This window comes from Chenopodium album, chromosome 25 (genome assembly GCF_948465745.1).
Source record: "Chenopodium album chromosome 25, dcCheAlbu1.1, whole genome shotgun sequence".
Classification (NCBI taxonomy): domain Eukaryota; kingdom Viridiplantae; phylum Streptophyta; class Magnoliopsida; order Caryophyllales; family Amaranthaceae; genus Chenopodium; species Chenopodium album.
The window spans coordinates 223,133-331,155 of NC_137858.1; the positions used below are offsets into that span (position 1 = coordinate 223,133).

Consider the following 108,023-nt stretch of genomic DNA (forward strand, 5'->3'; position numbering starts at 1 on the left):
TGATGCAAACGGACGCCGTTAAGGCCGAGCCATTTCCTGAAGTGATCATAAGTGAGGCTGACCGTGGAGAGGTCAGGGCTTTGCACAATGATCCCATGGTCTTTGTCATGAAGATAGCAAATTTGAAGGTGGGACGAATATTGATTGATACGGGCAGTTCGGCCGATATCATCAGCCTGTCTGCCCTAAGGAATTTAAGCTTCCCAGAAGATGCTCTCCAGGATATCACTCACCCCTTGGTAGGATTTGGGGGGAATGTCATTCATCTGGTCGGACGGATTGATCTTCCAATCCGTTTCGGGCAGAAGGGAGAGGGGAAAGACATGGTCGTCCGCTTCCTTGTTGTTAAAGAGTTGACCGGCTACAACGTCATCCTTGGCCGCCCCACTCTGAATGCAGCCAAGGCGGTTATAGTGCCTCACTTAATGTTGTTGAAGTTTGAAAGGTCGGACGGAAAAATTGGAACAATTCAAGGAAGTCAGAGAATGGCTAAGGAATGTAATCAGCTGGCCGTGAAGCCAACAGCGCGCGGCCCAAAACTGTCCGAGCCAAAGGAAGAAGGAACCTCACTCCCAGCATACCAGGTCGGCCAGAAGCGTAAGGCGGCCAGGACAGAAGAAGCCTAGCAATTAATGACTGTCGGCCGGCCAGATGAGTTGAGGCCCCAGCCGGCCGGCAGCCACCAGGCTATAGTGCTTGACTCCAACCACCCAGAGCGGACAGTTAGTGTTGGCACTATAGCTTTGGGATTGCTTGGGGATGAGTTAGTTCAGCTGTTAAGAGAATTCAAAGATGTGTTTGCGTTTGAAGTTGGTGAAATGCCAGGGATAAGTCCTGACCTGGCCGTGCACAAGTTGGCCGTGAATCCTTTGATAAAACCTATCCGCCAGAAGAAGAGGAATCACGGAGAAGAGAGGAATCAGGCGGCCGCAGCAGAGGTGAAAAAGCTGCTGGACGCCGGTTTTATTCGGCAATGCTTCTACCCAGATTGGGTGGCCAATGTAGTTCTTGTGAAAAAGCCGAATGGGACTTGGAGAATGTGCGTGGACTACACGGACTTGAACAAGGCGTGTCCTAAGGATAGCTTCCCTTTGCCTAAGATTGACCGTTTGGTTGACTCTACGGCCGGACACGCCCTAATGAGTTTTATGGACGCATACTCCGAATTCCACCAAATTCCTTTGTGGGAAGAAGATCAAGAAAAGACAGCGTTTGTGACCGAGCAGGGGTTGTACTGTTACAAAGTCATGCCATTCGGCCTCAAGAACGCCCCTGCTACCTTTCAGAGGCTTGTTAACACAGTCTTTAGAGACCAGATCGGCCGGAACGTGGAGGCGTACATTGATGACATGATTGTCAAGTCAAAAGAGCCGGCCGACCATCTCAAGGATCTACGAGAAACGTTCGCCGAACTCAGGCGGCATAAGATGATGTTGAATCCAAAGAAGTGTGTATTTGGTGTTGAGTCCGGCAAATTTCTCGGATTTTTGGTTGATCAACGTGGAATTGAGGCCAACCCTGAAAAAATTCAAGCCGTCCTTGACATGAAGTCCCCAAGAACAATTAAGGAGGTGCAAAGATTGACCGGCTGTTTAGCAGCCCTTGGAAGATTTTTGTCAAGGTCAGGGGATAAGTGCCGTTACTTTTTTCAAACCATTAAGAAGAAAGCCATGTTCGAGTGGACAGAGGAGGCCGAGGAAGCATTCGTACAGTTGAAAAGTCACTTGCATACATTGCCTCGCCTCATCAGTCCGCTCAAGAATGAGAAGCTATATATCTATCTTGCCATCTCTGAACATTCTCTAAGTGCCGTCCTTCTTGCTGAGAGGGACGGCCATCAGGTCCCGGTGTATTTTATCAGCCATGTACTTCACAATGCTGAGCTTAAGTACCCCCCAATTGAAAAATTTGGCCTGGCCTTGTACATGGCATCAAAGAAGCTGCGGCCGTACTTTTTGGCACATTCAATTGTGGTCTATACAGACCAACCCTTGAAGAAGCCGTTCTCAACGTTAGAAGCAAGTGGCTGCATGCTCAAGTGGGCCTTGGAACTCAGGGGCTTTGACCTTGTGTTTGAGCTAAGGAAGGCAATCAAGGGGCAAGCTTTTGCGGACTTTTTGGCTGAAATGACACGGCCTGATCTTCAGCCGGCCGGAGACCAAGTCTGGAAGGTGTTTGTGGATGGTAGTGCAACAACGACCGGGTGTGGTGCTGGTGTTATATGTGAATCTCCTGAAGGAGACAAGTATGAGTACGCATTGAGATTTCAGTTCCAAGCGTCAAACAATGAAGCTGAGTATGAAGCATTGTTGGCCGGCCTAAGGATGTGTAAAGCGGCCGGGGCAACCAAAGTTGAAGTATGCTCGGACTCCCGGCTAATAGTTCACCAAGTCAATGGTGGCTTCGAAGCCAGGGAGCCGGCCATGATGAAGTACATGCAGCTAGTAAAGGATGAGGCCGAGGGCCTAGAAAATTTATCTCTCAAACAAGTTCCTCGTTCAGAAAATCATCAAGCGGACGCGCTCTCCAAATTGGCTTCCTCGGCATCATGTGATACTCCAAGATCAGTGTTTTGGGAAGTAAAGGAGAAAAGGAGTATTGATGCCGAGCCCGTTCAGATGATAGATAGAAGTTCAACTTGGATGGACGGAATTATTTCCTACCTAAGGGATGGGATACTTCCGAACGATCCAAAAGAGAGTTGGCTAATGAAGAGGAGGGCGGCCTGGTTCGAGATGAAGGATGGGGAGCTATTCAAAAAAGCCTTTGTGAAGCCTTACCTTAAGTGTATAACCCCTGAAAGAGGGCATGATGTGTTGGACGACCTTCATCAGGGACATTGTGGCTCACATATTGGAGGACGAGCCTTAGCTGAAAAAGCGACACATTTGGGTTATTACTGGCCGAGCTTGAATGCGGACGCCATGCAAATGGTGAAAAAATGTGACAAGTGCCAGAGGTTTTCAACCCTTATTCGTCGTCCAGCAAATAGTCTATCAGCCATCAGTAGTCCGCTTCCTTTTGCTAAATGGGGCATGGACATTTTGGGGCCGTATACTCCTGCATCCGGCCAGAGACGATATGTACTAGTGGCAGTAGACTACTTTACTAAATGGGTTGAAGCTGAGGCCGTCCCAGGCATCAAATGGACGGATGTGTCAGCCTTCATTTGGAAGAGCATAATCACTCGGTATGGGGTACCTCAGTCAATGGTGTTCGACAATGGACCTCAGTTTGAGACGCGCCAACTCAAGGAATGGTTGGGGGACCAGGGCATAACTCATTGTTTTGCCTCAGTCGGCCGACCACAAGCCAATGGCCAAGTTGAGGCCTATAACAAGCTGATTTCAAATGGGATCAAGCGCAAGCTTGAAAAGGCGGGCGACCTATGGGCAGATGAGTTGGTTAATGTGCTATGGTCCATACGGACAACAGCAAAGAGTTCTACAGGGGAGACTCCATTCTTTTTGGTCTATGGAGCTGAGGTTGTACTCCCAATTGAAATGTACGAGCCCACTTTGCGGGTAATGCTCTATGATGAATCGGCCAATTGGGAGGCCATGAAGACCGCTCTAGACTTTCTTCCAGAAGCTAGGGGCAATGCGGCGCTTAGACAAGAAATTTATCGCTTAAGGATGACAAGGGCATATAACCGCCGAGTGTCTATGCGGCCGCTCAAAATGGGGGATCTAGTGTTGAGAAAAATGGAAGCTGTTGGCCGTGCCAATGAGGACGGCAAGTTGACCCCTAACTGGGAGGGGCCGTACCGAATCAGGGAAGAAGTCCGAGACGGCACATATCGCCTTGAGGCAATTGATGGCCGTCAGATCCCACGGACATGGAACACTGACAATCTGAAGAAATATCATGTTTAAGTTTTTATTTCTCTAAGTACTTAGCCAAAAAGCTGTGTATACAGCTAGGTCTACTGACCGAGCCTTGCAATTAAAGCCATACGGCCACAACAATGTACTTTTGACAAAATTAATGAAAAGTCAGGCATTGTTGAACTATTTGCTGTTTTACTTATATTTATTTACATATTATGATTTGTGATTAAAGGCCGAATGAAATGATTTACTAAGTTGCTTCTGATATAGCAACACGACTTATCAGTCTTACTGAGTGGCCGAAGTAAAAAGGGAGCAAGATTGCTCCCAATATAGCAATTCGGCCACACAAAAAAAAAAAAAAAAAAAAACTGATTCAATTAAGAGAACAATGCTTCCGCACCAATTCAAGGCGGACGGTTGAGGCAAGGTATTCTGAACTTGTTTAAAAAGCAAGTGTCCTTTACAAATAGGGCAAGGGTATACCTAGGCGTTTAGCCCGGCCGAGTCAGGAATCTCTAAGTTGAGATAATACTTGGGATTTCTAGGGTACGTCCGAGCGATAGATTCAACAGACTACTCGTACAAAGATAGTTGAACGGCCAATTAAATTGATTCGGTGCTTCACCTAGTCCAAGGGCAATCATTACTATGATTTGATTAACTTGCTAGTCGTCATACCCTTTAAGGCATAAAAACTACCAAGTTAATCAAACATCTTAGAGTATGGACTAGGCGAACACCGAATAAAGGGGCATACCTCTAGGAGCGTACGAAAAAGCATAATATTGAGACATACGAAGAACACTCAAAAAGCACAACATTGCAAAAAATTGCTAAGTATGAAACAGAATTAAAAGAACCGCTCAACGGGCGGATAAAATTTCCATCGTCTGTCGCGAGGCGACAGGGTCTGTCGCGCGGCGACAGGGTCTGTCGCGCGGCGACAGACTTGTCGTTTGGCGACAACCTGTATTAGCGCGTTTTTCTTCACGCGGAATCCGATCTTTAATCAACTTGATCTACGGAATCCGTACAGAAGATAAAATATATATTTAAGATAACAAAACGATATTTAATTCCAAATAAAAATCTATTAAAAGATAATTAATTATTAAATCTAACAATATTAGAATTAAAAGGAACCTTCTAGAAACTTCTAGAAAACTATAATTAATCCTAATAGTTTTAGGAATAATAATTAACATTGGGCCCTCCTCTAGATCATTGGGCCGCATTTAAAATAATTAACCAGGCCCAGTTTAGTATTTTGGCCATAACTTCCTCAATATTCATCGGAATCGATCTTATAATATATCGTTGGAAAGATCTTTTCAAGCCCCATCCAACTACACTATTATTGGACCTTTATCATGGACCAAACGTAAACTGGTTCGGCTATTTTCAAATAAAATCATTTTCAAAAACAGAGAGAAAAGAATTTTATTAAAACTAAACCGCAACACTCGACTTTCAAACCACTTTCACCTAATTCGATAATAACACAACGTGAAAGGCATTCATCACTGGGTTTGGTTTTGGGGAGACACAAATGGGTGTCTACAGAAGCCCCCACTTTGACTGAGTTTGGAGAAACTTAAGTTTCGAAAACGAAAGTCAAAGTATCGATAGGGACGGAGAATGATTCAAAACGTTCTGCGATTCCAAATCATTCTTATAACGCCGATACCTGTAAAACAATCATTAGTTAAACAGATAAAAGAGTTAAGAAACGCGTATCTTGCACCGTCGAGCACACGTCTCTGAGCGTAACCATTTTGCTGTTGCTTCATTTGTTATTTGTGACAACCTCCACAGTGCCTCGTGAACGCCATCATTGAAAATAACCATATGTCGTCGTCTTCAATATTCTTGGTGACAATCCTCCACAGTATTTCGAGAACATCGTCGAAAATAACTGTATGTCGTCATCTCCAGGGTTGTGGCCGTACGTCGCCACGGCAGTGCATCGCCGCTATAGACAATCTCTTCTTTATCTTGAGGGACCGTCGAAGGTGACCTTATCTCGCCATCTTCAAAATTTGTGACAACTCTCCACATCCTAGGGAACGTTGTCTATCATTGCTGCTACATCTCGAGCTTTTCCTTGAATCATGGTGACAACTTTCACAATCTTAGCGAATGTTGTCGAAGACCGCCTCATCACGAACCGCTCTTCTCAAATCTAGGTGACAACTTCCACAATCTTAGTGAATGTCGTCGAAGATCGCCCATCTCGTGCTATCTTCTCAAATCTTGGTGACAACTTCCACAATCTTAGCGAAGGTCGTCGAAGATCGCCCATCTCGTGCGATCTTCTCAAATCTTGATGACAACTTCCACAATCTTAGCGAAGGTCGTCGAAGATCGCCCATCTCGTGCTATCTTCTCAAATCTTGATGACAACTTCCACAATCTTAGCGAAGGTCGTCGAAGATCGCCCATCTCGTGCTATCTTCTCTAAATCAAGTGATAAATTCCTCAATCTTAGCGAAAGCTATCAAAGACCGCTTCATCTCGAATCGTTCTTCTCAAATCTAATAATAACCTCCCCAATCATAGGGAAAGCTATTGAAGGTCGCTTCATCTCAAACCGCCCTTCTCAAATCCAAGTAATAGACTCTTTTAATCTTAAAGCCCCCTGTTGAAGGCTTCGTCATCTCGAATCTTCAAATCTTCTTCCATCCTAGGAAATCGTTGTGAACCGTTACTTTGGTGCTTGCGATGAGCCAATACTTAGGCGCTTTAAGCTAAGTGAGACGATCTTTTGTCAGGTCGATCACTTATTGTTGTTGTAATCGAGCCGATTACTAAATCATGTCAAATTGCTTATAGGGGCTAACTGGCGTACCAAGGAACCCGAAATTTCTGTAAAAGGTCCATATAACCACATCATGAAGCCACGTGACCTGTCGCTGCACCAGCGCAAGCCAAAAGTGCCTGTCGCCGCGATATCGCTTCGAACTTTCAATTTGGTCGTTTCCTTACAACCAAATCTGCTCAAATCTTTTGCAAATTAAGGCTCTTCATCTCCATATAATTTTGCTCAAACTTCTCTCATCTTGGAAAAGTTTCATACATCTATACTCGCGGTTTTTCGAAAAAATCCGGAAACATTCTTGCTCGCTGGAATGTACCTGCATCTATATTTCAGACTATAGGACTTTGCTCATCTTTACTTTATTATCTTAGGGTTGACCTAAGGCTTAGTGTTGCTTGACTCATTGATTTGACATGACTCGACTCAAAGCGTTTGACACATGTGGCTTGACATGACTCAAGGTGTGAAATTTGATTTAATGATGACTCAACTGCGTGTGACTCATGTGTGCACTTGACTCGATGTGTACATGACTCAAAAACAAAAAATTTTCCGTCATTTTTGTAGAGGGTACCGACTTTCTCCCGAAAAAAGAAAGACGCGAAAAAGAATCGAAGTGTTAAATGGTGCATGTTGAATGAGCTTAATCTAGTATATGCGTTCAATGTTGTCTCTCAAGGTGCAAGGAGTAATTCCTCCTAAACTATCTTAGTTGACTCGATTATGAAAGTATTTAGGTAACTTAGGCATGGAGGCTAAGCATTTCATACTTTGATACAATGATGATTATAAGTGATGAGTGATGTGTGATATGACAAAGCATGCTTCAACATTATGCTAAGACTTCATGACAAAAGGTTCCTAAGGGAAGTATCTTTGGCCATGTATCTGTGATGTGTGTGAAAGTGACACTAAAGTTAGGCTGCAAAGGCTAAGTGTATGGAAAAGTATTATTTGATAAGAGTCAAATAATGATGACTCTTAGGCTAGGTAGGCTAATGATGTAAGGATCAAGCCCCCAAGTCTAGCTCTAAGTAAATAGGGATGAGCATTGGAAATCCCTTGATATGATCATGGTGTAAGTGTGTGAATGTGAAAATGAATGCATTTTTATTATGGCCGCACCTCAATATGAGGTTGCCTACGTATCCGTTAGGAATCAGGCCAAACGTAGCTCTAGCCGAACCTCGCACAAGTGTATGTATACCTCAAAAAGGTCTTTTTTAAGGGTTGTAACGTGGTTAGGCTAAAGGTTAAAGAAGAAGGGGATAAAGGCTCAAGACCCTGAATAAGCCCCCCCAAGGTGTGCAACCTTGCTTTTGAATCTTTGTATTTTTTACGCTTGAGTTTTCTCATTTTTGAGCTCTCTTTTATTTTTATTTTTTTTATTTGCTCTTCTTTTTTTGCTTTTGCATTTTTATTTTTATAAGTGTGGGCAATCCCGATCATGCGGTCTATCACTCACTTGGCATTCATGTTTCTCAGGCACGGTACCGAGCACTCGATAAGAAACGCAATCTGAGACATGTTCTTATCAAAGATATTTTTATATCCAAGACATTGGAACACTTGCCCTTTTGTACACTTTTATTATTTTTATATTTTTTTTATTTTATTCTATTGAGGTCACTCAAGCTTTCATATTTAGAACTTGCATAAGTTACACACCATCCCATCCCAAGGTTAGTAGATGTGGGTTGAAAAATGAAAGGTCTATCGTTAGACGAGGCTCAAAGTGGTTTGTCAAGAAAGGGATTATATATTAAAGGGTGAAAGGTAATATGATATGGTTACAAGGGTGCCTCAAATCATTGGTATACCTTGTGCTTAATTCGACCTTGATTTATTTATTTATTTTTTATTTATTTATTTTTTTTTTTATTTATTTATTTTTTTTTTGAAAATGCAATGCAATGATCATATGCAAGAAATTAAAATGCTCATTATATTAAAGGGGAACAAAATAAAAAACCTATGTAATAAATCTAAGGTAGACAAAGGGTGCCTATGCTAGACTTATGGGGGAAAGGTTTGAAAAAAGAAGAAGAAGAAAGCATGAAATGTTAGTGAGAAGCTTGCCTTGTATTTTGTCTCATCATTACTTTTTTTTCTTGTCAATCACATGACTCAAATTCGATTCAACAAGCATAGATGGAGAAAGACCATGGAAAAATGAGGGGAATAATATGTGTGGAGAAAGTATGTGGCGAGTGGGAAGATGATGGAGATGGAGAAATATGGAAGAATTAGGAATAGAATGGACCCTAAACTCAAATGACCGAAAAACGACTCATGCATGAACCTAAGACATGGCCATGGTGACATATACAAAGTGTGTGCTAAGACTAATGAGTGTAGGTGACATGTTAAGACTTGTGTCATGACCATGTGGCTAGACTATGTGACTAGACTTAAGCAAAGACTAAATTAAGACTTCACTTATGTGCATTAAACTGGACAGGTTGTGGTATTTTAGTCATAACTTTTAATCTGTGACTCTGATTGGGACGAAACCAACGCCAAATTAAAGATAAAACTCGGGGCTACAGATCCATAGGTTATAAGACTCGTGGTTCTTCCTAGAACTCCGGCTATGACCAAAACAAGTTGACGCATGTGCAGTATACGGGAATAAAAATCCGGGTTGACTTAAAGGAACTATGACTCGATTTTAGGCTTATTTACTAGTTCAAATTAATTAATTAATTAATTAAACAAAGTCCTTTAGTCATTGGTTAGTTTATTTAGATTTAACCACAAGTCAAACAAACGGTTAACACATATATAATATGTACAAGCAAGGATGCACAAGTAGTTCACATAGTCACAATATGATGCAATGAGTTTGCAACCTAACCATGGCTCTAGTTCTCTAAAGTTCAAGGATATGGGTTAAGTCAAAAAAGGTCCATGGTTATGAATCCATATGCATTGCACACAAGCCTACCGGGAGGGTTGGAGCGAATGGACAGGATTCCGCGAGTTCGTGATGAAATCGAACTCGACTCCATGGTTTGGTGGATTCACAAACTTTGCACGTACCCAAATTTGAACTTTGCACATGATAGTGGGATATTCCATTGGGCAGGTGAAGCAGGAACTCCCAGAGGGTTATTTCCATATGTAGAACACATATGGGTTCAGAAAAGTGAGAAAATGACTCAATCAATAAGCAAAATCAAGCCAACAACACTAGAAATGGTCAAAGCAAGAAGGCAGACCCCTGGCTCGGTATTGGAAGAACTTGGCGCCAGACTACAGGGACTGTCGCCGCAAAAAAGCTCCTGTCGCCAGGCGACAGAAACTTTTTACGGGCGACAAGCCCTGTTTTCAAGACGCTAGTTCCTACATGCCTTGGCAAGTTTCTGTGTTCTTCGAATTTTCCAGATTTCGCATCATCTTTTCGATTCTAGTCATGAAAGATATTTCTCAAATTTCCTACGTGTAAAATTCCTATGGATTGACTCATGGGGTGCTCCCATGAGGACCTTTTAATGCATATGACAATAATGTTAATCAAATCACGCACATGAAATACTTAGAATTTTTCGAGTCTCATCCGCTCATTCTAAATAATTGCCAAAATTAAATAAATTTCAGGAATATAAATAGAAATCCTCCCCAGTGGAGTCGCCAAAAATTGTAGGGAATATTTCAAGCATTATGATCCCAAACTTGAACCCCACTGTGATCATACACTAAAGTACGGTGGCGTTCCAAAGGGAAAGAAAAAGAGCAAAAAGAGTCGCCAACAAGTTTTAGGAACTTGTAAACCCAAAAGACAATCCAAAAGGACCATCAACTACTCCATAAGGTCTTGAACCAAATAGGGTCCGGGGATGAGGGTACGAATCCAATCTACAAAAGAAAGGACCCGCCCTATAAAATAGGCCTCTACTTTGTTCTACTCGTATTCATGTGCGCTTTTCGAATAACATACAAACATTATATTGAACCTACCCTGTTTATCTATGTTGGTTGAATATTAATGCACAAACAAAACTATTATTGGCGATCACTTGAATTAAAATCACATTAGCCTAAACCAAATTAATAATTATCTTATTAAGCGTGATTTCAAGTACAAATTCCCTTTAACAATCATAAAAGGTGCGATCAAGCAATAACAATAAAATAAAACAAGCAACATAATAAATAAATCAATAACGATGATAATAGCATGATAAGGCATAATAAAGCTCAATAATAATAGCAAGATCCTAGGCATGATACTAACAAGATTAATAACAAATCCTAGCATGTCACTAAGCAATAAAGATCAAAGCTTTAAACCTAACATGGTACTAACATGATATTAGAAAGGATTAAAGGCACCCTAAACATGATACTAGAAAGCATTAAATAACATCCTAACATGATACTAGGAATATTAAACATCCTAACATGATACTAGGAATTATAAGACAATAATAAACAAATCTAAACATGCTTTCTACATTGAAAGAGAGTAATAAGATTACATACTTTGAAGCCTCGTACCTCTTTCTAATAACAAAATACACAAGTTAGTAAACTTCAATGAAAATAATAAAGAATAATTAAAGAATTAAAGAATTAAATTAAAATCAAATTAAATAAAGTTTTGACTAGTTTTGGACCAAACCCTCAGAAATTATCAACCTTTCACGTCTAGGGCGAAGGCAACTTCGAACTTGGCTAAGAGACTCTAAGTCTTGTGAATGCGGAATATTGTATTTTGTGAAAAGGTTGGTTTAGAAATAGGGAGAGAAAGAAAGCATATATTGCTTAGAGAGAGAATAGAGAGAATTAAGTAATTCTTAATGAGAGTTGATAGAGAGAATTGATGATGAGAGTTGATGAAAGTTGATGAATGATTTCTGAAAACAGGAATTCGGACGCTATTTATAATGAAAATAATCCGGAAAAACATAGAATTTGATAAGGAATAAAACTCCACGCTGTCGCCAGGAATTAACTCTGTCGCGACGCGACAAGGTCTGTCGCGAGACGACAGGGTCTGTCGCATGGCGACAGACTTGTCGTTTGGCGACAGCCTGTATTAGCGCGTTTTTCTTCACGCGGAATCCGATCTTTAATCAACTTGATCTACGGAATCCGTACAGAAGATAAAATATATATTTAAGATGAAAAAACGATATTTTATTCCAAATAAAAATCTATTAAAAGATAATTAATTATTAAATCTAACAATATTAGAATTAAAAGGAACCTTCTAGAAACTTCTAGAAAACTATAATTAATCCTAATAGTTTTAGGAATAATAATTAACATTGGGCCCTCCTCTAGATCATTGGGCCGCATTTAAAATAATTAACCAGGCCCAGTTTAGTATTTTGGCCATAACTTCCTCAATATTCATCGGAATCGATCTTATAATATATCGTTGGAAAGATCTTTTCAAGCCCCATCCAACTACACTATTATTGGACCTTTATCATGGACCAAACGTAAACTGGTTCGGCTATTTTCAAATAAAATCATTTTTAAAAACAGAGAGAAAAGAATTTTATTAAAACTAAACCGCAACACTCGACTTTCAAACCACTTTCACCTAATTCGATAATAACACAACGTGAAAGGCATTCATCACTGGGTTTGGTTTTGGGGAGACACAAATGGGTGTCTACAGGGCTGTTCTCCTTGAGACTGCGTTGTAGCAGTCTGCGACTTTGCCTTGGCTGCGGTTGTAGGCGTCCTGGTTGCAACCGTCTTCCTCCTTTTAGATGCGTTCGCATCAGGAGTGGACGAAGCCGGCTGCTTCCTCCTTTCCCTCGGAGTAGAAGAAGACTGTAAAAACACAAGCAAAGTTAGAAAAATTACACAAGGCAGAAAGCATGTCAGTGTCCGTGTGAATTGGGGAAGGAGCTCCCTTCCAACATGTATGAACGGACGAAATGTGTCCGTGCAAAATCGGGAAGCAGGCTCCTCCCAATATAGCAGAACGGACAATGAGGAAAGAAAAACTCAAAAAATAAACTAAGTGTTTACCTCCTTGAGTTGCTCGTACATCTTGAAACGAGCCTTGTATCGAGCAAGGTCCACCTCGGACATCTCCACCTCTCCCTTCTGAGCCGGGTCAAGCATAGCGTACGCCTCCGCTGTAAAGAGAAAAAAGCAAAGTGTTAGAATATTTTTCTAAAAACTCTATGTGCGTTCAAAAAGTTTATATATCTAAGTGTCCACCTTGGGGCATGTTCTGGTACAGGCCGTACGCAGACATGAAGGTAGTGTCCCTAAGCCAATTGGCAAGAGGAACCCAATGGCGAGGGACACGTTCGGTTTTGTTACCCCGCTTGACTCGGTTGACCATGAAATATTCAAGTTGGTGATCATGGCTTGGATGGATGGGCGGCTTGTCAGGTTTATGGTCCCCGCGTCCGAGCTGAATGGGATCCGGACGGCATTTGTTCATGCGGAGGTTGAACTCCGCATCTTGGGTTTTGATGCGGTAGAATCGGTGCTTCCAGTCCCTCCATTTGCTGACACGGTCGACCACAACCATGTAATCCCTGGTCGCGCTCAAGACGAGCCAACCATCCGTATCCTTCTCCAGCCGAGTAAGTGAGTGCATCTCACAGAAGACCGCAAAGTCTGGCGTGAAACCCTTGCAGATGCACGTCACCAAATACCCAAAAATATTTAACCAACTGTTTGGCGTCAGTTGGAAAAGGCCAATGTCATATTTGTCCAGAACTGTCCGGACGAATGGATGAAGAGGGAAGCGAAGGCCTACATCCAAAGCGGCCCTGTAAACGCAAAACGTCCGTTTGCGCGGCTTCTCATCATCCCAGGTAGCCACAGCAATGGCTTTCCTAGGGACTTGTATTTCGAATCCCTCCCCCAAATGGAGGGACTCCTTGTACTCCTCAAAGTCCTTTTTCAAGAACTTCAGGGCCGTCTCTCCAACCGTACAGGCGTACGGGTCCTTGAATTTGTCAATATTGGCGACGTTTTCTTCGGTCGCCGCCTCACCTTCGGCCGTCTCACCCACGGCCTCTTTCTCAACCTCTTCTTCTTCCACTTGGTGAGAAGGGGCACTCCCAAACTCTGAAGACAGCACCCTGTCCAAGTCTGCTGCCTCGGCCGAGCTTCGGCCTCTTGAGCTATGTACGCCCATGGAAGAAGGAACGCCCTCCTCAACTAATGGACGCTTGCCTTTGTCTTTGGCAGCGTCCGCCTGATTTCCCGAAGGAGGGGCGTTGCGAATAGGCAGGTCGGACGGTTCCATAATTGAGATTCCCGTCATGGGTCTGTCCGCCCCGCCCAGTTGAAGAAGAGGTTGAGAGGAAGAGGGGACGGACGAACCAGCAGCGTCCGCCCCAAGATCGGTAGGATGGTCTTTGCAGGCTACCAGTTCGGCCCCATCCATGACTGAACTGGCAAATTGAGGGAACCTAAGTCCCGGAGCAAGAGTGGACGAGGCGCCTTGAGCTTGTTGGCGTTCCTCGAAAGAAAAAGTGACCTCCACGGCCAAGTAATGAGAGCCAGTGGAGGCGATCGTTGTTTGGGTGGTGGAGGTAGTCTCCACCTCCATGGTACTTGGGTTGTTAGGGTCATAAGGGACCCTAGGGTGAACCAGACTACCGTCTGGATTCCTGGCCGCATGAAGATCGCGCGTAAGAATTGTTCTTGCCATTGCCTGAGGGGACAGAGAAGAATAAGTGGGGGTGAGTATGTACGCACCAGACATAGACTCACTCCAAGGAGGAGACAACTCTTCTCCGTCCACTCTAGACTCCTCAGTCCCAGGCGAACGGCCGGCCTCATGAGGAGAGTCGGACGAAGCCGAGTATGGATCCAGAATTGAAATAAAAGAAAAAATACAAGAAAAGAAAGAAGTGTAGACTGCCTACCTTTGTACGTTCTGAAAACTTCGAAAGTGTTCTTGGTGTTGTTGGAGATTGACCGGAAAACTCAAAAAATGCCCGGACAACTCAAACTCACGGCGGCGCTCTTGAAGATTAGAAGGAAAATCACTTTCTCTCACTAGACTGCTCTGACTTCTCTCTAGAATTCACAATTGGGTAAAGTGTGAAAATGAGGATTCACTTCCCATATTTATAGAATGAACTCATGGGGGCAAAATGGTAAAACCACCTTTCCCGCCTAAACATTCAAACGGTAATTTTTTGAAGAAATTACTCGAAGAAAGAGACAGAATGACGTTAGGTTCTGTTAACTTGTGAAAAAATCAGACGGACAATTGACGACACGTCAAAGTGAGTTGAAGTGAGTTAAGTCACAAATTCAAGAGATTTACACCTTCAACACTTAGTCTTCAGAACTTAAAAATATCTAAGAGGAAAATGCGTCCGCCCAGTTCCCAGACGTTAAGTCCAAAGGGGAAAGTTTAGACGTACGCAGCATGATGAAAGAACCATAGAGTACGCCTGAAATCAAGTAAGCCCAATCCATTTCAAAAATATGTGGACGCTCTGGGTAGTTAGGAGATAAGCTCCTCCCAGAGTATCAGAACGTCCAGACCAAAATAGGAGGACGTCTAGTCCCACTGCTGAGGCCGCTCTGGTGGCTAGGAGATAAGATCCTCCCAGAGTACGAGAGCGTCCAGGCTAAAAAGCAAGGATGTTCATTTTAAATGCTGTGGACGCCCTGGGTAGTTAGGAGAAAAGCTCCTCCCAGAGTATGAGGACGTCCAGTCCAAAAAATGCGGACGTCCCGATGAGCTAGGAGATAAGCTCCTCCCAGAGTATGAGGACGTCCAGTCCAAAGTATGTGGACGTCCAAATGAACCAGGGGTTAAGCCTCTCTCAGAGTACGAGAACGTCCATTACAAAGTATGGACGTCCAAATGAGCAAGAAGACAAGCTCACTCCAGACTACGAGGACGTCCAGAACAAAATATACGGACGTCCAGGTAGCAAAGAGAGCTTTGAGTCCAAAGTATATGGACGTCCAGGGCAGATGGGAGGTAAACCCAACCCAGAGTACCAGGATGTCCAGAATGTAAGATCAGAGGAGGCGGCCAGTAAGCGTACGAGCCACCCCCTCTGAGGGGCAAATGTTTAGGGTAAAAATACCCCAGGTACGTGGCCCAATCTCATAGTGACACGTGGCCCAATAAGAAGGCGACACGTGGCCCTATGAGAGTGTGACACGTGTCCACCTGACAGGGTGACACATGTCAGCTATCTTTAAATACACAATACAACATCAGAAAGAGAAAAAGGCCCTGATTACATAAGGCCCAAATCCCGAGAAACCCTTGAAAGCCGTAAAACGGCGCCTCCCATGACACGTGGCGACCCCTGATTGCGCAGCCAATCACGTCACGACATTCTAGGGTACAAACCCTAGAGGGGCACATGTTCCCACCCCTATAAATACCCCAATCATTTATGATGGGAGGGGTGGATTACGACATAACATAAATATAGAGCATTAAAAAGCTCCAACTTCTCTCTACTTTCTCTCTCTAGCTTTTCCGATTTCCGATCACTAACTTGATCGTCGGAGGCGAATATTCCGATCACCGGAATATTCGTTGTTTTGCAGGTGTCCGAGTCTCATTGTCAGTAGAGCGTGACCAGTATCCGAGGAGATCACAAAAAACCCTGAAACAGAAGCCATATTGATTAATAAATAAATTGGAGATTTGAAGGTTGACAAGGTCGACGACAATGGCGAAAAACCCCAAAATATTCGAACAATATTGCTTATAATATCTTTAATTAGTAACACAGGAAACTATATTAATTTGGTAAGCACATATCTGAAAAGGACACAACAATTCATAGTGTAATTTTTAGTAACACAGGAAACTACATTTGGTAAGCACATATTGTTTCCAAGTTACATAATTCCTTAAAAACGCATAGTTTTTCCCTTTGGGATTTTTTTACTATTACCTTTTATAGCGATCTTGTGTAATTATTTTTTTTTTGGTAATTATAACTTCCAAAGGTTACAAAAAAGGAATTTATAATATTAGAGTGGCGTTGACCTTATATAATTGTATTTGTTTAAAATAAATTCATGTTTTGAGGAAAAAAAAGGTCCACCTATCAAGTATTTTGAGAATTTGATAATGTGACACCATTAATGAAAAGTAATAAGAAATCATGGTGAAAAAGTAAAGGTAATCAAGTAAATAATTATTTTTCTTAATTTGTTCAATATGTTAGTACATTAATTAGTAACCGTATATATATTAGAGGAAAAATGTAGAATACTAGTATATAACTTGTTTTAAACTATAGGGGATGCTAATTCATGAAATTAGTTGTAAACAAATATGGATTATTTAGCAATGATAAGATTTTGTCAATTGAAATAATTATTTAATGTAAGATGTCATACATGAGCAAAATAATGAAATAAACACTATAAATTTTGTTGGACGATCACCTTCAACACTTAAAAACTGTTTACTTGTCAAAGGAACTTTCTATATTACAGATTTACAGAGTATAAAATTATAATAAATGTAATATTTCTTTTCAAATCCTTACGAGCATCACAATATGATAAGTTCAATTGAAAAGATAATCGGTGGCTTGTATTTCATTCTATATAAAAAATTTAACTGAAAAGTCTTCATATATATATATAGTCCTTCTTGATATATATACGACTTATCTTATACTTCCTATGTTTCTATTTACTTGACTAACATTTCTAAAATGGAAATGTCACATTACTTGACTTATACTATATTTGGTATGCTTTTGGTAGATAAATTATCTAAATTACCCTTACAAGTGCAATTAACGGTAAATATGTAAATAAACATGTTAGAGGATATACTCTCTTCTATTCATAAGAGTTTAATCATTAAATCACACAAGGGAAAAGTTTAGATGCAATTAACATCATACCAAGAGGAGCTTAATTATATGTAAACTAACATTTTTAGAATATAAATGTTCTCACACTATTCATAAGTGTTTTATCATACTTAAAGGGTAGGATAAGATATGAAGTTGAATAATACGAGTAAGTGAATTGAATCAAGTAAGGGACATATATTCCCACATTATTAAATAAATTTTTCCCTTTTATTTAGATCTTAATTTGTAGTCGTGTATGTGTTATAGGTTTTAAAAAAGATATAAACCATTTTTTTTAGTGACAACACTATGAAAAATCAAATAAGTTAAAACATAAAATAATCCTTAAATGTCGCTTAATTAAATACTATAATTTGTACAATATGATATGTTTGTATGTTTTTTAATAAATATAATAAATAGCATGAATAATGGGTTCTTCCCTTATTGATTATACTAACCAATATGATTAAATTAAACATGTGGTTTGTTACTAAAAAAATGTCGTTGTTACTAAAAAATACTACTATAAAACTTTGCAAATAAAAAAGATAAGTTATAAACACATGGGAGTATTTAGCAATAAACGATAAAAATTTGTGTGTAACCTTAGCTTTTGTGATTTCATGTTAACAATTATTTGATTAAAAACCTTCAAGAAATGAATAAAACCCTCCAATGTATGAATTAATCCATACAACACGTACTTGATAATTGTATAATTGTAGCTAACACGTATTTAATTTTATATAGTTTCATATACATAATAAAAATATAATATGTATTTTTTTTGTATGTTTGAAATTTTTGTAGTAACAATAATGACAAATTACTAACACTTCTTTTAAAAAGTTAACAACCATAGTAAGGTTAAAATTGTCCAACTTCGTAAATTTTTTTGAAAATATATCGATATGGATGTTTATAAAAAGATCTTTAAAATATAATTCCATTGGTTTTTTTATAATAATTTTTTGATTTGTAGTTTGTAAAATATCGTTAAATGAAGTATTATTCAATTCTTATAATAAACATCTCTCTTCATTAATGACGTTGACTAGGATGCTATTTTCTCGGTAACAAAATTGTATATTTTAGTAACCTAAAATATTTTTTTAGTAACAAGAAATATTATTTGGCGCCAATGAAATTTGTCCCGCCTTCTTATGGTAAATGGCGCCAAAACCAAAAAAATTTCCCTCTCAATTTTCCCTCTCATTTTTTTTAGCTAATGATGAGTTGTCAATTTTTAATTGGTAATGTTTGTTGGTACCACATACATTCAATGTATGTGTATCATTGTCCTGCTTTGACTTGTCATATACTGTAGTACAAAATTAGTAAATAATTAGGGCAGTTATGTCATTCATTATATGGCCCATTTTGTATAAATATCTGCCCGCATTCAAGAGCTTCATGGTTAATCCAAATTTTATTTAGTTAAAATCATTTGTAACTTACTCCCTTTATCACTTAATATAAAGCTTCATTTCCTTTTTGGATAAACCAAAATACAATACCTCTTTCTATTTAAAGGTTGTATTTTTTGTCATTATTACTCTTTTTTTTATGAGTTTATTTGTCGTATTTTTTTCTTTACTTTTTTTGTACTTTTAACATGGAAATTGATTTTGGCACACCCTTTATTGATTTTGGCACACCCCTATGTGAGAAGAGCATAAAAAATTGTGCTCTCACATAGGGGTGTGCCAAAATCAATTAAGGGTGTACCAAAATCATTTCGCTTTAAACATCAATTTTGTTAGAGGACCAACTCAACCAAAAGCTTAAGCTAATGGTTGAGGCCCAGGAATATGTTTTATACTCTATCACGCCCCCTCACACAAGAGCCCGTTGGGCTAGAAGTGTGGATGCAGCATGGGCCCTCCTCATACCCTGCGCTTAATATTCCACTTGAAAGTGGGGGGTGGATGAGATTCGAACCTGTGACCTTTGTGTCACGTTGGCTCCGATACCATGTTATAGGACCAATTCAACCAAAAGCTTAAACTGATGGTTGAGGCTCAGGAATATGTTTTATACTCTATCACTTCCCCTCACATGAAAGGTCCTTTGGGCCTGAAATGTGGATGCAATACAGGCCTTCCCATACCTGGTGCGAATTAATTCCACTTTGAAGGAGGGGTGGATGAGATTCGAACCCGTGACCTCTATGTCACGCTGGCTCGGATACCATGTTAGTGGACCAACTCAACCAAAAGCTTAAGCTGATGGTTGAGGCTCAGGATTATGTTTTATACTCTATCATGATATAGTATAAAACATATTCCTGGGCCTCAACCATTAGCTTAAGATTTTGGTTGAGTTGGTCCTCTAACATGGTATCAGAGCTAAGAATTGCATTTCCCGGATGACCTAAACGGGAATGCCACACACTAGGAGAAATAACTGTAAAAGCTGATGGAGAAGAATTTGATAAGACTTGACGATCGGTGAAGAAAGGGTAAAGATCGCCATTGCTATTACATCTCACTAGCTTGCTCCCTGTCTGCAAGTCCTTCACAGAAAACCCAAAAGGATCAAACTCAATGGAAACATTATTGTCAATAGTGAATTTCCTAACAGATATAAGATTTTTGACCAATTTTGGGACATGGAGAACATTTTTGAGTTGGAGGGGAGTGGAATGTAAGGATTTGTGACCATAATCATGTATTGGAATTTTGCTACCATCACCAACAATAATTGCATTATTATGACATTTACTCAAAGGAAAATATGATGTCAAATTACCTTGAGAATTTGTCATGTGTGAAGTAGCTCCGGTATCCATATAATAATTCGGATCGGCCAAGGTCATTGTGTGCATTGCTTGTTCAATGTTGGTTGGCATGTACCCCGATGATGACTGACCCGGAGCATAGTAAGCCTGAGGTGGGCGTGACCCAAGAAGACCCTGGTTGCTTGGTTGAGGCGGCCTAGCTGTTGGCCATGAAGAAACTGGGCCTTGGGAAGGATATGGGCAGGGGGGAAGATCCCAAGGGCTGTGCTGCCAGTAAGCCCAGGGCGGATACATCCACCCCCCTTGATGGGGCTGTGCCTGCTGTTGCGACGGAGCACGCTGCTGGGACTGTTGTGGTTATGGTGAAGAGCCACCGCGCTGCTGAGCGCCACCCTTGCCTTTGTCGGAGCCACCTTTCCCCTTGGTGTTTTTCCGACCACCACGCAAATTTGACCCACGAGAGGAATTGTGAGTATTGTCAGCGTGATTTTGTGATGCCAAATGGGTTTGCGTGATATGAGCTTCCTCATGAGACTCAACAGAAATATCAGCCGCATTACCTTGTTCCTCCAACTCGAGCATGGAACGTAAGGCGTCAAAAGTGGGCAAGGGATTGAGATGTCGGACAGACGTCCGAAAAGGCTTATAATCCTCTGTAAGACCTTTCAATAACTGAAGCGCCATCCTATTGTCCGAGACCTTGTCTCCTACATTCCTCAAACTGTCAGCTAGGGTTTTGAGACGAGTGCAATAGGCTTTCACACCGTCGAATTGTTCGAGCTTGGTGTTTGTAAATTGCGCATCAAGTTGTAGAGCACGAGCAGACTTGTTATTAAGAAATAACTCCTTCAAGCGATTCCAAGCATCAAAAGCCGTGTCATCGGGATCGATAATGGAATTGAGAAGATCAGTCGAAATGGTGTTGTAAATCCATTGGCGTACAAGGTTATCAAGTCGTTGCCAGAGTGCTTTATCAGAAGTTTCAGGAGCTTTTTCCTTTTCATCAACAACAGGGGGAATGATATGGTCAATAACCAAATTCGTGCGGCAATGAAGTTGGAACAAGGTAGACCAAACATTGTATTGTGTTCCCGCATAATCAAGGGTCACAGGAATACAAGTTTTGATGTTGTTAACAAGTGTGGCAGGATGAAGCTTTGGTTCGGCCATGGAGGAAAACCGAAAAGAAGAGAAGAAAAGATAAGAAAGAGAAGAAGAGCGGAAGAGAATTTAGGGTTTCGGATCGGAAAACCTAGACTCGTGATACTCTATCAAATTTCCAACACTTTTTCTCTCTATACCTCTTTAATTATTTCTAACTACTTTTTCTTTCTCTCTATCTCTCTTTAACCCCACATGCAAATATCTACTTTTAATCATTAGTTTTAAGGAATTTACAACTTTCTTAATTCCCGCGTAAAAACCAAAAGAGGCTTTGTATTAATGGACGAAGAATGTATTGAAAAAAATTATATATTTAAACCAAAATTAATCTTATAGTTCATTTAAATATATATATATATATATATATATATATATATATATATATATATATATATATATATATATATATATATATATATATATATATATATATATATATATATATATATATATATATATATATATATATATATATATATATATATATATATATATATATATATATAATTTTACAGTAATAAATAAACCTTTAGGTCAAGGCTTGAGAGTAGAGGGCCGGGCGAGGTAAAGGAACCCTCTTACTCCCAAATAAATGTAGTTGGTAGAACTTGTAATCTCAAAGTTATTGGTGAGTTTTCACCAAATCTCAAGTAATTACTGGCTAATCAATACGTAGTATTACACTTGGCATACTTTAACACTTGGCATACTTTAAGTAGTTTGGCTATTTCAGATCGAAATTGTAGTGGAGGCCTTCCAAAGGGAGGTTAGTGAGGTATGAGTAAATAGTTAAATACATAACAAGGGACATAGGGGTCATTATTTCATGTAAATGCATATTCTGAATTTAGAGTAGTATCATTGGGTGATTAATAGTATCACTGGATAATCAAATAGTATGACAATTTTGCAATGGTTACAATAATTTTGTAACCATTTTAACTTCATAATCACGACCATTCATTTTTAATACTAAATCTACACCATTCATTAAGTTGACCAAAAAAATTAAGTTGACCCTTAGATATTTTGAATATTGTACCTTAAGTAGATCCATTTTAGCTCTTTCATTCCCTCTATTTTCATGAATCTCGATATCCTCTCATTTCTAATCCAGGGGTTTAAGCTATTTACATGGCTAATTAGCGGAATGTCATTCTCATCTTTATTTTATTTGTCGGTGTAATGGGAATTTTTAATTAATTAGTGTAAAAAGTCCTTTAATTAACATGATATCTTAATTTGCAAATTTGCAATAGGCATTCTTCATCACTGAATATGTAATATTTCAAGCTTTTTGCAATGGTGAAAGTAAAATCCATTTTCAGATTTTTTTTTTTTTTTTTCTTTATCAACCAGAAATGAAAACTATAGAAAAAATTTAAAACCTTGAATTTTTTTTACATGATATATGATATTGATTTACTTTATCCCACATCTTGGTGAATTAGTAAAATAAAGCAACTTGACACCATGAAAATGATATGAATATTTGACAATACAGACTTCTATCATTTTGCAGTTTTTGCCATTTCTATGAAGAAAACTCTTACGGAGTATTTTTTTTTTTTAAGAAAAAATTAGGTTTCTTTTTTCAAGGTCAAAATATAAGAAAATGGATGAATAAGATTAAGCAGATTAAATGAAGGGTCGAGATTTACCCTCATTATAGTGGCTCACTACATTTTTATTGTGGCTATTGATCTGAAAAACCTTCCTCAAATAGTACCATTGAACAATTCAGCGGTACTATGTATGTGTGTAGTGGTACAATATTTTCATTCAGTGAATCCAACTACGTGTAAAAATAGTATCACTACATAGTCAAATAATACAGTATTATATAAGCTTCTAGTAGTGCATTTAAAAATTGTCCCACTAATCCATTTCTCTCCTCTTTTCTCTCACCCCCATGTGCTTTTTAATATTTTAATATTTATTATGCATTTTAAATGCATAACAAACCTACTTTAGTACTTCCTCGGTTGTAGTACGCAAGGCATGTAACATAAAGTCTACCGAATAAGTTCTTGAACAAGTTTACTATACAACATCCTCTAATCCAACTACATTAAAGCAATATAGGGAGTACACACTTAGTTATAATTTGTACTTCTTATTATTTTACACTCGTACTTAGTTTAATTACTAGATGAAGCCCGTGCGATGCACGATTTGTTTAATTTAATTTTTTTTTTTATTTTTTTTTTGTATCTATGAGCTAAAATTTGTTATATATTTAGATAAAATTCCTAATATTAAAAGATAATATTTAATATTAAATTATTTTAAACTTAAAAATCTCATTCGCCAATTTTGCTTACGTAGCATTTGAATTATTTAATTCTAAAAGAAATTAATAATCTCTTATTTAATTAGCTATTACTAAGATTTATAATCCTACATGGCGCGCTAAGAAAATTAGATCTTACGTGGCTCTCTAAAAACTCGGGAAAAAACTCCCTTATATATATATATATATTAGATTATACTCGTAGTTTGTTTTATTATTGTCATTTGATAGCATATATTGCAAATTAAAAATAATGTTGATTAGAAATAAATAAATTGTTATTGTTTTAGGTTTTTAATGGCTTTATTTTTTTCCCCCTTTTTTTTGATATCATATGCATGAAAATTAAATTCTTTAAACAAGCCAAAATAATTTTGGATTTTCTTTTTTAATTTTTTTTTTTGTGGATTTTATCAAAAATAAAATAGTTTTGGATAATCAGATATTCAGATGTCCCTAAACCAAACCTTCTATTGTCCGTTTTGCGGCCAATTTTGGATGGGCCTTGAATTTGATCCAGAAGCCGCCTTTCACAATATAATGGGCTATACTTGGAATATATTGTTTCAAATTTCGTATGGCAAAGAGTGTGCCACTTGGTCTAAAATAAAAACCATTTGGCCCAGGACTTGTGCCAAATGCTATTCAATTTTTAATTAATTAAAATTTTAAAAAATTATAAATATTTTAAAAATTATTAGTACATTTCAATAACAAAGAAAAAGAAAAAGGGCACTTGTATAGCTTATACTGTATTATTTTGATGGAAAGCAAAGTCACACAACAATAGTAAGAACTTGATTGTCAAATAATAATAATAATAATAATAATAATAAAAATAATAATAATAATAATAATAATATTATTATTATTATTATTATTATTATTATTATTATTATTATTATTATTACCAAGATCATTGCGCATATGGATGGGGTTGCTATGCTAGATGATCCTCAGTGCGAGGCCTGCGAGCTATTGTCACTTAGGGCATGTACTGGAGTTTCTAAACTCTACTTTGCATTGCGTACTTGTCCTTCTAGTACTTTTGAGGCTGCTCAGCTTAGCTTACATTCGACGAGGCACTTTGATATTCTTTGGAGCGTATTATTGCTGCTTCGGGGTCTGGGTTTGGCGATTGGCAATGGCGGCTTGCTACCTCACCATTTGTGTTTGGAGGACTTGGTGTTTATTCGGCAGGTGATGTTTGCCATTATGCTTTTCTTGCCTCTCGGTTACAGTCTGCTGGGTTGCAGACAAAGCTCCTTCGGCATGCTGGCGTTGTTAGCCTTGGTCGAGCCTTCGAGGTTGCATTGAGTCTGTATAATGGAAGGGTTGAGTCTGACATTTTGTGTAATCCTAGTGAGTTCATTGCCCCAAACTTATGAAGAAATTGGAAGATATATACTTCACAAAGGTTACGGCTTTTGCATATATAATTCACCTTTTCTTTATCTCCTTCACAATCAGCATTATGGAAATCGCAACGGGGAGATCACACCTACGCTTTGCTTCGTGTGGTTCCTATTTCAGGGTTGGGTCAGCCAATGAACGCAAAGACTTACCGATGTGTGTTGTGCTACAGATTGGGTGTTCCACTGTTTTTTATCTCAACGTCGTGCTCTGCTTGTTCAAGGGTCATCAGTGGGGATATTTTCGTTTATCATGTGGTGTCGTGTGCTGGTATACATGGTGGGTATTAAACATCGGCATAATGTTGTTCGGGATACCCTTGTTGATATTTGTTATTGATCTGGGATTTCAGCTAGAAATGAGGTTGACATTTGGTTGTCTAGAGGGAACGACGAGACCCTCAAACCTGTAGATGTGTTACTTTATTCTTGGGATCGTGGTCACGATGTATGTGTTGACTTGACTGGGTCTTCTCCTTTGACACAGTCTGGGTTATCTGACTTTGTTCCTGGACAAGTTGTGGCTGATGCGGCTAATCGGAAGCGGTTCAAGTACAAATCCAGTTGTCATGCAATTGGATATGACTTCCTTCCTTTCTCTCTCTCTCTCTCTCTCTTCACTTGGGGAATTAGAGAAGGAAGCGGTACCATTGCTGAAGCGTCCAAAAGTTCTCGACGACTCAAGACATTGGGGCACGTGTTGCTGCTCATATCTTCACTAGGGTAGGTTTTGCAATAGCTAGAGGAGTGAGGGCCCATATTGTATCTCGGCTTTCCACTAACTTTTTATAAGTTGTATAACTTTATCTGTTTTTGAGATATAATAATAATAATAATAATAATAATAATAATAATAATAATAATAATAATCATATCAATAATAATAATAATAATAAAATTCTCTAGGGGCGATTAGGGTTGGGTAGTTTTAGGCTTCATCACCGGCTTCCACGTCAATTTTCCGGCTTCTACTCCGGTGAAGTGTTAGGTCTCAGGCAAAGGGCTTTTTCTGGGTTCTTAGCAGGCAGCAACTTCTCTATTTTCCGTCGAAATTCAGGCAGTTTCGGGGCTAGTTTCTGAGAGGTTGAGCGACCATTTTCAGCGGTTTTCCGGCAGCAACTTCAAGCGTGGTCTACTCTGTTTTTAGTCGTGATTTTGGGTGGGTTTTTTGGTCGATTTTGGTGCAATGTTCAGGCGGCTTTTGGGTCTGTTTTGAGGGCTGTTTACGGGCTAGTTTCAGGCGTCATTCTGGTCGATTTTGAGGCATTGTTTCTGCTCTATTTTCAGTCGTGTTTTTGGGTGCGTTTTTGGAACATTTTAGTGCATATTTCAGGCGGCTTTTGGGTCAGTTTTGAGGGCTGTTTGCGGGCTGTTTTCAGACTGGTTTTCTGGCAAAATTCTGTTCGTTTTTGTGGCATAATTCAGGTTAGTACTGCTCGAGTTTTAGGTTGTGTTTTGTGGCAGTTTCGGGTGCAGTTTCGACTGCTTTTGGGTGCAGTTTTTGGTCTGTTTCTGGTGCATTTTCCGGCGTGTTTCAGGTCAGTTTACAGGCGTTTTGGCTCTGGTTTAAGTCTAGTTGTGGACTGGTTTTTCTGGTCAATTTTTGGCCGATTGTTTTGGTGCGTTTTGGTGGTGTTTTTGGTGTGTTTTGGGTGCAGTTTTCAGGCAGCTTTATAGGGGTTTTATTGGCAGTTTCCAAGTGTCTCTTGGGAGGTTATTTGCAGCCTATGTCGGGAGTCGTTGTGAAGTTTCATTGTCCGTTTGTGGGTCTTAGTGGTTGTCAAGATGGGAGTGGAAATGGCCTTACTCGACGTTCTCTAATTAGGCATCTTAGTGATCGTCATTGTTGTATCGGTGCGCGAGATATCACCCGACATTCTCTAACTTCTAATTTAGCTGTTTATAATGAGGCAGAAGTTACTTTTAGGCGTATGGGGATTTGGTTATGTGGAGTTTGCTATAAAACGCACACGTTTCGTTCTAAGTGTCGTCATGATAGGGATGAGGATGTTTCGCCCCCTGATGAAGGAGATGGTATTGTTCGTTTTGTGCTTCATAATTTCACCAAGCCGCAAGCTCCTTCTTCTCCTGCTCGAGATGGTATTGGTCATGTGGATGGTGAGGTGCGAGATCATAACGGTGGTTTTGATGTGGCTCTCCTTGATTGTTTTTTCTCTAAGGGGTTTCGCACTGTTAAGTCTATCCCTCCCAAGTGTCGTTTGGGGTTTTCTCGGGTTCTGAAAGGTGCTCTTGATAAGGTGATCTCTAAGCCTGATGACATTTCTAATTGGGTCTCTTTGTTGGTGTTACCTCTTTGTATCCTTAAAATCTTTCGCCCTCGGAGTAGTCGTGAGTCTCGGTCTGCGGTAAGACGTCGGCATCAGGAAGAGAGTATTTCCCGTGCTATTTGTTCTTGGAATGTAGCGGGTGGTAATTTGCAGCTTGTGAGGGAAATTTTGGCGGAGGAATCTCCTACTTTGTCGGTGGTTGATGATGAGGACATTGATTTGGAGGAGCGTAATATAAAGCAGTGTCGTAGGAAGATTTGCGATGGCCATTACACTGCTGCAGTTCGGGTTCTTTCTTCTTCAGGCGTTGCTCCTTATAATGACGCCACTCTTGCGGATTTACAGTCCAAGCACCCTTCATCTCCAGCTCCATCCTTGCCTGATATACCTATTGATCACCTTCATCTCGTAACGACTTCTGCTGTTGTTTTGGATCGGATTAAGAGCTTCCCCCGTGGCACATCATGTGGTAGGGATGGTTTGCGTGCTCAACATCTTATGGATTGCTTAAGTGGTGCAGCTGTGGCAGTCTCAGATGAGTTGGTTGACTCTATTACCGGGGTGGTTAATCTCTTTCTAGCTGGAAGATGTCCTATGGAATTAGGAGAGTACATTGCTAGTGCTCCTCTTACGCCACTTGTCAAGCCCGGTGGTGGTATCCGTCCTATTGCTGTGGGTACGGTTTGGCGGCGTCTCGTTTCGAAGGTGGGTGCTGTTATGGTTGGTCAGTATTTAGGGAGTTACTTTGATGGCCTTCAATTTGGTGTTGGGGTTTCTTCAGGTGGTGAGGCAATTCTTCATGCGGTGAATCGGTTAATTGAGGATCGTGGTTCTGATGTGGGTCTATCTATGTTGTTGGTGGATTTTCAAAATGCCTTCAATCTGGTTGATCGTTCGGTCATGTTAAGTGAGGTACGTCGCTGTTGTCCAGGCATTTCGCGATGGGTTGAATTCTGCTATTCTAATCCAGCCAGGTTGTACTATGGGGACCAAACCTTATGGTCATCTCAAGGGGTGCAGCAGGGTGATCCCCTTGGTCCTTTGCTTTTTTCTTTGGTTTTACAACCTCTGGTGTGTAAAATTAGAGAGACTTTTGATGTATGTCTTCAGGCTTGGTATTTAGATGACGGCACGATTATTGGAGACACTTTGGTGGTGGGGCAAGTTCTGCAGTTGATTATGGAGGAAGGACCTCGTTCTGGGTTATGTCTTAACGTGGAAAAAACTGAAGTTTTCTGGCCTACGGAAGACCCTCGAAGCAGGCTGGTGGGTGTCTTTCCGCCTAATATTGCTCGACCTTTGCGTGGTGTTAGGTTGCTTGGAGGTCCCGCTAGTTCCGATTCTGGTTTCTGTGGTGAGCTTGTGATGCAGAGGGTGACCAAGACCATTGCCCTTATGGATAAGGTCGCTATGCTAGATGATCCTCAGTGTGAACTGTTGTTACTTAGGGCATGTACTGGAGTTTCAAAACTCTACTTTGCATTACGTACTTGTCCTCCTAGTACTTTTGAGGTAGCTCAGCGCACTTTTGATGGAGCTCTTCGATCTTCCTTGGAGCGTATTGTTACCGCTTCGGGGCCTGGGTTTGGTGATTGGCAGTGGCGGCTTGCCACCTTACCATTTGCGTTTGGAGGGCTTGGTGTTTATTCTGCAGGTGATGTTCGTCACTTTGCTTTTCTTGCTTCTCGGTTGCAGTCTGCTGGGTTGCAGACACAACTTCTTCGGCATACTGGCATTGTTGGTCTTGGACGTGCCTTTGAGGATGCGTTGTGTCTGTTTAATGGAACAGTGGAGTCTGACATTTTGAGTAATCCGAGTGAGGTCGCTGCCCCTAAACTCATGAAGAAATTGGTAGATATGTATTTCACAAAGATTACCGCTTCTGCAGAATCTGCTTATTCTTTAACTCCTCGACAATCAGCATTGTGGAAATCACAACAGGGTGATCACACCTCTGCTTGGCTCCGGGCGGTTCCTATTTCGGGGTTGGGTCAGACGATGAACGCCAAGACTTATCGCTGTGTGTTGTCCTATCGGTTGGGTGTTCCATTGTTCTCTATCTCGACGTCGTGCTCTGCTTGTTCGAGGGTTTTTGCTGGAGATATTTTCGGTGATCACGCGGTGTCTTGTGCTGGTATTGTGGGTATTAAACATCGGCATAATGTTGTTCGGGATACCCTTGTTGATGTTTGCTATCGTTCTGGGATTTCAGCGAGAAAAGAGGTTGACATTGGGTTGGCTGGAGGGAACGACGAGGCCCTCAGACCTGCGGATGTGTTACTTTATTCAAGGGATCGTGGTCGCGATGTCTGTGTTGATTTGACAGGGTCTTCTCCTTTGACACAGTCAGGGCTATCTGACTTTATTCCTGGGCGGGTTGTGGCTGATGCTGCTCATCGGAAGCGGGTTAAGTATGAAGCTCGATGTCAGGCGATTGGATATGGTTTCATTCCCTTCTCCTTTTCTTCGCTTGGGGAATTAGAGAAGGAGGCTATTGCGTTACTGAAGCGGATTCAGAGGTTCTCGACGACGCAAGACATTGGGGCTCGTGCTGCAGCTCATATCTTCACTAGGGTAGGATTTGCTATAGCTAGAGGAGTGGGGGGCCAGATTGTATCTCGGCTTCCCACTAATTTATTGTAGGTTGTATGACTTTTGTTTTTGAGATATAATAATAATCATAATAATAATAATAATAATAATAATAATAATAATAATAATAATAATAATAATAATAATAATAATAATAATAATAATAATATGGGTTGGGTGCGATCATACCAGCACTAATGCACCGGAATCCAATCAGAACTCCGCAGTTAAGCGTGCTTTGGCGAGAGTAGTACTAGGATGGGTGACCTCCTGGGAAGTCCTCGTGTTGCACCCCTTTTTTACTTCATTCCTGGGCGGGTTGTGTCTGATGCAGCTCATCGGAAGCAGGTTAAGTATGAAGCTCGATGTCAGGCGATTGGATATGGTTTCATTCCCTTCTCCTTTTCTTCGCTTGGGGAATTAGAGCAAGAGGCTGTTGCGTTACTGAAGCGGATTCAGAGGTTCTCGACGACGCAAGTGATGAATCACATTTATATAGAGTTTATCGGCACATTTATGCTAGTTTTATAATTACTTTTTGAGTCTTTTGTCTCTTTTTAGGTCGCAATTGCATAAGTTGTTTGTTTTGTGCTCTATTACGCTCCGTTTGTGTTTTTCTTAATGTTTCAAGTGATTTCATAGTCATTTGAACGCTTTCGAAGTAGTTTTGGAAGAATCGGACCATAAAAGGATGAAAAGTTGATGAATCGATGTCGCTCAATGAAGGATATGCGTTTGTGGAAGCTTAGTATGAGATTAATATGTATGAGGAATGAAAATAGCATCCACAAGGATCTTTATGCACTTTACAGAAATGAATTTGAGTTAGAAACGAAGAAAAACGATAGTTTACAAAGTGTCAAATCTGACCTTTGTCCACTCTTTTGATCATAACTCGAGTTCTAAAGATCGGATTGAGGTGATTCAAGTTGCGTTGGAAACTAGACTTGAAGAGATTTCCAACGATAGGTCACACGCCCTTATACGCTTCTTAGAACTCAAGATATAGCCCCTGAAAGACGACCCTGCAAACCAGCGACAACCAGCGCCCGAAGCTCGGCACTCTCAGCCACGAGCAGCTTCTGCTTGGCCCGCTGGATACCCAGCGGCCGCAGCGCCCAGCAGGCAGCCTCGGCTTTTGGTCGTCGCAATAACCTTCTTTGGCTATGACTCCTTTAAATCGACGACCAATCATTAGACGACTTATGTAAATGCTATTATTCTGATTTTATTTTATTTTATCTTTAGATTAGTTTTAGGATAATATAAATACTCAAGGGATATTTTTTTTCCCTTATGCCTTTTATATCTTTTATTATTTTACGTTCGTTTTAGTTTTCTCTCGAACCCTAGTTTCTCATGGCATCTCCATGGATTCTTCCATGGATGATTCTTGGGTTTATTATTTTAATTCATTGAGGTATTTTTATTCCTATTTCTTGCTTTCAATTATGCTTTCTTTATTAGATCTAGTTTTTATTATTTATTTCATGTTTGAGTAATTTATTTCTAGGGTTTGGGAATCCATGGTTATACTATGAATCTTGATTGATATTATTAATATTTTGATTATTGATTTCTCTAATTGATAGTGTTTTATTGTTAATCTTGCAACCTGATCAATTGTATGATTAATTCATGTTAATAAGAGTTTGAATCGAAAGATCTTACTTTTAGAGGCTTACCTACAATTAGCAATTCTGATTATGTTAGCGACCGAACTACATATGTTGAATTGAGAGCGTTAAGACCCGACCGTAGGCTTAGCAATTGCTTTAGATGATTGATTGATTGAATTGTTATTGATTTTTGATAGATTTAGAACTATAAACATGGTGAACCATAACCCTAGGTCCTTTTATTAATTGTTTTATTTCTTTTCTTAATTTAGACTATCTTTTTATCCCGATTTCGTGACATAGTTTAGTTTCTCCAATTTCTTAGAGGTTAGATTAAATACCATCTCCCTGTGGGTTCGACCCTACTTACCCTACTACATTGTTAGTTGGTTTTGTTAGGAATTTATTTTTGACAGGTGTACGACAACCTATCAGCGCTCATATCTTCACTGGGTAGGATTTGCAATAGCTAGAGGAGTGGGGGCCCAGATTGTATCTCGGCTTCCCACTAATTTATTGTAGGTTGTATGACTTTTGTTTTTGAGATATAATAATAATAATAATAATAATAATAATAATAATAATAATAATAATAATAATAATAATAATAATAATAATAATAATAATAATTAGAGCTGAATTTATGACTGGGACAAATTACAAATTTTCAAACAAGACTGTTTTACCATCATTAAATCACCTTGTAGGTGTATTAGTCGAATTCGGGATATGATTATATGTTTGCAGTTACTTACAAAAGTGATCTTAAGATTATAAGGCGGTATTGCACAAGTGTTTCTCAAGTCAAATATGTTAGTGAATTGAAAACTAAGGGATTACTAGACTGTAATTCAAGCCCCAAGCTTTAAGAAAAAAATGGGCTGGATGTACAACTAAGCCCACTTGTTAAATACTATAAATTGTTGATGTTCTAAAATCATAAATCAAAACCAAATATGGTTTTTTTAGGTAGAATGGAGAAAGTTTGTACTAATTATTTTAAGAAAATTAGAAGAAGTATATTTAATTATATATATACACGTTTCAAGTAAAGCTTGGACTAGTTGGTAAGGTTTACTTGGTCTAGTTGATAAGTTTTGTTATTTCACAATCAAGAGATTGTGTGATCAAACCTAACTAGAGATACTTTGGGGTGGGTATTTCCTTACCCTTTTTGGTTTCTCCCACTCTAAAGAACCTAATCCGTTAACTTGAGTTAGATTGGCCTATTAGACATTCAAACCCGATAGAGCTCTTTTCTTTACCAAAAAAAAAAAAAAAAAAAAAAAAAAAAAAAAAAAATATTCACGCACACGCTTATATAGTACGGAGTATATGAGTACTAGACACAAAATTACTAAGGTGGTAGAGATATTTAATACCGACACCGACACGAAGCTCGCACTTAGAACATTCGGGTGTGCAAAATTAGAAGATACTTTTTCAAGCAACAAAATCAAAATATAAATGCTATGGAGGTCATTGGGGACACTACTTCTCAACCAACAAATCTGTTTTCCAAAGTTTTTAATTTCTGAAAATTATATCAAAACGAACAAAGAATGGACCAATAATACCTTCGATTATAAAAGTTCGACTAATATACATTATATTGAAGATAAAATGGGTTGATCGCATCATTTGAAATCTTATCGGATTTGATTCAATGTAATGTTTGATTTAGCAATTTAACCTTTGTAATTTTCACAAATTTATGTTAATATTTCATTTTGATATGGATGAGTTGATGATCTTATACCTTGTACATTAGTACATTACATTATTTTAAGTACATTCGCAAATTGTTGGTTGAGTAATGAGTATGGTGGGGGTACTGGGGTTGATATAATTAAATCAGTACTGTAATTTATTACAGTTGTACTGAAGCATTACTGTACGGATGAACTATGTAAGTGAGTCTCTCTCCAGTCTCCACTACATACACATACACATACACTTCTGAATTAAGTATATGCACCTGTACGTGTTATGTACTCTGGTTACTCCCTATGCAATGCATGATGTTCTTCATTTAATTTGATGGCCCATTTTATAATTATCGACTTTTGGATTTGTATATCTTTTTATAATTGTAATTTGTACCTTATATATGACCTTTCACATGCATTAAGGGTTATAATCATGCAATTCCTCAGTTAAAATCGATTAGATTATGATTAAATGATATAGTATTATAGTAAGATCATATCATTAGGCGATGTTATGGCTTTTATTGAACTGTGTACAAACCAACAAACAGTAATACCAATGATAAACGTAAACGCAAGAACTAGGCAAAGTCATCCAAGTTCAAATTACTAAAATTAAGGAATAAGTTCTGATAAGTTCAAATATTTAAAAGTTAAATAAGTTGAGATAAAAAGATATACTGTAATAAGTTTAGATGTGAAATTAGGTGAAAAAACACACCTTAACAAGTACGTAGTAATACAATTTGGGTCATCAAATGCATCGATCTAAGCTTGAACCTTATAACTAACAAGAAGGTGGGGGATTGACAATGTCAAGTATAGTTTTCAAGCACTAATACACTACCTCAATCTTGCTTCCGTGCATGAGTTCACTCATACAGTATCAAAGTCTTTTAATATACGAGTATTACAATTTACCATAAGCTAGAGAATACAAATATGACCATCATCTCTTGCCAACCCTCCATCGTCCGTACATAAATACAACATATGGGGCTATGGGCTCCCATGCAAAGGAAAGAAACAGCTAATAATGGGGTTACTGGTAAAAATGTGCCCTTGCTACAAATAAAGTCAGAGAATTGTAACCAAGTTTTGCAACTATTCTTTGCATTCCATTATTCTGAATTAATTTCTGACTAATTTGTTGGGTTCATCTATACTTATATATATATATATATATATATATATATATATATATATATATATATATATATATATATATATATATATATATATATATATATATATATATATATATATATATATATATATATATATATATATATATATATATATATATATATATATATATATTTTATGTCACACCTTATCTTTTTTTGTCATTAATTCATACGTAGTATATTGTATGTTCATCTTGATAATTCTTTTTATATCACAGCTGGCTGAATTTTTCTTAATTTTGCAACTTGGATGCTAGAATTTTGGTTTTTTTTTTTGCTTTGGGTTTTGCAATATTTGCATGTTCTCTTATTAGTGTTATTACATACGAAGTACTACCATAATGAAGATACCTAATATAATTATTGTACGAACTATTTGTGACACTATTATTATAATAATTATGATGTTATTATATCAAATAAAATCTTTTGCATATGGTTCGATTTCTGTGAATAATCATCAAAGATATAATGTTACTATGTATTAGATATAATCATCAAAGATATAAAATTTTTTGATGTTAATTAATACTAGTATATTATTTCTCAAATCAACATGAAACTGATCTGATTCAGGCATGATTTTCATATGACTTTTCACATTGATTATTGAGTTTCATTTTTTTTTTTTTTTTGAAAGCAAATTATTGAGTTTCATAATTATTGATGAATTATATATAATATTTATAGATTTTAACACAAATTGATCCGATTTGTATTGCTCTGTAGTTTGTGCTTAGTTCATGCTTTTTTATAACCAAATATCTAATTATGCAAATTTTGCATCTATTTAAGCCAGGGTGCTCATATGATTGAATCTTGGCATTGTGATTTGGAGCTAGAGTTATTGTAATAATGTCATAAATCAGGCAAAATCGCCCAATTAAATCACAAGATACAATATGATTTTTTTCTTGTGATTTTAAACATTACAACATATCTTTAATATAAATTCAATTATCACATAAAATGTAATGAACAAATAGATATAATATATCAAAGATTAACTCCGCGCCCCATTTATTCCTTATATTCTTATCACTTATTATGAGACAATGTTTATTTGTATACATAAATTAGATATGCATTTGTGCTGTCAAAAAATTAATTTAAGTATTGGGTGGGTCATATCTCATATGAAGACGATGTATATATAACCTTCACACACTCACATGATCTGAGATCGATGAGTATCATTTTAATTAAGCACTCTTGTCTTCGGAATAGTTAGCACAAACATACGTTAAAACATCTCATATAGCTACATAGTTAAGCATCAATTTATGTATTAAAAATTCCCAATTGGCACACATATAGGTCAAAACAGTTGTTTGAAATAGATGATATACTAGGAAACTCATCACACTTAGAATTCATGTAATTGTAATTAAGAGTGACTGTCATGTTAATTAATGAAATGAATGAATCCTCATAGGAAGGTCATGAATTCAATACTTTTTAATGAAAATTTTCAGATCTTTGCTCCCCTTCAATACTAATTGCACGTGTAGCTAGTTGTACTCTAAGATGCACGTGTAACTCCTCACTCACTAGTCACCTTCACTCACTCCTTCATCCATCAATTTTTTTTAGTAAGTGTGTATCCATTTATGTGCACTCTTATAGAGTGTTTAATACAACTAGCTTATATTACGAGTACGTGCACTTTCATTTAATTAATTATTGTTCCAAAATATTAACTAAATTATAAAATCTTGACAAAGAAAAGTAACTATAAATAAATCACAAAGATGATACTTATTAGATGAAAAAGAGTACTTACACTTTTTTCGATCTCCCAAAATTAGGTGAAAGTCGTTCTTTTTATAATACGGAGTATAAGTTTTAGGAACAAATACAAATATGTCACCTGATAAACATTGTATATCAAATGGTCATGTAAATATAATTAACATTTTTTTTAATTAAATATATATAGGCGCATAATTGTTGATATAATTACGAAAGTGTCATGCTAACTTAACATTTTTGTTGATTTATTTACGATTTTGCCACTTAATCAATGAATTTTGTTCATCAACGCTATTAATTGGGGCTCCTTCTAAGCTTTAGTCAGATCAGGCAAAGATCTCTCCTCTTACCTTGGTTGATTCATGGTAAAAAAAAGTTAAAAACAACTAGAAGTTGAACCCCTTTTTAAGTCAAAAGAGGATGAACGATTTGAATTTGGGAATTATTATATACAGATTTTTAATCTTAACCGTTAGACCAAAACCTCATTTAGTTAACAAAAAAGGTAAACGGTAAGTGATGAATTATAGATTTTATACTCCGTAGTAAAAATTACGGCAGAAATTATTGTTACTAATGATAAAAAAAAAAAAAAATGTGAGACAGAAATCTCTAGGCAGAATCCTTCTTTAAATGCAGTCAACTAGTTTTGGACCCATTCACCTTCAGAAATCAGAAGTATTGGCCTAACACATATACGGCCTTAAGCACACTGTCGGCGAGTCCATTTTCACCCCTCATTAAAACTTTATATTATACGATTTTATTGGCCCCTCCTTAAGATTTTATATGGATTTTCATGCTTAGGACTTGTATTTTTCAATAAAAAACAATACTCTTGTCTGTACTATGCCTTTTGTATAGGGTGGCATTTTATCATTCTTTTAACAAAATTTCTAACTTTTTTTTTTTTTTTCCTAGTTTCTCATATCATTTGGACCTTATTGTATAAAATATAGTGTTAAAATTATTAATTCGTACATTACCAAATAATGGTCCTTTCCCACTATATATATACCTTCACCTCTCCCTTTCAATTTCATTCCAAGCATAACAAACCTCTCTAAAAATAATTTAAATTTTTTTTAAATATTCGCCGTCGGTCCAATTTTTGTAACAAAAAATAAAGTCGTCCAACCAATACAACAATGTTGAACATATCTCCAAGGAAATTAAGGTCAGATCTTTATTCACACCACGATGAACCCGAAATGCCCTTAGTGGTATCAGTCTTGGCGGCCTTGATAGAGCGACACATGACAAGGAATGAGAGGGTATCTCGTAATTCTAGACGGGTACTAGCGTCAAAAGACGCTAGAACCCGTGTGTTCGATGCCCTTGAAGCACCGGACATGACAATTCAATCGTTCTTGGAACGGATATTCCGTTACACTAAGGCCGGACCCTCTGTTTACGTGGTTGCATATGTGTACATTGATAGATTATGTCAAAATTACCCCGGTTTCAAAATTAGTCCTAGCAATGTACATAGACTTCTCATTACAACCATCATGGTATCATCCAAATACGTCGAGGACATGTAAGTAATTTCACCAATTCAAATTCCTCTGTTTTCCCTAATCAAATTTATTTAAATGGGTAGGAATAAAATTCAATTTTTTTTGACATGGGTTGTTGTTAAATTTTTGTTACAGGAATTACAGAAATTCATATTTTGCAAGAGTAGGAGGATTGACAACCAAAGAAATGAACAAATTAGAGGTTGATTTTCTATTTTTAATGGGGTTTAAATTACATGTAAATGTGAGTGTTTTTGAGAGTTATTGCTGTCATTTGGAAAGAGAAGTTAGCATTGGAGGAGGATATCACATTGAAAGAGCATTGCGATGTGCTGAAGAAATCAAATGTGTTGATAAAAGATACGGTCAAATTGCTCGTATTACTTTATAACCCAAGATCATAAATATTATGAAAATGTATAGTTTTTGTATATCCTTTGTAAGTTGTCTGAATATAGTAGAGTATTTTCTACATTTGCTTGAAGAATTGGATGCTAAGTACAATGGAACAGGGCTCAATGATCGATTTACCTATTTTAAATTGATGCTAAGATGCGATTGGATTCTTCACGGGTCAACTCAATCCGAATTTAATGGTGAAAGCTTTCAAGGATAATTTGGAATTTTTCATACAAGGGTTGTATTGATTGGAAAATTTGGAATTTTTTATGAGGCACATAGTAGTAAGGTTTGAAAATCATGAGTCAATTCAACTCAATTTTTACTTATACGTTAGACCTTTTGAGAAAGGGGGTAGGTCGAGGAAAAGTTTATCCCGTTAACCTTTTCATACAAGGATTGTATTGAATGTCTTGTAAACATTTTTTAAAAGACATAAACTAGTGAGGTTTATAATTATAATATACGTAGTATACTCTTGCCTTTAATTTGTTGCTTTTGTCGTTTTATATGTTAAAATTTTGTTGGTTAAATTTTGGCACAAAAATCCAATATTATATTTTCATCATAAACTACATTTGAATGCAATTTAAACCAGCAATACATCATGTCACTTTATGTAAAGGAAATTAGTGGCTAAAGTTAGTGATAATATGAAGTGAAAGAAAGTGATTGTTATAAGAATGGATGGAGGTGGCGTGGTAGGATAGGACAATTTACAAGTCAATTGTAATTGTATAAGAAACAATTATATCATGTCATTCAGTTTTTGGCGTGTGGGCACACTTGTAGGTCATAACATTAGTAACAAATTTAGTTGCAAGTAAGCTGTAACTCTGCAAGCATATGATGTGATAAATAATTCTCGTAAAAATAGTGAGGAAAATTTGCCAATTACTACCGCGTATTAATGCGTATTTGAAAATTACTACCGCGAAATAAAAAATTTGTGACTTACTACCGTAAAAACTTCAAAAAATTTGCGATTACTACCAATCTCCATTTTAAGTCGTTTATGACGTCACTAACCCACGTTAAACCCATGGTTAACCTATTTAACCACCTAAAAATAAAAGAAAAATAAAAAAAGGTCTAACTCATGGTTAACCCCCCCAACTAACATAACTAAACCTCACTCTTTTCCCCCAATTTAGAAAACTGAGCAACTTAGAAATTTCTCCAAATTGCTGCTCTTTCTCAAAATTGAAGACTAATACCTCGAAGGTGTCCTCAAATCGATTCAGGTAAATTCTCAATTTGTTTAATTTCGCTCCCAAACGTGTTGTTTAATTGTGTTAGAATTCTAGGGTTTAACGACATTTCTGGAATTCGCAATTTAGGGTTTTGGAGTGCAATTTTGATTGACAAATTTAGGGGTATTGTATACTTCTTTGAATTAAACTAAGATTTAAAGATAATAAGTGATAAAAGTTTATGTTTTTGTTGTTGACTCAACAAGGAGATGTTTAGGGGGGCAAGGTGGAAGGGTTGGAAATGCAAATGTGGGTTGAACACTTCAATTATGAAGTCCTGGACCAAAGAAAACCCTGGTAGGAGGTTTGTAGCTTGTCTAGACTTTGATGCGGACAACAATACAAGAGGCTGCAAATATTTTGTGTGGTATGAGAGAGAAAGAGGAGGGAAATTGAATTGGGTAGTTGGGGGGGGGGGGTTAACCATGGGTTAGGCCTTTTTTTAGTTTTCTTTTATTTTTAGGTGGTTAAATAGGTTAACCATGGGTTTAACATGGGTTAGTGACGTCATAAACGATTTAAAATGGAGATTGGTAGTAATCGCAAATTTTTTGAAGTTTTTACGGTAGTAAGTCACAAGTTTTTTATTTCGCGGTAGTAATTTTCAAATACGCATTAATACGCGGTAGTAATTGACAAATTTTCCAAATAGTGAGTTTACAAGTAGTACTTATGTGAAAAAAAAAAAAACAAAAATACAAGTCGTACTTGATAGGTAGGAAAAGATTATTATATAATTTTAGAAGAGTGGATTTAATGGGTTACCTTTATTTGGAAGTTGGAAGCACTTAAGGTAGATACACTTAAAGGCTAAAAGTTTTTTTTTTTTTTTTTTCCTCATTTATTTGCTCATCCGGCGGTGATATATTATTGAAGAATGCTTAAGATTTTACCAAAAATGAAAATATTAAACGAAATGAAAACATTTCTTTGATTGCAACCTTTACTTTTTTCAAAATATCTCTGGGTGCACTTGACTATAAGCACATTTGGGTGCGTGTATTTGTACTCTGTAGTATTTAGTCTCAAATGTCATCAGATCAGATTCAACAAACGTGCAACATCAATAAGGACAATTAACTATGGACCTAGTACATCAGCAAGTTTATTTATAGCAATAATGTTGATTGAGTGTTTTTGGAAACATCCCCAAGTTAAAAATCGCCTTATTTGGGGATTTTAGTCTTCTACTCATATACAATTAAGTATACACAGTTACACACTAGGGAGTTGATGCTTGATGGCTTTTGCAAATAGTATATATGGACTGCTCTAACAATGATCTACTTCGTATTAACACTAGCTTTGTAATCAAGTATGGTTATATGGTTCAATCTAATTTAGATTTCTCCTATGTGAAGTCAAGTAATTATGTATCTAAATAATATTATTAGAAATGAGTAAACTTAAAAACTTATGGGTCAAGTAAGGTCAATCAACTTTCCCAAAATGTAACTTATATCATCCTAGCTAGCTAGCTTAGGTTATAGGCAATATGAGGCAAACAAATATCATTATAGTTTTAAGTATGTCACTAAAACCTAATGTTTAATTAGCTAGCACGTTTAAAATGTTATGTCCTTTATTGCTGAATTTATCTAAACTCAATTTTCCTAAAATAAGTAGAAGGTGAATAAAACATAACATATATAAATTATGTATATTCAAAATTAGTAAACATATCATTTAATTCAAACCACTATTACTAATCAAATCGTTTCCACCGATGATGATATGTACATACTTTTTCCTTCTTTTAATGGAAAAATTCAATCACTCACTCTTGTGGTTGTGGCCATATTAATTATTGTAGAACATCTATCTTAATAATTCAATCTTGTGGTACCTTCTTTCATATTCTTAAGATTAAACATTATAAAATGAAATTGTACATACATATTGTTGATGCTATTAACACTAATTAAATGCATCTAACATATCAATGACATGTAACACTAAAAAAGATAATGAAAAATAATGCAAAAGATGGTGGGAGGAAAAGAGCAAAGTACGGCGTTGATGCCACTTGCTAAAATGGGACCATAATATAAGATTATGTACCTACCATAAATAACCTATGCTAAAGCCACTCGTGTTGTTGGAACGACTCACAGCTAGCTAAGCTATGTACGTAACAACTTACAACTCTCTAAAATAGTCAACCAAGTGTTATGCTAGATGCTATTGAATGATATTTGCTAGATGTAAAGAATCTCAGCTCGTGAGTTGTGATATCTTCAAGCCATATGTTTGAGGGTTGGGAGTATGGTCTTAACACTTTTCCTTTCAATTATGAAATTAGCTAGCTGTGGATCAGACGGTTTCGCTCCCAACCTGTGGATCAGACGGAGGTTAAATTAGTATAATATCGAGTCTTTAATTGCAAGTACGTGCACTATCGAATTGAAACAAAACCGTGCGGTAAGAAAATTTAAATTCAAGTAATACTACGATTGGGATATATATCAAAGTAGGAGTGTTTAGACACTATGCGAAAAAGCTCTAAGCTGTCTAGCATTAGAGAGGGTGAGTGAAATTAACTTATAAGCTTAAGACTCATACTATTACGTACAATCAATTAGTTTTGAAATGGAGTAATGTTGTCATGTTCTCAAAGTGAACAAGTCTCCACAATTTTAATGGGTGCATCTCTATTCCATTTACAAAGGCTATATATATGTATAGATTGAGAAATATATTTCACAGTATAGAGAATATAAAATTTAGGAAAAAATATTGCCAATTATACAATAAAATAGAAATAGACAAAACTACTAATTGAACATCTCATAACGAAAGTGAGTATAACCGAAAACGATGCTGCACGGCTACTTCCAAATCCTAATTAATGTTAATTATCTGAATTAACACAATAATGACAAAATGCATAGTTATTTGTCTTGTAGTGCGTGTGCAAGAAAATTGACTCTTATCCTTTCATTCTTACAACAATGTTGTTGAACTATGTAGAGATAATTGGACTTCCCAAACTCTCTCATTTTTTTATTCCTTTTACAACTCACTCTGCCTCCTTACCACCCATCTTCATTAGCCATCCATAAGCAAACAATTACTTCTAACTTAGTATGATCCTGGCCTACCTTTATAAAATACGGCGAGTTAATATTTATATTAACATATACAGAAATTGAGTTAAACATTTTAGTGTAGAGAATGCCACAAAGAATAAGGACCTATCCTGATTTACCGAACTAAACTAAACTGATTGGAGCTGAAATGAAATGAATTGTTTATAAGAGAAGAAAATTAGGAACTAAACTGAACTAAAATTAAGCTAAAAAGAACAGGCCCTAACTGATACATGCATAATTTGATTTCACGTTTTAAGTACGTACCACCTCAAAAAATTTAACCTATTAAGCTAACTTGCTACGGTTAACATTGATATCGGGTAAGGACGTTCAGCTATTTGTATATCACATCCTCTCAACTAGAAAGTTCTTCGAATTTTGTCATTCACTTTTGGGTTTAACACTAAACAATACGAAGCCAACAGCCACCAAATTGTCATTATATTGTTTATACAATTATACCTCTAGGTTATGGACGCAACATTATAATTGTATGAAATCGCATTTCTTTGGAGTTGTATATGAAAAATAAAATGAAAATTATACATTAAACAACTAACGTAACACCTTAAAAGGACAAAACTAGTCATAACATGATTAGTCTTATGTTAAACAATGATTAAATCAAAAATCAGATTCATATGAATCGTATTAGTATACATAAACAAGTATCTCCTCAATGATTGTTGCCACAACATTATGTCTACCACGCTTTTGATAAAACAAAACTAGTTTATACACATTTCTCAGACAATCACCTAACTTAGATATTATTGATGTGTAATTGTTTAATTGATTAGGCAATATATAGTAGTAATAATTAATTAATTTTATGAACCCCTAAGCATATTTAAAGGATTTAGAACTAATATAATTAAAGATACATGATTAGGAGACCATAAAACATTATTATATTGACTAATTAAGACGGTCTAAAATGTTGCAATATACGTTGTATAGTAATGATCAAAAGTTGATTGATATCCAAAAAAACAAAAGTGTATATTTCTTCAATATAAACGTTAATTTGAAGGCAAAGAGAATGAATCTAGCAGATTATATAAGAACTAGTAGGAAGGTAGCTCGTTCTTCCCTAACAACTTCTTGTGTACTTTGTTTCTATATTTATACCTTAAAAATATTGTAATCGTTTCAAGCAATAATCGTTAACGACTTTAAGTATGTTTCTATAATTAGCAAAGGTTTTTTTGTTCAAAGTACCAAGAATATTTGACAATAATTCCCACCAAGTACTCTTTGTTCCTAACACACGGATTATGTAGCGGCATACTTAATTACGTAGGTGGTGCATCATGCACTTCACCTGCTACGAGTTTTACAAGCGTAGAGTAAAATACATTCTAAGATTTGGTTAGACAATTTGCGTCTTAGAACCTTATACCATTGGTATATAACTACATTCCCACACTTACAATTTTATACCCACATCATCCCTTACAATTTTAAATCCATTTCATCCAAGATACAAAACCTAATTAAGTACAAACTCACTTTAGTTTCATATCAAACAAATTTAGCAAGGTATGAGCTTTTCAATCCATATCATCCACATATTGCCCGTATATGTTCTCAATCCATTTAAGTCCAATCTAAACGATCCCTTAATTGAATACAATTATAAAGACTTGAAAAAATAAATGCGAAATAATTTAGTTGGTTAAAATTTGGTAGAATAGTGTACAAAACTCGGAATCGAATACCATTAATGTCATTGTCCTCGTGATATCCCAACACCAAAAAAAAAAAAAAAAAAAAAAAAAAAAAAAAAAAAAAAAAAGAGAAACACACACACACTATATCTTTAAGACCAAACCTACAATCGTTGCCTAATTGTCCATAAGATGGACACTTGCTATAATAAGATAAACTATTGGCAGCTGCACCCATAAGATTAAAAACAAAAGGCCATGTTATAAGTCTAACAACGCACAAACTAATTAAGCTGCCACGAGGCCATGCAGATCATGGGCTAACTTGGACCAAATCTTGCCATCATGCCTGGCGGCCCACAAAGCCCAACTTAAAGATCTGATTTATTATTTGTTTTCATTACGCGGTCCAATTTTTAAAAAGCCGGACTTGTTAGTTCTTACTTGTAGTTGTTATTCTTGTTAAGCTTACTCCTCCACTCCCCAAGTCCATACTACGGACTAGGCATGTGGCAAAGTTTTCTACAAGTATAAATTACTCTTTTTTTTTTTTTTTTTTTTTTTTTTTTTTTTTTTTTGTCCTTTTTCCTCCAAATGTCTGAAAGGGCAATACAAATTAAAAATAAGGGTAGGGGACTGAACGTGTGACCTATCATACACAGGCCTAATGACTTAATGAATACAGTGGCACTAAGCTACAAGTCTACAATGTAAAACGGAGTATGCAGTATTGTCTTAAGCTCTCAGTCCCAGTTTAATTGCCACAAATTTTTTTTTTTATTGTCCTATATCAATTATTACATTATTACATATAATATTTTCTCTTTAACTATTTTCCCACAGTGGATCAACACTCTTTTTTTTTTTTTTTTTTTTTTTTTGTTCTCATCATTACATTTAATTTTTCTTGATTATTTTTTGCCAAAATGGTTTGTATCAATTTAAATGGAACAAAGGGAATAGCTTTTTTGTTTGTTATTATAAAGCATTGAAATCAAATCACTCAGCTCCATGTTGACTTAGGTCAAACCCTGTAGAGAGCCTTAATTTTTATTTTTACTACAAAAGTATTTGCAAATTGAAATATGTTGGACTTAATGATTTTGATGATGACACAACCTTACTTACTTACATACTAATAAAGGCTTGATTGTTTGAGTGTGTGATCAGTGCAAAGACTAGGAGAATTAAGTGTCTAACAAAGATACCATGAGGAACAGGAAAGCCAGAAACAAAGTTATCCAAAAAGAAGAGTTCCCTCACAGGAACTGGCGCTTCAGAAATGAAGACTTGAGAAGAGAAGGTTCCCTCAGGGAATAGAAGCTTCAGAGAAGAAGCATCACCACAGAAGAGAAGTTCCTTCCAAGGAACAGAAGCCTTGGAGTAGAAGCTTCATCAGAGAAACATGAAGACTAAATATTTTACATATTTTAGGATTTATGTAAGTATAAGAAAGTTAGTTACATTCGAATTTACTGTGTGGAATTGGTCTAAAAAGATAATATTGTGCTAGCTAATTTTTAGGAAAGTTGTTATTCTCTAACGATTATCTTTTCAAACAAAAAGATTTTATCCTTTTCTGATTTTCGGAAAATATGATTTTATTTTCTTTTTCTGATTTTCGGAAAATATTTTTAACAAGATAAAATCTTCCATGTTTTCCAAAACTTGCGGCCTACTCTCCCACGTTCTTCTTCAAGTCGTGGTTCTGCAAAATTGAGGAGTTCATGGTTCCTTAAATTAAGGGACATGATCTTCTTAGTGGGCATGAATAGTGGCGTAATGGGTTTGCTGCACAATGAAGTTTTCCAAAGCGTTTATTGCTCTATAAATAGCTCTTGATTTCTGTTGGAAAAACTCGTCCTTGCTCACATAAGTTTTCAAGCTTTTAATTGAGTCAAGCATCCAATTCCACATAAGTTGATTAGAGTGTTCTTAATGTTCTTATACTAGAGTTTGTTTTTCTTTCGAGTTGTAATTGGGGAATGGGGAAGTTCGAGTGAACATTTGTGTATGAGAAAGAGAAGAGAGAGAGAGAAGAGAAAGAGAAGAGAGAACAGAGAAGTGAGAAGAGAGAAAGAGAAGAGAAGAGTAACAAGTTGGGTGACTTGTTCCTCAGGGTCTCAAGTTCGTAGAGGAACTTGAGTTTGAGTCTTTAGCTTGTAATAGGATCATTTGCCCTATTATAGTGAAGATTTTTTTCCCAAAATCCCAAGTGGTCGTGGTTTTTCTCCTTGTTAGGGCCAAGGAGCTTTCCACGTAAAATCTCTCTTGCATTCTTTAGTTCCTTCAGTTAATCTCTCAGTTCCTTTAGCTAACTTAATTTTAATTCCGCAAAAAGTTTGGCTAAACTCTCATACTACAATTCAACCCCCCCTTCTTGTAGTATTCATTGAAACAACAATTGGTATCAGAGCCTAACTTCTAAGAGAATCAGGAAACCCTGAAGAAGAAAGGTCTTGGAGAAAATGAATACTCACGAAAAGCTCGAGGAAGGATACTCAACTCAGAGACCTCCTATGTTCAACGGGACGTTCTATACCTACTGGAAGAACCGTATGGAGATCTTTATCAAGGCGGAGAACTACCAAGTATGGAGGGTCATTGAAGTTGGTGATTTCGAAGTCACCAAGACAAACGCTCAGAATGAGGTAATCCCTAAGCCCATGTCTGAATATGAGAAAGAGGATTTTGACAAGATGGAAATCAATGTTATGGCTGTGAAATTGCTCCATTGCGGGCTTGGACCTCATGGGCACAATCGTGTTATGGGGTGCAAGAACGCTAAGGAAATCCGGGATTTGCTGCAGATTACTCATGAAGGAACTAATGAGGTTAAACGCTCAAAAATCGATCTACTTATGTCTAAGTATGAAAGATTTGAGATGCAACCTAAGGAAACCATCCAGGAGATGCTAACTCGTTTTACTAACATCATAAATGAGCTGGTTTCCCTTGGTAGACAGATTCCTACAGATGAGCAGGTTAGGAAGGTTCTCAGAAGTCTTCCACAGGATGAGAGATGGAGAGCTAAGGTGACAGCCCTACAGGAAACTAAGGACTTCACCAAGTTCAACATAGAGTAACTTGCTGGCTCTCTCATGACCCATGAGCTACACCTTGGAGTCAACACTGAAACCATGAGGAACAAGGGGTTGGCTCTGAAAGCAGAAGAGGAGGAAGACTCTGAAGTGGATGAGGATGAAGCTGCCATGATCGTTCGAAGGTTCAAAAGGATATTCAAGAAAGGCCGCACCTCAAGGAACTTCGGGAAAAAGAACTCCAATGACAAACCTGACTACAGCTGCCACAAGTGTGGATCCCCAGATCACTTTATCAGGGATTGTCCCCTTTGGGAAAATGATAAAGGAAAAGGAAAGGGCAAGGAGCAAGGAAAGGAAAAATTCAGCAAAGCAAACTTTCAAAAGTCGGACATGAGAAAAGCCATGATAGCAGCTTGGGGTGATTCTGACAGTGAAGAAGATGAGGATGACCAACCAGAAGAGGAGACAGCCAATTTGTGTCTGATGGCCAAATTAGATGATGAAAAGGCCTACCTTGAGGAACTCCACAAAGAGGTATTTCTTGATCCTAAACAGCTTAAAACTCTCTCTAAAGATGTCTTAATAGATTTGTGTCTAGAAGAAGAAGAATTCTTTAGAGAAACCTGTGTGAAACTGAATAAGTGTGAGAAGGCTCTTAAGGTTTGCAAGGAACATGGCACTTGGTTGGAAACAACTTATGCCAAGTCCCAAAGCAAATTGCAAGAGCTGAACATTAAGTATAAACACATAAAAGAGATAGCTGATAGAATCAAGAATGAAAGTATTCTTCTGAATGTTGAATTAACTCAGTATAAGCTCATGAATTCTGATATCAGTTCTAGCAGTTCCTCGAGTGATCAGTTGCTTAAATTCAATGTTGATTTTGAAAATCTGAAAAATGAACTTTCGACTTTAAGAAGTCAAAAGGATCAACTTGAAAATGAACTGAATGCTAGAAAGGATAGGAGTATTGACCCAAAAGTTATACCCAAATGGATTGCTGAAGCTCAAGGAAAAAGAACAGAAGGACTTGGTTATATGACCAAGAGAAAAGGTAAACAAAAGAAATATGTTGAGCTTCCTAGCATGAAGATGTGTACCTTTTGTGGTAAGACTGGACATCTCTATGGTCAATGTTGGAATAGAGAAGAAGCTAATAAAAAGAATGTAAAACAAGTGTGGGTCAAGAAAACTGATATTGCATCCACGTCAAAGGAACCCAAGGAAACCTGGGTTCCTGATTCTAATGCTTAGTTTTCTTGCAGGTTCTAGTGAGGGGGAACAACTCGTGGTATCTCTACAGTGGGTGTTCAAAGCATATGACAGGTGATAAATCAAAATTCCTCTCACTAGAAGACTACCCTGGAGGAACAGTAACCTTTGGGGATAACAAGAAGGGCGAGATCATTGGAAAAGGAAAAATTGGAAGATCAAAATCTCATTCCATTGATAATGTGTTCCTGGTCGAGGGCTTAATGCACAATCTGCTCAGTATATCACAATTTTGTGATAAGGGAAACTCTGTAAGTTTTACTTCTGATTCTTGCAACATCATCAACAACAAATCAGGAAAGGTTGTTCTAGAAGGAACAAGAAGAGGGAATACATATACTGTAGACCTCAACTTAATCCCAAGGAACAACCTTACATGTCTGAGTGTTGTTAAAGATGATCCCCTACTATGGCATAAACGTTTTGGACATGCTAGCTTTTCATTACTGGACAAACTAAGGTCAAGGAACTTGGTTGTGGGACTTCCTATTATCAAGTTCCTACAGAATAAAGTTTGTGATGCATGTGTGAAAGGCAAGCATGTTCGTTCATCTTTTAAATTGAAGAAAATGGTGAGAACTACAAAGCCTTTGGAACTAATCCATATGGACTTGTGTGGTCCCATGAGAATTCAAAGCATGAGTGGCAAGAAATATGTTTTGGTTATTGTTGATGATTATTCCAGATTCACTTGGGTTATTTTTCTTGCAAGTAAAGATGAAACTTTTGACGAGTTTGTTGCTTTTGCTAAGAAAATACAGAAAATCAGTGGTCACTCACTAGTCCATCTCAGATTAGATCACGGAACTGAATTTGAGAACTCAAGATTCGATGAGTTTTGCAGGGAAAATGGCATGAACCATAACTTCTCAGCTCCAAGAACTCCCCAACAGAATGGGGTTGTGGAAAGGAAGAATCGAACCCTTGAGGAAATGGCTAGAACCATGCTGATTGCAAGTGGATTGCCAAGGAACTTCTGGGCTGAAGCCGTGAATACAGCATGTTACATTCTTAACAGAGTAACAATCAGAAGCATCATCAACAAGACTCCCTATGAACTTTTCAGGGGAAGGAAACCAAACATATCTCATCTTAGGGCCTTTGGTTGTAAGTGCTTTGTACATAATAATGGTAAGAAAAATCTAGGCAAATTTGATGAAAGAAGTGAAGAGGCTATATTTCTTGGATATGCCTCTGATAGCAAAGCTTATAGAGTTTACAATAAGAACTCAATGTGTGTTGAGGAAAGCATTCACATAATATTTGATGAAGTTAACCAGTTTGTGAGTGTACAGGAACAGGAAGAAGATAATGATTTTGAAATAGGATTGATCAGAGACAAAGATGAAGAAGAAGATCAAAAGCAAGCCAAAGAAAATCATCCTGCAGCAGAAGAAGAACCTCAAGAGAATGAAGACATTCCTCACCAAGATGAACATGTGAATGAGGAACAAGCTGAAGAGGAACAAGCAGAGGGAACAGAACAAGAAGCTCCTCAAATTGGAGTTCCAGCAAGGGAATTTCATCCCAAGTCGTTCAGGTATCAAGGTTCCCATCCTACTGATCTCATAATCAGTGACATTGGGAAAGGAACTCAAACCAGATCGCAAATGAGGAACTTCTGTGCGTTCCAAGCATTTCTGTCCATCCTAGAGCCTCGAAATCATCAAGAAGCCTTGGGAGATGCTTACTGGATAGTAGCCATGCAAGAGGAACTAAATGAGTTCGAAAGGAACAAAGTCTGGCACCTTGAGCCAAAGCCTAAGGAAAAGAAGATCATTGGGCTCAAGTGGGTGTTCAGGAACAAGCTGGATGAGCATGGTACTATTGTAAGAAACAAGGCAAGGTTGGTTGTGAAAGGCTATAACCAACAGGAAGGTATTGATTTCGATGAAACCTTTGCTCCAGTAGCTAGATTAGAAGCTATTAGAATTCTAGTAGCTTTTGCTTCTTTTATGGGTTTCAAACTCTATCAAATGGATGTGAAATGCGCTTTTCTAAATGGTTTCTTAAATGAGGAGGTGTTTGTAGAACAACCTCCAGGTTTCGAAAATCCTAAATTTCCAAATCATGTCTTCAAGCTTGATAAAGCTCTTTATGGGCTTAAGCAAGCACCAAGAGCCTGGTATGAAAGGCTCTCAAAGTTCCTCCTGAAAAATGATTTTAAAAGGGGAAAGGTTGATAAAACTCTTTTTCTTAAATCTAGAGGAACTGATTTGTTGGTATTACAGATTTATGTTGATGATATTATATTTGGTGCTACTAACAATGGTTTATGCAAGTACTTTGCTTAGCTAATGGGTGGTGAATTTGAGATGAGCATGATGGGTGAATTAAATTTCTTCCTCGGACTCCAAATAAAGCAAACAGCAGAAGGAATAATGATTCACCAGCAGAAGTACATCAAGGAACTTCTGAAGAAGTACAACATGGAGAATGCCAAGACAAATCACACACCTATGGGAACAGCAACGAGACTTGATGATGATCCACAAGGAACAAGTGTGGATCAAACAACTTATAGAGGTATGATTGGGTCATTGCTATATCTAACAGTCAGTAGGCCTGACATCTCTTTTAGTGTTGGATTGTGTGCTAGATTTCAGTCTAACCCTAAGGAATCTCATCTAACGGCTGTTAAGAGAATTTTGAGATACCTCAAAGGAACAGATAACCTGTGTCTGTTCTATCCTAGAAGTGATGACTTTATGCTTAGAGGATTTACTGATGCTGACTATGCTGGTGACTTAGTCAACAGGAAAAGCACCTCAGGTATGGTTCAGTTCCTTGGCTCTTGTCTAGTTTCTTGGGGTTCCAAGAAACAAAATACTGTTGCATTGTCTACTGCAGAGGCTGAGTATGTAGCAGCAGCTGCTTGTTGCTCTCAAGTCCTTTGGATCAAACAACAGTTGCGTGACTCTGGTATTAAATTTAATTGCATTACTATCTATTGTGATAACACTAGTGCAATTTGCATATCTAAAGATCCAGTCCATCATTCAAAAGTCAAGCATATTCATATAAGGCATCATTTCCTTAAGGATAATGTTGAAAAGGGTTTAATTAAGTTAGATTTCTGCCAAACTGACAATCAAATTGCAGATATATTAACTAAGCCCTTGAATAGAGAAAGGCATGAGAAGATGAGAATGGAACTTGGGATGATTAAGTTATACTAAGAGAAATGCATCAAGTTCCCTCAGCTATGAAACTCAAACTGACGTGCTTAAACTATTGTATACTGTGCACAAGTGTTATATGTTTAATGACATAGTTAAGGCAAGTTGTGAGCAGGAGTAACATTTACTAATGGGCATGTAAATTTGAAAGCCATAGATATTAGAAGTCCAAAATTGATTGCATGAGCCTTGTTGAATTGTTCCGTGTATCAAGTTGTATTTGCAAGTGATTTCATTATTTGAATTCAAAAGATAAAATTGTTGTGTTTATCTGGTCTTCAAAATTCCAATTTTTTTTATTAAACACTAAATTCGGATGAATATATCAAAATTCATCATCATCTTTTGTTCAAAAGTTGCCCACATCCATTACTCTCTTGAAACACGGTTTACGTTTCCCTAAGCATTAAATAGGAGTGTCAAATCAACTAAATTCACCTCACCTCCCAAACGACACCTCACTTATTCACTCCCTCAAGTTACCTCCACCATAAAAACATGTCAGCCTCACCAAAATTTACACCACTCAAAAATTACCTTCTCTCTCATCACTCCGATCAAAATTTCTCACCAATGTCTGTCTCACCAAAAACCCAAACTGAAGCCGAAGAAACCACAAACCCTATTCCAGAAATCACCATGGAAATCATCCCCGAAACTCGAAATCCTGAGCCTCAAAAGAAGGAATCTCCTACTGAGTCCAATTCTTCCCGAAAAAGAAAAATCGAGGACATGCAAGAAGAGGAAGAAAGCGTTTCGGAGATGGGTGTCAACTATAGAGACAAGCCTGCTTCTATGAAGAAACAGGAGAAAATCAGCGATCACTTTGTGACAGGTTTGGCACTTAATTTACCTTGGTGTAAATCTGTTAAGCTTTATGAATTGTTGGATTTGCTTGAAGCTCAAAATTGGGTGAATCTATTGGGTGAGTGTTTTAATCGAAGTTTGTATGTTGATGCTATGAAAGATTTTTGCAAAAGCTTTAAGTACTCTAAGGGTACTATTCACTGCTGTGTGTATGGGAAGGCTATTGAGTTTGATGCTATGTATCTGGCTGAATTGTTTGATGTGGGTATGATATTTATTTCAAAAATAATGTGATAAGGAACACGATTCCTGATGCTAATATTGATGAAATAGTGGAGTATTTAGGAGGTGACCCGGAGGAAACCTACATAAACCACAATGTCCTAACCCCTCTTGACAAAATCCTGCTAAAATTTGTGTTCAATGACATAATCCCTCGCTCTCAAAAGAGAGACAGTGCCAACAAGCTTGATTCTGTCCTAATCTACTGCCTAGCCAAAAAGATTCAAATTAAATTTCCCTCTATCATGATCCAACACCTATCTCATTGTGTTCCTAAAGGCTGGAAGGTTGGATATGGTAACCTACTTACTTACGTGTTTGAAAGCTTTGGCATTTCCTTTGCTGACAAAGAACCCCTGCCCCTCAAAAACACTGAATACATACAACCCATTTTCCTTGAAAATCATAAGATGAAAGTTGTAGATGGGTGTTTTGAAGTTGTGCAGGAAGAAAGGAGGCCAAAAGAAGTAGGTGGTTCAGTTGAGGGGGAAGTGGGAGAAGATCAGGCAGGAGAGGCCATAGGGAATGTTGTTCAGGAGTTGCAGGAACAAGAGGAGGAAGAGGAAAGGCAGGTGGAAGAGGTTATTGAGACAGGGGGAAGGAAGAAAAGAAAGAGTTTGAGGTTGATGAAGAAAAAGGAGGCCCCAGCACCTATCTGCATAGATATAACTGGGGTACAGGAGGAACTGCAGAAAGTTACCACCTCTCCTACTTCGGGCAAGTATGCATCTACTTCAGGTTTTGCAGCATTTAGTTCCCCACCTAAGGTTCCCAGCGAGGATGTGAAGGAGTTGAAGGAGATGCTCCAGAGGGTGCTGAAGGAACAAGAGCAGTCAACGGTGAAGATGGAGGAACTGAAGAAGAGTGTGCTCACTCTTGATGCTGATCTGAAGAAACTGGTCAAGAGCTCAGAACAGGGGAGACAGTCCACGGTGAAGGACATCGTGTCTCAAATCAGCAAGAAGCTTGAGGATCTTGCTGTTGATAATGACCAGAGCACTGCTTCCTAACCTCTCTTTCCTTGCAGCCTTTTTATGTTGATGAAACTTCTGTTTATTTGTTTTTGGGAAACAATTTTTATTTGGTCTGTAATATTTTGGGCACTTTTATTTCTTTTGTTGAACTTGCAAATTTGGTACATTGGCCGATGTTTTTAAATCGGTTTTGGATGATGAATGTCTATACTGCTTTTGACTATATGCTTTGTGAATGTTTTCTCTATATATGCATGCTTCTTGTCTTAACACTAGACCACTTGATGGTGTTGTGTTATGGTATACTATTGCTTGTATGTTGGTTTTTGATAATGCCAAAAGGGGGAAAAGATGCAAACTATCTCAAGGAAACTTAATCATTCTATGGTCTCTGTTCGAAGTCTTCCCAGCAAGCCTACATCTCTACAGGCAGGTATATGTAAATACAAGTTTTTCCATTTTTGCATTTTTTCTTCTTTTTGTTTTCTGTCTTTATTTTTATTAAGTAGTTCCCTTTTTGCATTGCATTGTATTTTTGCATTTTCCTTCTTTAGCTTAGGATGGATTATCTTTGTTTCCTTGTAAGTAAGTTTGGATTGTTTGTCATCATCAAAAAGGGGGAATATTGTTGGACTTAATGATTTTGATGATGACACAACCTTACTTACTTACATACTAATAAAGGCTTGATTGTTTGAGTGTGTGATCAGTGCAAAGACTAGGAGAATTAAGTGTCTAACAAAGATACCATGAGGAACAGGAAAGCCAGAAACAAAGTTATCCAAAAAGAAGAGTTCCCTCACAGGAACTGGCGCTTCAGAAATGAAGACTTGAGAAGAGAAGGTTCCCTCAGGGAATAGAAGCTTCAGAGAAGAAGCATCACCACAGAAGAGAAGTTCCTTCCAAGGAACAGAAGCCTCGGAGTAGAAGCTTCATCAGAGAAACATGAAGACTAAATATTTTACATATTTTAGGATTTATGTAAGTATAAGAAAGTTAGTTACATTCGAATTTACTGTGTGGAATTGGTCTAAAAAGATAATATTGTGCTAGCTAATTTTTAGGAAAGTTGTTATTCTCTAACGATTATCTTTTCAAACAAAAAGATTTTATCCTTTTCTGATTTTCGGAAAATATGATTTTATTTTCTTTTTCTGATTTTCGGAAAATATTTTTAACAAGATAAAATCTTCCATGTTTTCCAAAACTTGCGGCCTACTCTCCCACGTTCTTCTTCAAGTCGTGGTTCTGCAAAATTGAGGAGTTCATGGTTCCTTAAATTAAGGGACATGATCTTCTTAGTGGGCATGAGTAGTGGCGTAATGGGTTTGCTGCACAATGAAGTTTTCCAAAGCGTTTATTGCTCTATAAATAGCTCTTGATTTCTGTTGGAAAAACTCGTCCTTGCTCACATAAGTTTTCAAGCTTTTAATTGAGTCAAGCGTCCAATTCCACATAAGTTGATTAGAGTGTTCTTAATGTTCTTATACTAGAGTTTGTTTTTCTTTCGAGTTGTAATTGGGGAATGGGGAAGTTCGAGTGAACATTTGTGTATGAGAAAGAGAAGAGAGAGAGAGAAGAGAAAGAGAAGAGAGAACAGAGAAGTGAGAAGAGAGAAAGAGAAGAGAAGAGTAACAAGTTGGGTGACTTGTTCCTCAGGGTCTCAAGTTCGTAGAGGAACTTGAGTTTGAGTCTTTAGCTTGTAATAGGATCATTTGCCCTATTATAGTGAAGATTTTTTTCCCAAAATCCCAAGTGGTCGTGGTTTTTCTCCTTGTTAGGGCCAAGGAGCTTTCCACGTAAAATCTCTCTTGCATTCTTTAGTTCCTTCAGTTAATCTCTCAGTTCCTTTAGCTAACTTAATTTTAATTCCGCAAAAAGTTTGGCTAAACTCTCATACTACAATTCAACCCCCCTTCTTGTAGTATTCATTGAAACAACAAAATACTACTTGTATAAATAATCGATGTATAACTTAACTGGCGGCAAAAACTTTTAGAAATGCATACACCAACTTATCAAGTATGTCATATACAAAATACAATAAATGTAGTCACCTTGTATATCATCACTAAAATCAACATCACAAATATTTGGATTGACTAACCTTTCTAATACAATACAAATCCGAATACAATTCTCAATTATGTATGAAAACCTGCTAATTTGTAATTTAGGCATAAAACAATCTTGGTCCTACTAGAAGTCATGGCTAATTAAGTCATTAATATTATCAATGAATATGGAAGACTATGACTATTTGTATCTTAGTGTTGAAATGAGTCACATTATTCAGTAGACCAACTACCACAATATATGAAAACATCAAGTTGGAAAATACTTAAAATAAATGTCACTTTTATCAACCGTCAATAACCTCCATTAACGGCAATTTCACCGGAGATTATTTTCTCTCCTATCACATTATTTAAATTAAAAGGCCTTTTCGAAAAAAATAAAAAATTAAAAATTAAAAGTAGTACGTACCACGTACTCGACTCAAGTCACCCATTTAAGGGGTCAATTATAATAATAGGACAATTAGTCGTGTGATAATCAAAGGCCCACAAACATCATCTCGTAATTTAAGTAAGGAAATTTTGCATTAAGAAGTTAATTTGATGCATAAGTAATTTATTACCACAGTAAAGCATATGATGTTACAGTAAATGTTTCACTTTTTCAACCGTTCAAGAATGTGTTTTTCATTTACCAATTACAGAAACAAAAAATAATTGGCTATGTTATTCAAGCAATCAAGTTCACTGTTGCAAGTCGTAGTAACTTAATTATGAACACCGACTTTTAATATTCATAGTATTTATAGTACGACTGTACGAGTAGTTGTACGAGGCCGGGCCTCTAATATTCATACTTCATAATACGAGTAGTTGTTTATTCTTTATGTACTATGTAGTCATATAGTCGTGTAGTTTTCATTTAAGATTATTTCAACTTATTTGTGACATTCGAAATATCTTTATTTTTGTCTATTCCTAGCTTTTTATTTTTGTAAATTTGGGGTAAACCAATATAGAGGAACAAATATAAGTGAGTGTGGACTGTGGAGGATAGACTTATTTACTAATCATAGTATTTTTAATTAGTCGGTGCAACACATACACGTCCAAGCTAGCTTATCTATAGATATGAATAATTGAATACTATAAGATTGCGATATTTGAATAGGTTTAGCATGTAGTCAATCATTCTCTGACTTTATATACTACATCCGTTACACATTATTTGCAACGATTTGACATAAAGTAGAGAAGAAAAATGTCTAATCGTTGCAAATATGTAACTGAGGTAGTATATATATATGTGTATTTTTCAATCCCATCCACTATAACCTAAGTTGAAAATTTTCAAGCAAAATACTAAATAGTATTGCATCATTATTTGATTACGTAGACTCAACCACACTCAAAACGGTTGAAACAAGAGACAAAGTTCCACAAATTTTGGCTAGCTACGTACATGAACCATATCCCTATCGTTGGAATCGCACTAATAACCTTCAAATCTTGCGTCAATTATACTATTACTTGTTTGGTTCATATGCACAATTTGATAGGTAAACGTAAACTATTACAAGTGTGAAAGGTTCAATTCTAAATCACATCATCATGTCACACATTTAATTTCTGATGGTACAAAAATCAATTTGAGTGAAATCAAAAGATTGCGAAAATTATGCAAATTTCATGGAATCGTAAATTGATTTAAGAAAATGGTGCGCTAAAGTCAAGTCATTAAGATTTACTTTCCATCTTTGCTGCTACATTTATAGTTTTTTTTTTTTTTTATCTTATTATATATGTCATGTTATGCATGTTTGGGGTTTACTTTCTAACATTATATTTTATGCGCACATGCTAGAAAATGAAGCCTTTAAATGGTACTGTACAATAAAAAAAAATAAAAATAAAAAATAATACTCGTATCATGCATTATTTTTTAAATTAATGTTTTGATGGTGACTTATACTGATTTCCACAATTAATGGCTAAATTAAGATGATGATGACGAAGATTACAATTCTCCCTCAGTTTCACTATAAATAAGAGTGAGTTTTTAGCAGTTTTTATCACAAAGGGTTAAGTACTAAGGTTTAGTATTACTATAAAATATAGTACAAGTATATACTAAATTGTTCATCTTATACGTATTAATTAGCTAAGTTATTAAGTAATTAAACTCATAATAATGGCTCTTCTTTGTCATTACCTCTTTTCTTTAGTGTTTGTAATGAATTTTGCTCTTCTTTTTAATAGTTGTCTTTGTTTCAACCCTAAACTTTTGAATGTGTCCAAACATTATCAAGACTCTTATTCTAATTGGTCTCCTGCTGGTGCTACATGGTATGGAAGTCCTGATGGCGCTGGAAGCGATGGTAATTTATTATACTTGCGTATTTTTTTCTTATGTACTCGTATATGATTAGATGACGAACTGGTTGAAACCTTTAATATATATGGGTTGTCTAACACGTGACAGACCTTCATAAGACGAATAACAAGATGTGTGATTTATATGTTAGTTACAAGCTTGTTTCGAGGGAAATGCCTCATTGATCAAAATTAATCTTAGACGGAAAACAGAATGATTGTTTTACTAATAACAATATGACGTATATATATGTAGGTGGAGCGTGTGGATATACAAATACGGTGGATAAACCTCAGTATTCTGGCATGGTTACAGCAGCTGGATCCTCATTGTATAATTTTGGTGACGGGTGTGGAGTTTGCTACGAGGTTAGTGTTTTTAATTTTATTTTTTTATAAATTTATATCATTGTTAATTAAACATGATGATTTTATGTAAACGAAGTTGTTGAATTTGATTGCAATACAATCAAGATTCCATGTTCAGTCAATATAAATATATAATTTGGGTTGGTGTAGGTAAAATGTACGGAAAATGAAGCATGTTCGGGAAAAGCAGTGACAGTGACGATAACAGATGAATGTCCAGGTTGCCCATCGGACGAACCTCATTTCGATTTGAGTGGAACAGCTTTTGGAGCCATGGCTAAGCCTGGTCAAGCTCAAAAACTACGAGATGCTGGTGTTCTTCACATCCAATACCAAAAGTAACAAACTACCACTAAAACCAATTTAAAAGACTAATAATAATTTGAAAGAATAATTTTATTGAATATAACAAGTATAGTATAGTATAATTAATTTAATATTATAAATGGTGGTGCAGGGTGTTTCTGTCTGAATCTGATTCCCCCAAGAACTTGGACCTGAGATCCTGATACTCCTATCGGCAAGCTGAGAACCTACACAATGAGAAGAAGTTAGCTAACCCCGGGGTGGTCCGGGGATAACCACTCCGATGACAAAGTCAGAAAGTGTTTAAGAGAAGAAGATAAGTAAGAGAGAGAAAGTAGAGAGAGAGAGAGTAATTTTTTGGCCTCATTAATGAGGTCCTACCTACTATTTAAAATAATCCACCTTGACAGGTGGCTCTCATCCATGCAAAGCCTCCTGCGCCAAGTGTCGAGCTTTTGTTGCCACGTGCCGAATTCCGACAAGCCGATATGTTTGCTTTCTGGCGCATATCGGCGCCTTCTCACAATTGTTCAGAGTTTGGTCACGTGCTTTTACAAGATATCGGTCATACCCAGATATCATCCCATACAATTAGCCCCCCAAGTGAGGACGCATGATCATACATCATCGCTCTCAGTTAATGTAGCCAACAAACTTAACCTAACTAGACAAACTTTGGGTTCCACTTCTCATTCTTCAAATTTTACCTTATGTTGGAAGTTTCATGTGATAACGTTTCTGATACTCTGTCAAGCACTGTGCATTAACAAAACTTTATTGCCGACCTTGCCGTTGCTGCAGTTCGTTATACCCGCTTGGCTTATACTCAAACACTGCATCGGATGAAGCTTGAGGATACCTTAGAGACTCACATCTTTTGCTGAGAAGATTTGCCTCTATTTTTAAGCTCTATATTCTTTTACTGAGAAGATTTATTTTAATTTATTATTATTAATTTTTTGTTGTAACTTTCAGGACAACTTTTGTATAGTATTATAATCCCATATTGTATTCATACTTTTTATATCTCCTCGACGCATTACTCTGTTATGTTCTAGTGACTCCTTTTGTTCCCCCCCAAGTGACCTTGTGTGCTGATAGCAGACAAGGTGTACTTGTTACAGCGAAAAACTCCGTTTTCCCCCCCAAGTGACCTTGTGTGCCGATAGCAGACAAGGTCCACTTGTTACAAAATATATGGGAGCGAAAAACTCCGTTTTCCCCCCCTAGTGACCTTGTGTGCCGATAGCAGACAAGGTCCACTTGTTACAAAATACATGGGAGCTAAAAACTCCGTTTTCTCCCCCAAGTGACCTTGTGTGCCGATAGCAGACAAGGTCCACTTGTTACAAAATACATGGGAGCTAAAAACTCCGTTTTCTCCCCCAAGTGACCTTGTGTGCCGATAGCAGACAAGGTCTACTTTTTACAAAATATATGGAAGCGTAACCGTTTTTTTTTTTTTTTTTTTTTTGAAGCGGGAAAATTAGTACACGTGTCATAAATCCTACCGCTACTTTTTGAAATTGGTTGTCGATTCAGGGCCGTTGGATTTCTGAACCGCCTTTCTCCTCAACTGACTTTTCAGTTTCTTCTTTTAGATCAAAATTCCGCCATTTTTCGTTTCATTTCTCATTTTCCAAAGCTTTTTCTCAGTCTCAATTGTTCTTCAACCAAAGGTTTACTTTTCTGACTTTTCTCGATTTCGGTCTGCACTTCTCAGTATATTCGGCGTGCTTTTCTTCTTCGTCACTTCTCACCTTTAAGTACATCGTATCAGCGACTTTCGTCGAAGGTATTGCCGCTCCCTAACCCCTGATTTTGCATGTTTGTTTTATTTTCTCGTTTTTGAATTAAATTTCTGAAGATAGTGTCGAAGAGAATTTCCCTAACCTTAGTACTGCTAGGCGTCGTTTAATTAGGCAATCCCTAGGCAAAGAAATCGGTAGTAATCAGGGTAATTCATCTTCCCTTTCTGATAATATTGATTATCCATTTGAGACGTTATCTTCTGAAGAAGAGAAACGTGCTTTTATGCTACATAGGACTATTGCCCACCGCGAACGTGCCTATTATCCCACTAACCCTGATATTCCTGCCGATATTGAAATTCTTGACGTTGAGCCTGTTAGTGTTCGTTATCACTTACGCAGCTTTGCTGGGAAACGCTATTTTAATCAATACGGCACTAACGTTGGCAATATAGGTATAAAAACCATGCCAAGGGTAAAGAGTACCAGTTATCAGCCTCGAGCTGCTGCCCGTGAGGCTGCTGAGGCCGCCAAAGCAGCTAAGGCAGCCGAGGCCGCTAAGGCAGCTGAATCCAGCAAAAGACCTGGGCAAGGTCAGGTTGTGAGTTCTTCCGAAGAAGAACCAGTGGCTGATATCCCTGCAAACCCCCAGGAAGGTCCGTCATCCCCCGTTCATGATTCAGCCGTCAACTCGGTTTTAGGAGATGACGAGACTCAAGAAGGTAGTATCAATAATGAGAGCAGGGAAGACATTGTTGACATGACGGCAGAGGTTATCCAGGAAGAGAATCTGGACGAGGGATATAACTCTGAAACTGACGGAGCTAAATTCCGACAACCCATTATCCTTGCCAGAGATGGAAAAGTGGCCAAGGCAAAAATAAATGACGATTTTAGGAAAACGGCAATTGAAAAAGATTATTGCCGTCGCGCTAAGAAATTTTTCAACTTATCTGACGGGTATGAGCTGTCAATTCCCCCTTCTGGAACCTCGGTATTAGATTGCCCAGCAGGTTCCGTGGCCGTTTATATGAAGCATTTAGACTTAGGCCTCCGCTTTCCTTTACATCCCTTTGTGGCAAAAATCCTGAGGGCTTGGAACGTCTGTTTAGTTCAGGTTACTCCTCCCACTATTCGGGCCGTTATTGCCACCATCTGGGTCATGCTATATCAAAACTATCCCCTAACCCTTAACGTTTTTAGACGACTGATACTCTGAAGAGAGACGGTCAGTCGGATGGATGGTGGTCTTTGTATACCCAACCTCACAAATATACCGTCCACCCCAAACTGACAAGTTGCAAGGGCTGGCAAGTGAGGTTCTTTTTCATGTCGGTTCCTGAGGACTTTCCTCTAAGAAGAACCTTTTACCAGCCTCATCCTCGCTTTGACTCAATTCCCGAGAGGGATCTCGGTAAACATGAAGAGAGAGCCGTCAATCATTTTGACGTCTCAGAATTTGATGAAGGTGACGGCAAGGTCCGCATAGTTCCTAAGGTGTGGGTGCCGAATGTGAGTTACATTCTGGGCAACGCGCCGTTGTCTCGTGTCGGTCTCTGTTGGACTGACCATTATGGTACTGTTTATTTTATTGAATTTCTCTTTCTTTTTTTTTTTTTTTTTAAATTATCTGTACCTAGCTGATTGAACTTACATTCTTTGCTCTCAGGTATTGACAAGTTGGACAACAGGCAACTCGGCTTATCTTCCGACGGGAGAAGAGTTCTCAGACGTTGCCCTAAAGCTTCAAGCCCCTACGATACTCTTGCTACCGTTTGCGGCCGCGCTCCAGCTATCAGTGCCAAAAGAAGAGCTGAGATCATGGCCGATGACAATGCCAAGAAGAGAAAGACGACATCTCTGGCCAATCGGCGAGGTGGAATTGTGATCTCCAGCCCCAGACAATCTGAAGGGCGTGGTGGGAAGAAGAAGGACCAATCGGAGTCCGAGAAGACTCCACCCATCACCAAAACTAAGAGCCCTGAGGCCATTGTGAAGAAGGTTATTCAGGGGATTGAGATCGAAGATCTCACTTCCGCCGAGTCCCCTCGTCAGCTTCAGCCAACCGTCACAGTTGCCCCTACTACGGTTGGCTCTGATTCAAGTATTCCGGCCCTGACGTATCGGTCCAATCAATGGATTGAACGAGTCTCTGGAAGGTTTCCAAACGAAGTTCTGAAGGGTTTCGCCGTCCCTGCTGGTCATTCCAGAGACCGTTGGCAACCCAACATGGATGTCGGCCGGAATGAGTCTATGATTACCGATGACCCAATGCAAGGTGGGAATCTCGGTTATCGGCTTTTGAGCAATCTCACTCTGCCGATGGACAGGCCTGCTGGTCCAATCGGCCCCCTTGCTGCTACTCACATGCATAACATGATGAAGGTACCCTAACTCTTCCTTTATATATTTTTACATTTGGTGTACGGCTTCGATATAGACTTATTCTGTTTATCTTATTCTTAACTGTTCATATATTTTTTTTAGGCTGTCATGTCTGGTACAGAGCTCGTTGAGATGTACCGTTATTATCAGGAGAAACATCATTAGGCCTCTTCCAGCCAAAGTGCCATGCAGGAAATAATCAATAATGCTGAAAGAGCCTTAGATGACTTGAAGAAAATAAAAGAGAGAGATGACAAGGAGATGTCGGAGCTGAAGGTTAAGGCGGAGAAGGTCGCCAGTCTTGAGCTAGAGGTGCAGAGTCTGAAGACTCAGATCACCGAGAAGAATAAGGCCATTGAGCGCCTTCCCTCGGTTGAAAAAGATCTCCGCGATGCCAGAGTTAAAATTAAGAGCCTTGAAGAAAAGGTTCAAAAAATGGAAGCTGACAAACCTGGTATTCGTCAGAGAGTGGTTGGCCGTTATATAGCTTCCAATGAGTTCTGCTCCAAGCTCCAAGATCGTTTCGATGGAGGTTGGACGGCTGCTCAGAGATGTGTCGCCCACGCTTCCAGTTGGAAGAAGGAAGATTGGGCTAAGGTTGAAAAGGCTTTCAACGAGGAAGCCTACAAGATCCCTTCCGGCTTCGAGGCACAGCAATTCTCTGAAGAGGACTTGTACAATCTGGTGCCAAGTGCTGATGACGGCCCCAAAGATCCCAGCATTTTGGATTCCCCAGTGCCTGAGTATGCACAAGCTTGAAGGGGCGGGCAGTCATCACCGACATCTTCTTGTGGGTCTTGTATTATTGGACCTTATCAGCTATAACTCTCCTTTTATCGTCTTTTGTATGTTTCAACATTTATTTCGACAATGCTGTTTTATCGGCATATACCCCTTTTTTGTGGTGATTCCTGTCGATTGTCAACTTTGTTATTATGTAAACTTAGCTCATTTTCATTACATTCTGTCATTTATCAGTTGTTTACAAATTTAAACATCTCTTATCATACTAATTAGGGATAAAATACATAAAACAATTCACATAAGATAGGAATTTACTTGACACCCAACAGAGAGTTGTCTGATATCTGACAACTTCCAGCAATTATCAAACTTGACAATATCATAATCATACTACAACGGCCTTAACAACTATCACGTAAAAATTACCAAAGCATGATATCTATCTCATTCATAATCATACTACAACGGCCTTAACAACTATCACGTAAAAATTACCAAAGCATGATATCTATCTCATTCCTTACTCCCCCCAGTGTACATAGTTTGTATTAGAACTATGTATACTAAGTAGTAATCATTTGTTGCTGGTCCAGATTATAACATTGGTCACCTACTGCTTTGTTGTTTCAGCCAGTTAGGTACCCTCTCGGCGATCACTTTCTGAGCTACGCCTCATATCGGCGTATACTCGAATTGATTTTGCCGGTATTATATTTTGAACCAGCAACCTCGTGAGTTAACGTATACAACTGATCAGGTTGTATATCTATTAACTTCACGGAAGCGGTTTTGAGCTGTCCGTCCCATTTAACGTTGTTCTGTTAAATGGAGGATGCCTATTTCCAACACATATTGTCTGAATACTTCTTCATTCATCACTGATACCCTTTTTGATATCAGCTTCACATGAAAATTGTACATTACACATAGTATTTCTTCAATACAGCCGAGTTCCATACATTCTTCAGGGGTGCCCCATCCAAAGTTTCTAGATAAAACGATCCTTGGATGACGACATCTCTAATTGGATAAGGTCCTTCCCAACTTGCAGTCAGCTTTCCATCTTCCTTGCCCTTACCGGTTGCCGCTGTTCTTCGCAGTACCAGATCTCCCACACTTAACGGCCGATGAGATACTCTTCTGTTGTAGGCCCTTGACATTCTTTCCTTAAATGCAGCTGACTTAACTGCTGCCTTTTCTCTGAGCTCTGGCAAGAAGTCTAACTGTTGTCGTAGGAGTAAATCATTTTGGTCTTCACAGTAATGCTGAATCCTAAATGTCGGCAACCCAACTTCTGCTGGTATGACTGCTTCTGTTCCAAAAACTAAAGTATAAGGTGATTCACCTGTGGCCTCTCTAATTGTTGTCATGTTTGCCCACAATATCTCTGGTATCAAATCTGCCCACAAACCCTTTGCATCTTCGATCTTCTTTTTAATTGCCGTTATTATTTGCTTATTTGCTGCTTCTGCCTGGCCGTTAGATTGTGGATGGCATACTGCTGCATAAGCAAATTTCACCTTGTACATCGTTAAGAGATCTTTGACTGGCTTACAGTCAAATTGGGTTCCATGATAAAAAACCATCGCCATCGGCAACCCAAATCTTGTGAAGATGCTTTTCCATATAAACTTCTTCACTTCTGATGCCGTTATCTTCGCTACTGGTTCTGCCTCAATCCACTTTGTGAAGTAGTCAATCCCCACTATCAGAAATTTTCTTCCACCCGTGGCCGATGGGAACGGGCCTACTATATCCATTCCCCATTGGCAAAAAGGGATTGGATTTAATATCGGAGTCAGGTCATTAGGGGGCAGGCTGATAACTGGGGCAAACTTTTGACACTTCTCGCATTTTTTGACATAAGCTATTGCATCTGCATTCATTGTCGGCCAGTAGTATCCCCTTCTCATTGCTTCTCTGGACAAGGCTCTTGCTCCGAGATGGTTACCACAGCTACCTTCATGCAATTCTTCTAACAATCTTGCTGACTCAAAGTCCGTTATACACCTTTGCAATGGCAGTGAAAACCCCCTTTTGTATAACTGGCCTTGGTGCATGACAAACCACACACTATCTTTCCTCAATCTTTTCAACTCCCCCTTGTCCATCGGCCCTGCACCATGAATGAGGTATGCTAGTATTTTATCATACCACTGGTCCCCAACATCAAAACTTCTGCCGACACCTCATCTATGCTTCTCTGCTTTAAAACCTCCACCATGACCGTCCTTTCCAAGTCGTTAAAACTTGAAATTGCCAATCTTGCCAGCGCGTCTGCTTGAGCATTTTTCAATATCGGAACTAATTTTATCTCAAAGTATTGCAACTGCGCCGCTAACTGTTTCATCTTCTCCAAATACTTCACCATTGCCGGCTCTCGAGTTTCATACTCCCCACTGAATTGACTTGATACCAGCTGAGAGTCAGTTATTAAAACCAGCCGTTTTGCCTCTGCCGCTATTGACAACTGCATTCCAGCTACTGCAGCCTCGTACTCGGCTTCATTATTTGTTGCCTTGAACTTAAATTTCATGGCATATTCAAACATTTTCCCGTCTGGAGCCGTTATCACAATTCTAGCCCCTTCCCCCGTTGCTGTAACTGAACCATCAACTGATACCTGCCATGTTCCCAATTCTCCCTCTTCATCGGTGTATGTGGTTTCAACAATGAAATCCGACAGTGCTTGAGCCTTAATTGATGTTCTAGGCTTGTAGCTTATTTCGTACTCCGACAACTCAACTGCCCATGCCAATAATCTACCAGATGTATCCATTTTATGCAATGATTTCTCCAAAGGGTGATTGGTTAACACCTCTATTGGATGTGCATCAAAGTAAGGCCTCAACTTCCTAGCTGCCACTACTACTGCTAACGCCATTTTCTCTATCACTGGATATCTGCGTTCTGCCGCATTCAATACATGACTGACAAAGTATATCGGCTGTTGTTGCTTCTTCCTTTCCACTGACAAAACGGCTGCCACCGTTTTTGGCGATGCCGAGATATATAACTGCAACACTTCTCCCTTCTCGGGCCTGGCAATTGTGGGAAGAGATCTAAGATGATTCCTTACTACTTCCAGGGCGTCTCTTTGTTCCATTCCCCACTCGAATGCTTTATTCTTTTAGTACCATGAAAAACGGAAGTGCCTTATCAGCCGACTTGCTGATAAATCTGGTCAATCCTGCCATCCTGCCAGTCAATCTCTGTATATCACGAATGGTTTTTGGTTGTTTCATTTGAAGTACCGCATTCACCTTATCTGGATTTGCATCTATTCCCCGTTCGCTGATCATAAAGCCCAAAAACTTCCCTGATCTGACCCCAAACACACACTTCTCCGGATTCAGCTTCATCTGGTATTTCCTTAACGTCTCAAATGTTTCCCTCAGATCCGCTATATGGTCCCCTTTTTCTTTACTTTTCACTATCGTATCATCCACATACACCTCAACATTCCGGCCTTTCTGCTTCTCAAATATCTTGTCCACCAACTTCTGATAGGTTGCCCCTGCATTTTTCAATCCAAACGGCATTGCCTTATAACAATACACACCGACATCTGTTATAAAAGCCGTTTTATTCCTGTCAGCCTTATGCATGATGACCTGATGGTATCCTGAAAACGCATCCAGAAAACTAAGCATTGCATGACCAGAGGTTGAGTCTACCAGCCTGTCTATCCGGGGTAATGGGTAGCAATCCTTAGGGCAAGCTTTATTTAAATCTGTAAAATCCACACACATTCGCCACTTCCCTGTCGGCTTTCTCACCATTCCTACATTAGCCAACCACTCGGGATATGTACAAGGCTCAATGAACCCGGCCGCTAAGAGCTTGTTCACCTCAGCCTGGATTGCTTCTATTTTTTCAGTTGAGAAATTGCGTTTCTTTTGCCTTATTGGTCTAAATTTTCTATCAACATTCAGCTTATGCTCCATCACCTCTGGATGTATTCCTAGCATCTCACTTGCCGAAAACGCAAAGACATCTGCATTCTCTCGCAGCAGGCTTATCAAATTACATCTTGTATCTACGTCCATATCGGCCCCAACCTTCACTGTTCTACTTGGATTGCCCGGTTGCAACTCAACCTGGACAGTTTCTTCCCCTGGTAACGGCCTTGGGGTTTCCTCAGGCCTTGCATCAAAGTTTTTCATTGTCAAATCTTGAACCGTTGGTTGATCTTCCTTTATCGGATTACACGGTGTCGGAGCACTGCCAACCGGATTCTTCAAAGCTGTTACATAGCAGGCCTTTGACATCACCTGACCCCCATACACCTTCTCTAAAACTCCTAAATTCGACACATAAGCTATTGCCAGATGATAAGTTGACACAACGGCCTGCATATCATGTATTATTGGTCTGCCGATAATTGCGTTGTAGGCTGACTTAACATCCACCACCAGGAACTCTGCCATCACATCTCTTGCTTGTGGCCCATCACCCAACTTAACCGGTAACACGATGCTCCCTTCTGGCCTTACAGTTGACCCATTGAAGCCAATCACGGGATATGATACCGGCTTCAGGTACTGCCTTCCTATATTCATCTCTTTAAAAGCCTGCATGAATAACACATTTGCTGAACTACCTCCATCCACCAGCACTCTTTTGATGTCAGCCCCATTTATCTTAGTTATTAGGACTAATGGGTCATCATGTGGGAACACTACACCCCTTGCATCTTCTTCTGTGAACATCACCTGAGGTATCAATGCTGGCCGGGGACGATTGTCTACATCCAAAGCACAAACTAGATGACGGTGCTCAGCCAAATGCTTCTTTGCTCCACTAATTGTCCCTCCATGAACTGGTCCCCCCGTTATCACATCTACCCTTCCAGTTGATAACGGCGGTATTCCTGCATCCCCTTGTTGGACTATTCCTCCTTGCGCCCTTTCAGGCCTTGCCTCTATCCGTTGCCTCTCAACTGCTTGTGCCGGTTGCTGATTCCTGCCTGCATTCAACCAGTACTGTGTTAAATGCCCTTTCCTGATCAATTCCTCAATGTTGTCCTTCAATTGCGTACACTCCTCCGTATAATGCCCCACATCCCTATGGAACATACAATACTTCTTCACATCCCTTGGCCTTGCCTTCATGGGAATCGGCCTTGACCAATCCTCTCTGTTCTGATTTACTGAGTAGATTGCTGCCCTTGGTGTATTCAGGGGAGTGTAGGTGCTATATCTCATTGGCAGCCTTGTCGGTCTGGAATCTTGCCGGCTTCCTCCTCCCCTTCCCGGGGCAAGAGCTCTCGGCCTACTTCCCCCAGACGATGTCCCTTCATACTGACTTTGCCCCTTTCCGGCAACGACATGTCTGCTACCTGTCTTCATTAATTCTTCACTCTTTATGTAATCATGAGCTTTGCTAAACGCCGCTGCTAATGTCGGCAAGTTTTTCCTTGTAAGGTACCGTTTGAAATCAGAATCAACCAAGCCATTCATTAAAGCCATCACAGCTATTTCTTGTTGCAGTTTTGGGATGGTGTTTGCCTCATTGTTAAATCGCCTAATGTAATCCCTCAAAGATTCATCCGGTTTCTGCTCCACGGCCATTAATTCTCCAGAGGTCCTCTGCCTCACACTGTTGCTGACATACTGACCCACAAACATCTCGGTCAATCTTTCAAAACTATCTACTGACCCAACTTTAAGGTTGTTAAACCAATCGGCTGCAGCCCCAATCAAAGTGGTTGGAAAGACCTTACACCAGACTGCATCCGAGTTGGTATACAGCATCATGTGCCCCTCATAGGACGTTATGAATCTTGCCGGATCCCCTCTTCCATCATACCTACCAGTCGGCATTTTCACCTTTTCCATTGGTCGGTCCAAAATATGCTGGGCAAATGGGGACGCCCTTAACTGCACCACTGTTCGCACTGCCTGCCCATCTACTTGCGAACTTCTCTGCTGCTGGGTTCTGGTACTCACGGTGCGACTTGAGGATTGTTCAACCCGCCGTGACATTGTGTGCGATCTTATCGGCGATTCATGTCGGGATCTCCTCGGCGAGTTCATCAACTGATTGTGTTGCTCCTCTTGGTTACGGTGCGGTGCTCCTATATCGGCCTGAGCGGCCCCCCTTTCAGCCTGTGCCGCCTCAGCCTCCTTTCTCTTCCTACTCATTGCACTCATCACCCTTGCTGCCGTTTCCAATTCATCTGGCGTGAATGCCGCCATAGGATCCTCTGCCTCCCCTCCACCTGCGGGAGAGGTTATCGGCATGTGAAACTGGTTACCCTCTAAGGTATGGGTTTCATCCACTATTTCCACCCGAGGTTGTTCTACTGGTATTTCATGTTTCCGGCCATGATTATCGTTGTTATATATATGTTTTGTGTGAGGTTCTTAGGCGATAGAAGTGATCAATGTCCCCTCCTTCTAGCGCCAAATTGTTTCTGTCTGAATCTGATTCCCCCAAGAACTCGGACCTGAGATCCTGATACTCCTATCGGCAAGCTGAGAACCTACACAATGAGAAGAAGTGTTTAAGTCAGAACCTACCACTCCGATGACAAAGTCAGAAAGTGTTTAAGAGAAGAAGATAAGTAAAAGAGAGAAAGTAGAGAGAGAGAGAGAGTAATTTTTTGGCCTCATTAATGAGGTCCTACCTACTATTTATAATAATCCACCTTGACAGGTGGCTCTCATCCATGCAAAGCCTCCTGCGCCAAGTGTCGAGCTTCTGTTGCCACGTGCCGAATTCCGACAAGCCGATATGTTTGCTTTCTGGCGCATATCGGCGCCTTCTCACAATTGTTCAGAGTTTGGTCACGTGCTTTTACAAGATATCGGTCATACCCAGATATTATCCCATACACAGGGTAAAATGCAAGTATCCGGGAGTAACCGTGGAGGTAAGAGTGGATCCGGGTTCGAACCCGTACTACTTTGCATCAACAATTGAGTATACCGATGGTTTGGGAATAGAGAGTGTGAAGTTGAAGCAAGAATCTGGTGAATGGATCCCCTTGAAACAATCATGGGGTGCAGTTTGGGAGGTGAATGCAGACAATGGTCTTCATCCTCCTTTGTCTTTGGAATTAATTGAAGCTCAATCCCGAGACACCCTTACCTTAAATAATGTCATCCCTAGGGGCCAAACCTATCGTTCTCACGTTAATTTCAATAACTAGATAGTACTTCGATCCGTGTCTTTATCATTTTTAAATTCTAAAAATAAGTCATGGAAATTACAGACATATATTTAACTTGTCTATCACAATTTACGATATTAATATATTGTATGTTGGTTGGATGTAGGTTGTGGAATGCAAGTTGTTCCCCCCATCCTCTGTAATGTTGAATCTATCTCAATATAATGTAAACTTTTACAGTATTACTTTTGTGTACACTTTTCATATTCTATCTTTTATTGCAAAAAAGGTAAATTACACCCATCTTCTTTAAACTTTGCATCATCTACAAGTGAACTTTGCTAAACAAGGCCTAGTAGACATTTTGGGCCCATTGAATGAAAAAAAGATATAGAGCTGCGGTGTTGCCCACTGGGCTTTCTCGCAAACTAAATGTATCACCATTTTCATATGTCTTATGTGCATGATCATATTAGATAAGGTAGAATGTACATTTTTGCATTATGTATAAGATTGTTTGATTTTAAGTCCAAACATAATAAATGTATACACAATTATGCAAGAAGTTTAGATAATTTAACTCCATGTTTAATATATACTCCCACAAATTTGAACAAAATAATACGTTCTGATAACTCAAAATAAACCGAAAATAATAAACCCCCAAATACGAGTTTGATATAATCGACAAAGTGAAATTAGCCAAATAAAATAAGCGATATACAAGGAGAAGCATTAGATTTAATGGTTGTTTTTCTTGACTTGGACTTTAAGGGATATGAATAGACTTTAATCAGTTAAAAGTTTGAACTACTTTAATTTCCCTTTTCTTTTTCTTACTTAAAACAGACTTGCATTTTAATGGATGGACAAACGAAAATTGCTCTCAAAACAGTCAAAATAGCTAGAATTTCCACCCCATAAATAAAAGGAGCTAGCTAGTATTAGTAAAGCATGCAAAAATTAGCACTACTTAATTGATTAAATTAATTATAAGAATAAGTTTGATTTAAAGAACAAGTCTTTCTCCTAAGCTAAGAACTCACACATCCTCCTTACACGTGTCACATACTCTCAACTTCACTCTTTTCCCTTTTCTTTCTCATCCACAATTAACCAACCAACACTTGAACTAAAAACTAGGACTCTTACCTCTCTTCTCACCATACAACTTCTACTACATAATTATATCATTTCACATCTTATATTATATTTCATGTACATAAATTTTTATTTAACCATTCATTCATTCATCATATTGTTAATAACCTTCTGTTATATATGATTGATTATTTATTCGAGTTTTGTTCTTAAAAGAAATTAATTAAAGTCGAGGTAATGTCTTTGGTTGTAGAACAACAATCAAATTTCAAACATTTTTGTAGAATTTGCAAGAAAGGATTCATGTGTGGAAGGGCATTGGGAGGTCATATGAGGGCTCATGGAATAGGCGACGAGAGTGGTGTCCTTGATGATGATGATCCGGCTAGCGATTGGGAGGACAAAGGTGGTAGTGGTGGAGGTAACTCACCGCCGAGTAATAAGCGTATGTATGCATTAAGGACAAACCCTAATAGGCTAAGAAGTGCTAGAGTTTGTGAAAATTGTGGGAAAGAATTTTTGTCATGGAACACTTTCATAGAACATCATGGTAAATGTAACCCTAATGATGATGATGTTGATGTTGAATCCCCTTTGTCTTCACCTGAATCCGATGGAGACGATGTTGGTGGGAGGAGGGCCTCCGCCTCCGGATGGTCTAAGAGGAAGAGAACATTTAGGACAAAAGTTGAACCTAATTATTGCCCGTCTAGCGAGGAGGAAGACCTTGCAAACTGTCTTATGATGTTGTCTAATGCCGCGGTAGACCCTATGGTGGTGGAGCAGCCAGACGAGTCTAGTGCTTCCGCGAGTAAGGAAGAAGAGAGGCGGCATTCAATTAGCTTCATAGCTCCATACATGACACCACCGCCTTTTGATGTTAAGGCCAAAGGTGTGGCTAGTAATAACACTAACCCTAAAGGTGTGTTCGAGTGTAAGGCGTGTGGGAGAACGTTCACTTCTCATCAAGCATTAGGTGGTCATAGGGCTAGTCATAAAAAAGTCAAGGGGTGTTTCGCCGCAAAAATGGATCAAGATTATAGCTATAATGGGGAGGAAGACACTTTAGGAGGCGGTAGTAGTGATCACGAGTTCATGAGACCCGCGAAATCATGTACCACGTACCAATTCGAACGTGGTGGATCAAGTTCACCCTTGACAAATATGTCCAAGAGGCCTAAATCTAAATCACATGAATGTTCAATTTGTCATAAAGTCTTTTCTTCGGGACAAGCACTAGGAGGTCACAAAAGATGTCATTGGATTACCTCTAATGCTCCGGACACTTCAACCCTAACAAGATTTCAACAACTTCATGATCAAGTCGAGCAAGTACACGAAAGGCCACCGCCTCCCATCTTCACTACTCATCATCAACTCTCAATCTCCGAGCAAAAAGCATTGGATCTCAACCTCCCCGCCCCAAATGACCAAGACATCCTTAAGATCCAAAGAGACCCTAGGAACCCTTTGAGCTTTCGAGTCCCAACCGATGTACTTTTACAATCTTGGGGCAGTGTTAATGTAGAAATTAAGCAAGAGAACCTTCACCACCAAGATAAGGGACTTAAGGTTGAAAATGAAAGTGATCACAACAAGATCACTAACAATATTAGTGTTATTGAGTCTAATATGCCTAATAATGCAGATGATGAGGCAGATAGTAAGGTGAAGTTAGCAAAATTATGTGAACAAGATAATATGAGCACTAATGGTAGCTCTTCTCCTTGGTTACAAGTAGGGATTGGTCCAACTAATGCAGTTAAAGCCAGCCCATAAACTATATACTAAATATTTAAGTTTCAAAAATACTATAAAAATCATAGAAAAAGAAGAAAAAATAAGAGAGAAAATATGTTTAGGTATATTATTATGAAATTGATACACTGTAATTAATTTATACTCATCAACATCATCATCATATAGCAATTTTAGTATATAGTATATACTATATATATATACATATTTTTTGATGGGGGTCGTATACACAGTATGGACTTACCATCCACCAAATATTTGATTCTTGTGAACAATGAAAAATAAGTCAAGAACTTTTTTTATATGTATCAAAGTGTATTTTTTATTAGAAATATTATGAATTATTTGCATATCATCAAAAAAAAAAAAAAAAACATAGTAGTGAACGTATTATACTTGATTAGCTGATTTAATTTGACAATAATATGCAACGATATTCAAATAGCCAACTCTTCGTGACAAGTTATCTTCCCTAGCCTAAGTCAACTCATATTTGATATTTGACATTATTCAAGTACGGAGTATGTTATATCATGCATCAAAATTTAAATTTACCCCATTTAATTAGCCATGTCAAGGCAAGGTAAAAGATCAGATCGAGGTAGGTACTAGGTACATACAATACAAGTGTACGATGATGGTGTCGCATGAAGTGGCCAATGGACTAGGTTAGCTCATCGACAGCCCAATCCTATATGTCATGGCTTGACAAGTTAAAATTGAAATTGTCACAATTCACAATCACCTTATATTTAACCTATGTGATGTTAGTTTAGCAACTATCCAAAGAAAGTTGAAATTGTCCAAACTATGACCATTATGAACAATTGGCCATTAAATTAATTACTAATTGCTCCTAATTAAGCTCACCCTTTGAATAATAGTCATTAGTCAAAAATCTAATTTGCAAGAGTCGGTATTTTACCTGTAACAACCTTGTAAATTTCATAAAGTTATAGTCAATTGTACGTGTTGATACTTTTCATTGATAGATGAGGTTGTTCAATTAGGAGACAACTTGCTAAATAAAATACTAAAGTTTCTCATCTAGTTACTATACGTGTTCAATCCTATAAAAACATGCTATCTTGTGCTCCATGCTTCTACATGACTAACCATGACATACTTTACGAATTCATGTTATTGATGTATGTTCTAATCCGACCTGATTGGACTCGACTCATAATTTTGTGACATGAAAACATAGTGATGACGTTAAGAACAGCTAAGTTACTAAATTTGGTACATCAAAAGACCAGACCTATGAAGCATCATGTTGGAATGGGCTGTGCTGATTTTTGCAGCCCACTGTTTATTATAGTAAGAGCTGTTTCCTTTCAACTCATGCAAAGAATGAAGTTCAAATTAAAATAATGCTTCTTCTATTTTAAGACAATCAAAGGCATGCTCTACTTTACTACAAATTCTTAAATGAACCTGGTTCACACTAATTTATTGTCGACCACTAATATTAGTGAAACTATGGTTGTTTTATTAATAAAAAAAAAAATCACTATAATAAAATGAAGGTTACTATGTTGAAAATAAAAGTCATTTTGGTAATATATAGGCTATAAGAGGTTAATTTTTTTAATGAAATATTTTATAAGGTCAATATTAATAATAAAGGTCACTATATTAAAATTAGGGTCATAACGTCGTACTTCAAGTTCACAATAGTATTAAACGTTATACAACTTTTAATAAAAGTTACTATGTTAAAAATAAGGTTACTATGTTAAAAATAAAGGTCACTATGTTCAATATAATGTCAGTTGCGTGTATATAAACCTCGGGTCACAATAATATTATTGTGAACTAGGTCCACGCAAGTATTTCTGCTACTTTACTCCGTATATGCTATCCCATTTTGAAGAAAATCTTTTACGCCCTCCATTTTGTAATAATCATTAATCAAAATATTAGGTGTTGCACAAATTTCATATGATTATAACTTATAATAGAAAGTAGTTTTATATTATGTTAGCAAGGGATTGACTCACTAGATGGAGTGATAAGCATAAACGAATACTCTTTCAAATTTTATTTTATTTTCATATAATATCAAATCCAATAATTACATTTACGAATTCACAACTCAGCATATGTCTTAATATGAAGGAAATGGAATCATTACTTCTAATAAGTAAATGATATGACTTGAACTTGTTACTTCAAAGTCACAATATGAACTTGTTACTTCATCAATTTTGCTTGATTATTTAGACCATTACTTTTTAGTATTTTAACCGAATTAAATAAATACCATAATAAAATTCAATCAACAAAGTATGTAATTTAAATTTGAATTGGACCATTACTTTTAACCAAAGGAAGTACTAAAATCAAATACACAACAATTCATACCAAGTTGTAAATATAATACAAAGTAATTAATTGGAGTACTATGCCGCTGCTCTTAAAACTCCAAACAATTACAAGTATATCAAATACACATTTCTTACATATTCCATATTTTCATTATTAGACTACGACTTCTAACTTAATCCATCTTAGACATTTCATCACGTTCATTAGGTCTAATCTCCTTAATTATCTACTAATATATATAAAATAAAGAGTGATTTGGTCATTTAGTAAGTAATTTTCTAAAATTTGCAACAAATTAAAATAAGTTTGGTACCACTTGCACAACAAATAAGCTGCTCTCCATGTTAGAATTCAAGGACAAGCACAAGTAGACTTTTAAGACTTAGTCTACTATTCCCCCTTTATATAAAAAGGAAGTTACTCTCGCCCCAAAGAATGCTCCACTAATATTGGGGATTAAGTGGTTACTTTCCCACTTATTTCCTACCCTTCATTTTCCATTATGCTTAGCTAAAAGATCCAAATTTAGAGGAACAAAACCACTTACAAGTAACTACATCTTAAACTTTCCTTCTTGAGAGTGTACAAATTTTCAACCCATCTTTATCTACGAAGTATTTAGTATTGTTCGCTAATTTTAAACCAGCAAAGATAGTAAATACAGAATTATTATGACTATAAGCATCCTACAGCTGGCGATAGATATATAGTGTTATTATGACAAAGTAATAAAACCGTGTTCGGTGTTATTATTTAGGATTATCAAATGTGTGAACTTATGAATCGAACTAAATTTAATTAATGTTGAGTTGATCATGGATTCATGGATTACATCATGAATTGATTAAAAACCCACAAAGTGGACTTTGACATGTGGATATATATTTGAGTTGTTCCAACTATTATTAGGCCATAGCTCCGTGAACTTTAGTGTATGTTAAGGTACACCCATCTCGTCTTTTCGTCTTGTTGTGGAGCATTGCTACAAAGGTTACATGAAGGTGATTAGATCGTTTGACAAAAAAATGTAAGTATTAATTTAGTCTTAGCCCTATACTCCTATACTTTTATAATTAAGTATTAACTTCTAGTCACTCTTTGATGAATACAATTAAATACATTAATTAACTTTAATTATACTTAGTCAAATTGAAACTTCACAAGCTAATAAAGTTTTGAATATTCTCTTTAACACAAAGTAACTATTCCGTGTAGTAGTTTCAAGCTTAATATACATATTAAGGGATGCAAAACAAGCATACTATAAAACACAAATTAATGAACGTAACATTTGCACATACTATATAACACAAATAAATGAACATTTGCATTGAGTGTGGGACTGTAGGTGGCTAGTCAAACATCAGTTGAAGATGAATCTTTATAAAGTAACAAATCATGATTATAAATTAGGATATTGTATCACATGTAAGTCACAATAATCATAATGGGACAATAAGAATACCACCAATATTTAGCTTGTCTAAAATGGGCTCAAGGGCACATGTAAGTTTTATGAATTAAAAAAAATATAACTATGAAAAGTTCAAAAATAAAAGTGTGAATATTGATTGTATAAAATAAAATATTTTTTTTTCAATGCATAAAATAAAAGTATTTATCTAAAACAATCGTATTAATGTAGTATCAAGACATTATTGTTGCCTGCGGATACATAAGAAAACATCAAGTACAAAGCAAAATGAAATATTCTTTGTGAAGCACTATTGATCATTAAAATCTTAGGGATACTCTATCTCCTTTTTAGAAGAAAAAAAAAAAAAAAAACATTCAAGATACATATATATGATTCTAGTTTGTAATCTTTTATTTGATATTGTATTTAGCTCCAAATCAAATATCATTAATCGTAATCTCAAATATCATTGTAATTCCATATCACATCGTGCTTATTCCCTTAAATACAAGATAATATTGATACTTAAATCAGAAGAAATACTAGGAGTGTAAATAATTAAAACAATCAAACACATATAAGTAGAGAAACGGCATAATTGCATAAAAATGCTTTGAAAATAAACATGTTATATGTTTGTTCTTTTATGAATTCATGCACATAAACGCGTAATTAAGGCCTCATAAATTACGTTTGCCGTTTCTCTTCACTTAAAAGAAGATCCAACCCCAAAAAAAATAAAAAAGTCCAAATGAAAAATAAATTAAAAAAAAAAAACAAACAAAAAAAAAAGAAAAAGAAAAAAAAAAGGGTATAAATGATCTTGGTGGAGGAATGCTTGTCACCTACTCATATAAGCTTCCAGTCTCCACCTTCTCTCTCACATTAACTTTTGCGCAAAAAAAAAAAAAAAGAACAAACCTCACGCAAAGTTCACCCCTTACTCTTACAAAAATTCTGAAAAAAAAGTAGTAAATTTAAAAGCTTTTAAGCTTAATTTATATTACTATTTCAAATTAAATTTCCCCTGTTTTTTCTTCCTTACTCTGTTTTTAGGTTGATTACTCTGTTTGTAAACAAGAGAAAAATGGAGAGGCATAGATGTAAACTTTGTTTTAGAAAGTTTGAAAATGGGAGAGCTTTAGGAGGGCACATGAGGTCTCACATGCTTAATCATGCTATCGCTTCGAAACCCGACTCTCCACCAGTGTCGGAGACTGAATCTCCACCACCATCTTCTGTGTCACACTTTTTATCATCGAGTGATTCAGAACACGAAGACGAGGTTGAATTTGCAACTTATGATAATGATGATTTTATAGTAGCTGAGCCGACTGGATCATCGTCCCTTGTTACTTTACAAGATAGAGAAAGTGAGACGGAGTCGTTTAGGAAGAATCATCCTACTCGAAAGCGAAGGTCAAAGCGGATTCTTTACAAACCCACTTCTTCAACTTCGTTCGATTATCACTACTTTGATCAACAACGACAACATTATGTTCAGGGTTTCAGGAAATCGAGTGCCGTTGATGTGGAGGTGGACCCACCGGCTAGTTCCATCACGGAAGTAACTTCCGACGAAGATTTAGCCTTCTGTCTCATGATGATGTCGAGAGACGAGTGGAATAGCTCAGTTGGTAAGCGTACTACTGCAACAACAACGAAGAACAACAATAATCATAAGAAGAAGATGAAATATAAGTGTGATACTTGTAACAAAGCTTTTAGATCGTATCAAGCATTAGGGGGTCACAGAGCGAGTCATAAGAAACTTCGAGTTAATGAATTCGAGCGAATAGCTGATTACACTAACGAAGACGAAAATCGAGTGGATGATGGATCGGATTCGATTATGATAAACAAGGTTCATGAATGTCCGATTTGTTTAAGAGTTTTTGCTTCTGGACAAGCTCTTGGTGGTCACAAAAGATCTCATGCTCTTGTTTCGAATCATAACAACAACTTACTCGATAATACTAACACAATGAAGATTATTACTCGGGATAGTTTGATTGATCTTAATCTTCCTGCTTCTGTTGAAGATGAAGATGATTCAGCTGTTTCTAATGTTCATTTCTAATCAAGAATTTATAAAAGTCAAAAGGTAATTTAAATTTTAATTTTTTTAAAGGAAAAAGATCAGTATTGATCAACTTTAATTAGCATTGTTTTGCTAGCAGTTGAGTTTATTATATGACTTAGTCATTTTAGTTTTAGTTTTTTTTTATTTCTGAGAGGTTGGAACAAATTTGTTTGATCTTTTGTCTGTAATTATCAATTACTACCTATTATGAGTACTATTGATGTTATTGATACGACTGTCTCATTACTATTAATGTCGTCGGGTTAAATTTTTCGAAAGCAAATCGTATTAATGAGTTAAGTTACTGAATTAGTAGTGGCATGTAGTTCAGCTTCATTTGCTAATTAAGTTTGGCTTTAAGTAATTTTATTAGTATAGTTGAGATTTGTTTAAGCTTAATCAAGTTGAACAAGTACTGTTCCTAGTTTCCAGCTGTTTTAGCTAACTGCCTCTCCAATTAGTTTATTCCAACTACTTTTTTTTTTTTTTTTTAATTTTTTTTTTTTAGGTTTGGAAGTTGAGATTATACTCTAAATTTTTATTTTATTTTTTTTAAAGGTAAAATAAAGGGCAAGGAAAAGGTCATTCCGAAAAAAGTTGATTAAATAAGAACCTTGTATTTTTAGGGGAATAAAAATAGTAAGTTCCACCTGTCAAAGTTGTATCATACAGTTGGGTCAAGCAGTAGGAAGATCAGCAATGTGTTATTTTCTTGGTTGTTTAATGACATATTGACATGTATATACTATAGTTTCTGTTTCCTTCTGATTACTGTTACCTTATATTTATACAACTTTTTTCCACAAATCATTTATTAAGTATTTGTAGTTTTGTACTACTACTAATCATCATAGTACATGTACATGTAATAAAAAGTCATTAAAGATAATGCAGCATATGTACTAATAATGTACTCATTTGAAGTTTTTGATTTGCTTAATTTGTACTACTCCATATGGTAAAACACTATAACCTCATACTATCATAAAACATGTATACAGATGCCTTACATAGTACTTAACCCAAATGATCTAAGTTATCAATTATTAGCCCACGCACTTTAGGTTGATCATGCTATCTTCTCTTCAACTCATTTTTATTACTGATGAAAACTAAATTTCATTATGACATACGGAGTATTTTTTATGATAGGCTAAAAAAAAAAAGGGGGAGTTGAAGTAGGACTACTAAATTTGGTAGGTATGAGGTTTGTTTGGTGATGAGTCGAACAATAGAACTGTAGAAAAGCATGGAGAAACCCATCTAGGTTCACACTCACTCATTTATAATCAATGCTTGCAACCAGTTTACTGCTTTCATTTTTCAGCACATTTTTTCTGTAGCGCAGGCCACATTATATTAGTAGCACTTTTTTCTTTATTTAAATAAAATAAAATTATAAAAATAGGGTGGGGATTCGACGACCCCATATAAGTAAAGGTATTATTCCATTGATTAAATAGTTGTGTTGTCTATCCTTTGGGGCCATGCATATTGCATGATGCACCCAAAAGCTAGCTTTGGCTATACCACTGTATATAAGTTGCTTTTTCAGCCCCTTTCATTTGCTGCATGCCTAAAGTTACCCATCTATGTATTGCTTGGATTCTTTCTGTTAATATCTTCAAATATCTTTTCTTTTTTTATTTCCGAGCACTATAAGGTATGTAAAAAATTAAAATGGAGCACTTACTGCACTAGTTTAGAGCTAGCTAGAGAATAGAAAACCCAATCGAGAATCGCATGTCGATAGATTAATCTTTTGCTTTCCCAAAATAAGTTTGCAAGAAGTTTGAACTTAATTTGGTGGCTCATTTTTTTTTTAAGGATGACAATATATGGAAATGAGCAATGGGTATCCATCCCTTTTTCTTCAATAAGCTTTATATCTTTAGGGGATCAAACGAATAATAACTATTCATGAATTATACCCACTTGTTTACATACTGTATATGCTATATCGGATCATCGGTCTCGCAGTCCCCTTCGAGTATCATTTAAGTTATGGGTTGATTCCATATATAGTGTACGTAATTGTTCAATTCATGCCTTAGGATTGTTGATCTCATCCAGTAGTTACTTTCTTATTATTTTTTTCAACTAAGTATATCTAAAATTTTGTTAAATATATTAGTTAATCTACTAAAACTAACCATTATTTTACTAAAACTAATTTACATAGAAATGCATTTTTAACTAAAACTAACTAAATAGGAGTACAAGTACTACTTAATATGAGTAGTTAACATACCGTATAAAAGGATACGGAGTGAGTACTACACATATTCAATACGAGTACATAACAAGGATTACATATTCTATAGATAAGATCAATATAAATCGATCACACTAATAATAATAATAATGGCCGCGATAGAATTTATAAAATTTTCTTTAATAATTAGTCCTTTCTGCTGTATGCATTTATTCTTGCACATTTCTGAATAAACATGGAGTATATAACCAACACACTTTTTAATTTAATTATCCTCAGCAGACACCAATGAGGGTTTTTTCGTGGAAAATAGTTAAAGGATTACGGAATACAAGAATTTGTTAATAATTCGTGATTTCAATCTATTCCATATCACAACAAAATAAAATAAAAATCAAAGAAAAAGTAATTGATAATTAATTACGATTATTAATATGCTTAAATCATGATCATCTATTATAATGAAAGTTCACGGAAATATACGGACATACAAGAATAAATTCAACCTAATAAAGCTTTGTTTGTCAATCCATGGTCCACTCCTTTTGATGAGTTGACCAATACCGCAATTAGGGCAACGTAAATTTTGAGTAATATGGACTATGGAGGGCAAATGTGTACTAGCTTAGTAAGAGTGATACATAATTGAGTATCTTTATAAAAAAAAAAAAAAAAACACCGAATATAAGTTCCGTTAGATGTATAAAAAACTAAATGAGATTTGATTATAAATTTTGGATGAAAACCACCTCTTGAAAACATTTCCTTCGTTCTAATTACACTAGCTAGTTCTAAATTTAGTGGGCAAAAACTAAGGATGGTGTGCGGCAAGTTGCCAGTTTGAATAATTCCCTTCCCCTATTTGTAATTTGTAATGCCCTTATGCCTCATTTTATATATAAAAAAAAAAAAAAAAAATCCTAATTTTGTCAATATATATAAAAGATCAATTTAATCACAAGTTCGCAATAATCTATAGTTTTTATTTTGCATTATCACTTATCATTTCAAAATTATTCACAACAATATATTACTCACTAGCTAATAGTTATTGATTTACATTCCACTATAGTAACAACTTAAAAACCTTCTAACCTTTACATAAAACCTTTACACGTACACAACAAATTTATACTCCGTAGTACGGAGTACTACTATGCAATAACCTATAGTCAAATCTAGGGGTGTTAATTCAGATGACCGGATCGGGTCCGATATGGTCGGGTGGGTCGGGTAAATTTTAAAAGTTAAGTCATACTAAATTGTTATGTCCACGCGAGTCCAAATCTGAATCGGATATTTTTCGGATCGGGTCGGGTGTGGTTTTGACACTTCTAGTCAAATCTTCAATAACAATACAAGTCAGCCTGGGATGGAGCATAAATAAGTATGGTCCAAACACTAATGACTTGCTAACCCGGGAAGCCAAATATGGAGGCTTACTGGCTTAGCATAATTGCTTTAATAGCTACTTACTAGTAGTTGTTAGCTTAATTGATTGGTGTCTCAAACTGGTCGGTGGGTTGGTCGATCTTTATCTCGTACATTAAGCAATATTACAAGCTCAAAAAGTAAACAATAAGGGTTATATTTATATTGAAGAAAGGAATAATAGATCGAGTAGATGATGATATACTTCATCGTGTGAAATAACTTCAATAAGTGCGTCTTTTACAAGCTCAAAATGTCAAATACATAAAAATTTTATTACTAAGTTGGTTGAGCTTAAAGATTTAATTTTGTGGACCCTATTTAGAAAAAGGAGATTTAAATTAACCAACAAAATGTGACAACACTTTTTAAAAGTTTTTGCCGGCTTGTTGACTTTGGCAAGACATGGCACTGAAATATTAGTCAATAAATGGGGAATGAGTCAAATGTCTATGATCGATCTTCCTTTATAATTCCCACTTTATTGATTGATTTAAATGGCCAAGCATGAATGTGCTGCTCCATTTTTTGGGCTGATTTTATGTTCGTTTGACATTCTTAGTTTTATACTATTTAATTTAGAAAAATGATAAACATAGCTCTTATAAGAAGCTAAAAAAGTTTTTTTTATTTAGTAAATATTAATGATAAATTAACATTAAGGCCCTGTTTTCTACACCTTAAAAAAATAATATTAAGTAAAAATAATTAAGTTCAGTAAAAATAAGTTCAGTTCAGTAAAAATAATTTCAGTAAAATTCGGTTTTCTTATAAAAGAATTATAATAGAAAACCAGTAAATCAGTTCAACAAAAATAATTTCACTTCAGTAAAATTAATTTAAGTTAAGTAAAAATAATTTAAGTTCAGCAAATATAATTTTGTTTCAGTAAAAATAATTTCAGTTCAACAAAAATAAGGTGAAGAGACAAACGGGCCTTATTATATCGATTTGCGCGTGATTTTGTTATGAATTTTTCACTTAATTCCATTTTAGGAAATATTTATTGTTTATATATAACCCTAAGGGCTACATATATTATTACCCTTTAATTTATTAGAATTTTTTTTTTGAGGAATAATTTATTAGAACTTGTGTTATGAACAAATATGTTGAATTCGGTAGCAGTTACTCCATATACTTATTTAGATTATTACATAAAAAACAAATAAAAAATTCAGTTTATGTTTTAGATTCAAGTTAATGATTTTTATTCATAGGCAATTTTTAGAAAGAAAAAAAAAATGTAAGAAAACTATCTAGTAAAATCAGTCTATTCGGTGGTATCTATCTATAGATAAATAAATATAAATAAAATAATATCCACTGACATGATCAAGATACAAGTGTCAACTTCTCATAAAAAAAATTTACTCCAAAACTTTTGATAACATTAATTTTTTTTTTTCCATCTATAAATAAATATAACTAAAGTATTAACCGCTTACATCATCAATGTATAAGTGTCAACTTCACATAAAAATTTCCCTCCAAAACTTTTGATAACATCGTTTTTTTGAAGATAAATAAAAGTTTGGAAAATAGTAGATTAATTGCATATTTCCTAAATATCCAACGGGGTAGCCTCCCCTTTCTCTTTAATTCAATTTAGTTTTTGTTTTTTTTGTTTTTTTAATTCAATTTTCTAGGTTTTTCTCAATTTTAAAGGGTTTTAATTCTCATCAATGGATGAGAATTTTATTTTTAAGGTTCTTATTGGGAAGGTGATTTGGATTCCTATGGGTCTGGGATTTGTCATCAACTGGTTGATCAAAACAACAACTCAGATTGCGGAGGTCTCAACTTAGAATGGTGCAAATACATAAAAAATCATTGTTTGAAGCGGTGGAGTATGATTGTATGAGGTATGCCAAATATGCAAATTAGTTATAATTTTGATTGTAAAAGTTATGATATTTTCTCTAACTCTGTGGTTTATAGATTTTTATTATTGTAGATGCCGTATGGCTATTATTTAATGATATTATTACTTTCCGTTTAAAAAAAATTGCATATTTCCTAAGATAATTTATGATAAAATTGACTAACTACAAATATATATAGATATATATAAAGTAGTGGATTTATCTAGAATTTTTTTATCTCCTCCTACTCTATACATTTAAAGTGTTGTATGTTTTTGGGGTTTTCATTCTTTATTAGTTTTTTCAAAAAAATTTAATGAAAAATAAACCATTAAAGAAATTAGTTTTAAACTTTATTTAAATTACAAAGCATATAATATTATACATTGAAATACTTCGTATTTAACATCATATTCGCAATAGCTTAGTTTATCTAATAAGAAGGCATACGATTCATTATGTTTTTCTTAAATACGTATTACATTGAAATAAGAAAAAAAATATTTATTGTTTAAATCGTGCATCGAACGAGACTAATTAACCTAGTAAATTATAAAGTTATACTCAACTAGTCAACTCTGTGTCTCTGTACATGCCTATTTGCTGCTGACAAAGTAAAACGCTAATACTTCAAGTTAAAAAAAGGTCCATGTATATATTTGGATAATTAGTGAATCGTAACACTCTTTTACCCTTTTGTACATAAACTTTTTAAGGCCTTGAGGTTGTATCTTTAGTTCTTTACTTCGTATCTCTAACAGGTGAAAACTTGGAAATTTTTTTGCTAAAAACCTTATATGTTACACACTTCAAATTTGATGAGAAGTATATTCTTTAATTTGATGAAAAGTTTAGTCAAGCCTTTAATTTATCAATTTATGTGAGCTTCGTATTTATATTATTAATATTTGTTTACACATGTTGTTAGAAACTTAGAACTTATATTATCTGAACTTTGAAATTTTGGTTAAAGTGGGTCTACTACTCTACTCTAATCTCCAATTCTCCATCACTTATGTGTTTTTAGGGCCTTAATCTCTATTATAAATAGTAAAATAGAGAATTCTATTTGATGGGCTTATGGGCTTTGGACATAACGGTCTTGTTCTGAACCAGACAATATACTTATCCATATAGACTAGAGATTAGTTTCCTACATTAGGCCCAAATTCAAATTCAGTGCCTCTTTGTTTTTCTATCTACTTGTATACTTCTAATGATCCATTCTTTTTTTTCTTTTTTTCTTTATTTTTTATGTTTTTAATTTGATATACTTTCTCCAATTTTTTTTTCAACAATATACTCTTACCATGAAGTACTTTGATATAGATATCAAAGAAAAAAAAATAAGCAACTTTACTATTCCGTACTTAGCTAAAGTAGATTACACCATTAGTAGCCAAATTTATCTTATTAATGTTTAAGTGATTTTGATTAATTTTACCATTTAATTTTTGTAATGTTATTGATTAAATTGCATGCGAAAAAGTTATATTGTGAGTAAAAATAAATACGAAGTATAAAATAACTTTAAAGGATGTTTTTCCATTTTTTAAAGAAAAAAAAAAAAAGATAAGTTCCCATAAGTAAAAAACAAGTGAATACAAAAACTCTTATTAAATTTGAATACTTGATTAATCCTGAATAGAACAAATTATAACTCTTATCTCTCCGTGTGTTGAAATAATAAAACAATGTCTATCTATATCCAATACGATGTCAAATTTTTTAATTCACCTTTTTTTTTTGTCATAGCTAATGTAAAATTGCTCTTTTTATCCACAATAAAAGCATATCATTGGCCGGATGACGTCGATAAATCAAATTCCATAAAGAGTAATAGTCCAACAATAATCCAAAAAAATTATCAAGAAAAAAGGAAAGTATTATCATTAATCACAAAATTTGGCAACAAAAAAAAAAAAAATAAAGAAAGAAGTGAATTACGTGGTGGCCTACTGGGTTGATGGGTTGCGGTGATCTGTCGGCTGTTGCCTAATTCATCTATTCTTTGTCTCTTCTTCGTCTTTCTCTCTCTTCCCTCTTTCTCTTTCTCTCTCTTCTTCTTCTTCGATCCATCTCCAGATCTTCGAATTTAATCGGGTATGCTTACTTATTCTCTTATTCTATCTAATCTGAATCTTAATTTTATTTATTGTTATTGTTATTGTAATTGTTATAATTTTTCGAATTACGCCGTTTTAGTTGATTGCAAAATTCGGATTTGATTTTTAAGATCTTGTGTTGTGTTTAATTGTTGGATTTGGGGTTGATTTTGTGATTGTTATGTGTTTCAGATGATTTGTTTGAAGAGTTTGATCAATGTGGATTGATTTCGTGCTGTAATCGGGGGTAATTTATTTGAGGACTTTGTGTTAGAAGTTTAGCGTAAATTAAGTGATTTGTGATTGATTTTAGGGTATAAGGATTTCATTAATGGCGTCACCTCCATTTACAATGGAGGATCAGACGGATGAGGATTTTTTTGATAAGTTGGTGGATGATGAGGTTGAGGTTGATGCCGGTGGATTTGAACCCATGCCTTTGAATAATGTAGGGAGTAATGATGAGCAAGCATTTGCGAATTTGAGTATTGATGAAGTCGGTACCGCCCCTGCCACCGCCGTAGATAGGTTAGATAATGTAGATAGTGTCCAAGGAGATTGTAGTGAAAAGGGTGGGGATGGTGATGGGAAGGTGGAAGAGTTTTGTGCCGAGGGTGGTGAAGGAGGTGTTTCCGGAGCTTTGGAAGCGGTGGATCGAGGGTCTAGTGACCTTGGTGTTGGGGGAGATAGTGAATCTGATTCGAGGGTTTGTGGGATGGGTGCAAATGCTGGTGTGGGGGTTAAAGAAGTGCAATGGAGTGCACTTAGTGGTGTTACACAACAGATTTCATATGCGGATTTCTTTGATCAAATAGGAGATGATTCAGAGGATCCTTTTGGTGAAGTGACTGATGGTTTTATGGTTGCATCAGGAAGTTTGGACGGTGTTTCATCTAATCAAGTTACCTGTTCAACTTCATATAGTCTTGTGCAAAATGGACAAGATACACAGCATGTTTCGTCTATGGTTACATCAGGTTCTTTGGATGGTGTTTCATCTATTCAAGCTACCATTCCTAGTTCACATAGTTTTGGGCATAATGGAGAAGATACGCAACATGCTCTGTCTATGATTTCATCAGGCACTTTGGATGGTGTGTCATCTAATCAAGCTACTTCTTCAGATTCACATAGTCTTGTGCAAAATGCAGAAGCTACACTGCATGCTTTGTATGCAGAAAGTGAACAGGAGATGCCAGGCCAATATAGTGTTCAATATTGGGAGAGCCTATATCCAGGTTGGAAATATGACCCGAATACTGGACAGTGGTACCAGGTTGATGCTTCTGGTGCCAATGGCCTGTCTACATATGAGGGGGCTGCTGCCAATCCGATATCGGATGTTTATTCTCTTCAGCATACAGCTCATTCAGTATCTGGGAGTATGCCCGAGGAAAGTACAGCAGGCACCTCTGCTTGTTGGGATCCGGCTGCTTTTGGAAACATTGAGTATCCTGCACACATGGTTTTTGATCCACAGTATCCTGGTTGGTACTATGATACAATTGCACTAGAATGGAGATCTCTAGAGTCTTATATTTCATCGATCAACCAGTCAAATATATTGGATCAAAACCGACAAATGTCTTATGGGAGTGCTAGTACAATTAATTACTACCCTGAACAAAATATAACCTATGGTCAGGGTGAACAAGTCCATAACAATTCTTACCAATTAAAGCAGCCAGTGCATTGGAGTGATTCTGGGAAGGACACTTTGAATACGATGCAACCTGTTAATAGTGAGGCCTTCAGTTCTACTGGAAACACACAATATGGAAATGGATTTATATCTAATGGTGTTGCTAATTACTCAACAGACCATAGAGTAGTTGCTGCTCCATATGAAAAATCATTACTAAATGAACAATCAAGACAGTTTTTTGATAACAGTAATGAGGTTAACAGATCTCAAGGCGTTGGAATTGGTGAAACTGGCTTTCCAAACTTTGTTTCTGCTGGAAACTCTCAGCCACACAATAGTCATTTTAATACATGTGATCAACAGTTCTCTGCTACTGGCTTCAATGGTCCAAATATCCTCAATTTTACTCAGCAGCCACTTCAAAATGGCAAATTATCATATCCTTCCTGTGAGGGGAGGTCACCAGATGGACGACCTTCACATGCTCTGGTCTCTTTTGGATTTGGCGGAAAACTTATAGTCATGAAGGATCAGAGTAGTTTACTTACACAACCAGCATATGCAAGTCAGGTAAGGTTTTTATATGGTTTCCTCAAATCAGTTATTGATTTTACCGCGTCACTAGGGTATAAAGGAAATGATAATTTTCTCAAGGTTTTTTCTATATGATGTGAAGGACTCAGCAGTAGGTGTCATCAGTGTTCTTAATGTGATGGAAGTAGCCATGCCGAAGAATGATGGTTCAGATGTTGGAATTGGTTGTGAATATTTTCACACTCTATGCCAGCAATCATTTTCAGGCCCACTGGTTTCAGGCAATGTTGGAAGCAAAGAGGTGAATAAATGGATTGATGACAGAATTGCAAGTGGTAACACCCCAGATGCAGACTACAGGGACGGTGAAGCTTTAAAAATGCTTCTCTCTTTGTTGAAAATAGCGTGTCAATATTATGGGAGGCTACGGTCAGCTTTTGGGACTGACCATAGTGTGAAGGTAGCATTGTTTTAGCTATTATATGTTAATCAAGAACTTTATTCTGTTTTTGAAAATAAATTTTCCAGCATGTGTGATCAAGGATCTTTGTATGTGGTGGTCTGCTTTCCTCTGTACCTAGCAAGAAAATTATGTATTTTGAAGTCTTTGGTATGGATGGTCTAGATTTAGCGGTAAAGCAGGATTCATATAAATCATATTACATGAACCCTGGTTCTAATGTTGAATTGAGTGAATTCTGAGCGAGCCAGCATTACCAGCTATAAAATCACTCCAGACTCCACATATTTTTTTCGACTTTCCCTTTTCTGGAATGAGAATCCATTAGTTGGGATGCTTTGTTTTCAAAAGCACCTATCCCTGAAATTATCACTTATTAGTTAGTGTGAATTTATTTCACTCTTGTGTGGACTGTGGAATAAGTTTTAATGTAAGCTTGTGCTTATCAGCTCTTATTTGCAGCTTCTATTTAGATAATCACTCATGAACATTTGGCATAACACAAACTTTGCTCCTGTTTGTACGTGAATATTAGAAATTCATGTCAGGTGTTAATTGGCAGTTCAAGTCATTGGAATTTTTAAGGTATCCAAGTTTAAGTTTAAATTAGTGCTGAGTTATAAGTTTTCTTTGACTAGGAAAATGACTCCCCAGAGTCAGCATTGGCAAAGCTTTTTTCATCTGCAAAGAGAAATAGTGAACAGTTCACTGCCATCTCCCAGTGTTTGCAGAACATGCCTTCCGAGGGACAAATGAAGGTATATCATCTTTCTTTTTGGTTATGCGCTCTTGTGTTGTGATTGTCAATGTGGTCTTTAGCTAATTTGTTTTGCTTCAGGCAACAGCTGAAGAAGTGCAAATGCTTCTTGTATCTGGTAGAAAGATGGAGGCTCTTCAATGTGCACAGAATGGTCATTTGTGGGGACCAGCTATTGTTATTGCTACTTTGCTTGGTGAACAGGTTTTTAATGATGCAACATTTTACTTCCATCTCATTCTAATGAATGGATTAAATTTGTTCAAATTTCAGATGATGAGATGAATGACTATTATACCTGACTTTTGTATTAATCGAACACTCGCAGTTTTATGGTGAAACTGTGAAGCAAATGGCTCTTCACCAGTTGGTAGCTGGATCTCCTCTGAGGACTTTGTGTCTATTAATTGCTGGACAGCCTGCTGAAGTATTTTCCACTTCCATTCCAAGCAACGCCCAAAATGGAGTCAATGCTAACTTATCAGGGGTAATATGCCTATTTTAAATTTAAAGGCAGTAGCTACTTGTATTGGTTGGCTTTTGCCTTCAAGTTTGTGTTTTAGAACCTTGTTGAGGAATCACGCAGAATGTTGCCATTTTTTGAAATTTTAATTTGGTGTACCTGGTTTTACTATTTTTATCTGCCTCTTAATCAATTTTTTTTTTTTGTATTGGTGATCTGTGGCTTGCTACTACAGGTTGGGCCTGGTTGTATGCTAGATGATTGGAAAGAGAACCTGGCCATGATAAGTGCTAACAGGACAAAAGGTGATGAGCTTGTAATCACTCACCTTGGGGATTGCCTCTGGAGAGAGAAGGATGAGGTATGGTGCAAAACACATATTTCCTTTTCATTTTGTAGACCCCTATATCAATGCTCGTATGGTCCGCCATGGGTGAATAGTTGAACTAGATTCTGCACTCGTGAACTGTATGGGCCATGGGGTGACAAATTGCATATGAAAGATCCCTTCTTCTCTAATTGGGTTCTTGCTTAATTGAAAAGTTTTGAATCATATATAGATAGGTATCCAGGTAGAGTATTCCTTTAACATTCCTGCAACAATTTATTGCCATGTAGGTGACAGCAGCTCATATCTGTTACTTGGTTGCTGAATCTAACGTCGAGCCATATTCGGAGAGTGCTAGACTTTGCCTTGTTGGTGCAAATCATTTGAAATATCCAAGAACTTATGCCAGTCCTCAGGCTATTCAGGTATCTGTAATTCTTTGGTAGTCAAATACTCAAATTCTGTTTCATGTCATGACCTTTAGATCACTTTCTTTTGCTCTGTGTTTCCTCTCCCTGTGCTTGGCATATGCAAATGGATGTATTTGAGAAAAGGATAGAAATTTGATTGGATATAGCAAATTAAACGATAGTGGGGAGATGTTTCAAGTAGAATAATTTAAAGAAAGGTGAAACGAACTTGACATGAAGTGAAAGACATCTTTAGATGATTTTAAGATTTAAAGGTCATTGGCATTGGAAAGCGAAATGCACATACTTGCTCTATAGCCTGATAAGTGTAGTTTCTTACTCAGATATTCTGTTTGTAAAGCATTTTGTTTGATTGGATTTAGTTGTTGGCTTAGTCACCAGTCATCTTATGTTTCTCTTTTTTGGGTTATCTCTTATCTTCTATCAACTATATTAGCATCAAATATTTTCAAATTTTAATCATACCTTCTCCTTTACTGTTTTCGTTGTATGGGAAGGTGGATTGGGGACTTGTGGCTTGTAAATACATGTAGAACAAATCGCTACATGATCTTATGGTTTCAACTCTCCCAGTCCAAAATATATTGTCATGTATACTACTTTGGGTTTGGATAAAAGGTATCCACTTGCAATTTTAATGGCTGATGGTTGGATATATCAAGATGACACTGCCCAAAATGAGTATGGATAGATTGTATGAATGATGCAACTTTTGTGAAGAATCTTAAAAGAAAATCATATTATTGTGGCCAGTTTTCGGATGGAAGAGTTCTTACATCTGCTGTTTATTTATTTATTTTTCTTTTCTTTTTCTTTTTCTTTTTTTTTTTTTAATTTTTTTTTCCCCCTCAGGGGTTTCCTTCTTTGAGAAGTTAACTAAAATATTCTTGTCAAAATCACAGAGAACAGAGTTATATGAATATGCTAAGGTGCTTGGAAACTCTCAATGCGTACTGCTTCCATTTCAGCCATATAAGCTTTTATATGCTTGCATGTTGGCAGAAGTTGGAAAAATGTCAGATTCTTTGAAGTAAGTACTGTTTAAACTTCTTCTTCTTCTTTCTTTCTTTCTTTTTTTTTTCTTTCTTTTTTTTTTCCTTAAGGTGCCCAATTTGCTTTAGCGGTCTTACAATTGAGTATTTCGATACTGCTAGCATGAGTAATTTGTCATTTGCAAAACCATAAGATATTTGAAAGTGCTCCTGAAATACTTAAATGACGGGAACTTGTCAATTTGGATTTTTGTAATTTACTAGGTTACAAAAAAGATACAGAAAAATTGAAAAAAAAATTCTTTGCGTCTGGTTTAGACTTCACTGAAGCTGTTTACTTAGTAAATAATACTCGTATAAAGTTCCAGAACAACATTACTCTTATTACTGATTTCACATGTCACAAACCTTATTTTAAGTCTGTAACATTATTGCATTTATTTAGATACTGCCAAGCAGTTTTGAAGTCTGTGAAAACCGGTAGATCACCAGAGGTTGATGCGTGGCGATATATGGTATCTTCTCTTGAAGAGAGGATAAAAATACATCAGCAGGTATGCTTTCCTAGTATACTACTCCATATAGTAGTTGTCACTCTCAATTTTTTGATATAATGATTACACCATTTGCAGGGTGGTTATGCAACCAATTTTGGTCGAGCAAAACTGGTGGGTAAATTGCTGAACTTCTTCGATAATACTGCTCATCGGGTTGTTGGAGGCTTACCACCACCTACACCTTCAACATCACACAATAATGGCCAACACAGTGAGAATGATAATCAGTCAAGGGGGCCACGGGTCTCTAGTAGTCAGTCCACAATGGCTATGTCTTCATTAATGACATCTACATCAGCTGAAGGCAGCAATCGCATGTCAGTGCATAATAGAAGCATGTCAGAGCCTAACTTTGGTAGAGCACCAGGAAAGGTACTCCCTCCGTCCCTAAATTACATTCCTCCTTTCTATTTTTGGTAAGTTTTTTTTAGTAAATCAACTCTCTTTTTCTGTTTTATATTTAATGCTTTCTCACTCATCCTTTCCTAATCTCACTCATAATCCTTGTGCCCAAATTACAATGAATATGATTGGTTAAAAATTTTGAATTAGGAGCATCTGATTGGTCCTTTTTTTTTGCAAAGGATTGATGACATGTCATGAGTAATACTAATCTATCTTTGTATTTCCCATTGCATTATCTAATTATTGTTATTTGTCTTATTCTTCCCTCCTTAATTCCCGTGTAAATTTCCAAACAAGAATGTAATTTAGGGACGGAGGGAGTAGATTTTTAGTATCGCTGTACTAAATTGAGTTTTTCTGTTCAAGTTCTTCACTGCTGGCCTGCTGGGTCAAAATTAAATTTGTTGTTTTGTTAGTGTATGTTAATATGTGAGTGTAATGTTTGAAATTAGGATTTTGGGTGAAAATATTTCCGAGTCAATGGTAGAGTAGAACTGTGTCAACAATGATGTTGTTGGGGATGGGTCATGGGGACGACCGGTCTGCTATTTTCTTTTGTTAGAGTCAAAATTCTCATTTGGTGACATATGGATGATTTTCCATGACATTAATAGTATTGTTATAAATTTTGGTGCACGTCTGCACTAGACCCAAAAGGAAGAAATTATGATCCTTTTATGTTCGTTTCATTTATAATACTCATGTTTTAGATAAGAGCACAACAAATATACTGTTGTGCCAATTTTTAAATTGTGATCATGATCTGCTTAAAGTTTAAATTCTGTCTCTTTTGTCAGGATGAATCGCCAAAATCAAGCTCATCTAGCCCACGTGATCATACATCAGTGTCAGGCAGTTCCTCTCGCTTTGGCCGTTTTGGTTCACAGATATTCCAGAAGACCGTCGGCTTGGTGCTAAAATCTCGTTCTGAGCGTCAGGCAAGTCAGAATGGACCTTTTGGTTTCCACCTTTAATGTAGATGATATAGTTTTAATTTATGAGATGCTTACAGTTGTGTGGTCCTCTTTTATTTTATTTTATTTTATTTTATTTTATTGTGTGTGTGTGTGTGTGTATTTAAATACATACTGATTTGTCTTTACTCCTGTTCTTTCTGCAGGCCAAGCTGGGGGAGTCGAATAAGTTCTATTATGATGAAAAACTTAAGCGCTGGGTTGAAGAAGGTGCTGAACCTCAAGCTGAGGAAATGACCTTGGCTCCACCTCCAACAACTACTGCTTACATGAATGGAATGCTAGATCACGACAAAAAAGACGAATCCATTAGTGCGGCGGTTCATGCAAATGGGGAACCTGAATATAAATACTCAAATTTTAATGGAAAGGGTGCTGAGTTACCACCCATTCCGTCTGGTTCAAATCATTTTTCAGCTCGTGGGAGAATGAGTGTTCGTTCAAGGTATATTTTCTATCTTTCTGTGATGAGACCACAAGTAGGTTGGGGGGCAGGGACATGGGAAGGCTGGAAAGCTTTTCTTAAGGTTTTGGACTTCGAACTTCCACATGTTATAACCCTTCTAACATCTCGTTTGGCATTGGGAAAAAAATCAAGAGAATATGTTATGAAGTTTTTTCATAATTTGACCTAGAATGTCTGATATGAATCTCATAGGGCATCTCCACGAAAAATTGTGTTTTTCTTCTGTTAACAATTATTTCAACTCTCTTACCACCTAATAATGGGGACTTGAGTGATTTTAAAAATTTATTAGGAAAATTTATGGCTTTCAACTATCTCTGCCCCTGTAAAACTTAAGTTAATCATTGAGATTTTCAAAAATAACTTCAAACTTCTGTTTCTTCTATCTCAAGCCCGTTGTTCCTTGTTTTGTGTTTATCCAGCACTTCCTCTTACTTGTATCCCCCTCTACAGAGACTTCCAGAATAGAATCGCAGCAATTCCCCAATCCAAATGAAATATTTCCTCTGGATTCCAATGAACAACAGCGATTTTTTCTACTTATATTTGACCTTTTTTTGTAAAGCTCCATGCCTGGCGAAAGTGTGTTGTTTACTTGGGAATGATATAGTATTAAAAAGGCATTACTCAGGTTATCCTTGTGAGATACATCATGCTTAATCTTACTTAAATTCCTATCACACATTTTTAATTTTTTGCCAAAAGCACTGTATACATTGGGCCTAGAGGTGCTTTTTGCTCTTGGCTTTAATGGTACATGACTTGAAAGTTGAAAGTACTAATAGTATACTGAAACACTTGTAAATTCTTTTAATTTTTAATTCCCTTTCCTTGCATCTTGTCCAGTTTTCTATTTACCATGTGCATCAGATTTCTTTCTCACTTTTTGCTGCTGTAGATCTTCCCACCCCCCACTCTTTTTTTAGGACTTAATAATTTCTTCTCCAATGGTTTATTTTTTTGAGCAACTGGACAAACTTAATGATTTCTTATGGCGGTTTGGAGGCTGATTACATGTTATGATTGTTTTAGGTATGTGGATACGTTCAACAAAGGTGAAGGAACTCCAGCAAACTCATTCCAAGCACCGTCACCTCTTGTTCCAGCTATAAAACCTGCTGTTGGTAATCCCAACTTTTTTATCCCAACTCCAGTTCCTGGAGGACAAGAAACTGACAGTACCCAAAGTACACAGCAAACTTTTGTTATGGATGACAATACTACCACATCTAAGAGTCATGATCCATTTTCATCACCTCAAATGTTTTCACCACAGTCAACAATTCACCGGCATCCAAGCATGGACAAGGGAGCGGGAAGCATGATAAATAGCAATGGTTCCTTACCTTCAAATACAAGGCGAACATTATCATGGGGCGAAGGCCTTGATCTGTCAAATCATACTGGAATGAATGAATCAAGATCTCCAGGGGCATCAGGTTTTCCACAATCTACCTAGTATGCTCCATGAAACCATTTACTTCAAGAGTTCAGATAATACTGGTGAGACAGAAGAGCTTCACATAGTCTAGCACTCTAGCTTCAAAATGATGTGGCCAAATTTGTATATTTCAGTATAATATGGCAGTTCGCCCCCTTTTTGACCTTGGTGAAATTGGTGAGCATTATAGTATGAACTATATTCAGGTCGGAGGGATGATGATAAGGCTAACTTCAGACAAGTTGTGGGTTTCAGAAACAGATTGTGCAGATCATGTAGTAGCTGCCTCTGCCATTTGTGGTATACAGTCCTCGAGAACTTTTGAGTTTGGGGGAAGGGAGGGGAGGATTTTGGCATTGTTGTACAGATAAATTTGTTGATTTACTGGAAAAGATCGCCGCAAGAAAGAGTGGTGAGATGTCAAAGTAAAGCTCCTCCCGATGTGGTGAGATGTCAAATTTGTTAGGGGAAATTTCACTGAAGAGAAACTACATACTGCATAAAGATATCTTTGTTATTTTGTTGTATATTCCCCCATTTTGTTACATCACACGGGTACATGAATACATATACATGTTCTGAATGAGTAAATGACGTCTCCTTGATAAATGAGGAGTACATTTGTTTGTCTTCCTTCTCTCTCTCACTTGATTTAAAAGACTAACATAGAGTTGATAGTCTCAGACATGACATTGTAGTTTCTTATGCATTCAATGAATAAGTGTAACACAAAATGAACACGAGATTGAACTCATGACATATTTTCTAGCTCAATATGCAAATTGATCGAACCCAAGTTAATCCAATACCTAAATGGTCTTACCTAAGTTAATTTGATATTTAATTGGTTCGATCTGATATGTATTCAAAACCCAATATGACCTCACCTAAGATACATGATACGCAATTGGTCCGACTTAACAAGGATCTAAAATCTGATAGATATGATACAATATGCACCCGATGTTCAATTGAATTGCCCCAATATATTTATACATAGTATCTAATTGATTTGATGCGATATGTACTGGAAACCCAAAAGACCAAACCCTATTAGTACTTGAATCTTACTTCCTCCGTTTTTTTTTACTTGACCCGCTTTGACTTTTACACTATTCACCACCCCTCCTTTGACCGTCTTTTGTGAATAATATATAAGAAAAAACATATTAATGTGGGATCTTTTTGAATTCGTCTTACTAAATACTATCATAATATATAAATTTTATAATTTTTACTTATGGGGAATTCAAGTTATTGATCGTTAAAGTTTTGCATTGGCAAGCGTGATAAAAGAAACAGGTCAAGTAAAAAAGACACAGAGGAAGTATATAACTTAACTAAACCTGTTTACAACATGATTGATTGCAATTAGAATAGAATAAGACTCGACTAAAACAAGACTTGATTTGCTTACAACCTTGAGAAAAATATAACCAACTTGACCAATTTGCCTATTTCTCATAAGTCATAACCAACCCAACTTAACCTGCAAGCCAAATTTAAATGTTTATAATCTACTATTCCTTTTTTTTTTTTTTTTTTTTTTTTTTTGAGAAAATAATCTACTATTCCTTTAAATTCAAAACTACATATTTGACCTGATCAAATCACTCAAATCGACACCTAGTAAAATTAGACAAATGTTACCTATTACATATTATACCAGTCCTCAATTGTTTTCCCATAATCGTTTTTTTACTTTAAGTTTTGACTGTGTGAACTTAATGAATAGAAAAGTAATTTTGTCACAGAAGTTAAAATGTATAATCCCCAACGCACGATTATGGTATGGTTTTTATATTAAAAAAAAAATGGGATAACTCGTAAGAGACAAATAAGAAAATAAGTACTCCCTTCGTTTCAAAGTAGTTTGACCAAATAAAATACAAAATTGATACTCCATAATTTTTTTTTAAAAAACCTTATTTATGTTAGGGCCTCTTCTCTAAGATTATTTTCAGTTCAGTTTAGTTTGGTTCGATTCAGTTAAGCTCAGTTTAGCCAATTAGAACAAGCCCTTCGTTCTTCTCTTCTCTTCTCCCACATTCTCTTCGTCCTCTTCTGCGCAAAACAAATTGGGGAAATATTTCCCACCAATTACAAACCCTAAAATTCATAAACATTTGAAGAATCGTAAATTCGCAAATTCATTCACTGATTACAATGGAAGCCCAGCAACAACAACAACAACAGCAGCAATATCATTATCAATATCAACCTCAAACAACTGAAACGTTAACAACTCAATCCTATGATCCTTCTTCTCAGATTCAATCATATGATCAGTCTACTCAATCTTACTATGCTGCTTATCAACAACAATATCCAACTAACCCTTACAATCGACCTCAACAACAACAAGATTATTCATCTTATTATTACCCAGATTATTCAGCTTCTTATCAAACTGATCCCAATTTAATTCACCCACCTGGGGTTCCAGTTTCTGTTGATTCTCAACAAACCCATGTTCACAATCCCCAGAATTTGTATTACCCACATGGGGTTGTTGCCTCTCATCCTCCTCCTTCTCAAGGGTATTTGATGGTATGATTTATTTTCATGATATTGTTGAATTTTTTGTTTTGAATTTTGTATATTCATGGTGTTCCATTTTATTTTTGTTGGGATTTTTTGGCTTGAATTTAATTATTGTCATGTTGTTAATATATATAGAATTAATCTCTTTGATTTCAAGAATTTAAAGACAGGGTATATGATACGGAGTACTTGTGTTGGGAACTTAGGATGATGCCATGAAATTAATGTTAAATCTAGTACGGGTATAAGTATAATGTGGTCAAGGTGGAATTATAATATAGCCAGCAGTCAAATCTTGTTACAATGACATCTATAAGGGCTAAGCTTGTTAGTCTCATAGGCAGTAATGAAGGATTAAAACTCGGAAGCTTTTCTTTCATACCAAGTATATGATTACGTCAAAGTTGTTTGTAATCGTAGTGAGTTTGGTACAGTTATTATCCAGTACAGCATTGGAGCCTGGAAATATGCAAAGTCATTAAGCTAGAGATGGGAAAATGTTTGCTATATTGATTGCTTTATGAGGCATGAAGGGGTGTTACATTGACATTTAGGGACAATATTAGAACTATCAACTATGGTCAATTAATTGGTAAATTTAGGAAAATGTGTCTACTTTTTAAGAACATATTGACTATTGTTTCTCGAGAAAGGTATTGCTGAGTACCTCGATATTGTGTGCCTTGTTGCTATATCAAAGTAAATAAATAATGCTTCCTTGAGAGTCTTGACTTTGATAATATAGGTTATTGAGATAAACTATTAATTTTTTTCTCTTTTAACCATTACAAGCTATGGCGTGATCAACTTTCCCATTCTTTGCACACCATGTTATATTTTAAGCCTACATACAATATTACAATCAATTATCCACACAACAATGAGGTCAGTAAAGTGCTACTGATGATCAACAGATAGCTTAGCTTAGAAAAGTTCCTTTGATCTTTCTTGCTGTTAGTTCTTATCAAGCAAGACCGCAATTACTTAACTGATGGTAGAAGTGAGAATTAAATGTTTTCAAGAGACAAAATAGTTGGAAGCAGTGTTAAAAAATTTGGCTTAAAGTGGATTGTATATGGTTGAAACTTTTTTACTACATGTATTAAAGATTCAAAGATAAATCTGTGTTCTGCGTGTCTTTTCAGCACCTCCCACCCTCGCCGGATATATGTATTTCTTCAGATTTTTTTTTATCTTCTATTCCTTCTTATCCTCTGCTTATTAGCTATTGGCTAAGGTTAACATAAGTAGAAGCTATAGCCTAATATGACTATTGATAGTTTAGGAATATTGCATTTTACCTTTTAGATTCTGGTGCTCCCTTTGATGGATAAGTCTGTGCAGATCAAGGTTATGCTTTTAAATCTGATATGTGAGTCAGACAATAGTACCTGTTATACCTATACATAAGTGGATGCAGTTTATTATCTGCAACCTATGATGGCTGAGCAGTGCATATTTTGGGCAGTTGGCCAAATAATTATATGTTTATCTCTTTTTTTATGGAAGTTGTATATAAGTGCTATGATTGTGGGTATTCATCCATTTCTTATCTTTTTTTTTCCATTATTTTTGGGAGTGGGTGGGGGGAGTTTCTAATGACGTGGCGGTGCTATAGTGAACACTTCCGGCAGCATTTCATCGTTTATCTTTCGTGGGAGTTCAACTAGTCTGGCGGTGCTATATTGAACAGTTCTGGCAGCATTTCGTTGCTTGGATTCAGTTGTACATATCGTGATAAGTTTGTCGCCTTATCAAACTAATGCCAGGAACCTACATTGCATGATTTTGCTCTCCAAGAACTTTCTCCTCATCGCTTTGCTTGGTATAGTATTAATGAGGGAGAGGAAGAGAAAGGAAAGGACAGGAAAAAGAATGGAAGGGAAGGGAAGGGGAAGGAAAGGAAAGGAAAGAAATTTAATATTCCAGTGTTTGGTTTAATGAAAAAACTGAAGAAAAGAAAAAGGAATTTTGATTGACAGTTTTTAAATATCACTTTCCTCTCAAATTCCTTCAATTTTGGGAGGAAAGGAAAGTAAATTTTTTTATAAAGGGGCTTTACTAAAACTTCCCTCCTTTTCTATCAATTTGCATTTTCAAACCAAACATGAGAACATGATATGAGCCATTTTCTTTCTGTTCTTTTCTAGTCAAATCCCCTCTACCAAAAAGGGTCTATATGTTCTTTTGGTGGCCAATGCAATTCTGAATCATTGTAAATTTACTAGCCCATGCTAGCAGTTTAATTCGAAGGAGCAAGCATGATAAGCAAGGGATGGAGTTATCCAGATTTTCGTTCCAGCTTTTACTTGTGTGCTGAACTGCTGATTCTTTTGTTGCTGAACTCTTAGTCTCAGGCTATTGAAGATGTTCTACATTGATAAATTAGTGAAGTAGGACTCACTGACAACAATTTTTATCTTACCATTCTATTGTCTGTCAAATAGACAAAACTGACATTTAATATAAATGACACGACATGAATACCTGGACCAAATAGTCCTTGGTCGCTTTAGGGTTATTGTGGGATCATTAGTGTTTTTTCTTGTTTCAGTCTTCTGAAAGATACGTGTATCTCCTTTTCATTTGTTGCAATCATTATCAAAATATAAGACTCATATTCTACCTGTCTGGACCCAATATAGGTTTAGGGTTTTTTGTATAACAAAGGCAGAATAGATTCTCTTTTGTAGCAACTCTCCTCTATTTTCCTTTATAAAACAAAGCTAATATTCTAAGAATAGGTTTATGCAGAGGATTTTTTTTTTTTTTTTTTTTTTTTTTTTTTTTTTTTTTGCTATGCTCTTTGCATGTCATCATAGGTGAACTTGAGGTATGCTGTGACTATTAAGTTGAGTCTTCAAGGAATTGCTAATGAAGTGGTTTGCTGAAGCTGTGTGATTTTAGTTGACAGCTTCTCCATGCAGTTGCCATCTTTGAAGGTTTAGTTGTATAGATTGTGAAGGTTTGGCCCATTCTGGATACCATACTGTTGATATCTGCTTCAGTATTAAGTCATACACTTTAAAAAGGTATTAAGCAATTTTGATGTTAAGGATGTACTCTATTTTGTATAGAGGAGGATTATGCTATGTGTACATTAATATGGTTGTATGTGGCTGTAGACTGAGTAAAGTGCTTGATTTGTTATTTGGGAGTATAACTATCTGGAGGTTAATTTGTTATTGAACGTTTCCTTGAAAAAGAAACTCCAGTTGGTTAACTCCCAAAGGCTGGGCATTTATGCTTAATGTATACTTCACATGGGTGCCTCTACATGTAACCATCCCTGGTTAGTGTAGGAGTAGTCATATTTGATGGCCAACCTGGATGATAGGCGTTGTTCAACGGCAGAGTCCTGGTTTTAGGTCTGCCTTTTGTCCAGACAGGTCTCAAAACGTTCTTCCATATTGGGTTAGGCTCTAGGTGCAAATTATTAACTTTGCAGTTAATTTGCAGCTGGAACCTTGCCTGATGCTAAACAAATTTCTATTGAATTTACATCTTTTGTTTGACCTGGAGCTGACCCCAACTGGCTTAAACAGTCCAAATCCAGAATCCAGATTACAGATAGCCATCAACCGATTGGCCTTGCTGGGAGTCAATTTCTAGTGGGAGATTGATTGGTTGCTCAAACCTGAAGTTGAATTGTCCCTGGTGCCGGTTGTATAATCTTTCTCACTCGTACATTAAGTTGAAAACTGACTTTAGTTCTCAAGAAATTATTGATGATTTTGAGGTAATGAAATTCTTCTTGTATGAGTTCAAGTTTGTGGAATTTTCGAACCGTAGCTGTTGTTTTCTGCTTTCAATAATTGTTGATAATACTTACTTTTCAGGATAGTTCATGAACCTGCGGATTCTGTTGAACTTGAAATGTAGAGGCAAATAGGCAATACTACTTTTGAAACAAATTGACAATCTTTATTGATGGCGTGTCACAATAAATGATTATTTCACGCTATTAGTTTTATAGGTATGTCAATGTCGTACCTAGATATAGATGCTTGGTTCTACATACGAAGTATTTGAATTTTGTTACTGTTCTGCCTCTCGTTATAACAATGGAGCTTCCATGCACAGGATCGTTGCTGTTGCGTGTAGATATATTTTAACCTCGCATTTTACATTCAGACTGATGCTGCTTGAAAGCGTAGAAAATGTACTTATGTATTTTGATACAATAATTATATTATAGAATGGATGATTACATGAAAGTTTCGAACTCAAAATATTTGACTTCAGTTTTTACATAATGATGGTTAATTGGTTTATAGATATCTTTTCACATCTCATTTTGCTTAGTGATGTTATTGCCATTAAAATACTGTTGTGCAACCTTTTATTTTGTATGCCAGGCTGGAGGCAGTCAAGCTGTTCGGTCTTTCAGAGGGCGTGGCACTTTTGGTCGTCATGGTAGAGGGAGAGGTGGTGGTCGTGGCAAGCATGGTGCTCAGATTTCAAGGTCATCTGCATTGGCAGCCTCTAGTGGTGCTCAATCAGTTACCGAGGGACAAGCTGGTCCAACCAAGCCACCACTTCGTATGGCATGGTGTGAAATTTGCAGAACTGGTTGTACTACTCTTGAAGTCCTTGAGCAGCATAAGAATGGAAAGCGACATAAGCGAAATTTAAAGGTGCATGAGGAGTTGCAGAATCTAAGCAGAAATCTAACAATGCAGGATCCTAAATTATCTGTGTCTCAGCTTACACCTGAAATAATTCTGCCACAAAAGGCTGTTGGTTCCAACAGCAATCCCCCCCCAATTGCGAATGTAGCTATAATGCCTGCAGCTCCAAATAATAAAGTTGAAGCTATCGCAGAAGAGGATACAGCTGAGAAACCTGAAACTTCAGGGGCACTACCATCTCAGGAGTCAGTTCGGCATGGTCAATTGGGTGGTCGGGGTGGTTTAAAGAGAAGGATGAGAGGGGGCCGTGGTGGTAAGTGGATGAGAGCCTTTGATGGGTCCAGAAGAGTAGTTGAGCCTCCGAAGCCTAAACAGGCGGTTCCTTTAATATGCAACTTGTGCAATGTGAAATGTGAGTCTCAGGTTGTTTATGAAAGCCATATAGCAGGTAAAAAACACCTTGCAAACATGAAGCGTTTTCAAGGTCATAAAGAGGCACTTGGAGATGGTATTCAGGCATTGTACCCTACTATCGCTAATCTTCCATCGACTGTGATCATTCCCCAAGCCAATCAACAGGGTCCTCATGACGCTCAAGCCCTTGCAACGATGATGCTGAGCCAACAAAATGTGCAAGATCCTCAAGCTGCTCATGCAGCGTTGACAGAGCTTCTCCATCAACATGGTATTCACGATGCTCAGACTCTTATCACTCAGTTGGTTCCATATTTACTTGCTCAATCCCCACAAGTACCTGGGGTTTTACCTGTCCCAGCAGCTGGATCCGGGATAGATACTCAGCAGAATTCTTTGAGTCAAGGAGCGCATATTTCTGCTGGAGCTGAGAGCCATAATGTTGCTGTGGGAAATTTTGCTGAGCAGCAAATTGTGTCTAGTAATGTCGAATCCCAAGCTGTCAAACCTGCTGATGCCCCACCTGAAAATGAAGGTAAGAGCTGAGAAAGTTCTTTCTGTCTGGGCATTAGAGGAAGCTTTTGTTTTATGACATCATAAACTGACCAGTTCTGATGGAAGTCTATTTTCACAGACAGTTGAAGTATATTTTGGCTTTTTGTATGGTGCTCCATATAAGAGTGTGCTTCTTGGTGATGTGGGGAATATCTGGGGATAGACTATTAATGTACACCCTTTGGCTGTTGTCGTTGCAGCTTGCCTCATCACCCAAGAGTTCATGTTTTCGGGTGTACCAAATAATAGTTGGAGGTACTTTTAACAGTTGAACCTAATAGGGGCTGGATGTCTTCCCATTGCCTATTCTTTTGCAAAAAATAATGTTAGATTGCTTTCTCGTTTTAAGAATATAATACCAGGCGCTCCCAGCTTATTTATGCTTGCTTTTCTTTTGCAAATCTGATGCGTTGCTTGGTTTGTGTAATGATGACCGTCAATTTTGTAATTCTTTGACCTTTTTTCGCCCGGAACTAAAAATTGTCAAGATGTTTACCATGGTCTCTAATACCCTTCAAGAGTCTAATTGGGTCGGTGGAACCATCCAATATGCCATTAAACGGTCAGTTTACCTGTTCACAAGTTGAAGTGATTTCGTAAAATCAAGCCTACCACAGACGTTTATGACAACATATAATGATCATATGTGGTTTCAAACGGAATTATATGACCCCAAGATGTATACCTTAGGGTCTCAAGGCTTTTCGCTACCGGGCCTTGAAACCTCAAAATTTCCTAAAAAAGCGTGGATTATAGCCTTCAATTTTGTAATTTTTTGACTTTTTTTTCGCCCGAAAATAAAAATTTCCAAAATTTTTACCATGGTTCCTAATACCCTCCGAGAGAACAATTGGGTCGGTAGAACCATCCAATATGCTCTTAAACGATAATTTTACTCGTTCACAACTTCTAGTGATTTCGTAAACTCAAATCTACCACGGACGTTTATGACGACATATAATGATCATATATGGTTTCAAACGCCACCGTGCTCCGAAATCTCTAAATTTCATGAAAAAGCATGGATAATAGCCTTTAATTTTGTAATATTTGGACCATTTTTCGCCCGGAAATACAAATTGTCAAGATTTTTACCATGGTTCCTAATACCCTTCAAGAATCCATATGGGTTGATGGAATCATCCAATATGCCCTTAAACGGTCATTTTACCCGTTCACTACTTGAAGTGATTTCGTAAACTCAAGCCTACCACGGACGTTTATGACAACATATAACGATCTTATATGGTTTCAAATGGCATTATAAGACCCCGAGATGTATCCCTTGGGGTTTCAAGATTTTTCGCCACCATGCCCCGAAACCTCAAAATTTCCTCAACAATCGTGGATTATACCCATCAAATTTGTAATTTTTTGACCTTTTTTCGCCCAAAAATAAAAATTCTTGAGATGTTTACTCCCCAATTCCCTCCAAGAGTCCAATTGGGTCGTTGGAACCATCCAATATGCCCGTAAACTGTCATTTTACGCGTTCAATATTTGAATTGATTTCATAAAATCAAGCCTACCACGCATGTTACAGACAACATATAATGATCATATGTGGTTTCAAACGGAATTATATAACCCCGAGATGTATTCCTTAGGGTCTCAAGGCTTTTCGCCACTGGGCCTCGAAACCTCAAATTTTCTCAAAAATCATGGATTATAGTCTTCTATTTTGGTATTTTTTTTGACATTTTTTCGCAAGAAAATAAAAATTGCCGAGATGTTTACCATGGTCCTTAATATCATCCGGGAGTCAAATTGGGTTGGTGGAACCATCTAATATGCCCTTAAACGGTCATTTTACCCGTTCACAACTTGTAGTAATTTCGTAAACTCAAGCCTACCACGGACGTTTAAGACAACATATAATTATCATATATAGTTTCAAACGGCATTATACAACGCCGAGATGTATCCCTTAGGGTTTCAAGGCTTTTCGCCACCGTGCTCCGAAACTTTAAAATTTCTCCAAAAAACGTGGATTATAACCTTCAATTTTGTGATTTTTTGACATTTTTTCGCCCGGAAATAAAAATTGTCAAGATTTTTACCATGGTCCCTAATACCCTTTAAGAGTCCAATGTGCCTTTAAACGGTTATTTTACCCGCTTTCAACTTGAAGTGATTTCGTAAACTCAAGCCTATTACGGACGTTTATGACAACAAATAATGATCATATATGGTTTTAAACGTCATTATATGACCCCGAAATGTATCCCTTACGGTTTCAAGGCTTTTCGCCACCGAGCCCTGAAACCTCAAAATTTCCTTAAAAAACGTGGATTATATCCTTCAAATTTGTAATTTTTTGACCTTTTTTCGCCCAGAAATAAAAATTGCCGAGATGTTTACCATGGTCTCTAATACCCTCCAAGAGTCCAATTGGGTCGGTGGAACCATCCAATATGCCCTTAAACAGTCATTTTACCCGTTCACTACTTGAAGTGATTTCGTAAAATCAAGCCTACCATGGACGTTATAGACAACATATAATGATCATGTGTGGTTTCAAACATAATTATATGACCCCGAGATGTATCCCTTAGGGTCTCAAGGCTTTTCGCCATCGGGCCTTGAAACCTCAAAAATTCCTCAAAAAGTGTGGATTATAGCCTTCGATTTTGTAATTTTTTGGCCTTTTTCGTCCGAAAAAAAATATTGCTGAGATGTTTAACATGGTCCCTAATATCCTCCGAGAGTCCAATTAAGTTGGTGGAACCATCCAATATGCTCTTAAACGAACATTTTACCCGTTCACACCTTGTAATGATTTTGTAAACTCAAGCCTACCACGGACGTTACAAACGACATATAATAATCATATATGGTTTCAAACAACATTATATGACCCCGAGATGTATCCCTTAGGGTGTCAAGGCTTTTTGCCACCGTGCCCTGAAACCTCAAAATTTCCTCAAAAAGCGTGGATTATAGTCTTCAATTTTGTAATTTTTTTACCTTTTTCGACTGTAAATAAAAATTACCGAGATGTTTACCATGGTCCCTAATACCCTCCAAGAGTTCAATTGGTTAAGTGGAACTATCCAATATGCCCTTAAACGGTCAATTTACCCATTCACTACTTGAAGTGATTTCGTAAGATCAAGCCTACCACGGACGTTACAGACAACATATAATGATCATATGTGGTTTCAAACGAAATTATATGACCCCGACATGTATCCCTTAGGGTCTCAAGGCATTTCGCCCCCGGGCCCTTAAACCTCAAAATTTCCTCAAAAAGCGTGGATTATAGCCTTCAATTTTGTAATATTTTAACCTTTTTTCATTTGCAAATAAAAATTGTCGAGAGGTTTACTATGGTCTCTAATACCATCCTGGAGTCTAATTGGGTC

General features: G+C 36.9%; 6 protein-coding genes, 1 long non-coding RNA gene and 1 other non-coding gene across 8 annotated transcripts; all 8 read left to right on the forward strand.

The window, feature by feature from the left end:
* Window positions 1-30,108: 30,108 nt before the first annotated feature.
* On the forward strand, window positions 30,109-30,228 carry LOC145615723 (5S ribosomal RNA). The gene has a single exon (XR_014107317.1). It is a non-coding gene; the product is annotated as a 5S ribosomal RNA (ribosomal RNA).
* Window positions 30,229-37,172: 6,944 nt separating this feature from the next.
* On the forward strand, window positions 37,173-38,499 carry LOC145615279 (cyclin-U2-2-like). Its single transcript, XM_081670342.1, has 2 exons — window positions 37,173-37,740; window positions 37,856-38,499. The coding sequence occupies exons 1-2, from the start codon at window positions 37,349-37,351 to the stop codon at window positions 38,109-38,111; spliced, it is 648 nt and encodes a 215-aa protein (XP_081526468.1). The 5' UTR covers window positions 37,173-37,348; the 3' UTR covers window positions 38,112-38,499.
* Window positions 38,500-57,901: 19,402 nt separating this feature from the next.
* On the forward strand, window positions 57,902-70,794 carry LOC145615605 (putative expansin-B2). The gene is made up of 4 exons (XM_081670678.1): window positions 57,902-58,088; window positions 58,340-58,452; window positions 58,603-58,790; window positions 70,482-70,794. The coding sequence occupies exons 1-4, from the start codon at window positions 57,902-57,904 to the stop codon at window positions 70,792-70,794; spliced, it is 801 nt and encodes a 266-aa protein (XP_081526804.1).
* A 1,299-nt stretch (window positions 70,795-72,093) lies between these two features.
* On the forward strand, window positions 72,094-73,635 carry LOC145615658 (zinc finger protein ZAT9-like). Its single transcript, XM_081670723.1, has one exon. It carries the CDS (start codon window positions 72,094-72,096, stop codon window positions 73,633-73,635), a length of 1,542 nt encoding a protein of 513 aa, XP_081526849.1.
* A 4,592-nt stretch (window positions 73,636-78,227) lies between these two features.
* Window positions 78,228-79,930, forward strand: LOC145615156 (zinc finger protein ZAT9-like). Its single transcript, XM_081670229.1, has one exon. It carries the CDS (start codon window positions 78,450-78,452, stop codon window positions 79,440-79,442), a length of 993 nt encoding a protein of 330 aa, XP_081526355.1. The 5' UTR covers window positions 78,228-78,449; the 3' UTR covers window positions 79,443-79,930.
* Window positions 79,931-86,894: 6,964 nt separating this feature from the next.
* On the forward strand, window positions 86,895-97,147 carry LOC145613320 (protein transport protein SEC16B homolog). Its single transcript, XM_081668405.1, has 14 exons — window positions 86,895-87,059; window positions 87,254-89,276; window positions 89,383-89,700; window positions 90,339-90,458; window positions 90,539-90,661; window positions 90,786-90,944; window positions 91,156-91,281; window positions 91,539-91,673; window positions 92,582-92,709; window positions 93,117-93,225; window positions 93,304-93,600; window positions 94,431-94,571; window positions 94,754-95,052; window positions 96,106-97,147. Exons 2-14 carry the CDS (start codon window positions 87,393-87,395, stop codon window positions 96,530-96,532), a joined length of 4,266 nt encoding a protein of 1,421 aa, XP_081524531.1. The 5' UTR covers window positions 86,895-87,059; window positions 87,254-87,392; the 3' UTR covers window positions 96,533-97,147.
* Window positions 97,148-98,579: 1,432 nt separating this feature from the next.
* Window positions 98,580-105,034, forward strand: LOC145614586 (uncharacterized). Its single transcript, XM_081669644.1, has 2 exons — window positions 98,580-99,064; window positions 103,417-105,034. Exons 1-2 carry the CDS (start codon window positions 98,681-98,683, stop codon window positions 104,647-104,649), a joined length of 1,617 nt encoding a protein of 538 aa, XP_081525770.1. The 5' UTR covers window positions 98,580-98,680; the 3' UTR covers window positions 104,650-105,034.
* LOC145614587 (uncharacterized) lies at window positions 101,853-103,408 on the forward strand. Its single transcript, XR_014107124.1, has 3 exons — window positions 101,853-102,090; window positions 102,604-102,797; window positions 102,898-103,408. It is a non-coding gene; the product is annotated as an uncharacterized LOC145614587 (long non-coding RNA).
* Window positions 105,035-108,023: the final 2,989 nt, after the last annotated feature.

Bases quoted from the DNA above. Each gene is read 5' to 3' on its own strand.
- LOC145615605 (XM_081670678.1), top strand. From the start codon at position 57,902: ATGGCTCTTCTTTGTCATTACCTCTTTTCTTTAGTGTTTGTAATGAAT. The intron at 58,089-58,339 runs GTAATTTATTAT...ATATATATGTAG, and splicing joins TGATGGCGCTGGAAGCGATG to GTGGAGCGTGTGGATATACA. The intron at 58,453-58,602 runs GTTAGTGTTTTT...GGGTTGGTGTAG, and splicing joins GGTGTGGAGTTTGCTACGAG to GTAAAATGTACGGAAAATGA.
- LOC145613320 (XM_081668405.1), top strand. From the start codon at position 87,393: ATGGCGTCACCTCCATTTACAATGGAGGATCAGACGGATGAGGATTTT. The intron at 90,662-90,785 runs GTTTTTAATGAT...GAACACTCGCAG, and splicing joins CTACTTTGCTTGGTGAACAG to TTTTATGGTGAAACTGTGAA. The intron at 92,710-93,116 runs GTAAGTACTGTT...GCATTTATTTAG, and splicing joins AAAATGTCAGATTCTTTGAA to ATACTGCCAAGCAGTTTTGA.
- LOC145615279 (XM_081670342.1), top strand. From the start codon at position 37,349: ATGTTGAACATATCTCCAAGGAAATTAAGGTCAGATCTTTATTCACAC. The intron at 37,741-37,855 runs GTAAGTAATTTC...TTTTTGTTACAG, and splicing joins TCCAAATACGTCGAGGACAT to GAATTACAGAAATTCATATT.
- LOC145615156 (XM_081670229.1), top strand. From the start codon at position 78,450: ATGGAGAGGCATAGATGTAAACTTTGTTTTAGAAAGTTTGAAAATGGG.
- LOC145614586 (XM_081669644.1), top strand. From the start codon at position 98,681: ATGGAAGCCCAGCAACAACAACAACAACAGCAGCAATATCATTATCAA. The intron at 99,065-103,416 runs GTATGATTTATT...TTTGTATGCCAG, and splicing joins CTTCTCAAGGGTATTTGATG to GCTGGAGGCAGTCAAGCTGT.
- LOC145615658 (XM_081670723.1), top strand. From the start codon at position 72,094: ATGTCTTTGGTTGTAGAACAACAATCAAATTTCAAACATTTTTGTAGA.